This window comes from Acipenser ruthenus, chromosome 16 (assembly GCF_902713425.1).
Source record: "Acipenser ruthenus chromosome 16, fAciRut3.2 maternal haplotype, whole genome shotgun sequence".
NCBI lineage: Eukaryota > Metazoa > Chordata > Actinopteri > Acipenseriformes > Acipenseridae > Acipenser > Acipenser ruthenus.
In genome coordinates this window covers 30,946,332-31,090,510 of record NC_081204.1, presented here as the reverse complement: position 1 = coordinate 31,090,510, position 144,179 = coordinate 30,946,332, and the positions used below count along the sequence as shown (strand labels likewise).

General features: G+C 43.1%; 5 protein-coding genes across 14 annotated transcripts in view; 1 reads left to right on the top strand and 4 right to left on the bottom strand.

Annotated features, from left to right (window-relative positions):
* The window catches only part of LOC117412251 (fibroblast growth factor 13), an 88,592-nt gene extending 57,111 nt beyond the window's left edge, over positions 1-31,481 (bottom strand). For 2 of the 3 annotated variants that reach the window (XM_058989417.1, XM_058989422.1), the window contains exons 1-2: positions 28,767-28,885; positions 28,094-28,278 (exon numbers count right to left, since the gene is read on the bottom strand). In XM_058989417.1, coding sequence (XP_058845400.1) covers positions 28,094-28,142 — 49 coding nt within the window. In that variant the 5' untranslated portion in view covers positions 28,143-28,278; positions 28,767-28,885. Of the gene's footprint in view, positions 1-28,093; positions 28,279-28,766; positions 28,886-31,174 lie in introns of those variants that run through there. The other variant, XM_058989418.1, reaches the window with a different exon arrangement.
* Positions 31,482-43,894: 12,413 nt separating this feature from the next.
* On the top strand, positions 43,895-48,344 carry f9b (coagulation factor IXb). The gene is made up of 8 exons (XM_058989416.1): positions 43,895-44,044; positions 44,712-44,881; positions 45,233-45,257; positions 45,626-45,739; positions 46,382-46,516; positions 46,802-47,070; positions 47,200-47,320; positions 47,729-48,344. The coding sequence occupies exons 1-8, from the start codon at positions 43,966-43,968 to the stop codon at positions 48,274-48,276; spliced, it is 1,461 nt and encodes a 486-aa protein (XP_058845399.1). The 5' UTR covers positions 43,895-43,965; the 3' UTR covers positions 48,277-48,344.
* Positions 48,345-50,510: 2,166 nt separating this feature from the next.
* Positions 50,511-90,243, bottom strand: LOC117412270 (proto-oncogene DBL-like). 4 transcript variants are annotated; one of them, XM_058989412.1, is made up of 30 exons: positions 89,521-90,243; positions 78,267-78,335; positions 77,800-77,914; positions 76,427-76,517; positions 73,577-73,696; positions 73,096-73,212; positions 72,708-72,857; positions 72,210-72,328; positions 71,420-71,534; positions 71,119-71,238; positions 70,730-70,921; positions 69,702-69,893; positions 69,114-69,285; positions 68,182-68,270; positions 67,836-67,921; positions 59,656-59,722; positions 59,159-59,274; positions 58,241-58,310; positions 57,922-58,014; positions 57,744-57,836; positions 57,351-57,476; positions 57,003-57,224; positions 56,625-56,717; positions 56,178-56,256; positions 55,657-55,720; positions 54,870-54,979; positions 54,311-54,423; positions 53,677-53,789; positions 52,768-52,868; positions 50,511-52,568 (listed from the first exon to the last, which is right to left on the bottom strand). In XM_058989412.1, the coding sequence occupies exons 1-30, from the start codon at positions 89,663-89,665 to the stop codon at positions 52,528-52,530; spliced, it is 3,393 nt and encodes a 1,130-aa protein (XP_058845395.1). In that variant the 5' UTR covers positions 89,666-90,243; the 3' UTR covers positions 50,511-52,527. The 4 variants fall into 4 exon arrangements, with proteins under 4 accessions (XP_058845395.1, XP_058845397.1, XP_058845396.1 ...); XM_058989414.1 differs by lacking the exon at positions 89,521-90,243 and adding an exon at positions 84,330-84,391; XM_058989413.1 differs by lacking the exon at positions 53,677-53,789 and having other exon boundaries at positions 89,521-90,242.
* Positions 90,244-91,655: 1,412 nt separating this feature from the next.
* On the bottom strand, positions 91,656-126,069 carry LOC117412273 (phospholipid-transporting ATPase 11C-like). 5 transcript variants are annotated; one of them, XR_009307501.1, is made up of 30 exons: positions 125,506-126,069; positions 113,246-113,365; positions 111,153-111,242; positions 109,726-109,806; positions 109,129-109,236; positions 108,503-108,631; positions 107,913-108,001; positions 107,549-107,599; positions 106,962-107,026; positions 106,426-106,507; positions 106,178-106,328; positions 105,470-105,667; positions 105,094-105,264; positions 104,789-104,967; positions 104,594-104,665; positions 104,150-104,223; positions 103,840-103,943; positions 103,189-103,370; positions 101,997-102,269; positions 101,450-101,627; positions 101,256-101,358; positions 100,478-100,623; positions 99,976-100,035; positions 99,500-99,627; positions 98,672-98,807; positions 97,972-98,037; positions 97,593-97,696; positions 97,343-97,499; positions 94,916-95,736; positions 91,656-94,466 (listed from the first exon to the last, which is right to left on the bottom strand). XR_009307501.1 is itself a non-coding variant. In XM_058989408.1 (30 exons), exons 1-29 carry the CDS (start codon positions 125,530-125,532, stop codon positions 96,502-96,504), a joined length of 3,414 nt encoding a protein of 1,137 aa, XP_058845391.1. In that variant the 5' UTR covers positions 125,533-126,068; the 3' UTR covers positions 91,656-94,466; position 96,501. The 5 variants fall into 5 exon arrangements, 4 of the variants coding, with proteins under 4 accessions (XP_058845391.1, XP_058845390.1, XP_058845393.1 ...); XM_058989408.1 differs by lacking the exon at positions 94,916-95,736 and adding an exon at positions 96,501-96,591 and having other exon boundaries at positions 125,506-126,068; XM_058989407.1 differs by lacking the exon at positions 94,916-95,736 and adding an exon at positions 95,737-95,851 and having other exon boundaries at positions 125,506-126,067.
* A 1,030-nt stretch (positions 126,070-127,099) lies between these two features.
* Positions 127,100-138,246, bottom strand: LOC131697878 (uncharacterized). The gene is made up of 16 exons (XM_058989621.1): positions 137,935-138,246; positions 137,721-137,834; positions 137,374-137,505; positions 137,032-137,091; positions 136,421-136,513; positions 136,016-136,114; positions 133,427-135,079; positions 133,179-133,289; positions 132,386-132,421; positions 131,834-131,908; positions 131,488-131,517; positions 131,086-131,154; positions 130,345-130,377; positions 130,024-130,065; positions 129,465-129,639; positions 127,100-128,992 (listed from the first exon to the last, which is right to left on the bottom strand). Exons 1-16 carry the CDS (start codon positions 138,008-138,010, stop codon positions 127,861-127,863), a joined length of 3,930 nt encoding a protein of 1,309 aa, XP_058845604.1. The 5' UTR covers positions 138,011-138,246; the 3' UTR covers positions 127,100-127,860.
* Between the last annotated feature and the right edge of the window lie 5,933 nt (positions 138,247-144,179).

The following is a 144,179-nucleotide window of genomic DNA, read 5'->3' as shown; positions in this document are numbered from 1 at the left end:
GGGACAGATTTACTACAGCAAGCTTGTGCTCTAAAGCTTACACCAGTTTTCTTTTCTAAAAACACATCTTAAGAGAGTTGGAAACTTTAATGATTTCACTGCTTGACAGGACTGCGCAGACTTGGTGGGGGGTGGGGTCTGAATCAATTTCTCATTTGCTCGCTCACCAGCCACACCGGATCTGCTCTGCTAGTGGAGCAAACTCTGCCCCTTCCCACCACGCCAGCCTGGAAGAGAAGTTCCATCACAGGGAGAGATTCCTCCAGCAATCACTGACTCCTCCCCACTCTCGACTACTGCAGTTTATTAACAGAATTGAAATACGAGTCAATCTTTCTCTCAAAAATGACCCAAGGCTATAAACAGAAGACAAACTAATTTCATACACAGAAGTATGGCTGATATTTTTTCAGAGCCGACGCCAAGTCTCAGGGCACGATCTTGGAGAAATACCAAAGCGTGCACCTGAGCAATAATAATAATAATAATAATAATAATAATAATAATAATAATAATAATAATAATAATAATAATAATAATAATAAATAACCAATGACATAATGCCTCATAACCTTTCTAAAACACCCTGCAGAGGGCTCGTTTTAAACAGCAGCAGCAGCAGCAGGTTCATCTTTGAAGACCAGGAGAGCTGCAGATAGTTCCCTCTCTCGCCCCGACAGCAAGGCCCTCCTCTGCCCAGCGTTTCCATTGGCAACACACAACTGCTCAAGAGCTGCGCTTAATGTGTTTACATAACCGAGAATAAACAAGGCTTTGTCAGGCTGGGAACCCATCTGTTCACGAGCTGCGGGGCATTAGGAAATCTGTCCACTTCACAAACTCTTACTTGTGCCTGGTTTGCAATCTATTAATAAGTTGAGTTGAACGATAATTTCTCCTTTGTGTGTGCGATTGTAAGATGCACAGAGATAATGGGGAGCGGGGGGAGCGAGGCAAAGACCATTTTCAGGCAACATGATCTGTGTAGAGAGAAGTGCGCTTCTCTGAAATTCACTGACAAACTGGGACTCTAAGAGGATATCACTGCAGTGTGATCTCAAAGTGCATTTCCATGCAGTTACCAGGGATGAGAGTAAAGGATTATAAAATAGGCAAACAGGTTTCCAGTATCCCTGCTCTTTGATACGGTTACCGCATGACTCCATGTACAAGCTTGGGACAGTTCAGGCTTTTCAACTTACACCCCAATGCATTCTGGTGATGCAGGCAAAATGTACCAGAATGCACTGGGGTTGTGAGTTGAAAAGCCTGAACTGTCCCAAAATGTCCTAGTGTACATGGAGTCCAACTGGTAACCCAACTACTTACAAACTGGACGGTTAACCAAACACACCGCTTGAGAGAAACGTCAAGAGGAATTTTCTTTTGAGAAATGTTTCACCCAGCTGACCCACAACGTTTAGATAAAAATACCCAAACAATCAGGATTACGTTCAACAAAATATTGCTACGATACCGACAGAAAGAACACAAAGAAGCGTTTTCCATAGAGGAACTATCTCAAATCAAAAGAGGCTTTCCGCAGCTAAAAATGGAATCAAATACTTACTGAATACAGAAATACGTGTTAACAAATACATGTACAGAGACACAGATAGATGGTCTAATGCAAATAAAACAGGAAATATACACATCACCCTATCCTTCATCTGCAGTGACTATCAGCCCCCATTAGGAGACACATCAGTCACTTTTCAGAGGCCCCTAAACTCTCACCGTGGAGCCTGAGGCGTAGTCATAACTCCCATTAAAAAATGATCAGGTACTGGCAGAACCCAAACCCTGGCAGCAGAAACTGATTTAGGTAGAACACCTGGCTTGATCCCAACAGGCATTCATTATTCACACCAATATATAGAAGTGTATTTTGTCTCTGTGCACCAGATTAGCCATCGAAAAAATGAGCTGCTCAGGCACAGCGGCTTGGCTTCTAATCCCAGCGCACACATCAGAGATCTGGTCTGGTTACTTCATTAGGAACCTCCTCCACTGCTGGTCCAAGTGGAGAGCATGTCAAGGTGTAATCTGACTGGTGCAGTAGAACACCTATAGATATTTAAGGCTGTTTGTATGGGCTGTGTGCTGGTGTTTGTTACTGCAGCTCGATGAAAGAAGCTTCACAAAGACCAGAACTCCAAAACGACTGATCTATGGACAGTACACTACATTTTGGTTTATACAAGTGAACCCGCTAGATTGTTTTTTGGGGTTATGGAAAAGGGGGAGGAACCTTTACACTTGTGCACATTCTTCTTCTTATTTATTTATACTTCAGGGCATGGCGCAGTACATTTATGCAAAAGGCAGAAAGTTTCACAATTTTGATTTTATTTTTTAATAAACTTACAAGTTACAAGCATGGCACTGCAGTTACAAGCATGGCACTGCAGTTACAAGCATGACACTGCAGTTTCAAGCATGGCACCACAGTTACAAGCATGACACCGCAGTTACAAGCATGGCACTGCAGTTACAAGCATGGCACTACAGTTACAAGCATGGCACCGCAGTTACAAGCATGACACCGCAGTTACAAGCATGGCACTGCAGTTACAAGCATGACACTGCAGTTACAAGCATGGCACCACAGTTACAAGCATGACACTGCAGTTACAAGCATGGCACCGCAGTTACAAGCATGGCACCGCAGTTACAAGCATGACACTGCAGTTACAAGCATGGCACCGCATTTACAAGCATGGCACCGCAGTTACAAGCATGACATTGCAGTTACAAGCATGGCACTGCAGTTACAAGCATGGCACCGCAGTTACAAGCATGTCCATTACAATATATTGCTCTTGAGCACTTTACTGACATTTTCCCCTTCTGAAACACACCGTTGCCCCGGGTATTACTCCCTCCTGTATTAACAGATCTCAAAGACAGCACAAAGAGAAGTAAGTGAACCAGAGTGGGTCCCACAGTGAACTGCTCCCAATGAAACAGGCAGTGTCTCTTCTCAGACAGACAGAATCCGTTTACCGTGGTCCTTTCGCAGTATTATCATTTTCTTCCCCCATGGATAACTACGTTTTTTATACCATGGTTAATCTTTGTTTTGGTACATTTTACAGTTCTTGTATAAGAGACCTGCTGAAGAAGACAGCTCCTTTCCTTGTTTAAATCCCAGACTGCAACTAAACAACAAAGAGCAGGTTTGTTAACTTCCCCTGCAGATCAGTGCTAGCAGCCTCGCATCCCATAAGACTCCCCAGTGACTCCCTCTGCTTACTGCCAGTAACCAGTCAATACTGTTTAATTAGTAATAATTAAATCAATTAAGGATTAATTGGTACAGCCTATTACTCTGCAAGCATCTCTCTGTTCTTAATGAGCCACGCAGTTAGAATCTCTTCCGGGCTGGCTAATGAAAGTGGACAGGATGATTGTTAGTGATCTGTTGGCTGTACCAGAGTCACCTGTGCTAATTTGTGCTTTGTCGTTATTCAGCTTATTTAATAAGATCCAGACAGTCTAGGACTGTTGAAATTATCCAGCCAATAATCAAGAAGAAATAATGTCCGCTCACGCCAAATAGATTAAATGCATATACTAATTAATGCTGAATAATTTGCAGCAAAGAAAATACCTGTGTGTGATGCATATATTTATTAACCTGTAGCCATGACGTGAATTCATTAGGATATCATTAGCTAGGTCATGTGTAATAATCATAAAAATAATAATAATAATAATAATAAAGAAGGCAATATTGAAGGATAATCAACAGAAGAATGTAATAGACTAGAGTGGCATCAATGGGAGGCAGTTTAGAGGCTTGTGACGAATACCAGCAGAGAAAACAAAGCCAGGTTTCACACCTCGAGTTGCTTCTTTTCCTGGTTATGAGAACTGAATTCTGCCACAGGACTGAAAACGGGCCCTTTCTACAGAAGCTGCTTGCCACGGGCTGCATTTCAAGAGCCAGCCAAGGCCTTCAGCCTGGGGGTGGATTGCTTTGGTCGGCCCTTAATAATCCCCCTAGCAGGCACCTCACCCTGCCTTATCTCTAGTCTCCTGGCTCTACTCTATAAATAGACTTTCTCAGCCAGAGCTTTCGCTCAAGGCACTACAGTAGAGTATTATGAATTGATTGTATTTACTTTGCTGTCTCTGTACGCCCCTGGGTAGACCAGCGTCTCCTTTGCAAAGAGGTTCTGACGATTCTTTCAGTTTGCTGATCAAGGTGCTTCAAAGCACAACCCAAGTCCTACAGTAGCACATTCTACCACACTTAAGAGTACATCATTAAGAGTATATGCAGCCTAGGTGTATCAAATCCCACAATCCCAAACCATTTCTAATGCTGCTTCATTCCAGTTACCCTGATTAAGTGTAATATTGGAAGTGTATGCTCCCATTTTACTGCAGAGCATTTATACTTTTTAAACAGTTAACTGAGCACATGCATTGTGAACCTAAACAGGCATCGGTCTGGCGTCAGGAACATAAACGCTTTCAATATATTCCCGCACTGCCCTGCAAAAAAGGAAACCGAAAGGCTTTTCATTAAGAGACGGTGTAAAGGACGATGATGCGCTCAAATGAACATAGCATTTGTTAAAGGAACTTCGATAATGACTTCTGTTTGACTTTCAAGTCGGCTAAAATGACATGCAGATGTGTGAAGAGACGGTGAATGAATACAGTTTTGAGAATGAATGTGACAAATTGTCTGCGACGTGCATACAGCACAGCATTTAAGTAACAATAATTTCCATTTAATAATTGAAAGTACAAAGGGGTATTTTGTGAATGTGAATCACTATGCATATTTAACCACTTACAGTACAGTTATATAAAACACATTATAAACTGATGGCTCTGTGTTTACTTATTCAAGAAAAATAATTTATTGTTAGCCTGAATTAAATGAAGCCTCAAAAGAAATGGTAAATACTGCAGCACAATGCAATCTGTTACAGTACAGTAATATTTGATCATAAAAATATGCATCGGAGCTCACCAACCCACTTATGTTTCTACTCTGTTTAAGTGTATAAATATTCATGAAAAACAGTCATACACTTACAGGTAAGCGTATTAGACTGTATTAGTAAAATCAGAACAGCTTTATACAAAACAAATACACTTTCAAAAGCGACCAATTTCACAAGACAGGTGTCAAGCGTACCAGAGTGCATTAACCCAGTCAGTAGTCTTAAAACACAGCACTTAGCCCAGGCAAGTGTAAAAGGTATCGTTTTATTGACAGGCTTTTAAAATAAGGGGATTTTAGCCAGCTTTCAGTTTCCGGTGATATTTTCGTTTATACATTTTTTTATTGATCTGTGTAATGGTTCGGCTCCCATATACTTTCGTTCTCCTGGCAAATTATTCTTCTTTCTTTTTTATTTTTTTTAAGAATTTTTTCCCACTCTGTGTCAGGTATGCATAAAAGAGACAAAGTAAAAGACGCTTATTTTATTTTTAGGCTCTGCAGTGAAATGTCAGTGCCAGTTAGTTGATGTTCCAGCTAAAACTCTGACAGCAGAACGGTGACCTTTCCTGCATGCATGTTCTGCAGTGACATGAACCAACTCAGCCTGCGAGAGCAACTGCTGCTGACGTCGCTCAGGTAAGCACTGAGAAAATGAACAAAGGGAGAGAGGGAGAGAGGGAGTGAGGGAGTGAGGGAGAGTGTTATAGGGGCAGAAAGAGGAATCATCGCTCAGAAAATGGAAAAACACCAGACAAGCTTCGGGCCTTCGGAACGGGTTATCTGGGGTTCGAAACTGAAATCAGACTCAGGCACACTGACCGAGTCCGAACGACTGTTTGAACTCACACGCAACTTGCCAAGAGCACGCTTTTCAAAAAGCTCACAATTAATCAAGCTGAAACAGGCCAGGGCTATAAATATTGTTTTCTATGTAACCCTTTCCTTTCTTTAACAATGCCATGTACCCTGTTTCCACTCCACTACTGTGGAACGGGGTTGGTCATGTACTCTGGAAGGAAAGCAGCAGCATCAGCAGAATTACATTACGATGGATACCAGAAGGCCAAAGGAAACGTGGGCGACCAAAAACAACCTGGCGCAGAACCGTGAAGGCAGAGCAAAAACAGATGGGTCAATCCTGGGGCTCTGTGGCGAGAATTGCCAAGGACCGCCAACCATGGAGAACCTTTGTTGCTGCCCTATGTGCCATTAGGCACGATGGGTATGAGTGAGTGAGTGACTGTAAAATCAGACTGGGACCATTGATAAATATTGAAGAGCACTCGTTTGAAATACGCCTTTTTTTCTTTTTTTTTTTTTTTACTTCCCTCTGGTCATGTTTTTTTAATTGAATTTTGAGATATTTTAAAACTGTTTGTGTCAACTCTATGGAGTTCAAGAAGTTGCCCTGCCAGATAACATGCATTATAAACTAGATACAGAGATAGGAGAGCTAACATGGTACAATTGTGCACACAGAGACTGAAGGGGTATGAGATTTACAATCGTTCCAAGTAGTTCTGAATGCCCTTGCTCAAATATTGAGTCTTATTGATTTTTTTTTTTGTATGCTTTAAACTGTTTTGACAACAGACCGGGAGGTTTCACTCCCCAGACAGAGGACGTGCAAAAGGAGCAGGGCTTTTTAAAAGAGTTCAAAACACTTTCTCAGGGTGAAAAAAAAATCAATCAATCAATAAGCTCAATATCTGAGCAACGGAAAATAACATTTGATTGAGGCTGTTTAAAAATGTTGTTATCCTGAGCACTAATCAGAAGGCCGAGCCAGGGTCATTCATGTTTTAAAGTGTTAAAAGACCAATGAGTGTCAATCACAAACATACCTTCACCAGACATCTCATAGAAAAGTCCATGCTGTTTCATCAGAACTGTACAGGGGTTTCTCAGAGGAGGTGGTAATGAGGGTTTATCTCCCCATCTTTTACATGTCGTCTGTCCTAAATCACCTTTCCCTTATAGACCTCAATCTTGGGGAAGGCAACAGTGGAACAGCAGTGATGTGAGGTAAAATGGAGTTTCGATATACATACTTGATTTTATACAGTATTTGTTACTGTATTTACAGATTGAATGGCTTCCTTTTATCCACCTTTGATCCCAGCATCTCCTTTACAAAGGTGTCCAATGCAGCTTTCAAATCACTCAAAATGACGTAAACAACATAAGGGGAACGAAATTGATATATTTGACTGTGCAAATAAAAAAAAACATGCAGGATTAAAGAGTGGAGGTCTAATCTGAACCCCCCCCCTCCTACATCTCTGTTTATCTCGCCCAGATAATTCAGCCTTATTGATTTAGTTGTTCGGTTTGAGTTTTATTTGAGAGATTTGCTTTGAAGTTAAGCACGCCCCACAAGCCAAAGAATAAATCACAGGTATGCTCAGACTATACACCCCCAGCACGACTGTAATTACACAGTTTGAGCTATCAGGATAACAATCTCCATTCACAGTATGGATAAGCACATAAGGACAGGACAGGTTCATTCATGCTGCATATTGGGAGGCTCAGATTCTGTTGTAAAGAGTGCCACACCATGTTTTTATCACAATTGGATAAGTGCTTGTCTAGAGAAGTGTGTATGAGATGTAGGAATGGACCACCGTAGCCAGCAGGGAGAACAATAAAACATCAAACAATGACTTCTGATTTATTACTCATAACCTAAACATTGTTACAAACTCCTCCGGGTCTGGCATTTAGGTTAGGCGCTTCAGCTAAATAAAAGATTGCGGTTATTGTTAAGAGAAATGGAACACGACTCTTCAGGTTTTTTTTTCCCCTGTTGTTCTTGGAAAGGCGACAGGGTTCAGAGTCTTTAATGCTTTGCAAGCTGGATTCAATAATCCCATTTCAATGTATTGACTCCGCTTAAACCACGGAGGCTCAACGATCACGCTCATGAACTACATTTTCAGCAGCATGGGCTGACGATTTGGCATAGGTCTTGACTTATGGTAATTCCCAGTCGGTGGGCAGCCAAGCCGTGGCTCCCTGCCTTCAACGCAGCTTCACGCTTCCACGTTACCCACAGGGGAGAACGTGGAGCAGAGCGCTTAGTAAAATTGCTGTTCTTTATTTGGTAACACTTTACATCAAAGTGTATCTCTAATTACTGTGTCGCCCGTATTCATTTCATGTTCCTTTATAACAAACGATGTTGTATAAAGCATGCATTCTTGAAACACTTCTCAAAGTCCCATGAATGCACGCCTTCTACATGTGATCAGCACACGGGTAATTCAATCTACATGAATTAAAAGGTCGGAATTCAAAATGAATGACTTCTGAACTCAGAGGAAGTGCAGAAGTTGTTCAGGTGTGATTCAGACAGGATAATCAGTGGTCCAGGAGGCAGCTCCTCACTCCACTAAACCGAGATCCTCAAACAAGCGAAACACGAGAAGGCAATCAGGTCTAATCACTGTTCTGCTGCGCCTGCAGCCCAGTGTGCGGGACAAATAAACAACATGCCACTCACAGGTTATTTTGAACAACATTTGTCAGGACGTTCACCGATCGTGAGTGTTTGATTTAAGGAGCGCTCAGCAAAGATGAAGGGCCATGGAGCACAACACACTCATAAACAGTGCCGGCACGCGGCAGAAAGCTACACTCAGCGTAAACTGAAGACCTCCTTTACACAAGAGTGCATAACAGGTATTGGAAGAGAATACAAAGAAATCAATCACATTGTCATTGTTTTTTGTGTGTGTGTAAGCTCTGTTCTTCTTCTAATCCCTTCTACTGTGTGAACACAAACCCAGACTCTGTGAAAACGCACCGCTCTGTTTTAACTGTATTAGCTGGTTCAGGTTTAATCCCTTCGTCTTGGCACACTACAGTAATATCTAGCAGGCTGCAGTCATCTCCTTATTTAAATCCCCTGCGGTTTTGTGAGCCGCGCTCATCACATTTTTCGACGGCTGAAGAAGGAGAGAGGCAATCACAGCCTTCCTTCTGCATGACATCACAAGCTAGGCAGCACGCTTCAGTACTTCACACAGGGCTAAAAATAACTTGTTGCCCTTGCAATATCATTACCCATGCAAACCAGCATTATGATTACAGACAGAACATGGGCTTGAGAGAGAAAAGGGACGGCTTTACCCCATGAGCGAGACACTGAACCTAACTGGCGATGTAATAATTGCATTGTGTGCACGATGTCAAGGGGAAGATGATGGAAAACAAGCTTCACTGGAGACCCTGAATGCGCCGCAGTAAATGAATTGGATGATACCTGCCCACCTGCTGCTCATTCTTTCAGCTGCATTACCATTGCATGCACAGCACTCAAAAGGAGTTTGATTTTCCTTTTCATCTACAATGTAAATGGTGTAAATTGCACTTTGGTGTAAAGACCGAGAACAATAAGGCTCTTCATTAGTTAGCCTTCGTTTTAGCAGCTCGATAAACTTTCCTTCTATTCTTTTTAGCATTCAAATTTGTTTAAAAGGACCTTTCACTGCAGTACATGACAGCCAATTTCAAATACTGATCAGCAACCACAGGAACCCTGAAGGAGCTGCATGCAGGTTATCTGTATTATAGACTTGCTGCAGTTACAACATGTGGTCAGTGAGTGGCAAAGTGTGCTATGAAAAAGTCCTGTTAAAAAAAAAAATACAGCAATTGCAAAAGTTGTCCAACAGGAGGCAGGGTGTTAAAGAGCTTCGGTTTGCAGACGGGAATCAGCACCCTGCAGGACCTGCCAGTCTGAGGAGAGGCGTCTGTTGGATTGCCTTTCTTGTGATGCGTGTCACAAAGGGGTGTTTCAATGTACTGCCTGTCTGAAAATCGATCCTCAGCAGGTTTCCAGTCGCCCTTTGTGTTTATCTAAAGCACTGAGCTTGGACGGCCCTGTTTGGACATAATATCTTATTACCAGGCAGTGCCAGGCGGAGAGAATGCTTTCGCAGGCAAACAGCATAATTAGTTCCAACGCAGGCCAAATGAAAACAGCTTGAAACTGCTCAGAAATACTGCTTTGAACAACAAGGCTGCAAATCATGTAATTATGCCTGTGCCTTTCTTACAGAACTAAATGCGATATATTCAGTTATGCTTCGGCTCTTCTGCAAGTTTTAAATATACCAAAAATAAACTTTACAAAAATGATCGGACAAATGTTTCGAGTAGAATTCGCTATCAATGTCTTCAAGAAAGCCATTGAGATTTCTGCTAGTGTTTTATATTTATGGATGAGTTTCAAATAAAGACAAAAGGAAAGCAGTACAAGGTTATAAAACACGGGGTTACACTGCATGGGCTATGCAGAATAAGATTACAAAATAAATGTAGCGTCATTGCGTGTGGATGGATGCCTTGTAACGCACAGTAGATGCATCATGGGAAACCACTGTGCTAATTTAACATAGTAATCCTTGATGTATTTTTTCATTTGTATTGATTAGCCTGTCCCTTGCGCTGTGAAATGATGTAGTTGTCAAAGACGAGGCAGCAGCGTTAAATTGGATTTGAACAACAACAACTCCAATAATGATATTTTTTAACACGCTTGACATTTGGAAGACTGACCTTTTATGGATATTTTTGCACAGTCGTCCGCGAAATACATCATTAAAGCAATTCTTCTTTTGTGGTTCACTGATATTATGAAAGAAAACAAAACAGTGAAGTATGAGTCTTGGAAACAAAAAAGAGTTCCTCTACAACTCTATCGGCCTAAACACGTGTAGCCTGTGTAATGGTGCTTTCTTTCAATTGAGAATAAGAAAGGAGTCCAGGAGCTCTAAATATTCTGCTCAGAGTCTCTGCTTGTATGCTGTAGATGCCACATGCAGTGCTGAGGGTTGTTTCTAGCTTATTTAACCCATTAGAACCAAATTTATTCCTCTGAAAAAATCGGAACACAAGCTGGTTTATTTGTAATTTGATACGTATTCTGAATCAATATTTCTTCACAGAATAAAATGTAATCCTTTCTTTTGGCTACAAACTGCACTTAATGGGTCAAGTAAGTTTCAGGGTGAATTAGCACCAACAGGTTACATTAGTCCATTACACCATTTCAAATCATTAGAACTTTAATCAACGCACATACGGAATTCAGATGAGTCATCCACTCTTCCCTCACCTTTACAATTGAGTACCAATCAATGGCAATTAACTTCTGCACAGACTGACTGAAAGTGAATTTTCCTCTGCTCTGGGGCTTATGACCTTTGGTTAAACCTTAAAAGTAAGGCGAGACAAATAATGGCTTACAAAATTTAAATGAGTTTTAGTTAGTTTGATCATTACAGCTTCTATATTAAATAACACTGTCAGATTATTGATTTATATTTAATAATTATGTGAACAAGGGAAACCGCGGTGCCTCATTGTTTTGTGTGGAGTAATTAACACATTTTCTTCCATTAGTCAACAAATTCATTAAAAGGTAATTTTACTCTGAAAATAAGAGTTTCGGACCACCTCTGGTCTATACACCCCCGGGAAGCGGGCTCATGCAATACCAGCTGTGCAGTGAGTGAGTGCAGGAACATCGTATTACCACAGGCAGTGCAGGGAGCCTGTGCAGTGAGTGAGTGCAGGAGCATCGCATTACCACAGGCAGTGCAGGGAGCCTGTGCAGTGAGTGAGTGCAGGAGCATCGCATTACCACAGGCAGTGCAGGGAGCCTGTGCAGTGAGTGAGTGCGAGAGCATCGCATTACCACAGGCAGTGCAGGGAGCCTGTGCAGTGAGTGAGTGCGGGAGCATCGCATTACTCCCGCATATATGACTGCTTGGTATTTACTATTCAACCTCCAAATCTATGTTTACCAGAATTTTTACATGAGCATCAGCATTGATGATGCAAAACAAAACAACCAAGGACACGACCTTGGTGTCCTTATAGCTAGAGACGGCCGTGCACACGACTGCACCAGCATGTTCATAGGCAGGCTGGCACACTGACAGACACACAAATGTCCAGTATTTGCATATTTGTTCAGGGTGCAAGTGCCTTACAATCAAGGACATCATCTATCAATGAATCTATATGAAGACAATAGTATAAATGGGCTCAAGAGAGATGTACAGCAGAGATGTTTCTGGAGAATGAGATAATACGGTTGCAAGCAGGGCCCAAGGACAATCTCCAGTTCCTAAAATGGACATCGTCCTCAGCCTAATTCCGATGTTTCTGGGAGAGCATTTTGAAAAATAATAATAATAATAATAATAATCTCTCTGTTTTCCATTGAGCCGTCTGTACAGTTTTCAATAGGATTGCATTCCTCACCCCAAGGCAACGTCTCCCTCCTCAACGTACTGTAAATACTGTAAACACACCACTATACCTTAGCTCTATAGCCGGACACAGAGATATACAGGCAGACAGCAACAGACACATTTTGATGGGAGCATGCCGGTCCAAGTACCAGGCTGCCAAGACAGGCCGCTCTCCCGAGGTTCCCACGCTCCACGGTTACCACTGTGACGAGGGGGGGGGGGGTATGAGGAATGAGAGAGGGCAGGGAGGGGGGGGGAGAAGGACAGCGAGAGGAAGAATACAGGACGATAGGGACAGAGAAGTGGAAAGAGAGGGTGTGAAGGAGTCAAAACCCCTCACATGTTTCTTTGTGTAAATAACTGTAGCGGTACCTGTTTTTTATCCACTTCCAGATTCCACAGTCTACAGTAAATACACATCATTTATTCCACCAACTACATCAGTAACAGTATTGTCTTTATTTTGATTTCAATGTGTGTTATCTGAACCCAAGTAAGGGTTCATTTTGAGCCATGGTGATCTGTTCATTTCCAGGTGAGAATGTGGCTGGAATGGAGAATACTGAGGACTCTGGTGGCCAGTGAAATGAATCCATTAAGGATGAATCAATCTGCAAAATGGTTATAAAAGGCTGCAGCCAGGCTAGAAGCGCAGTTCAGTTTAAGAGGAGCGAAGGCGTGAGCTCAGATACTAGGGTGCCTGCAAGACCTTTGCTGTAAAAGGCATGTTTGTCAAGAGCCTGCTATTTGACGACTTGTGTTTCTGTACTTTTGATTTTGTGGCTCTTTAATAAAAGCGCATGCCTTGAGCTTAAATTGTTTGTTTGTGTGCTGCCTGCCTGACCGGGACCACTGGGCCCCACCCCCTCACTGGGGGAGGGGAGGGGTGCTAACGTGGATATTCTGGCAAACACCAGGGGGGTTCTGGGGTTTCAAAGTGGGTGTAGTTGATTCCTAAAATAACATTTCGAAATGGCAACAGGAGCTCTCTGCGCTCACACCCAGACGACAGCAAGAAAAAGCCTCCCTCCGCTTTTATGTAATTGCTAATGTAAACTAATAACAGCAGGTAGTGTTTCATCTTCTTCACTCCAATATAAAACTACCAAGATTTATAAATACAATGAACAGAGTAGAGGGTGTTGTTGAGGGAAATATATGAATTCCCAATGTTTCTAACATCCTTGAATTGGACAGGTCTGTAAGATGGAAACACTTTTTGCTGAGATATTGTCTGCAGGGCTGGATCTAATCAGTTTAGGGTTTAAATAAAACATTCTAAGTATAACACAAAACACTATATTTGTAACGTAGCTCTAAGGGCCAGCGTGTCTTTGTATATCAGGCATCTCATCTTTGGAATTCATTGCCTTTGAACGCAAAAACAGCCTCTTCACAATACCTTTTTTAAATCACTCAGAAATATCTCATTTTAAATCTGACCAGAGTTGCAAATCCTGTAAATACTGACTATGACCAGGGTTCTATCCTGGTTAAATAAACACGTTTGACATTTGAAACAAGAGTTCCTGGTGCGACTGAGAGCTCCCAAGCAGTAGAGTTTGACCGCCTTTGCGTTTGAAACAAAAAGAGCAAAAGAAAAACAACTGGAAACAACCAGCACCCCTCCTCCTCCTCCCCTCCCCCTCTCCTTTCCCTTCTGTGAGTGCCAGGAGTTTAATGTATTGCTGTGTGCACAGGGCTGGAGCAGGAGTCATCAATTCTTCAAGAAGCAGAGAAATTCAACCCTATTTTTTTCCTCCTGCTTTGAATAAGTTACAAGCCAGAATGGATGATTTATTCTCCCTTTTCTTCTCTCTCCTGTCCTACAGAAGTGTGGGTCGCACCAAACAAGAACCAACAAGGGTCTGTGTGGAAATTGCCGGGAAGGTGGCCACTGGTGTTATAAAAAAGCCATTTAGGTCAGGTCATTTACAGAAGCGTGCAATACAGTTACTTACTGATTAAATCAAGCATGTCATTTAGTAATCGCCCTGCCAAGGAAGGGTGAAAACCCAGTGCAAAAAACTCAAACTCGAATTTAAAACAGCAGGAAACAAAACACTGAAACTGGCCATCTGCATCACGAATGCCGGTAGAATTTCAATGCGTTTTTCATGCATCACCTCCGAGTTGTGTTAGCACATAAAAATACAACGCCGTTTTCTTCTTTATTGTTTATTCTTTCTTCTTTATTCTTTATTTAAAGGCTGAAATCAAGGCCAATCCCCTTAGTGGTTAAAACAAGGAGCAGCGTGTTGCTTTCTCAATTGACTGAGCCTCTGGTTCCTGCACCCTGTGGATTTACAATGATGGGACCTCCAGCCTTTTCTTATGGGTTCAATTTATGAGTTCCGTAGCTTTGTGCGGTGGAGATTTTCCCGAGTATAGCTGGTTATTAATCAGCAACGACTTACGCAACAAAGAACGTTTGCTGTCGTTGTTTTAACAACTTCAACTGATAGAAGATACCGAATGTTGAACACGTGGGCATCATGTTCTTCCATTCCGCTGTGCTGTATCAAGACACCAGTCCACCTGTATGCTAGAAATACAAGAAAGCTATGACCAGGTGACGATTCTGTTACTGTACCTTTAAGACATGACAGCTGCGAGAGACTGAAGTTCACGCCTGACTCCAATGAGAGGGAGAGGGAGAGAGGGGGCAGTGTAACTGGAGGACGTGTGTTTGGTTGCTCCGCTCCTCCTGTGTTATGTTATCGATGTAGAGACAGTGTGTCCAATGCCTATATGTGTATAGGATTGATACTGCTACAGAAGGGAACCAGGTTATGTAGAACTCATGAGCTATAATCACAGTCTCAAGCTGAATTCCCTGAATGCGTGTCTGTGTGTTTGTGGCCTCTCATCAAACCCACTGATGGGCGACCGCCAAGGACCCAGAGCGACGATTCATCACTCTTAACGAACATCATAAACTGGAGTTGTGCAGTCAGCTTCCAAGTGCACTAACTGTGTGTGTTTTTTTTCCTACTCTTACAAAAACTTGTTTGTTGCTTCTCTGAAAAAATAAAAAAAAAGTTCCCCAAAAAGACTGTGTGCTGTGATGACTGTGGATCTCTTGAGTGTTCGTGTGGAGAAAAGACTATCATAGATTATGCTACGTACCCCAGGATATCCACGTAAGAACCTGAACACATGCTTATGGTTACCCTACTCTATTCATTACTGGTATGAAGGGAAAACATTATGAGGAAACCATGAAGTCTGTAATCAAACTGAGGAGTTCTGAGCTCTTTTACTTCCATGCTGAGTTTAATATTTTTTTGTGATCAAAATGTTTTTATTGGGAATAATACAAAAATACAACAAAAACATGATCAAATGAACTCCCAATTTTCTTTTTTTTTTTACCTCTCCCGCCCTCCCCTCCCTCCCACAACCCCCCACAAGGACCTCAGGGACCTAAATTAATCTGGATTTAACAAAGGCTTAATAAGATCTGCTATACTTTTCCGGGCTTGGATTGTCTTCTCCCTGGCACCATGGATCCGAGTGGTAGAAAGGTCTAAGTAAATAATATCAAGGAACGTTAGGATCCATTGGCGCCAGGGAAGAGAGAGCGGCGGCTGCCAACGCAAAGAGTTTAATATTTTTGTAACGCTCTACTTGGCAGGAATTATGAGCCTTCTACTGTTTCTGTATTGGTATATTGTTTTGGAGTGGTGTCCAAGTCTCCATATTCCCCAAACACTGCCCGGGTTCATGTGTGTTTCTGCTATGGAGAAGAAGAACGCTCCCTACCTGCCCACTGCTCCATTCAGAGCACATCTGACACAGCCGGCCCCTTGCTAACACCCACTGAACCTGAATAATATATTCTCCTCACTGTCTTATTCAGCACAACAGAACCAGCTCAGTCGTGAGGTATTCGTAGCACTCTCCCCTGCAAAACTATAAAGCTCTGGAAAGACAATACCATCGCAATACAAGCCCTGAGGGACTGCCTCCCTCTGTTGAGAGCCAGACAGACTGCAGCACAAGTCGCTGCCCCAGACTCTGCCAGAGAGACCCTGTGAATTTACAAGGGCTGCGTTGATGCTGGAAGTGCGAAAGTACAGCAGACACACGTCGTCCCTCTAGAGGCGCACAGTTTGTTCGGAAGTTATATATATGTATATATATATATATTAGCTCAAAGAGCCAGCTGCCCAACGTTTCGATATGTTGTACATATCTTTCTCAGGGGAGCCTGTGTTTGAATCAAAACATTGGAGGTATTTATATATGTATGTATATTCTTTTACAAATGCAGTTGGCAATACATGAAATAGGTATGAAACAAACAGACAGTGCTGAGTAATAGGAATCTATACAGTAGCTCTCTGGCTCAACACAAACAGCTCTGAAATGCACCTGTTCTGTCCCCCCTGTGGAACCTGCCAATAACACAACAGTATCATGGGGAGTCCCTGACACTGCCGTGTGACTTTTATTTAAAATCATTTCTCGAACTACATTGAAACGTGGGAAAATATCCCCGTCGATCTTCACCAGCCAATCAATCAATCTATCAGACCTCATTAAGCAAGCTATATTTACAGCACAAGTCTTGATCTCTCACATCTTAACAGGGCTAGATATTTGTTTTACAAAATGCTATTGTAGCCGACTGCTTCGCTTTGCCGATTACCTTTCTGTCTTTTCAAACGAGAACCGCACAAGCTTTCAACCACAAAGGGTGTGGACTTCAATGCTTAATTCAGTCGGCTTAATAAATCTAAATGTCTATTTATTTATTTTTAGATTGAGGCGTAACCCCCCCCCCCCCAAAGAAGTTCCTTTTCAGGTTTCTCCGAGTCTATTTGCCTTGTGGCACTCTTGTGGATTTTGTGACAGCTTCTTCAGTAAATATCCAGTGCAATAGTCACAGTTGCTTGAACTCAGACAGTGAGTCAGCACTCGTTCATTGTTTGCATTACTGTTGATAACACTGACTGATCTATTGAAAGGAAGCACCAGTCACAATACAAGAGGTTTTTGGACACATCATAGGCTATTAAAATGTCCAGATTGGAACAGCAAATGAAATCTGATGAGGGTGGTATTTTATAACACATTAGAACATTGCGTTACCCTGAGTGTTCTTCTCTACTGTTACATTCTATAGTAGATTCAATAACTTCATATAACAACTGTACAAAGTGTGATCAAGAGTCGGAGCCAGGCAACTGATAGCTCACTGCAGTGTAGCATACCAGTTACCTCACGTGATTACCTAAAGAACATGTTGTGTCCTTGCAAGGTCACCAAGAGTTCAGACCAAATTTCCTTTCCCTGGCTAATTAGATTACGAGTCACAATGTTTCTTTTTTCTCCTTTCATCAAATCATTTTGCCAAAGTAGACAGCACAATTTCTGTTGCTTTGTAATAACATGGCTGAACGATTCTAAAAATAAAAAAACACAGCACCAAATGATACAGGGTTTTCAAGAGCCTCTATTGCTGTGGATACATCTCATTATGCAAATGATTTTCTCAGCCTGGGAAACATAGCAGAACGAAAGATGCTCACCACTCTAGACTGTGTTAAATTAGCTTGCAGGGTCAGAGAAGAGAACCTGCTATATTTAGAATAATCCTCTCAATGCTGGTTTCTTTCATAAAATAAGGTCTAAGGGCTCCATAGGGATACATAAAGTAGGCTGATTGTTATACTGAAGAAGAAACACGTTGAAAACGTACTATTCTAGTTGAAAACTCTTGGACGGAATGCAACTTTGAATTCACTTTGTGCAGAGCTGGCACGTCACAGGCAGACATTATGGTAAGCATTCCCACAATGCATTGCATGTTACACCTTTTATTAACAACAACCTGGCAGCACCAATCATTTTGCTTGGAAAGGAACATGAATATTATAAAATAGTTTAAGCAATAGCAATCAAGTTAGAGTGCATGGTTGTTTGTACTGTTTTACAGAATAGGTTTGCATGTCAATAAAATCCAGCACACTGTAGCCAGTCCCTCCACTCCCCATGTTTCCAAGCTGCTCATGTTTAAATGACATTCAGATTTAAATCAGCTTTCAATCGCAACTCCCAGTGGAACGTGTGCACAGTGTATCTATGCACTAAATGTATGTCAATGTTTAATTAGCCTTGTCTGGCAGTCTTGTTTGAAGGAATGCCAAGTGTCAACGGCACACATTAAGGTTTGCTTTTTCTTTGCTGGAAACAGTATCGCCTGACATGCAGGTTACGAGTCAGCGTAAAAATGAAATACAATAGCTTCACACAGCCCTCAGCTAGCTCACACTGAAAACAAGCCCAGCTTGCTAATTCAACGTCTTGGTGGCGAAGTGGGAACAGGTGAGTAAATTGACGTCGTCAGCGCAACAACATCATCTGAAGTTTCCAAAGAAATCAAGTTGCTCACACGTCAGGAACAGAACTGAAATGTCACATGTCAAGGGAGCAAACCCCTCCGGCTGTATTCTTCACCGTGGAGACAGCTTCGTTTTCAGTTTAATCCACTGAGTTATTCACACTCTATGTGCCCTGTGGTGACCTCTCATTTAAGCTTTGACCGCAGGGGCATACGAATGACCACTGAGAAGGACAAATAAACTGAAACCTGAGATTGACACGTTTTCACACCTATAAAAGATTGCCCTGTGTTTGGTGATGTAAGTCTGTTGCAGATTATACTGACCTCTTCAGGTTGGATGTGGTACTGGGATATCATCCCTATAAACAATTATGTTTTGTAGAGTTCTTAAAAAGACAATTACAGTCAAATTCCTCAGCGAGTGGAAAATCCTAACCCATGCCGGTCAGAGGCCAGGACCTCGAAACTCAACACATTTTGTTACATCACTCCGCATCGCCAAAAGCCAGGCACGCAGCAGAATGGGTAGAGCTGTCAGTGTCAACCAGCCAAGAGACTATTTATAACTACACAGGCTTGGGAGGGGTTGCTTCCAAAATGAAATCCCATCACACATCAAAACAGTCATCCTACAGGACGTGTAATTACCAAAAAGAACATATTCCACAGTCGATTGTCGCATGTAAACAGCACTGCCTGTCAGTAACCTTAAGACCACAAAGATAAAATCCATCAAAGAGGTTCTTTCTATAAGCGTGTTACACGAGACACACTGGCAGCAGAAAGGAAACCCGTTTTGACAACTGTATCCTTGGCATTCACAGTCATGGATTTATTTTATCTTGAAGAGTATTTTATTAAATTATGAATGCTTTTACTCAGAACCTATTCCCCCTGTCTTCTTGCAATCTCTCGTTACCTTTCACTGACTCGGCACATAAGACTTTCTGAGAGGCCACTTGATAACGGTGTGTGCATGAACCAGTGCAATTTACATTACCAGACCAGTCAAGAGCACTGCTGGAAAACAGAGCAAATTACACATGGGAGTCATGCAGCAAATGAAAACGGACAAACAAATGGATTTTCAACTTCACAAACGAAGACTGCAAACTGTGTGAGAGGCTGCGATTGTCATTAGAGTTTTCAGTTTCATTTTTAGAAGGATGGCTCTTTGAGAAATACTCAGTGTTATCTTCATGTCTTCCCACCAGACAGGAAGGTACAGTATTTTTTCAGTCCAATCATGACAGCTTTGTTTTGCAGTCTCGTCGTTTTCAGGGATCAAAACATAGCAAGGGAAGCAGAGCACCAGTCTAACAGCAACTAAAGAATGAAACACACATGCACTCAGAAGAACTCTAAACCTCATGAAAATATAGGGCTGTAACAATCGAAATGAAGCAGCAGCAAGTGTAAGATTAGGGGTGCAGATCACATGCATCTGAACCAGCAACTGTGCAAACAGCAGGGACAGAAGCAGGAACTTCAAATACAAAACTGACTCCCTAAACAATACCTTGAAACGGGAAAGAAGTCCTTGATAGGACTGGGTGATGAGATCTGCTACTGCTTATGCCCACAGCGGCAAGCGCTACACTGTTATTATCAATCTGACACCGCAGTGTAAATTTACATTGATGCACAAAGGCTTCGGCATGTGTTAGTAGTACATCCCTGACCCATTTAATGGATTATTCTGCAGTGCCTGAAAGAACGCGTGGTCCAAGATATTCACATGTTTTGATATTTGCTCGTTCACGTGTTATTATTATTATTATTAATAATAATAAATAATAATAATAATAATAATAATAATAATAATAATAATAATAATAATAATAATAATAATAATAATAATAAGACATTTTAAAAAAACAACCTAGTTTGAATACGGTGCCTCAGACTCTCAGGATCCCTGGGCGATCTGAAATATAATTTGATCAAATACCACACAGTGCCTTGTTTCTGGTGTGGCATGAAAGATATAATGATATACTCTGTTTTTACTTGATCCCGTGTGACTGCTATTTAAACACCTCCACAGGACTGAGCTCTATATGAAATGGATCTTCATTTCACATGATTTAACCAGTTACTTAGAAAACTACCTTATGCTCTTGTTAATCCAGACAATTTAGGACTCTGTCCAGACAACTGATATGTTCGCATCAATGACTGTAATCTGCACTTTAACACAAATCTCTTATATAGCCTTTGTTTTATGTTTTTGATTCTTATTTTTTCTTGAAACAAAATACAGACAGAAATTTAATTATGATGGTTCAGATCATGGGTCAGTTTGGATGACTGGGGCTAGTCTAGGGTACATTTTAAACTACAACAGTTTTATAAAACAGATTGCATGGAACATTGTCCTTTCCAGAACAATGGTTTGCTCAGCCTGGAAAACTGCTTTTTCAGTTCTGTACATCTGAGGTTCAGAGAGATGGGGCACAACAGCTAGAGAGGCAGGCAGACCGTTCGGACCCGTGTGATCCAGCGAGCTTACAGCGCTTCCACCTCGACAGGCTACAGGAAGGGTACTTCAGGATCACCCATGTTCCCAAACAATTACACATCCAGGTATTTAGGGCTTACTACATGCAATGTCCTCGCAGGGGAAAGCTGGCAGTGTGTTAGTGAGGTGAGGCAGTGGAGAGCAGGGCGCCGTTGCTCCTGTTAGCCCTGACGGGACTGTGTCTCTGTGTCTCATTTCTCTGTCATGCTTTAAAATAAGTAACCGCTTATGAATGAATAAAGCTTGATTGAGGGTTTAATGGTAAATGTGGCATGCGTCATTAATAGATGCTTCCCATAATGCTTCCGTGGCAACTAAAGACAGGTCAAATTATATGTGAGCCATTGGTAGAATGATGTTTTTTTATTTGGACAAACTCGTGATTATAAGCATTACGGAACGGTACTTCACTAGAATGTGTATCACAAACAATGCAGCCCTATCAGGAAAGCATAATATTTTTTGAAAGTATGTTGCAATGCCACTACAGGTTTAATTTGCAAAAGATGCTTGCAATATGCTTGCCATATATATATACTGTCTATACACACACACATGCACAGCATGTACTGAATTTCCAAGAGGACACACATTTGCTCTTCATCTGGAAATCAATGGCCACACTCTGTATATTTGCATGCTGTTTGCAAATCATTTGCAGCGAATGCCAGCAGAATAATGTATTTGCATGTTTCGTTGCATTTAAAAATATCCACACAAGCAAAGCTTCCACAGTTGTTAGTACAATATAATGTGGAAACATTTGCAAAGATCATCTAAGTCTACTTGTGAACTGCTGTCCTAGTGGATCAATTCTGTACAAAGATCAGGGAACCATTTCAAAGACATTCCAAAGAAAATCCTTCTTAAGCAGTGTGGCAGGGCAGATGAAAAGCCCTGAACATAACGAGAGGGGGCGGGGCAAAGGCCTGCATGTAAATACAGGTGTTGTGCTTGTTTAGCACGGGTGAATGTATTGTAATGATTTCAAATGCATTGTGTTATTATTTCAAAGGAAATGTATTGTTTGGGAACGGGTGATGTTATTATTGTATGGTTTAAATTGATTTTGTGTCTATTTAATAAAACAAGAGTTTTAGTTTGCATGTCCGACAGTCAATTTGTCAGTAGTCATTGACTGCCGACCACACATTCCCACGAGCTGCCTGGCAAAGAAGAGCTGCTAACACCGTCTCTGCCAGACCACACTGAAACCAATAACAAACAAAACACAAAAATACATTTAAATCATACAATAATCCCTGTTCCCGAACAATACATTTCCTTTGAAATAATAACACAATACATTTGAAATCATAATAATACATTCATGCATGCTAAACAAGCACAGCACCTTTGTGTACATGCTGGGCTCATTCTCATTATGTGAAGGAATCTTTTTCTGCTCTGCCACAAGCAGCAACACAGCTGACCCGGGTTCTTTATTCCATTTTACATTCCCAAATTGGAAGCTGGGTTCCAAAGCAGTAAACTTGAACAACTGCAGGTTAGGAGCAGTCACTTACAGTAAAGAATCGCCCAGCACTGTGTCACTGCACTGTCAGCTTGTGCAATGACATTAACATAACCAAGAGAACAGATGACCCCCAGGGACAAGCACGGGAGCTAGTAGATATATATTTCTGAAAGCTCAAAAAGCAAGGGTGACAGTTCTGTGATGTAACCACCCTTTGGGGGAATGAAGAACCAATTTACGTCACTACAAGAAATTCCAGCGATGAGTGGCAAGCACTGCCTTGAAGAAGGACAGAGCTGGCAGCTGGGTCTGCAGCCAGGTGACGCATGCAATGAAATACAGTGAAATCTATCTGGTAGCTGGAAAAGTGCGCTCGTTCCTTTATAAACCAGCTGGGCATTACATTAACCTGCATGAAACCAGTAAATGTGGGTTCACCACACGTGAAGCCACCACTGCAAGACCATGCTATCTCAAGTATTTGGAGTAAACTGCGAAGGCATTTAACTGAATCTTAATGCAGTACTTTTAGTACCAATTAAGCCTGTTAAGGTAATTACAGTCGCTGAACTTAAAAACAAACTTGATGTGGGTAAGAAATATTAGGGTTATCTTAAGTAGCACATTGTTTTTCTTGTTCGTTTCACTTTGTATATAATTGTATGTTTCGGTCACGACATCCTGGGGATTTTATTATTATTATTATTATTTATTTCTTAGCAGACGCCCTTATCCAGGGCGACTTACAATTGCTACAACATATCACATTATTTTTACATACAGTTACATTATTTTTACATACAATTACCCTTACACTTGGGTTTTTACTGGAGCAATCTAGGTAAAGTACCTTTCTCAAGGGTACAACAGCTGTGTCCCCCACCTGGGATTGAACCCACGACCCTCCAGTCAAGAGTCCAGAACCCTAACCACTACTCCACACTGCTGCTCTTAGAAACATGTCTAAGTATGTCTGGTGCCCCAGGGTGTACCTATTAACCTTACCTTCTGCAACACTCGGCCGATTTCAGATGTAAGAAATAAAAAATACAACAGTAATAAAAAACAGAGCAAATATGTTATTTCTCACATCTCACAACCTGGGCAGAGTGTTCCTAGGGAGTACCATGTGTACTCAGAGATTAGACATGTTTCAGAGAGCTATATTGAGGATTTAAATCTCGGAGTTTTAAAAAGTCACCAGGCTGTGATGACTGTAACAGCAAATGCTGTTACCAAAGAACAAGTAGGTGATCCTTGATGAATTAATTGCTTTTTAAACCAAACAGAGAACTGCAATTACTTTTTTAAACAAAGATGAACAGCTCTCTCCCTGAGCCTCTCTCTCCCCCAATCTGTTCCTCTTTTTCTTGAAAAACCCATCTGCTGTCTTTATTTGTCGTATCGCCTTTGATAAGAAAGAAGACTTGCACCTTTTGTTTTCTAAAAAAAAAAAAAACAGCCAGGCTACCAATAACAGAACAGAAAGACAAAAACATTTCTAATAATCTCATGAGAACATGAGTTGGTACACAGGAAATTGAAGATCAGACCTCTATGAATATCCAATTCTGCATTATGAAAAACAAGGTATCCAAACCACCTGTTCAAATAATAAAATAAAATAATAATAATAATAATAATTCAAATGTTCTTAAATGACCCGTCTGCTAGGCTGACACATACAAATGTACAACTGCCTTTCAACAAACATTATGATTATTCTGGTTGTGTACACAGCTACCATTCAACTCAAATTAGAGCAACAATAGGCATATATAAATACTGTGTGCAGTGGGGAGAAAAACACACACGTCTGGAAGGAAAAACTGTTTGTATTCAGTGCCACTGAGTGCTGGCCCATTTCGACCAGTGTGCAGTATAATAGCAATAACTGCCCTTCACTTTACTTCCCATGGAAACCATATCAAATGACAGTCTTATTGCTTCAATCTGAACTAGCCAACACGCTGCAACTCTGCTCAGAAGTACTCAGCATGGCATTTTGCAGGCTGCCGTGCTATTTCTGCATGTATTTATCAGGGTGAAGCATGATTCTTTTACAATGCTTTATCATACATTTCTGTGATTGATTCACCATGCCAGCCGTGAATTAAATGAGCTTTATTTTACTGGGCTATGCTCACGAGACGCTCCAGTAACATGTATAAAGAACGGAACAGAACAATGCAGCCCCAAGCTGAGAGACTGCAGGCACAGACACAGACCCTTAATAAAATCCATAATGTGTTTTTGCTGGAGATCATTAATCCCCAGAGCATTTTAATGTGATATAAATCCCCATCGTTCGTGCCTTGTTCTCGTTTTTGTTGTTTAAAGAAAGGTCAGATATAATCGTCTCCTGTTCTGTTCTCATTATGATCAGTGTAGCAGCGAAGACATTTAGAACCCTAATGTTTCTGTTTCTAGATCAGGTTTGACAATGTTAAGAAGTAAAGGCAGTGATTATTAATTTCAGTATTACAATACAAATTCAATCATCTTTCCAGGGAACACCTTTATTTTGTTTAATGGCAATATTTGTTTTGTGTTTTTTTTGCTCCTAGAACTTGAGATGCAATTGGTTGAATTAATCATCCCTTCTGATAATGAGATGTTTGCCTTCGGAATGCTTAGATACTCGCGGTGACGACAGACCAGCAAAATTAATCTATTTATTAACAGGCATCAAGGGCCGTTCACTTTCAATTGGTCCTCAGCTTACTCCCAGGCTATTTTGAGCATACAGTGGCAAGATTCCAATGATGTATTTTAATGAGATCAACCTTCAAAAAAAAAAAACCTTTATAACGTTTACCCTATGTATAAGAAATACACAGGCTGAGATCTATTGTGCAGGTTGCCATAGGCCAAGAGGCAGACATTTACTGTATATAAAGGCTGCTTATTGTGGATGCAACATTGGACAGACAGACAAACAGAAATACAAAGATAGATAGATAGATAGATAGATAGATAGATAGATAGATAGATAGATAGATAGATAGATAGATATCAATATTTAGTTCACATAGATAGAACATACAGTATACCCTGAATGATGGATGGATAGATGGATGAGACAGACAGACAGACTTGTCTACCTTTACACCAATAAGTTGATCCAGTTAAAAAAACTATACGTTTTACAGCAAGTCAGTATTCTACCTTCTGGAAGTCTGCTGAAGCCAGTACTGTACAGGTATATATATGTGTGACAGTACACAGTATATACAGCAAGTACACCTCGGAGAATTCAGGGGGGCATTAATCAGCAACCAGATGCATGACCTTGCTTACAGAAGAGGATCTTTATCTTTTAGAGCACACTTTTAAAAATACCATTTATACTCTTTGGCCACACTATGCAGTTTTTTACTTGTTTTTTTTTAAGCATGTTTGTTTTACGCTGTAGAAAAACTCTTTGTAGAAACCTACAGGGTGTTCGATTAACAGCTGGTGTTTAAGGACAACAACCCTCGTCATCCCTAATCAGACCTTTAATACAAGCTGTAGGTGTTGTTGTAACATGTTTCACAGTCTATTAATACAACATATTGTTCTGCTAAAGCAAATCTGTAGTGCAGATCTGGTGAACATACACAGCGCTGACACTGGTATCGTCCCTGTCTGCTGTACTGAACGCATGCTTGACGTTACTTTTAGAGGGTGTTGTAATAAAACTTTGTAACATTATCTACTTGTTTTATTTCACTTGAGGGATCCAGGTCTGTATTACAACGACCAAGGTCAACGATTCCCCCGTTTATTTATAAAGGAGGGTCCCAGTATCCCAGTCAGACTGGAGCACACTCAAATCACATGTTACCAGCTTCCAGATCAGCTTTCAAAAACAAGACACTGTAGAAGACACTGCTCTAATAGAAAACCAGACGTCATGTATTGCAAACACAGACAGCTATGTTATGCTCCACACAGGAGACACTGTATAGATAAGGTGTGTAAAATACTGTACATGTAAACGTATTGTACAGTATGTAGCCAACGCACATTCAGGGGTGGATGAAAAACAACAGTTAATACAAACATATTAGACTTTAATGTTGAGATCTGCATTAGTATGACAATACTTTTAAACTCTACTGTAGTTGAATGGAAAGGACCCTTGTGCTTATCATTCCGGATCGCAAAATCATTGCAAGCAATGCGTTCTGACTGAGATGTGCCAACACAGAGGCAGAGCATGGAACTTCGATGCTTTGAGAACAGCAAGCTCCATGACGCACGACGGCTGAAAAGAAAAACGCAGCAGGGAGAATATACAGCAGCATTGCTGTGTTCATGCCTAAGATGAGACTGGCAGTGCAAAAATAAGAACAAGAAAACCGACTGTAAACTACACTGGGACAAAGAACAACACGGGAGAAATCGTCAATATATCATTCTCCCTGTTGTTAAAATATATAGTATCACACTGGGTAGTTTACTGTTACCACCAGCTTTAACAATGTGAAGGATCGTGTAGTTTTAATATTAATTCAACAACCAATCTGACATTTCAGTCTTTTTCTTCTTTTTGTTTTTGAAGTTTGGAAAGCATCTTTACTTGAACAATAAACAAATTTAAATAATAAAAATAAAATATATATAAAAAGCTCGGGCATGACAATGCGATAGCGGTCATGCTGTTGCCCCATATGCTAGCGCGTACATCAAATTAAATGAGGGCGGACTCCTTTAGCAACCCTCTCTCGCCTCTATGTCTCTATGGAAATGGGTACCCAATTTACATCGAGAGGCTGCGCACCGTGATTCCATGGCACTGCAGAAGCAGATCGTGCGATAATACCGTAGCTCTAGCTCGTAGGACCCAACTCAATTTCAAACCATAACCACATACTGTCCTTGGGCATAGCGCCTTGGTGTGACCGGAATAGATTGATCCGTTTACACACAAACCTACCTTAGAATGAAATAGATTGCACGGTGCACGCAACGAACCAAACCAAACCAAATAAATAAATAAATAAATAAATAAATAAATAAATAAATAAATAAACATTTCAACAGGATGAAAATGACATCAATGTTCAACTGCCATAGCATTAAAGGGGCAGTGTACCCGTGTCATCATCTGTGTTTCAGCGTTGTATTGTAAGTCACAGGCAAAAGAAAATAAAGGATATGTTTATAAGCCACTAAAAAAACTAGGTTACAATATATTTGAGTGGACTGTTTACTACATGTATTTGTTTGATACAGGGGTACAGGCTACCATGCGTTTGCCCTTAAGGAACGCACACAGACTAATGTACCGGTTGATTCAGTGCTGGCCATAACAGTACAGTATATCGTTTATCAATTCATTTGAACTGCTCCCTACACTAGCCAATTTTCTGCACGTCCGTGCGTGTTTTTGGATCGCCTTCCTGGGCGATATCCATTGAGCTGCCTATTTGAGACCCCACAAACAGGCTACAGCAGCGACACACGGGGGCACTGTGTCTTTAAGAGGAGCGTTGTGTAAATGGACAGGCTCGGTGCTTACCCTTGGGAGCATCCTTTTCTTCTTTAGGCTTGGTCACTTTTCCGCTCATAGATCCCAGTTTGGATGTATACTTCAAGAATAAAACTAAAAAAACGAAATCCTCGATTGGTGTGCAAACGTCTGAGTTCTCCTCGGAAATCCTTGACAACCCCCCCTCGTCACCACGGATTCTCAAGACGAGCGCTCTGAAAATTGATTTAAAAAAAAACCAAACAGAATATCTTGAATATACGCGGGGAAATAGATGCCCTTATTGGCTATATGGTTAAATGATCACTTCTGTTATGCAATTATATTGGGAAGAACTGACATGTCAATTCCCTCATTCTGAAAACAAATGACACATACACAAAGAAAGCGTAGAGGAGAAAAGTCATGCAATCATGTTAACAAACAACAAAAGATTGCGGTTTAACTAGCAACAGCAGCCTATACAATGTTGCACAATTGTTGGTTGTTTAGACAAACAGAACGACGTGCATAATGGTACACCGTGTTGAAATTAGCTCTCAAGAGGTCCTTTGTAGACCACACAATCACAGTACACCTAATATGTTGCTTTGCACATATCTCTCGCGTCTTGTTTAAAAATGCTCTAAAAAAAAAACCGGAATCGCCATTATAAACAGGAATCAAACTGTTCCATCCTTTCGTGAAAAATAAATTGTCTTACCTTATTCTTTCCAGGTCTACAGGTCTTCAACAGAATAAAAAAGAAAGACCTGTCTGAACTGAATCCAGTTCTTATCGGTACAAAAACACGATGCTTTCTGATGTAGTAAAAAAAAAAAAAAAAAAAAAAAAGCGCTCCCACCGTGAGCGCGTCGACGTCAGAGCAGACAGACAGAAATGGAAGTGAAATGGCTCGGGGGAACCTGCTTTTCTAGAAGCAAGGTGACAATTCTAGAAGAGTCGCGTATTCGGGAGCCAGCGTCGTGAAGGTTCATTCTGCATGCAACGATCGTCGCTGTGTAGGGACCCCAGACACACCACATGAATACTGAACAAGAGCAGGAACAACACCATATCAACAGGATGTAAGCATGCAAGGGTACCGTTTCCTTTGTGTACTTCACTCCCCAGCTCACAATGATGCTGCAGGTACAGAGCGCTCAAGCACGACATCACCAGACTCCATAATACACGAGTATTAACATTTCATTAGGAATTAACTACGAGCCCCGAGCCATTACACTACAGTGTCTTAATAATAATAATAATAATAATAATAATAATAATAATAATAATAATAATAATAATAATAAACACGAACACGTGTACCCAGGGCGTGTTTTAAAGGTTAAGACGAACGTTCTGGTATATTAATAAGTGGCTATTCGGAGTTGAATCAATGATTCATGATTTTTATATAACATGAATGCTTGTGAATGTGTGATAGATGTTCCATTCAATATTAATTCAATAGGAAATGGTGTATTATTCCAAGCGTAATTACTTTTAAATTGGCTGATTTTGTTTCTAAAAGAATGAAAAGGTAAAGAACGCCTATACTTTATTATATGAATAAATATGATGTCAAGTTAATTTCAGCGGCAGTCAGGCGTATACATTTGGTCGATTATTGTTAGAAGCTGATAGTTTACCGAAATCAACCACTGAATCAAAAACTGAAAGATGTTAATGAGCTGCTCTTGTATATCCCATGCACAGCCACCAATACAATACCGACCCAGGCTAGACCCTTATTAACATGTGCCAAGCCTTCATTTCAAAGTACTGTCAGTTAATATATTATAGAAACAAAGGGGCTTCGATTAACAGTGAACTGCGAAACTGGAGTCAATGGTTTGCTAATATACTGTCAATGTCATTTCTAAATCGAGCAACTTCCTTCAACAAATGTGTGTGTTATCTAAATAAATACAATTACGTAGCCGTTATTATTCTTATGAATAATAATAATAATAATAATAATAATAATAATAATAATAATAATAATAATAATAATAATAATAATAAGGAAATGTAATGGAAATACAGATACTTCAATTACTTCATGCACTGCCCTTAAGTCTCAGTTTGGTTAGGCTGCGGTTGGATACACTAACTGACCACAGTAAGCAATACATTATAAATTACGTTGACTGCAAAAGGCTCTGCCATCATACAGGCTGGGCTTGTAAACGCAGTCCTGGAATTGAGAGCGTGTGAGCAGCTGGAGCAGGGCTCTGCAATGGAGAAGTATAGAGGTATCCTAACGGTCCCAGCGCTTTCCCAACGCACAGTACCTGTCACCATGCAGCAGTGGCTTCAGGTTCTATACAGAATCGTGTATATTAAAAAGATTAATGATAACAGAGAAAACGATCCTGCAAAACTCTTTGAAAAACTCTGACAGACGTCTCCTATTGTCTAAGCCAGGAAGGGTGAGAACCTAACGCGCTTAGGATATGTAGGGCAAGCACAGTACAGCCCAGACGCAAAGCTCATTAATAGCAGCCCCCTGCCTCGCTGTCCTGTCCCTGGTGGAAATCGTAACCCTGGCCAGCACCAAGCCTGAGCAGGGAGAATGTCTTTGAAAAGTATATACTAGCCTGATTGCTTTTATAACTGGGCTTAAACGAGTAACAGCCCTAGTTTGTATAGTCCTTTGAATCGATACACTTACTGCTCCACCCTGACTTTTTCAAGGATGACGACCACAGAAATAGACTGGATGAAAAATAACAATCGCTCCAAATTGAAACCGCTGTCAGGCACTGTTGCTGATCTAGATTTATGTCCAGTTAGAACCGCATTTTAATTCACCCTGCTCGTTCTTCCTAATATAAAACAGCATAATAACGTTAGAGCAGAATTTCCCCACGTCTATGGAACACAAATACCCAGCCACACTGTCTGAAGCGGTTTTGTACAGACTGAAACAAAGTGCGGATCAGCCGACTACCGTGCAGAAATCTCCAGAGGACAGCACAACAAGAAGCAGTCATTCCAGGCAATGTTTAGCAACGACAACATTACAGCTTTTTAATGAAAGCATTCCACATGAAGCGTCGCCGGTAGACTACTGTATACAAATACAGGCAATCTCTTATAAACATTCCTATTGTATATACCTACCTTTTCAATGAAGATAATCGAGAGCTTTAGTAATTTATAGGAACTCAAAATAATAATAAAGAAACGAAGATAGACCCAGAACAAACGCGAACTGTGTTCCCCTTGTTTTTCTTCCCCTTTGCTTTTAACGCGGATTTGTTTAATCCTCGCTGTGTTATACTGTACCGCTTCACAATCCCCGTCTACTCGACGTGTCTTCAGGTGCAACCCGGGTTATTGGTTTAAAAAAAGCATCGCATGGGAAACTTGGCTTGTGCTTTACATTATGGGAAAAGGGGGTGACTCGAGTTAGCGCGCGACCACCAGCTGATTCACTGCAGTTATGGGGTTTGACTGTGACAGTTAAGGGTTACGGATTCTATTCGGCAGCTATTTTTAGGGGGGTATTGGAAACCTTTCAAAGTTTCTCTGGACTCCCTAGACTTCTCCAAGTCGCTGTCCAAGTGCCGCAAGCAGCTGTGTGGGTATCAGTTTACGGGTCCCACATAAAGAAAAGCAACGACCTGCATAAGGAGAATCGAGTGAACCTCAGCGTAGTGCCGCTGTCAGAATGTTGCAGAACTCTTTCGTGGCTGCACGATTTACTGCCTTTACAGTGCGGGATTAGCATGATACCGTATCCAAATGCAACTAGAGTATTTATTTGGAGGTTTGTCAGTTTAAAAAGATTACCTGCTCTTAAACAAAAGTAAGGATTAAATCTGAAGTGTAGGAATGAAATGAGAGCGGGTTTACAAGTGCTTGGGTTCAATTCCTAAATGTATTGCTGATCATGAAATGGACCCTAGCATGTGGAAGTTCATTTAGCATTAAGGGATTGGCATCAGTGTATATATCAGGATCACAGTGACTGTAGCTTACCAATACATTTCATAAAGCCTACCTGCTCTGCACCTCCTCTCTTATATAAGTTATATAGGTGCAGTTTTTAAACAGCCACATGTTACAGTAAAGATAGTTAAAGAAATCTCATTTTGAAAACCATGCTTCCAGATAGTGCTACACTTCCTTGACCAGGGTGATATAGCCCCCACCCTTTTGAAGTCTGCTGCCGGCTATTAACCAACCAACTGCTTCCTCGATTGACTGACATGCTGTCAGCCAGTAACATGCTTCGACCCACACTGCTGTGGTGAAATGACCTGGAAGTGCAAGTGTAACAGATTTCCTGAGGATACATATTAGAAACTGAGAACTTTCTTTCACCTGATATATCACTCTACAACATGTTTTAAAGTGCTTGCTTTGCTTCCGAACTGCACATTTGAGACCTATACCACAAACAGAAGTGCAAAACAAGCACAGCTTATAGAATTATTTTGTTTGCTACAACCAATGCCATGAATCCCACTGGTGCCACGCCATCCTTCTGGATGGGTTCCCAAAGCAACCCGTTCAATATGGAGACGAGGGAACTAGTAAAGACACAGGGTCCCAAACCTTATTAAACCACTGGAAGAGCGAAATGTTAAGGGAAATCTCCCACTCTCCAGCCCTTTGATGTGTCCTCGAAAGCCTGGTCCCTGGAGCTAGAGCACATGTGCTTTTGTTAGGCACACCCTCTGCAATCACAAAATAACACAGACATTACCAACTGGACAATGTGTGACATTGCACGCCTAAGAGGCACAGCAGCTAATCCATAGCAGCCTCTGCATGCTGGCAAAGCAGCAGCAACGGCCTGGGGTGCCGTTCTCACATGCACTTATTTTTTTCCCCAAAGTCTGGTCCATCATCACTAATGTTATGACAGCTACTGCAGTGCATGCCCATCTTGTAAGCACCAGCAGTTCAGTGCGGTTTCTTGCACAGCAAGCCAATGCCGTTTGTGTTTCTAGGCTGCGTTGCTCAGATCTGAACTTTGTTGACCATCATGCTTATGAAATCTGGCATTGGATTCCCGAACAGGATGCTGAATATACAACTGTGCGGATTTCTATTTATTTAGAAATGTGTTATATTGTAACACTTGAATGTATTTGTATTTGCTTGCGATTGTAAGTCGCCCTGGATAAGGGCGTCTGCTAAGAAATAAATAATAATAATAATAATAATAATAAATGATCCCGCTGGCAGCCAATAGAAGTCACCCTGGGTTCTTGTAACTCAGTGGACTGAGAATAGATTTTTTTTTTGTACCACGGAAATGTCCCTAAATAAGTTTGAAAGCACCATTTACCCTTTTCTGTGTGCAAATTTCATTTTCTCATAAATAAATGGTGAGATTTAACCACAACCCTAACCCTAATGTTAAAGTAGGTGTGGGTGTGTTGGAAATAAAAACTGATTTAAATCTTGAGCTCAGTATTTGAATTCCCTCAGCTGGCCCATCGCTGAAAAGCCTGGCCCGTCTTTCTCCATCTACGCCCAGACATTTCTGTTCATTAACTACAAGGACGAGAGCCTGTTATTTTAGGAGATTTGTACCCTGTGCGGTGCATTTCTATATTACCACAATACCCACAGGACGGGTGACTCTGCACGATTAAACACAACAACATTGCTGCTTGCCCGGAGATTATAAAGAACGCTGTTAAACTGCTACAGTTGTCAAGCAAAGCATGTTCAATGCACTGGAATGGAGTGACAAGAAAGCATTAATCTGCACCTGTTCTACAACATCGTCTACACCTGAGGAAGGGAACCTCACACCTGCCCTCACTTTGAGGAATTGTGCCTGTTACCGTACAGTAGCTGCTGCAGCCACCTCTGCTCTTTCACCTTAGTTAAAGCTCTTCTGTATTCATATTCAAACTTGTAAGCTTTGGGAGTAGATGGAAAATCCTTCCATCTGCGACTCCCAGACTGTTTCCCTCGGACAGCACCAGGCCTTCTGGCTACTTGGCTGGAGTTTAGTCCTTTGACAGAACTGGCTTTCCTGTTGATGTATTTCAGAAGCCTTTTGATTAAAAGTACAAACACTGATGCAATCAATACGCCGTATGCACTGCATCTCTCTGCTGTGTTCTCGTCTCTCACGTTTGTTCAGTTTCCAAGCAAGAAGCAGTTAGGTTTCGGTATTGTGGTCTTTATGTACCAATCTGAAATTTCTTCCAGGACATTTTGGGCAGTTACTCTTTCCTACAGCCTTGTGGTCCGGCACATGTGCTTCTTTTGCTCTGTTCTCTTACAGTATATGTGTTTAAATCCCATGCTGCTTGGTTGCCCACACATTATTCCATTGCCTTGCAAATTCATTATCAAGCTGTTGTAAAATCTGATTGTAATCTCTTCTGTGTTAATGCACTGCACTTTTTTTATTACTTGCTTTAAAATGTTTCCTTTACAGGCACAGGGGTCTATTTTAATTATCTAAACTGTGGCTGATCATAGCACCACTGTTACCTGTAAATCTCATTTCCCTTTCTTTTATTGTATGGGATAATGTCAATAACAGGGTCAAACATCAACTGGATCAATACAGATTTAATGAGCAGCTGTATTTAGATACCACTGTTTAGATCACTAAGATAGACCCTAAGATCTCTGCCCTTTATTTCTAGTTTTCTCAGACTATAGTCATCATACAGCTGTTACTCCTAGTAGCTCCTTACCAAGGTTTGTTTACACACTATACGCTACTCTTGGATGAATGCAGGGTCCCTGCGGTGAGTATTAGCTGCTTCCCTCTGGTTTGTAGCACATGCCTGAGCAAGCAGTGGCAGATGCCTTATTTAATGCACATTCATTCCATGTTTTTGACTTCTTGACCTGATTGTTATTAAGTAAAGATCATTTAAACACTGGGCTCCGTGATCGGGGTCCCTGGCCGTTGCAGGAGGCGTTTCCCATGGGATAGCGACGGAGCCAGAGACCGCCGAGGTGAGAATACAGAGAACATTATCGGGGCTCTTCTCAGAAGAGCCAGCGCTGCATGTCACACCATTAAGGTGGGTAAACTGGAGTGGCTGCGGAAAGGGAACCTGTATCGTCTGCAGGCAGGGCATGCTTCTGCTGAAGGGCCGGGAGCCCCATGGAGACGCTGCTCTTGGTTTGCATCTCCTGCAGAGCAATGGTTCCTACTCCGGTTCTGCGCTCCAGGTTTATATTTCAGCGGGATCCTATTTTGTTTTGTCTGGTGTTCACAAAATAGTCTCAGATGGTAGAAGTGCTTTTCAGGGGAATTATTAACCAACTGACTTTAATAGCCATAAAGCCCCCTAGCTAGTCATTAATCCTCAGTAAACTGATTTTGTACTGTAGCCCTCCGAACTGTTAAAGTTTACTAAGGTGTGTCCTGAATAGCAATGTAACAAACATGTATGGTAAAGCACATTAAAGTAATGTAGGTTGTATTTTATAATCAAATATGATCCCTAAAAACTATTTAAAAATCTCCTGGATCTCTACAATGTGCGGTTCATCTTGTAAGTGCAGTTTGTTCTTTACTCTGTTGCTTTGTGAGCCAATCAAACCAATCACAATCAAACCAATCTGTCCCCAGACGAGAGGTCGCGGGAGGGGGTGGTGAGCAAGCCCACGAGATCGGTCCCTCCAGGCAGGGCAGGCTTCAGGCATGGACACAGACACTGATGAAGGAATTAGCACAGGCGAAAAAAAAAAAAAAAACCCTGCTTGGAAGTGTTGGCTTTCTTTGTTGCAGCTTTACTGCAGACATGAGGACTGCTTCAGGGCAGCGTGGACAGGCGTGGACTGGAGGGATGGCTTCAGTCTGTCTGGCTGACAGCCTTGTGCCCTGCACGAGCACCAGAATAAACCTGCAAAGGGAACAGGAAATAATCCCAAAGAGGGTTGTCACTTTAAATCAGGACTTCATTACACAATGAACCGTGGTTCCAGCCCTGGCACTGAGTTTTGGAACAATTTTGGATTGAGATACTCGGTGTTGGCATTGATTCTGTCTGAACCAGACCTGCAATTGTGCTCAATAACATTTCAAGCATTTGCATTGTTTGTCCCGTGGGGGTCCTGTGATATTTGCACATGCTCCATATTAATAAGACTTTACATAATGTGAAAAGGCACATTTCCGCCCCCACCCACCCACCCAGCCGATAGCCTGTGACATTTAAATGCAATTGCCTGCTTGCTATCTGATTGTAGTAGAGAGTAACCCGTTGTTTAATAATTTGAAAAGAAATCACGCTGTGTGTTTCACAAAATACTGCTGTGAAAAAAAAAATGTCAAAAAGCTGCCATCATGAGTGAATTTTAAAACCTATTACTATGCAAATCTGTGATGTCAACCTGCCCCTAATCTACAGCATGTTCTGGAGTTCAGTCTCCAATACAAATTCATGTCTTCTATTAACAAAACACAAGGGCTGTAGTATTGTCTGACATTTTAATTAAAGGAGTAACGCTACATTTTAAAATCCATTTATTTTTCTCCTACAGTAGCAGTGCAATATTATCACTGATCCCCCTTTCTTCAGTAAAAGAAAGTGTTATTCTTTGCTTGCATTTTATACTTCAGTTTGGAATATGCAGAATTTCAAAGACTGGAGATGCAAAGTTGTAAGTGCATGTTGGTACCCAATCACTTCATGTGCTGTGCTTCAGTGATCTTACTGCAATCCAATCATGTGATCTACAGCAAAGCTACCAGGATGCAGCAGTTTATCTATCGAGTTTTATTTCCATATCCTGAATTCATATAAAAACACAGGCAGAGTAACACAAGATTCACACTACAGCAAAAGGGAGGTGATTGGATTTTTAAGCATATTTTAGGCTAACACTCAATAGGAATTGCACTGCAAGGCAAGCATGCGTCAATCCCAACACAATTACTGTTATCTGTGCCACACAGTCTAACTGAACTGTCTGTACTAACATGCTCCTCAGTACCTAGCACAGCCCAATGAGACTGTGGGGTAGTCGATAGTGTGGCACTTGATACTAAGACTATCTGCTTACTTCCCTACAGTCCTGTGTTAAGAGATATCCCCTGGGGGCTTGGATCAATCAAAAAGCTTTAGATCTTCAGCCAAAGCACGTTAGTAGTTGTCAAAATATTCCTTTGTGAAATATATATTTCTGAAGAAATTAAACAAGTCTCAACAGGAGTTAGGCGCTCAATAACCCCCCGGTGTACCAGTAACCTTGACTCATGACAGCGAAGCCCATTCACCAGTGAGACAGCTGCTCCAGACTTCTGTTTGTGTAGCAGTTTGTGTTTGGGATCTGCTGCTGCTGTGGCTGAATACACAAACCCAGGATGGCATTGACCCTTTAAAGTGAAAGAGAGTGCGAGGGGGAGGGCGGGTAGTCTAAATAGGAGATTAAACCTTTCAGCCACAATGAGTCACTGGTTTGTTACTCATCCACGGTCTAGTGCATTTAATCTGGTGACTGTATGTGAACCACCACCAAACGATCACCAGCGACCATGCAGGGGCCCAACATTGGTGGACGTGATAATATTTCCATATTTGGAAATACTGGAAATCCATTGCTGTATTAGTGTCGTACCGTATCAGGTTCTCTGTACCATATTTGTTTGCTCAGTGTAATACACAGGTTTTTATAATGGTGGGATTCACGAAAGGGAATGGAGAAAACTATGTAAGAGAAACACATGCATTTCCCTTTAAATACTGGAAAAAAACCCCATTGAAATTGAAGGTAATTCAAAATTTTTAAAGGGAAGGGGAGGTGCTGCTTCCTTCGGCAATATAATTGAGTCCAACACAGAAATCTCATGTACATGTTTCTTATGTACCTACTTTACTGCTGTGCAGACAATTAAAGGGATTTACTGCAACAAATAAGCAACGACTTTCAAACCTTAGTCCATTATACAGGGAAGGGATTGCTCTAAAACTGTCTTCTCCTCTGCTCTCAAGCCACAGAACAATGGGGCAAATTATAGGCGGACATTTTAACTAAAGGATGGATATTAATCACATAAACTTTTAAGTACATCAAAATAATACTTTTACGCACCAGTGCATGAAATGATGAAAGACAAACAGCATCCTTCATGTTGACTAAGAAAGCAAATGTTTGAACCTGCTGTTGCCTTCCCCTTACCCACGGCTGGCAGGTTCACTAATCAAGTGGCTCTTTCCCTCAGCTCAGTACTCGATCTTCTGTTCAGTGAAGTGCACTTTCTCCTGAGCAGATCACTTAATTGAAAGTTATGTTGTTTTTTTTAAAAATCTACAGCCTGTCTTAACATATCAGAACACGTGGATTTAGTTCTAATCTACCAGCAACTTGCAGATACAGGGCCGTGATCTCGTAGCTTCTCACTCTCCAGTGCTATCTTTTGTATATAACCGTTGTGTACTTTCTAAAGCAATCCCTAATTATGATTTGATTCTTTTTCCAAATGACATTGTAACCCACAGAGCTGTAAAGCAATGGTCCATGTTCTGCAAGTACAGCCTCTATCAATTAAACATCAATTAAAAGCCCCTGCCAGTATGTTTGAAGCTCCTGGTAGAGGATCTGTTTGACAGGCTACAGGCCTACACACTGAACTTCTTCCATCATTTTATTCTGTTCCCAGTCCCTTCCTCTGCTCTGTCCTGACCCTGTCCATCGCACTCTCCTGCCTGTCTCTGGTCAGCAGGCTGCTCATTGTTCTGATTATCTGCTGGCTGTGTGTTTATCAATGTCAGCAGTGGAGACACGCGCAGTCTTCTCTGTTAACCACAACGGAGCTCGTACACCCTGGATAAATGTTCTGCAAAGCTGACCGCGTGCCTCATGAATGTCAAACATTAGTTAGCTAAAAAAAAAAACTGTTAGATAGAAATGCAGCTTCTGCCTCAGGCTGCTCCTGTAGATTTCATGCACTGCTCTACCGCAAGCTCAACTGAACTCATTTACTGAAAATAACTCTCCTTCAAACAACATTCCCCTGACGCCGATGCACGGCTCTGACCCACTGCAGAGAGGTCACACTCGGTGGAAAAGTTTCAATCACAACAGCACTAAACTCAAGAAAATCCTTAAAGAAGAATTCGATATTTCATAATGCCTGTTCTTTAAGCTTTATGGGTTTTTTTTTTTTTACTTCCTCCTACAGCAATGTGATTCCCCTTGATCTAAACCCTTAACCCTTCATTGCTACAGTTTCAAATTAGTTTATTGGTTACTTTCATTTTCGGAGTTGGACATCGCATTATCACTGACATAACAGTGACATTGTAATTCAATTTAATTACATTCATATAGTTGATTTGGAGCTGTCTCTTTATAAAAAATCTTTCTGGTACGTGTGACACGCCATGGCTCTTTCTCCAGGTTGGTCAATTCAAGCAAAACAACAGTACAGTACTTTTGATGAGAAGTACCTGTCTTTTGTGTTCTAGTAATACATTTGCTGAAACATTTGTCCAATTCCAATTTCATTGGACCACGATTTCTGTATATATATATATATATATATATATATATATATATATATATATATATATATATATATATATATATTCCAATTGAGTGTTTAATGTTGGATAAGGACAAACAAACCAAAAATGTTTCTTATAACCCGATTAGAAAAATGATTGAGATGTAGGGAGATGAAATCAGAAATATTGGCAGGACGCTGGGAGCAGCTGATTAGATGGGAGGTTGGGATGTCAGGATGTATGATAATAGGAAACTAATTGCATTTTCTTTATTCCTGATAGTCCAGCTGATCTGGGCATTACAGTGTGTTCTCAAATCATCTCCATGAGAAACAGCAGTGGCACAGTCGCTTTGCTACTGTTCTTGTTGCCTGCCTCTCAAACGCAGGGACCCTGACTTTGCTGGTACTCCACCGAAGCCAGGTAAGAGATCCTGAGGAGATGAGGAAGCTTTAGCGAATCACAAGACACGATGCAGGACAAAGTGAGAGATTAAGCAGAGGATTTGCAGATAAGGCATCTAATAGGACTTCTGACTCGGTAGCACTGTTCACCACAATGCTCTAGTTAGAAACAGGGTTTTTGAAAAGTGGGTTGTTAAAAATTGACACAGTAACTTCAGTTTAACTATTTCAGTGCTAGTTCATTTTCTGCCCGTGCCCAGTACTGTGCATGTTTATTTCTGTGGTTTAGAATTGAATCCAGGCTGATCAAATTCTTCAGTACACCCAGAACTAACAATAAGGATACACAACAGCTCTACCTACAGGACAATTAAAGATTAAAAAAAAAACTCCTGTACATTGTGGTGACTCAATAAAATGTTTGGTAAACCACAGTATCCAGAACACACTTAAGATATGAAGTTACAGCAGCTGATACACAGTAAATCCATTGTGCGTTCACATGGTAATGAACTGATTGTGTGACTTCAAGTCGGGGTTATTGAAAAGAGGATACTCTGCCAATTGTTTGTGAGAGCTGAATGCACAATAACAGAACTCCACAACCGCAGGGTGATGGGAGAGTGGAAGTGATTCTAGTGGTAACAGTGCCTTGCTGTATTGTTCCTCCTCTGGCAGAAGACTACATCTCTGCCTTACATCCTGGAAAGAGAAATCTCCATGAATTTCAATGGCAATCTAAAATGCTGGAGTGATGCAATGTTGTTCATGTTTCAAAAGCACATTCTTCACCTTGCACAAGCTGCATTTATATTTAGATTGAACAGAATCTCCAGACAAATGGGGAGCTGTACATTCTGAAAATAACTGTGCATAGCTTTCAATCCCTGCACTCCAATCATGTGACTAGTATTACTTAAATGAGTACAGTGTAATTACCGGTGATACAAGGAAGTGTGACAAATTGACTTTTTCAAAAAAGCACCTCTTTTTTTAGTTTGGTCAAACCTTTATAGTGTATTTTGCAGCATGGGCAAACTACTTAACACCCACAGGTTTGAACTTTATATCATATTAATATACATATGTGTCACTAGTTCCACATTGCACCTTTTTACTGCATGGTTTATATTATTTTAAATATAAATTATTCAGCATTCTAATGGCTGCATGAAAAATATATGTCAATACTTATTACTTCGAAATCTAACAAATTAAGAATTTAACCCATTCTGGAGCGGCTCTTCAGACCCATTGTGTAATGCTTCTGGTAGAACCAACCTGGATTTGTGGCCTGTGTTGTTTGAGATGAGGGACTGCATACGCACACACCAGTACCACTCCTTCCTCAGAAACGACAGCTTCTGAGGAAGGAGTGACTATCTAAGGGTGCGGTAGACTTTCAAAAACTTTAGAATTCTCTCCAGCTTTGAAATGCAAATCGAGAACTCAGCTGAGGATGTGCTAAGCGGCAAACTGCTCTGAGCTCGCGGGCACAGGAACGTGTCATCTTGGATCTTTATAAACACACCTCCCTTGTTTCCGCCGGGGCAGCAGTGTGGAGTAGTGGTTAGGGCTCTGGACTCTTGACCGGAGGGTTGTGGGTTCAATCCCCAGTGGGGGACACTGCTGTTGTACCCTTGAGCAAGGTACTTTACCTAGATTGCTCCAGTAAAAACCCAACTGTATAAATGGGTAATTGTATGTAAAAATAATGTGATATCTGTATAATGTGAAATAATGTATAATGTGATATCTTGTAACAATTGTAAGTCGCCCTGGATAAGGGCGTCTGCTAAGAAATAAATAATAATAATAATAAATAATAATAATAATCCTGACTGCAGGACGAGGTGCTGACCTGTTTCTCGCTGTAAAGCTTCTGCTAATTGCCTGCTCCAGCTTTCATGAGATTAAATACTGTGAATACTGAAAGCTCTGGTGGTAGATGTACGTGTAAGATTTTGCTCTAGTCGTTAATACAGTGCGTTTAGTTCACTTTCTTGAAAACGCCCTTCATTTGTTAAATATTACTATTACGTTAAATAACAGAAAGCATGATAAATAGTAGTTAAGCGTTGTAAAGAGTATGGTAAACCACCTGAAAGCGCACAGCACACCACGGTAAACTATGGTAAATGCATAGTATAACCATGGGAAAAGGTCATGGTTTGCAGCAAGTCGTTTAATTCAGGAGTGGCATCAAACACTTTCTTTTAAAATGTTACAGTAAGGAGATCTTTAATAGGCCTATGTTCTCATTGACAGCACCACGTAGCCTGAATCAGCAGGTATGATGACGCATGATACACGGTGTTTAATTACACTATGTAACACAATTTTTGTTCCTGGGTAGTAAGTGTTATTTCCTAATTGCTTATGCCTCAAAAGTATAGAAAATGGCTATTATTCCCCACAAACTTTGCTTTTGTGACCAGGACAGTGATATTTTGAAATTTACCTATTTCCAATGAGAAAACGGGCGAATTTGTGTCTTTTCGTTCACATAAAGTCAGAAAAAAACAACATATGAATCCAAATTAACATGTATTTATACTAAAGTAATACAAAAATGACTACAAAAGATTTAGAAGTGAGTAGTTTTTCGAGATTTACGATTATACTGTAAATCACTTTCACGAATCAGCCCCCAAATGTAGTCTCCCAAAAAAAAAAAAAAATGTGTTACACAGTGTTATACTTCTCGTGTGTGGTACATCTATATAAGCGCCAGGTGAAGAAGTGAAATGTGCTGAGAAGCGTTACCGGGGAGAGATAATTGGGTTTCTCTGGTTTAGCGTTATCCGCGAAGACTGCGAGACATGCAGGTGCTTCAAGAGTTGTTACGATCTGAAGTGATATTTTTAGTCTTTTTTCCTGTTTTTCACTTACTCACTGTTTGTATTCTGGTTAATCAGCGTCTAACTCTAAATGGCTTGTGAACAGGAACAAATCGATCAATATTTAATCGAGAAAGTCTGCCCTCCAAATCTTCCGGTACACATCTGTACAAACATAGCTCAACACAGGAGAACACACCCCTCTGTCTGAATTGGACACGAGCACAAAACACCCAGAACACTGTATAACTGCACGCATAATCCTTCACAGTCGCTCGACATGCATGCATTTACGAATTCATAACATTGCTTTTTGCTACAATGCTACACAATCGTTTAACGGTTCGCAATAGTTACAGTAACAGTGTTAATGGCTGTGAGTCACAGAAATACACTTGACATGTTGAATTCAATGTCATACGATTTTGAACCGAATGTTTGAACACTCGTATGCTGGTCGTGCCTGTAATTGCATGGATTCTGAAGGATTGTGCACTTAGCTGGAGGCAGTTAAGTCGCCTTTATAAAGGGGTTGCGATTCCTACATAGTGTCCAGTTCAAAGAGAACGCTACTTAGTTACTCCCTAATCCCAGATGTAAATGTGTGGGACAGGTATGTCAGATTACTCTTTGTGACAGAAGTCCTTTTTCATATAATTAACAACACTGGGGTAAAGTATCGATCTTATCTTTCTGAATTTAAGTCACGACGTCCCCTCCCCCTCCTAGCATCCTTGACAAAACACGATGTAATATGTTTATTGTCCAGCAGGGGGCTAACGTACTGTCAAACTGCAGGTGTAATATGTATTGCTAAGAACATGGGGCAATAGAGAGATTACACCACTGCTATTGTTACACAGTTGCCATCTCAACCCAGGTAGGTATTGTACAGCAGACCTCAGCAGACTCCTGTGTGATACAGACTGCAGTCCTGATGCGGTCTCTGCTTACATGCCCATGGCATTATCCATGCTACTTCCATTGGGAATACATCAAACACAATAGCAGAGCTTGATTAGTTTCTACTGTGTTCTTTTTGAAATAGGTACGCATCACCCCCACCGCCCCCGTCTAACAGACACACACACTGACACACACACGCACACACACGTAACCTTTTGTGCTCATGATGTCCTCGGAATGCAAACAGCGCTGCTGTACTTTGGAGCTGACTGTTGACCAGAGTTAACACTTTCCACTGCCTTCCCATTTTGTCCAAAATGACTTTACAGGGGATCATGAAGACACGAATGAATTTGCTTCTTCTAATCTTTGTGTTGGTGGAGGAACACTGCGAAGGTAAGGGCAGATTTAACTTTCTTTTTAAAACACCAGCCTGACAGGATGTCAATGCCACAAGTCTGTCTGGTGATGAATAGCTGGATTACGTTTCGGGGAGGCGGGGGACGGGGGACGGGGTGTGCTGGGGACGGATTGAGATTTCCATTCCACATGAATTATATTTTTTTATTGTCCCACGTAGTTTAATAATTCATTTCGGGGGGTTCAAACCCCTAAAACCATCCCCTAGCTATGCCACTGATTAGAGAGAGAGAGAGAGAGATTTTATGGACTGCATGCATAACAATATAACAGTAAGTTAACACGAACAATAGCTAGATAGGAAACGGAGATCCTTGTAGGACTTTAATATGCTCTGTATTCATGTATTTAAAATTGAATCATTTATCGGAAGGTACAATTTAACTTTTACACATTAAATATAACCTCTGTATCTAAATTTACTCTCTGTGTTTCCTCGCACTCTACACGTAACCCCCTCTGTCTTAATTATCCTCCCCTCTCTCTCTCTTCTGCCTAATATCCCCCTTTCTCTCCTTCTGGCTTCACATCCCTCTAGTGGCTGACAAGAGTAACTGCAGGGTATTCAAAGCAATTCCAAACGGACCAGCTTGACTCAGAATCCCAACTCTTGCCTTGCTTGTCGCTTCCGCTCCCTCCACAGCGAAGGTGTTTGTCTCCCCCCAGTCCGCCAGCTCAGTTCTGCAGAGACACAGACGATACAACAAGGGTTTTATGGAGGAGATGCTGCCTGGTAACCTGGAGCGCGAGTGTCTGGAAGAGAAGTGTACCTTCGAGGAGGCGCGGGAGGTCTTCGAGAACAAAGAGAAAACAGTTACGTGTCCATCCTTTCACACACAAGCACACACACACGCACGCACCACTTCACGAGACCAGGGATGTACATCTGGTGGTTTAAAACTGTGCCCTTTGCTCAAGCAGAACTGCACCTGCAATTATTGAAGCTGTAGTACGGGTAATGCTGACCCCTGCTAGATGTAAGCGCTACTACCCTGTGTTGAAGTTGGTCACACCCGTGTAGGCTCCCTCAGCTCCACAGCCAGTCGTTTGGTGGTATTAATGCCAGCAGTAGTGATCCCCACAGTGAGCCTAGGCTGTGCGTGTGATTGGTACCTGCTGGGATAGACTCTCCAGTCAGCTGACTCTCGTGTTCCTCTATTTCAGATGGAGTTTTGGCACCCATACGTTGGTAAGGATACACTGTTTATCTGTTACGCGCAGGCACTTCTAATAGCTGCCAGTCAAAATTCAGAGGAATTTCAAAACCCAGTCGAACAGTATTTGTAAGCTTTGCCATGTATCCTAAAAACTGTAAATACAGATTTATTTGAACTTAATCACCCAGGTAAATGCTCTGAGAAAGAAATATGACAAAATAAAATGCATATTAACTTTCCTATGTCTATTATTGTGACAGATATATATACACATACATATATACATATATACATGACAGGGATATATATATATATATCTCTGTCATGTATATATATATAAAATCACAGAACTAGGAGGAATTCTCATTATTGTGTGTGTGTGTGTGCCTGTCTGTTTCAGATGGTGATCAGTGTGTCAAACAGCCCTGTCAAAATGGGGCCACCTGTAAGGATGGCATTGGCACTTATATTTGCTGGTGTCTCCCTGGCTTTGATGGCAGGGACTGCGAGATAGGTGAGACTGTTCATTTGAATGCATGTATACACACCGCAGGCACGCAGATGGGCTGTATGGAAACATGTGTTTACCTGCCCTGCCCTGCACAGTGAGATCTGAGTGGTCTCTCTATTTTCACTGTCATTGTTTTTAATGTCAGCCTGTTCAACAGATGCACAGGTACGATTAACACATCGCTTATGCCAGCTCGTTGTTTACTGTTAACAAGCTGCTGGACAAGCGACACATGTTGTTCATGTTTAACAGTTAATTATATTTATGATCATATTTATAACCTGTTCAGATATAGGGGTTATGTACTGATTGAACTTGCAACATGTCATTAGAACATCTGTAAAGTGCCTTTAAATAAAGCCAATGATGCAACTTGGAATAGATCGTCCCTAAGTGTTTAAGTCAGGAGTGGTCAAAGCTGGCTCTTCCACTCCTGGTCTTTGTTCCAACCCTGTTGTTGAATTGAACCAATCAAACCCCCATCCACACCCTGAAGTGGTTAATTATCTAATAGCATCTGTTAAACCTGGAGTGGAATGATGGCCCTCCAGGACCGGGATTGCCCCCCTGGTTTGTGTTAGTGTGTGTGGTGAGCGGACCCCTCCGTTCCAATGGGAACTGCCTTGTATTCTTTTCTCTCTGCAGAGGTTGCCAGACGATGCAATCTGGAAAATGGCGGCTGCATGCATTTCTGCTCCCAAGACGCCCAGCAAAATGTGAAGTGTGCCTGCGCAACAGGATACAAGCTGGGGGAGGACGGGAGGGCCTGTGAGCCTACAGGTATTACAATTCTCCCAGCCCCCAGTGTAGGACACATAACAACAATCTTCAGAAAGTCAAGGAAGGGCTTTTGAAGCTACAGCTTGTGTAACATCAACAGGTGTGGCAATGGGTGCCATTGTGACCCTTTGAATTGAGTGTGTATCTAACTTACCAATAATTCATTTATATATAATGGTCAATTTACTCAAAATCTGTTAACAACTCCAGCTACTAACCTGCTCTTCCTTTAAAGTATGACTGATTTAAAGTCCTCTGCGCTTTGTCCCGTGGCTGTGCTCGCAGTGCCGTTCCCCTGTGGTGTGCTGGGAGACAAGGTGAGAAGTACGGTCACCAAAGACGTGCGTTTCATCCCTGTTGAGGAGGAGGTGCAGAGCTCTGGCCTGAGCAATGGCACTGTGTACAACGCCACCGTCACCAAGACCCCCATCATTACGCCCACCCCCACCTCCACCCCCACCCCCACCCCATACCCCATCATCCGGCCCCAGAGGAACGACAATATTCGCATTGTGGGCGGGACGGACTGCCAGCCTGGAGAGATACCTTGGCAGGTCAGTGCATGAGAGCGTCACTGTGTGGGGGTCTGCAGTATGCACATTGAGTACTGGTACCATTAAATAAAATGGTATTACTGCTGAACACGGCATCTGAAACTGTTTCCCCCTCTTATCTCCCTGCAGATCGTAATGATTAACGATGACACAAAAGACTGGTACTGTGGGGGCTCCATCCTCAATGAGCGCTGGATCATCACAGCAGCCCACTGCTTCCTTACAAGGGTCAAAACCACCATCGTTGTGGGTACGTTGTGCGCCTCGCTGCCCGGCACATAACACCCACTGCAATCTGCTTCCGCTCTCTGAACACTACTGTGACGAGTCTGTATGAACGGAGGGTTCCGGTTTACAGTGTAAGAGGGTAGTTCAGATGAAGGAGGTTCTACTGTGTGCTGTGAAGTATTTCACCTTTCTCTTACCGTGTCATAATGATCACAGTCGTGATGAGTCTGTGCCCTGATATAAAGAGAGCTTTGAACTTTCAGCAATAGAGCGGACTGTTAAACAGCATCAGGCACTTCTTTTAATTGCAGATGCACGTTTTCTATTCATGTAGTTAGTAGTGTGTGTTTGCAGTGTATTTAATATAGCACTGTTTCTAATAAAACCGACTATTCAGGTGTTATTATAACAGCGCAGAATTGATTTTCAGGTGAGCACGATATGTACAAGAACGAGGGGACGGAGAGCCACCACAGCATCGCAGAGATCCTCCCGTACCCTCTCTACGACAGTAAGAAGAGCCTCTACAACCACGACCTGGCGCTGGTGCGGCTCCAGGAGCCCATCACCTTCAGCGAGCACGCGCTGCCCGTGTGTCTGGGACCCCGGGACTTCATCGTAAAGTTGATGAATGAAGAGGACAGTGGCATGGTGAGCGGCTGGGGCAGGCTGGTGCAGGGCGGGCGGTCAGCCTCAGTGCTCCAGAAAGTGAACGTGCGCTACACGGACCGCCACTCCTGCAAAGAGTCCAGCACCAGCGACGTCTCCAGCTTCATGTTCTGTGCCGGCTTCTACGAGGGGGGCCAGGACTCCTGCCAGGGGGACAGCGGGGGCCCCCACACCACCAAGTACAAAAGCACCTGGTTCCTGACCGGCATCGTGAGCTGGGGGGAGGGCTGTGCCGTCAGAGGCAAGTACGGGATTTACACCAAGGTGGCTCGCTACTACAAATGGATCACAGAGCAAATCAAAAACTAAAGGGGCTCAGGATGTACCTTTACTGCCACCCCACAGCTATTGTCAATAAATGCATAAGGTATATGCTATCATGTATTTTCACATTTTTTCCACCAGCTGGAGCCGCTGGTATTCACCCAGGTGACTTATAATAATAATTATAATAATAGTAACGGATAGCATGATTAAAATGTAATTGCAAACTCTCTAGTGTCAGAATGAGACTATTTTAAGGCTAGGTAGATTGAACACAGTCAGGTGCACAGGGATGCCATACAAGGTGAATTAGTTCAAGTCACATGAAGCCACCTGATCTCAATCACATCAGCCCCAAGCTGCTTTATAAGCCTGTTTTTTATGTGAGAATACAGCATGTGGGCAGCTCACTTCAGCTGTCTCCGCAGTGCTCCACCTCCTTTATTTTCCTGAACACTAAACACAGGCGGGTAAGCTTCTTGAGGGCAGATTGAAGCTGTCAGGGGTTCAGGACACCTGTCTGCCTGCGCTCACGTTTGGCAGCTCAGCTGCATTTGACCTTTGACTGGCCTTACCAGGCACCCAGCTAGGCTGCAAATGTATATAAGAATTAGTTGTATTAATTGAGCAACTGTCTCAAGTTAGTGTGATGTAAGGGTTTCTCACATGCTTTCTCTTTATATATATATATATTGTTAGTGAATATCTTATTTGGCCAAGGCAGACTCCATCAGTGAGCTGCCTGTTTTCTTCCTGGAAGCTTTGGCTCCATCCTCGTCCAGCTCCCCCTCTTCCTCACTCTTGCTCCACGGCATCTTCATGTTCTTCCTGGAGAAACAGACCGCCCCCCCCCCCCCCCCCCCCCCCCCGGGATTACTGACTGGAGAACGGGGGCTGTCACGTTCCCTTTAACCCCTTAAGGTACACAAGGAATCCAGCGGTTGTTCAAACGGTTTCTTCTTAAAGTACACGTGAGAGTGACTCAAACATCGCAAGGAAATTGACAGTTTGGATGACCAGATCCAACCTGTCAGTACATTTTAAAACCTGTTTCGTGCACCTCGTTGCAACAATAATTAAATCAGCATCATTTTATTTGTGGGACACATATATCCCTTGTACCATAAAGAGTTAAATTGATATTTTTACCACGTCAACACAGCAACTGTCTAGAAATCTGTCATCGGAACTTTGTCTCTGTTTGAACCCTGTTCTATTGAGAAAGGATATGCTAACTGTCTTCTGAAGCAGTCCTGAAAAAAGCTTCCAGCGCGGCAAAGGATATGCAGAATTAGGATACATATATACGAAAACAGCAGCTGCTGTTTGCTTACCTGTTAACATAGCAGATAATGCAAGATGTTATCATGGAGCCCACAATCATTGCGATACAGATCCCAAGAGTCTTAACGAGTTCACCCATCGCTAAAAACAGAGAGCCCACGAAAGAGTGACAAAGAGAGCTGCAGCCATAGCAACACAAACATTATGCATTGTTGAAATTCAGATCCATTGCAAACAGAACCTTTTCAGTTCATTCAGCTAGTTTACTTATCAGTTAATAAAAACAGTAAAAAAAAAAAAAAAAGACACGAAAGGCTACTTCATTAGCGCACTGCGTGTTCTACTTACCAGAAAGGAACGTCATTGTGCTAGGTTACAGTGTGGCCCCCATGATGCGATTCACTCTGCAGAAGACATGATTGGAATAAGGGGATCTATACACAAAACTTCATGACAGTTGCCTCCCTACAACATTCCAAAAAGTTGATATATGGACATAGTGAAGCTACTGTATCAGAAAAACATGCAATAACACAGACAGACTTACCTGAGCAGGACAGTCTGCTTGGAATCTTCACAGCCCGTCTCACCTGGCAACACACCCATTGTGATGTCATAGCTGCTTCATTAAGCATGACCTATTTGTGAAGTTTGCTATTGTTGTTTGTGACTTTTCTTTCTTCTCAATGTCATGCTTGCTTACCAGGCAGGATGGTCATATTCTAAACCTTGCATAACACAGAAGATTAGAAATTAACCAATTAGTGGACACCTTCTTCTGGATATCAAGATGGTGGTGGTTGGCAAAATGCTAACTTTTGCTGTGATGCTTGGAAAGCAGGCATACACTGCATGTAAAATAAAGAAACAAGAACATTATTATTATCATTATTATTGTTGTTGTATTCTTGTTATTAATAATAATAATAATAATAATAATAATAATAATAATAAAGTCCCCACTCATGGCATTACTACACAAACACACAAGCACCATTTATTTATTACAAACTCTTTATTCTTTCCTTATATACAGTAGCAGAGCTGTACAAGAATTAAAATGCATGTATATAACAAAAATAGCCTTAAATCGATTCACTCAGTCTTAGTTTGTTGCCATGCATTTTTTTTGGGGGGGGGGGGGGGGGGGGGAGGGATGAAGCATAATCGACAAGCACGCAGGCCCCCTCACAATGGGCATGATTTTGTTTTTCAAGGATTGCTCCAGTGCTAAATGAATGGTATTAACCTTGTAAGGTTGGTTTTAATGCTCCAGACGGCACCGCTCTTTATCTGTTGATTCCACTGGCACTTTGAGGGATTCATTGCCGCCCTTCTTATTTCACTGAACACAACAACAAAAACACAGAGAAAAAGTGCACACTCAGAGCCGTCAAGCTGGTTTTAAGGTGCCGCTAAGATCCGCTGCTGCTCAGATCATTCAAGTTCACCCCTGAGTTTAAGGTGCATTAGTTGCATTGCAATTACACATATCAGGATAAGTATACTGGAATTGTGTGATTAAAGTTACAAAAGGAGGTATGGGGTTGATTTTGCTGTATTCAGGAGTGTCTGGAGAAGGAAAACCAAACATTAACTGAAAGACTGAAACGATGCATTAGTGTAATAAGACTCTTATTTCATAGCATCCTAGTTTCACTATGAACAAAAAATCACTGCCCATTTAAGGTGTTACTTTTTACCTTTGCCGTCATATTGCATCCTGGTGGCAGGTAACAGCAATGAGGGAGCAATGAAATGTATTGGAAACATATGCATACACACAGGAGCCTACAGGGAAAATACAGAACAATCACACATGCATGATTATTATCCTTGCTATAACTTGCAGGATTTGCTCTTCTTTATTTGTTAATCCTTAAAGTGCCTTCGAACTTTGCAGGATTGAGGTCTGCGGAAGTAAGCATGGATTCAGTGCTTGTTATTCTTTGCAATATTGCCAAGAAAAAATTACACTCAGCTTCATTATAAAACAGCAAAACAATGCCCAATGGTTTCATGGCACAGCACATTTTTGGCATGTAAACTCAAACACTGTACAAGTTTGAAGTAAAAGCTCCACCCACCCTCCTTTTCTGTGTGTGTGTGAAAACAGTTTTTCTTTACCTCTGTTTAATAACCCAAAGGCAAACTAAAACTCTCTTCCCAAATATTCCAGAGGTCATGCAAGGTCCCAGTCTGCTGTGACATCCTCTGTGTTGTCCAGAGCCCCAGTGACCCCACTTGACCTCCAGAGTGCACTGGACCAGGCAGTCCAGGAGAGGGCGCTCCCCCCGTACGCTGCCTGTGTTAAATGGGTAAAACAACAGCAACAAACAGGGCCACTGGCCATACAATTCATTCCAGCTGTGTTGTTTCGATTTTATTTCTGTTCATTTCTGTTTCTGTCTGGGTAGCAGTGTCCTTCACCCCATTGGAGACAGTGGTATTATTTCTGTTCAAACTAAGAGCTCCCAATGCAGAGCTGCTGTCGATCCTACGCGATCCTCCCATGAATCTGCTGGTGTCACCACTTCCATCTATTTGAATGCATGCTGCACTCAGATTAAACCAAGACAGTCCAGAAGCTGTGCTGGGTATGCTTGTGAGCTTTCACCGTGAAATCACGTTTGCAGATTGGACACAAATCAATTCTCTATTCTGTGCAAAGAAGGTCACGTTGAAATGCAAGAAAAGTGAGCCCATGAAAGTACATTTCCAGCATGTATGGAAACCCCCGCAGCTGTAATGTCAGAATGGTTAGGGTATCTCCTTTGCGATTGGTCAAATGGAAACTTAACCGTCTGTGGTCGAAGCAGCTGATTGGCCAGATATTGCCTGTTTATTTCCTGCTGACCAATCACGTGCCGTATGAAAGCCCTCCTCAGGAAGAATCAATCAAACAAGTTCCAGTTAAAAACAGGACCAATCCCAACAGAGCTCACATTGTCCGCCTCAGTTTAACTCTTTGTGACCTTGACTGCACGGAGGGAGTTGCCGTCTCTTGCTTTCTTACGGAGGGCTCAGTTTTCTTGTTTTTAGATTCCCAGGGTCTGGAAAAAATTATTAAAATAAATAAATAAATAAATAAATAAATAAATAATCGCATGTGCTCAGTTCCCTGCTAGTTCCCAGTGTGCATGTGGGTGTTAGTGTGGGAGTTAGTGTGGGAGTTAGTGTGGGAGTTAGTGTGGGAGTTAGTGTGGGAGTTGGCGTGGGTATTAGCGAGTGGGTGCTGACGCGGGTGCTCACCCGCCAGCCTGCCCGAGTGTGCCCTGCTCTCTCCGAGCACCAGCTGCAGGCTGCTGACGGGGATCCAGCCTTCCTTCTTGTGGCTCAGATTCTTCACCAGCCTGCGGAGCACAGCACAAGAGAGAGAGAGAGAGAGAGAGGGAGAGGGAGGGAGAGGGAGAGAGAGAGAGAGAGAGAGAGAGAGATCAGATCCGTCAGCTACCTCTCCATTAGGGCAGAATCTGGGGGGCTTTCAACCAGTTACTCTCCATCTCTACATACCATGGAGAACAATTTATTTTCAAACCAACCTTCTACGTCTTTGATGTGAGATATTATTAAATTGCAAAAAACAAAACAAAAAATCCCCATCACCAGTTTGGATGTGTGATATGTTGCGTGTGTCCCTTTCAATTCCAGATCACACAAATAAAGCCAGGGAGCTGGTATCACTGTCTTCTGGAAATGGTTTAAATGGAGTGTCAAACTAAAATGGCTTTTTAGTTTCAGGTAACGCTCAGCCAGCAGCTGTACTGCCCAGGCAGTTAAATCCTTGGCTTTCAGCATTTTGATAGGCTGCCAAAAACATCACTGGGTTATAAATACAATAGCGGTTAATCCATCGCACTGAGATGGTTACGAATAGTAATCCATTGATGAAATGCTGGAAAGTCTCATGACACGTAGAGTGCTGACAACGGCCAATCCTGAGTGGAATATTCAGCATAATCCATACAAAAGTCTTATTTATAACAAGTGTAAAGTAATCCACTCAAAATAATCTGATTTTTTGGGGGGTCACGGCCGGGTTCTGGTACCACGGGCACAACTCCAAAGGTCCGGGTTCTGGTGCCGTGGGCACTGCTTCAAAGGTCCGGGTTCTGGTGCCGCGGGCACTGCTCCAAAGGCCCGGGTTCTGCTCAGACTCACCACTGCCCTTCCCTGTCCTCCTGAAGGAGCTCGATCACATCTCCACTCTTTATTACCAGGTCGTCAGGCCTGCACTTCCTACAGTCCGCTAGAGCCTTGTACCTGCCAGGGGACTGAGAGACACAGACAGCACAGGCTTAGGGGGGGCTGCTACCCTTAGAGAGAGGGGGGGACCGTCAGGGAGAAAAACTCACACTAAAGGGATTATTCTTCGTAACACACTCAGGAGGATGGGTTAGGATGTAACACAAAACAGACCGAGGTATGTTTCTAAAGATGCCATTTATACAGATTCTTTTACATGACCTGAAGGGTATTTTAATGCTCTATACAGAGGCAGACCTGTGCCAGCACTCTACATTGGATAGGGTTAGCCTTAAGTGTAAGGAAACTAAATTACTGAATGTCGTCTTCGTCAGCACTTTTAGCCTTCTTAAAGAAGCAGTTCATAATGCTCTTTTCATTGCATCAAGAGGACTACTGACCGAGTCAGAGAGTTGTGTGGGAGATGCGAGTCATGTGACTTAGCTTGCCTGTTATGCAAGTTCAGGCTCAGCTACACCCCTGCTAGAAAGAAGAAAGAAGCCTGTCTGGGATAGAGCAGGTCAGGTGATGGCTCCCCAGCAGTACTCACCAGCGGGGCCCCGTCCTCCTCCTCAGTGTCGGAGGGGTTGGAGAGGTCACTGGTGCCGCTCCAGTCCTCCAGACCCTCACAGATATCCACCGAGTGAGAGGCTCCGGGCCAGCCTGGCAGAAACACACACAGGCAGGGGGGGGTGAGCGAAGCACACTTACAGGGAGGACATGAGAGCGAACGAGAGGGAACGATTGAGGAGGGCTGCTGCTGCTGTGATACTAAATTCATTACCAGAGATCTGTGATAAAGAACGCCTGTACCAAGTTCTATCCTAGTTCCATTAGCGGTTCTCAAAATATAAGAAAGAAGAAGAAAAAAAACACCCATAACATCCAATCAAAACTGCAAACTATAAGAAACAGCCAAGCAGGCACAGGTTCCAGCTAGCTGAGCTCTTGGCAACGCTGAAGCGTTTGCCTGCTTGATAGATGTATGGAAAACCATGAAAAAGGAGATATATCCTCTGCAGCACTTCCCTATTGTCAGTGATATAAAAAGCAATTTAGGGAAAGACCCCCCCTGGTGGCTGCACGGCAGCAGTGCATTTCAAACATACTCCTGCGGTTCTGCTGGTGCTGCGGTGAGAAGACAGCCGTGTCCAGCATAACCGGGCTGGTCCGCCCCGACTCGTTCTCCTCGGAGCTGAACGACGCCCTCTGCAGCTTACTGAAAGGAACGACACAAACAGACACTCACTCACAGGTCAGCTACACTTACAGGAGCAATCAGATCTCAGTGAGTCTCACGGGAAGGGGTGCAATGACTGTCAGTAGGCAAACAACAGCAGCCATGAATGGTTTAGCAGCATCCCACATACAGTACAGCCATGACCAGGAGCAGGTGTTGTACTTATTGTGTTTGTGGGTCACTTGTGCTGCTGGGGATTTCTGTAACGCACACACAGAAACACGTGCGCCGCGGGGATGGTGTAATCTAGCCTGGAAAAGCACCCCACACTGACGGCTTTCGACGTCTTAATCCCCCTGTAGGACAATCAACACGTTACTGTACAATTGATGCTTTGGTTTGGGTTATCTTTACTATTTAGGATGATAAGCATGCCCATTTTACTCTTCGAAGATAATTGTGTGGGCTTTTAATGCTGTGTACAGACAAGATTATATGGAGAATAAGATGATGTTAAAACTTACTACTATAAAGACCTGGAGGTTCCCTGCTAGGCTGTCAAGACATTGCACTTACTGTATTCATCCAGTATATGGTAGTGTGGGTATTAGCAATGCCCTACATTCTTCGTGTCTTTCACATTTTTAGAAACTATAAATAACTAAGCTTTCTAAACGGCCCCAATATAATCTCATTCGATGTGCTGTGAGGCTTACCTGTCAAACAGCGGTGGGGAGAGCTGCATGTGGTCTGTGGCTGGACTGGGAAGGAGGGTGTTCTCTGAGAGGGAGAGACAAGAGCACAGGTTCAGAGGCAGGCTGCAGCTTGCAGTGATCTGCTTGCTGTACACACACAGGCACAGACTCTCTGCTCTCTGCAGAGTGGCGCAGTTTTGTATTTTTATCCACAGGGGTGTCAGCATTGATCCCAGCAGGCACCCTGAATCACAGAAGCTTATTGAATCACAGACGCTTATAGGGGATTTTCCTGTAACCAAGAGAATGGAGCCGGGAATGCTTGTACACGCACACGCACATACACACGCACATGCACACACACGCACCCAGTATACTGGACATGCAAATCTGCATTTCCATAGTTATAGGAAAACGAGCATGCACTCAAACAAACGTAGAGTTCATGCAAGCAACAGAAATCCAAACAAACACAAATACATTAACACACTGACACACACACACACGCACACACACACACAGGTAATAAATGCTGAAGTGACCTCGTAGAAGTTTCTGCTGATTGGTTAGCACTTTCTGAATCTCACTGAGCCAGGCCAGCTTCACGTCCACGGAGGGAGCCTGAGAGTAACAATGTAAAAACAGATCAGCCGCCATCATTACTGCAGCACACCCCTCCCTGCTCCAGTACCAGACAACACTCTACCTGGCTGCAGTGCTTTAGCCTGCTATACCAAGCTTCTCTTCTCTAATATCCAGCCTTGGCTTGTTAACCTCCTTGTGACTGCACACACCTCCGAATCTATCAACAGACAGTCACGTTTTGTTTTGCATGTGGTGTTAAGAGTCTATACCAAACCACTGGCTATACCTTTCCCATAAAGTCCAGTCCTGTATAGAGAGTCATGGTACAGGAGTAACTACACTGTCTCTCAATCACAGTCACCGATTGTGAGTAAGATCTATTAAACAAGCAGCACGCTGCCTACCTGCACCATATACACCTCCTCCCGGCCGCTGTACCAGATCTCAAATTTCTTGATGTCCCCCTTCACGTTTTCAGTGATCCCCACAGCACTCATCTAGAACAGCACACCATAAATACAACCATTCAGTTCGGCATAGTTAAATATCTGATACAGAAGTACATCTGGAAGCTTTAACACAGCTCCCAGGTCCTTACAAACAGCAGATCTGATTGCTATGTTATTTCATTAGATGAAATGCTGCCTGTAGGTGCAGAAGGGAAGCAGCTGTTGCTATAAAGCACGATGAGGTGCAGCTGTGTAGGACTCTTTCCCTTGGTCCCTGCCTCCCTGGTTCAGGCTGGTTGCTCTGCATTCACAGCAGTGTGGGGCGGCTCTCACCTTGAGGCAGTGTTTGAAGCTGTAGGAGGGCGTCTTGTCGTAGCCCTCCCCGTGCTCCTCCCTCCTCTTACAGAAGAGCAGCGCGCGCTCGTGCAGGAACAGGTGCCTCTGCATGGGCTTGAAGCGGGCCAGCTCCTTCATCTTAGTGGGGCCCTTCTTGTGACTGATCCACACACTGAAGGAGCCCTGCATCAGCACCCGGCCCAGGTCACTCAGCTCCCCCTGCCAATACAATACACACTGTCTGTCAATGCAATACACACTGCCTGTCAATGCAATACACACTGCCTGTCAATGCAATACACACTGCCAATACACGCACGCAGCCCCTCCCGACAGCATACACACCTCGTATCCAGTGATGGCAATCTGGTGCATGGAGTCATTGACGGACTTGAGCAGGTCCAGCATGGCCATGAGCGCCCCCTCCAGCTCCTTAGAGCCCTTGCAGTTGGTGCTGTACTTTAGCAGCTCCTAATAGGGGAGAATGAAGAGGGGAGAGGGGAGAGGAGAGAGGAGAGAGGAGAGAGGAGAGAGGAGAGAAGGGAGAGGAGAGAGGAGAGAGGAGAGAGGAGAGAGGAGACGGTGGTCAGGAGGAGCCATGGGACAACTGAACTAAAGCGTGTTTATCCGTGATGACTCACAAAGCTTTAACTCAGAGTTATTTAAAGTCTAGAACATGAATATCAAAGAAACATCAGAAATGCAGAATCAGAAGGTAGTGCAAGAAGCCCTGGTGACCTTCAGTAAGAGCTGGTACTTGGTGAGCCTCTGGACTGGCTTCAGTAGGTAGGAGTCCAAACCCAGCTTGTGCTCAAGCTTCCTCTGGCATTCCTGCAGCAGAGGAAAGGGGGCAGTTATCAGTACAGGTGATTACAGTCCAGGCGTTCAGATGAAGGAAGGACAGGTGTGGAGATACCTGGAAGAAGGCACAGTCGGAGCACTGTCTCCACAGAGACTCGGAGCGAGGCTTGTTCTGACAGTACTGCTCGTACATCTGGAAGTTCTCCTTCTGAAACACAGTCAGAAACACAGAGCTGTGGGGCTGGCTAGTGCACCAAGAACTCTGGGATTAACTCCACGAGCAGGATTCAAGACATGTTTAATATGAAATAAATGGGTTTATACTGTAGGATTGCAACACTTTATATGGCCTTCATAGGTTTGAAAAGGGTTCAAATGATAATGGCTTACTGTTTAATTGTGAAGTTGTAAGACCCCTACCCTGTGTGACTCACCCTCTCGAGAAAGCAGACTCCCACCCTCTCTGGGGTCTCCAGACAGCCCTCAAGCTCCTGCAGGAACACCCTGTAGACAGACAGCAGCTTTATACAAACCGGGCCACTGCAGCCCGCACCGGAGTCCAGCACTCGAGCCCAGGGCAGCCAGGCCTGTACCAAGCAGTGCAGGAGCGCCCTGGCACACAGCTCTCCCACAACACCAAGGCACACCCCAGCTGGGCACCACAGCCTCAGCCTGGAGCAGACTGGACACATCTATAAGGGAGAGTCTAATCCTAATCCTAATGCCCAAACCAGACTGTCAACTCTCTCCCTGTGCTTAGACATGCCGTACAGAGCAACATGATATGGGTGTCAAATATAAGATTATCCTATCTTAATAACATAGTAACCTCCACATACATCTGGTGAACTAGTGTGTCGCCAGAGCAGTGCTTCTTACATCCACCAGGGGGGAGTGTTGCAGACTAACAAACACTAACTGACACTCTGGTGTGACTGATGTAGTTTAGATTGCGAGAGATCTATTGAGGCCACGAGCAGTGCTTTAAACTTTTTTAAAAAGTTACAAACAGCATGACTCCTTTCAGTCCTGAATTTTTCTGTCAAGCTGAAGAGTGTGAAATTAAGTGATATAATTTAAAAAAGGAACTTCTTCATTGAGTATACAGTCCTGTCAGTACTTTCAGAACCCTAAACGGTGCCAAGACATGGCGGGATCTTGAGGACTGAAAGCGTTAAAAGAGCAATCGCGATAACTCTGCTATTCCATACCCATAGCAAGCTGCTCTTTGAGAGGGTATTAACACAGCTCTAAAGACTCTGAGGCGCTGGGGCGCTGGGGCGCTGTGCGCTGGCAACAGGCTGGACTGCCCTGATTAAGTAAAGAGATTTAGAATGTGGTTCTCGCCGTGCCTGCTGTGAAAGTTGTATATTTCGGTCATGTTACCGAAGAGGACGTCCTTCTTAATGCGCAGGACAGGGGGCAAGAGGAGGGACAGGGCAGGATTGTCCATTTCAGCCCGGTAACCCTGCAAGAAACAGACAAACATGAAGAACGCACGCTGCAGCTCTTACAGCCAACACATCCCTTTAAATAAAACCCTTTCCTCACTGGTCACATGCAGTTATTATTGAATGCACAGGCAAATAAGTCATGAACAAAAACAAAGCATCCCCGGGGCATAGTGGAAATGATCTCTAAAAGAACAGCCAGGGAGGGAAATGATACACCTTGCAGAGCGGTTTGATCCGTTCCTCCTTCTACTACGAGTTTAATAAGACACACCTGAGCTTGTTACATATACACTGTGTGGCTCATCCAGGTTGTAGTAAAACCTGGAATGGGTGAAAAGGCTACGCATGGAATAAATAGCATGGAGCGAATGGAAGCGAAGGTGAAGGCCTCCCACCAGCAGCACGGAGAGCAGCTCATCCACATAGACACGTTCCGTCTCAATCAACTCCTTCATCACGTGGCTGCAGAGAGAAGAGGCAGAGCATGAGAGAGAGGGGGAGAGAGAGAGAGAGAGAGAGAGCGAGAGAGCGAGAGAGAGAGAGAGAGCGAGAGAGCGAGAGCATGAGCGAGAGAGAGAGAGGGGGAGAGAGAGAGAGAGAGAGCGAGAGGAGAGAGAGGAGAGAGAGGAGAGAGACAGCGAGAGAGAGAGAGAGAGAGAGCGAGAGCATGAGCGAGACAGAGAGAGAGCATGAGCGAGAGAGAGAGAGAGAGAGAGGAGAGAGACAGCGAGAGAGAGAGAGCGAGAGAGCGAGAGCATGAGCGAGAGAGAGAGAGAGAGAGGAGAGAGACAGCGAGAGAGAGAGAGCGAGAGAGCGAGAGCATGAGCGAGACAGAGAGAGAGCATGAGCGAGAGAGAGAGAGAGAGAGAGGAGAGAGACAGCGAGAGAGAGAGAGCGAGAGCATGAGCGAGACAGAGAGAGAGCATGAGCGAGAGAGAGAGAGAGAGAGGAGAGAGAGGAGAGACAGCGAGAGAGAGAGCGAGAGAGAGAGAGGAGAGAGAGAGCGAGAGCATGAGCGAGAGAGAGAGAGAGCATGAGCGAGAGAGAGAGAGAGAGAGGAGAGAGACAGCGAGAGAGAGAGAGAGAGCGAGAGAGAGAGAGAGCATGAGCGAGAGAGAGAGAGAGCGAGAGCATGAGCGAGAGAGAGAGAGAGAGAGAGGAGAGAGACAGCGAGAGAGAGAGAGAGCGAGAGCATGAGCGAGACAGAGAGAGAGCATGAGCGAGAGAGAGAGAGAGAGAGAGGAGAGAGAGGAGAGACAGCGAGAGAGAGAGCGAGAGAGAGAGAGGAGAGAGAGAGCGAGAGCATGAGCGAGAGAGAGAGAGAGCATGAGCGAGAGAGAGAGAGAGAGAGGAGAGAGACAGCGAGAGAGAGAGAGAGAGCGAGAGAGAGAGAGAGCATGAGCGAGAGAGAGAGAGAGCGAGAGCATGAGCGAGAGAGAGAGAGAGCATGAGCGAGAGAGAGAGAGAGAGAGAGGAGAGAGACAGAGACTTTTAGAGTGAGCAGTCACAGAAAATATGAGCTCCTGAAAATTTAAAAATTTATGTTTCTTTGTGAAATAAAATGCCAATTTAATAACATAAACATATGTATAGTAGTACTTAAAGTAGTATTTAACGTAATATGAAAAAATAAGAAAAAACATTTTGATTAAATATTATAAAAACACCAAAAGAAGATCAAGACCAAAAGAAAAAAGAACACAGAGGAAAGGGAAGGAAGGAAAGAAGAGAGAATTAAAGGAAGAGAAGAAAAATTAAAAGAAAAGGAAAGAAAGGGAAAAAAGAAAGAGAAAGAAAAGAAAGAAAGGAAGAATGAAATAAGAGGAAAATAAAGGAAGGAAGAAAATCACAGAGCAAAGGGAAGGAAGGAAAGAAGAGAGAATTAAAGGAAGAGAAGAAAAATATTTAAGAGAAAAGGAAAGAAAAGGATAAAGAAAGAGAAAGAAAGAAAAGATAGAAGTAAATAAAAGAGGAAAATAAAGGAAGAAAATTACAGAGGTAGAGGTAAGCGTTTTACACTACCATCATTTTATTTTATAATTTTATAGTAATAAATACAAAAAATAATACAAAAATTAAAAGTTCAGCAGTAGTTTGCTTTTAAAAAAAAATAAAATAAAAAAGTTCAGTTTACTTTCAAAAAAGCAGCCGTTGGCAGTGACAGTTGGAAATTGCAACAAAGTGTAGCAGATTCTCCCGGTTGCCATGGAGACGAGTCAGAGTGCAGAGAGCAGGGAGTTCCAGTACCCGGCTGAACTGCGCAGCGCACAGGCCAGGAAGCATCATAAACTGAGCGTGCTGAGAGAGAACCCGGAGTGTCTGTACACAGACTACTCTGGGACAGGAGACAAGAAGATGAGAAGCAACCTCATCTTCTACACTCAGCACCTCAATGCCTGGCACACTGCTGTGTGTAAGACGTACAGCAACGTCACAAAAAGAGGGATCTGCCAAGGTAGACAGATCCTCTTAAGAGAAGACTCTGACCCGGACAGCACAGTCCTGAGTATTAATGTCTACCACAGCGGAACTGTGTTGATCCAGGGCAGTGAGGCTAGCCTGACCTCCTTTGAAAAAAAATATAAACAACTAAAAGAGGCAGCAGAGATTGAAAAAACAAACACTACAGCCAACGACCCCGAGAACACCGACCCTGAAGACCCTGAAGATCCTACCTCAGACAGCACAACACCCGACACCAACCTGCCCCCCCCCACGACCCCCAGCGACACCCAGCACATGCGGGAGTGCCTGGCCCTGCTGGAGCTGGAGTTTGTGGAGTTCAGAGAACTTACACTGGCCAGGCTCAAGGAAACCAGCATCACCCAGCAGCTCAGAGATGAGGTGAGCCAGCTCAAGAGAGAGAACAGGGTGGCCATCACCGAGCTGACCAGCGAGATGAAGGACCTGCAGCAGGAGAATGCGAACCTAAGGACCCAGCTGACCAGCGTCAAGGAGGAGATGCAGCGCAGAGAGAAAACCACCAACAAGGAGCTGCAGGGATTGAGGGAGCAGCTCCACAGATACACAGCCCCCCCCAACCCTGCTCCCCGTGCTACCACCCCCGCTACACTCCCACCCCTGCTCCCCCCCCGCTCCCCCCCTATTCCCACCCCCGCTGCCCCCCGCACTCCCACACCGGTCCCATCCCCACCCCCGCTCCCCCCCTATTCCCACCCCCGCTGCCCCCCGCACACCCACACCGGTCCCATCCCCACCCCCGCTCCCCCCCCGGTCTCCCTCCCACCCCGCTCCCATCCCCACCCCCGCTTCCCCCCCGCTCCCCCTCCCACCCCGCTCCCCCCCCCACCCCGCTCCCACCCCCATCCCCACCCACACCCACAGCATGCTGGCCAAAAAGAAGACAAACGCAGAAGTGGTCCTCCTCATTGACAGCAACGGGAAATACCTGGACATGAGGAGACTGTTTCCCAGCCGGCGTGTCAACAACATCCGCTGCACAAACACGGAGCGAGCCCTGCAGCTGCTGAACCGGGACACATTGGGGAGCCCGAGCTGCATCGTCATCCACACCGGCACCAACGACCTGGGCTCCCTGCGCCACAACACTGCCAAGGCCGTGAGAAGGGTGGCTGAGAGAGCCACGCAGGAGTTCCCCGACTCCAGAGTGGTCATCTCCACGCTGCTGCCCCGAGCCGACACCCACCCACACACCATCAACGCTGTGAACGCAGAGATCACCAGAGGCTGCGCTGCGCTGCCTAACGTGCACCTGGCACACCACCCCACAGTGGGGCCCTGGCACCTCTACGACAAGGTGCACCTCAACCAGGAGGGGGTCAAAGTCTTTGCCAAGACCCTGAAGGATGCAGCCATGGGCCGTAGCCCAGCCAGCCCCCCTCGCAGCAGTGCCAGCAGAGGCCAGCGTAGCATGCAGCCCCCCCGCACTGCAGCGCACACATCCCGCCCCCGCAGCACCGTACAGCCGCCCGCCATCCGGCCCCCCACTCGTCCCACTACCGCCAGGCTCAGCGACCACCAGCAGCAACTCAGCTATGCTGCAACTCTGTCCCGGCCCACCCCCCCAGCCCCCACCGAACTGGGAGAGATCAAACAGCTCCTCAGCATCCTCTGCTCCAGGCTGCTGAACTGAGACCTGCAACACTCGGGTAGGAAAAAAAAAAAAAAAAAAATATTCTACATGTAAATAACTACAAATAAATAAATAAAGTATAAATAAATAAATAATTATTAATACTACTAAAATAATTACTATACTTGTACTTTACTGTTTAAAGGGAACTTAAAATGATAAAAGGTTGTGTTATTGTTAGACATTTTATTTCATTAAGAATAATATTGGTTGGATTACATGAGTTCATTTACTGTTAGCTGTTGGAACATTCAGGGCCTGTATTCCTCTGCTTTTGGGCTGAAGAGCACAGATCCTGAATTTATTAAAAATACAAAAGATGTCGATGTGATAGTTCTGTTGGAGACATGGTGCCGTGCAGACGCGCTCACACACTGCCCCTCAGGCTACAGGGAGGCGATAGTGCCCTCTATTAAACTGAGCACAGTCCGGCGCGGCAGGGACTCAGGGGGGATTATAGTGTGGTACAGAGAGGAGCTGGCCAGCTACATCAGCCCAGTCAAACAGGGCCAAACACACACATGGCTCAAAATTAACAAGGGAATAGCCCAATGTCAAAATGACATATACCTGTGTGCAGCATACACCCCCCCTTCTGAATCCCCCTATTACAACGAAGAGTATTTTAACACCCTCCACACAGAGATCGGCCATTTCCAGGCCCAGGGGAATGTGCTGCTCTGTGGGGATTTCAATGCCAGGACAGGCTCAGAGCCTGACTGTATTAACACCCAGGGAAACAGCCATGTATTTGGACAGACCCCTCTGTACCTCACACCCACCACAATCCAGAGAAACAACCCTGACCGTGCCGTGAACAAAAATGGGAGAGAATTAGTGCATCTCTGTCAAGCCCTAGGTCTGTACATCGTTAATGGCAGGATCAGAGGGGACTCTTTAGGGAGGTTCACGTATTGCTCAGCTCTTGGGACTAGTGTAGTCGACTATGCCATCACTGACATGGACCCCTCCTTTCTAAGTGCATTCACTGTCAGGCAACAAACCCCTCTATCGGACCACAATCAAATCACTGTGTTCCTGAAAAGAGGAAGTCAGGCAAGCAACACACAAACACAGCCCAGTAAGCTGTACAATCTGAATCAACCATACAGATGGGCTCCAAACAGCACTGAGGAATATATCAAAGCAATCAGTTCCACTGAAATAACTAACACCATTAACACTTTCCTCAACACTCTGTACCAACCTAATATGACAGGACTAAATCTGTCTGTTAATGACCTCAATCAGATATTTGAAAAAGCAGCCATAATGGCAAATATTAAAAAGACCAAAAAGAAGATCAATCGGAAACAAAAACACACACAGTCATGGTTTGATGATGAATGTAAATCAATACGAACAAATCTAAGAAAATTATCTAATCAAAAACACCATCAACCACAAGACACAGACTTACGTCTGAGGTACTGTGAGACTCTAAAACACTACAAACACACCCTCAAACAGAAAAAACAAAAACACACAAACAAAACCCTCACAGACATTGAAAAATCTGTTGACCAAAATCAGTTCTGGGAAATGTGGAACAATTTAAACCCAACAAAACAACAAGAATTGACGATACAAAATGGAACAGTTTGGAAAAATTATTTTGAAAACCTTTATAAAGATATTCAACAAAAAGATCTAACAGATAAACAAAATGAAACTAGAGAAAAACTGAAATTACTTGAACAATCAATTAAAGATAACCAAAACACAATTGATGTTCCAATCACCCTACAGGAATTAACTAAGAAGCTGCAGGCACTGAAAACCAGGAAAGCCTGTGGCCCTGACAGCATCAGCACTGAGATGCTCAAACACAGCAGCCCTAAATTACAGGAGGCAATGCTTAAATTGTTCAACATGGTACTAAGTACTGGTTACTTCCCTGACATCTGGAACCAAGGGCTTATATCCCCAATTCACAAGAGTGGAGACAAATTCGACCCCAACAACTACCGGGGCATCTGTGTGAGCAGTAATCTGGGGAAGGTGTTCTGCAGTATCATCAACGCCCGGATACTGGCCTTCCTTACCGAACACAATGTCCTGAGTAAGAGTCAAATTGGATTCCTACCAAATCACCGCACAACAGATCATATTTACACCCTACACACCCTAATAAACAAACACGTACACCAAAAAAATAAAGGCAAAATTTTCGCCTGCTTCATTGACTTTAAAAAAGCATTTGATTCTATTTGGCATGAAGGTTTATATTACAGAATTCTTCAAAGTGGTGTAGGGGGTAAAATCTATGATATAATAAAATCAATGTACACAGAAAACAAATGTGCAGTCAAAATTGGCAACAAAAGAACTGATTTCTTCACTCAGGGGCGGGGGGTGAGGCAGGGCTGCAGTCTGAGTCCAACACTGTTCAATATTTATATTAACGAGTTGGCTACGATGTTGGAGCAGTCTGCAGACCCCGGCCTTACTCTACACAACACCGAAGTCAAGTTCCTGCTCTATGCAGATGACCTGGTCCTGCTGTCGCCCACAGAGCAGGGGCTGCAGCGGAGCCTGGCACTGCTGGAGCAGTACTGTCAGACCTGGGCCCTGGCAGTAAACTTTAAAAAGACCAAAATAATGATTTTTCAAAAAAAGGCCAGAACTCAGGGAAACAGATACCACTTCACCCTAAACAACACTACACTAGAACACACCTCAGACTACACGTACCTGGGCCTGACTATCAGTGCGTCAGGGAGCTTTAACCTAGCAGTGAATGCACTAAAGGAAAAAGCCAGAAGAGCTTTCTATGCCATCAAAAGAAGATTCTATAAAATCAATATTCCTATCAAAATATGGCTAAAATTAATTGACAGTGTCATCCAGCCCATTGCGCTGTATGGAAGTGAGGTATGGGGTCCACTCAGTCAACAAGACTACACTAAATGGGACAAACACCCAATCGAAACCCTGCATGCTGAACTCTACAAAAACATCCTACAGGTGCAAAGAAAAACACCAAATCATGCATGCAGGGCAGAATTAGGCCGTTACCCAACACTCATAAATATAAAGAAAAGAGCACTAAAGTTTTGGATGCACCTAAAGAAAAGTGAATCAGACTCCCTCCAGTATGAGGCCATGCAAACCCAAGAGCTCAGCCCTGAAAAGAGTCCTCTAAGCCAGCTGGCCCTGAAGCTCACTGCACTGAACCCAACTAATAATACTAAAACAAACCAGCTTCAGGGCAGCACTGCTTACCAGCCCCCAATCAGAGTCAACCAAATTATAAAACTAACCAAAAACTGCTATCTGAAACATTGGGACACAGAAACAAAATCTCAAAATAAACTGGATTGTTATCGGGCCCTAAAAAGAGATTACACTCTGGCAGAGTATCTCTCTACTGTCAGAGATACAAAGCAGAGGCAGATCCTGACCAAGTACAGGCTCAGTGACCACAGCCTGGCCATTGAAAAAGGCCGTCACCGGCAGACCTGGCTTCCTAAAGAAGAAAGGCTCTGTGGTCACTGTGAGACAGGAGAGGTTGAGACAGAGATGCACTTCCTTCTTCAATGTAAGAAATACTCGGAAAATAGACAAACTTATTTTAAAAAATTTGCAAATTCCCTCCCAAACTTCCCAAACATGACCAACCCTGAAAAAGTCCCAATCCTCCTGGGAGAGGAGAGAAGCACAGCCCAACTAGCAGCCCAGTATGTGTCTGCATGTCACAGATTGAGGGACACACAATGAGAGCTCTGCACAGAGACACACACACACTTATGTATATACAGTATGTATGTTGTTGTGTATGTAGGCATGTATGTATTAGGTAAATGCTTATTGTCCTGATACATGTTTATTGTTAGTAGTGATATGTGTTTTTTTTTTTTTTGTTTTTTTTTTTTACTGTACTTTATAAATCAGTTTGTTTATATATATGTATTCATGATGCATTGTATATATACATGTCTGTATTGTATAATTGCTTTGGCAACACCTGCTATTGTAAGTCATGCCAATAAAGCACCATTGAATTGAATTGACAGCGAGAGAGAGAGAGCGAGAGAGCGAGAGCATGAGCGAGACAGAGAGAGAGCATGAGCGAGAGAGAGAGAGAGCATGAGCGAGAGAGAGAGAGAGGAGAGAGACAGCGAGAGAGAGAGAGAGAGAGGAGAGAGAGAGCATGAGCGAGAGAGAGAGAGAGAGAGAGGAGAGAGACAGCGAGAGAGAGAGAGAGAGCGAGAGAGAGAGAGAGCATGAGCGAGAGAGAGAGAGAGAGAGGAGAGAGACAGCGAGAGAGAGAGAGAGAGCGAGAGAGAGAGAGAGCATGAGCGAGAGAGAGAGAGAGGAGAGAGACAGCGAGAGAGAAAGGAGAGAGAGGAGAGAGAGCGAGAGAGAGAGAGGAGAGAGACAGCGAGAGAGAGACAGCGAGAGAGAGAGAAGAGAGAGAGAGGAGAGCGAGAGAGGTGGGCAGGGCACAGGCTGGGTTACCGTTTGAGCAGGTCAGGACTGTCCTCTCCCTCTGAGCTGAACGAGAGAGAGCTGCGTGTCTCCTGGTAGTCGTGCATCACTTCGATCTGAGAAGGAACAAAACAGATCACTGCCTGGGCTTGAACTGAGATTGAGGAATACGCTGCTACACGGCTTGGTAGAGTATCTCAACCTTTATATATCTTATTGCTTTATATTGTGGAAAAAAGGACGTCCTCATATGAAGCTATCATGCATTTGCGTTTCCCATATGTCCCAACATAAAGATTAGAAGAGTTTTTTTTTTTAATCTGTCCTCATGAGGTTGCCAAGCATGAAAGGGTTCATTTGATTTTCTCTGTTTTACCTTCCTGGAGTTGGGGCTCTTCCGGGAGGCTCTCTTTCCAGGCAGAGACAGGTCAAACGAGAACTTCAGACTGGAGTTGAAATCCACACCTGGACAGAAGAGGGAAGTACTGATCCGTTTATTAAAAACAAGCACAGATCTCTCTCTATCTACAGGGACCAATTAGAGCAATCAGGATCTTCAATGGGTTTGGGAGGCTGATGTAACTGCACACCTGAGGAGGCGGTAAATTAATTCCTCTTCATGTACCTTAACTCTCATGACTCCCATGGCAAATAAATTAATTTCATATTTCATTGGCTCAGATGACAGTCTGTACACAATGCACCCTGGTGTGTGCTGCCTGCAGGCTCACGGCCAACAGATTTAGCAATTTTGCAAAGGAATACAGAGAGAGAGCCGCAGCGATCAAGGAAGGCTGTTAGTGAAACAGGAGGGAGATGTATTCAATATGAATGTGAAGCAAAGTCAACAATACAGAGCTGTGAAGCGAGAGCTCTGTGGCAGTGTACTGAGAGTATTCAAAACATGCACCATTAACTTTACACTGCAGAATCTTACCAGCTACTGAACCTCAGAGATTCCCAGGCTACTCCCATTAGACCAGGCGTGTCAATACAGTCTAAAAACAGTCTTACATACAGACTGCAGCCATGTGAGCTTTGCAAGTAATATGTGATTGTGTAAAAGCTCACCTTACTGACATTTTTGGGCACTTTATTCACCTGGTCAAGGTAGAGTAAAAGACGATCAGGGTAGGCACTGCCTGGTCAATTCAAAACAGGTCAAACTGTAGTCAAGCAGACAAACGTGTCACATTTTACTGATTCAAACGCTTGTCCGTCTGGCTTTGGGACTCATTTGCTCAACCTGAACCCCACAGGGGAAATGATAACAAGCAGCTGTGTAGCTGTGCTGGCTGGCCGGCTCACCGTGTTTGGGGGAGAAGAGCGGGGATTTGGAGCGGGGCAGGTTCTCGGGTCTGGGTGCCACCAGCTGGACGGGCCGGACCTGCTTGTCCGTCAGCTTACGGAGACAGGCCTGTCGGTTCTGGAACATTCCACGCACTGCCACCACCTTCTCGTGAGCCGTGTCTATCTTATCCTATGGGAGCAGAGACAGTGTGAGAACAGAGATAACTGACAGCGCTTCCTGCTGTTATCTGATTGGGTTATAAGCCGTTCATATATTATTTAGTTCAACTGTTTCTATATTGTTCAGTATGCTGTTTTTGTCAACTGTTCACGATAGAAATGCTAAAAGAAACTATTACTAGATTTTCAAAGCTATTTACTCCAGATCATTATTTGCGCAATTTTTTTCTCAGGTGAACCCCCCCCCCCCAGACTGATTAAACGTCCAAAACGAATAAGAAACTTAACACTTCATTCAACCCCATTAATTAAAAGTCTTAGTTTGGTCTGGTTTGGTAACTTTCATTGGGTGCGTTTCTCCTTCCTGAAACGACATTGAAATAGTTTCTTTTGGGTTGGAGAGGGTATGGGGTGCAATGTGGTTACCTGGAGCTGGGGGGTGAGGATGGACTGGAACTCCTCCCTCATTGCCTCGGCCCCGGCACTCAGGGGAGGGGGGCTCCCCTCCTGGAACCTCTCGATGTCCCGCAGAGCCGCCTGCGCCCCCTCCTTCGTCTGGAACCGATCCACCTGCTGATTGGCCAGGAGGTAGGCCCCCTCATCACACCAGCGCAGCGCCTGGGACAGACAGACACACAGACAAACCGGGACCCTTCAGACAGGTCTGAAGATCTGAAGGACACACTTAGAGTAGAGGTAAGCAAGCAGACAAAGAGGCAAGAGACACAGGGGAAAGCAAGCACACAGACGGAGAGAAACAAAGAGACAAGGTGGTGGCAGGACAGACGGATACAGACAGACACGGACAGACAGACGTTCTTAAAAATAACTAAGAACAGATAGATGGATATAACCTAGCTTTTGTACGACAGATAAAAACTTTCCCTGTACTTCACTTTTGAAAACATGAAAATAATCTTGTCTTTTTGCCCTAATTTAACAGCAGTCTGATGCGTCTCTACAGTATGTGGGTCGCTGCTGTTTTAATTAGCAGGTCCCAGCCCCCCTCTCGGCTCCAGATCCCCTTATTTAAAACTCTCAGGTCTCCCGTGACACCGAGAATGGAATGCTATTACTATTAAACAAGGGGAGCACCTTGCTATGTTTGCATTAGAAGCATTAAAAGAAATGTAAATTGCATGAGGGAAGGAGAGGAGCTGGCTGTTTTCTGCAGAGTAGTTCTGTAACTGATGACCTCTTGAAATTCAGCTCCTGCAGTCTGACTGACAGCTAGCAGATCATATTGTATAAGGACAGACATAAAGCTAGAGAGACAGAACCAGTAACGAGCTCCAATAATCAACGCTGATGAACAGAAGCGTGCTGGAGTCTAAAAGGGGCAGATTTCACCTAAAGCATGCCGAGGTGGAACACTGATCCCACATACTTACATGAAGTGGCGCACATCGTTCAGGTTGATAGAATTGCATTTTTTACAGTTATCCGAGTCTTACCTCCTCTAGGAGGGACAGCAGTTCTCTGGAGCTGGCAAGGGAATCCCTCTTGGCCCGCAGGTTGGCGGTCAGCACGTCCGAGAGGTGTCGCAGCTCATTGCAGCGCTGGCAGAAGAGCGCCAGGGCATAGTGGTGGCTGGCAGCCAGCTGGTGCCCCTGCAAGATCACTGTCTGAGCCCGGCCTATCTCCTCCTGCAGAAACAGGGAGAACCGGAAGGGGGGAATGAAGGAGCCAACTCAAAAAAGGAGGACCAAGCAACCAAGCAATCCTGTTATCTTAATGTGCCCGGACGACCCCACATGAAACAATGCCTGTGCCACAATGATAGTCTAACTTGATATACACTAATGGAGTGTGAAGTCCATTCTTTGTTCAAATGTTGTGTCACCTGAGCTCTCCCCTCCAGTGTGTCCAGACCTCGGATGAGATGCTCTGTCTGAGCGACACTCTCTCCCGCTCCGGGTAACTCTCGCTCCTGAGCAGACAGCTGCTGTAGGGCCGTCTCCATCTGCAAACAAACCCACAGCCCGGGCATCACGCACTGCCTGCTGATTTAGGATCGACTGATCGGCTGGTAAGCTAATGCACTGACAGGGAGCCACCGGGGTCAGGAATAAGAGGATTTCTAGTTCATGAATTAAATTACAGAACCGCACCACTGCAGCTCAGCCACATTGCTCTTGCTGTACCTCGTGGAAGTGTTGCTCAAACCCCCAGAGCTGGAGGTACTGCTTCAGTTTGAGCTGGTGCTTCTCCCAGAACCCGTCGAACGCAGTTTCCATGTCGTGGAGCTGAGCCAGCAGCCTGAGGACAGACAGAATGAACAGCTTCAGGATCGCATGCCTGCATGCCTGCAGGCCCGTGGATAGAGTGTGCTATGGGGGCCCCCAAGTTGTTTTGGGGGGGGGGTCACGTTATGGGAAAGGTCACTCTAGTCAAACAATCACAACGCAATATGATTCCGTCCCTCAAAATGCTAAAAATAGGAATAAATAAGATTGTTGATCAACCTGCCATCTAAGACACCTTTAAAGAATTACTTAAAGAATAAACACATTTGTAGCAATTCAAAGGAACAAAGTAATTAATAACAACTTAAAGAAGATCAGTAAGTAATGAAAATTAAAAACATTTTAAACATTTTTACTATGTAGTTCGGGAGATTTAGGCAGTTCCTAGCTGATTTTCCTGTACGTAATTCTAAGCAACTTTAGTGACAGCAAAAAAAGTTAATATTCATGAAAATTAACTGTGATTTCCAGCAATTTCATGTATGTGTAATGTAGTAATTCTGAGACATTTTTAAGTCATTCTTTTACTATTAATAGTCCAAGCAATGAAATAGATCTGTGAGTGTATGCTGTTTAGTAACATGAACTATTTTTTAGATTTTCATTTTAGAAAACATATTGTGCAGTGCAGTAACACTTAGTGTCCTTGAGCCCCGGGCGGCTCCTATCTGCTGTCTCCTGTCTGTACCTGTGCACGGTGTGCCAGTCCTGACTCACGTCCCATTCCTGCTCAGACTCGGCACTCGCAGACTCCTCCAGACTCGACAGCAGGTGTCTGCCCTCCCTCATCACCGAGTGCATGTCTTCCTGTGAAACGGGGGTGATCAGAGAGAGACTCATCATCACACACGCCAGTAGAATACCACCCTAAATGAACCACACATCTGCTTTGTTACACTGCATAGCAGTTTCATCCATTCCTGGTTTTATTACGAGTTTAATAAGACACTGCTGAGCTTGTCACCTGCACACTGGGGCTAATCAAGCTCTTAGGGCTTTTTAATGGCTTGAGATTTACAGTAGCTTTAGATTGTATTTTAATAGTTTTATTTGCTCCACTACGCAATTCATACCAACCACAAGAAATGTTTTCCCACTAATATCTCAAAACACAAACAAAAAGCAAGGCACAGACAATAGGAGGAAGGCACGGCTAGCAACCAGCCCATTCCTAATGCAGCCCTACCTTCAGCTGCTTGTACTTGTCTGTGTTAGCGATCAGCAGGTACTCAATGGAGTTGATGTCGTTGGGCAGCTCCCTCTCAGCCAGCTCCGTGCCGAACGCCTGGAGCATCTGAGCAATCTCCTTCACAGTCACTGCAAAGCTCTCGATGGCCTGCAGGAGGAGCAAGCAAGACAGGAGCGGATTACAGGGAAGTGGGGCGTAATGGACTTCTACAGTAAACCAGAAGCACAGAGTCCCTGTTGATCCCTTTAGAAGGATCTACAGACATAGAGTAGAACTATATGTAGATTTGTCCCGCAGTGCAATTACAAGACAGACCACTGCCATGTGTTGTATGCTAGCTTGGGGTGGGCCTTTCCCTCTAGAAGTGTGGCCCGCCTGCCCGTACCGTGCGCAGGACGACCCAGTCGCTGTGGCAGTACTCCAGGGTGCCTCCGAACTCCGGGGTCAGCTGGTTCTCATCGATGTAGCGCAGCAGCTCGGTGACAGAGCTCAGCATGACCACCTGAAACACAAGAACTGGTCTGAGGGAGAGGGAACTGGACCTAGGAGAGCCACAGAACCAGGCTGGTCTGGAGCTCCAAGACTTTCGTACACAGCTCACTTACTTTATATACACAGTGCTTTTACTGAATCAATTTCCGTTAGAAAAGGTATTACAGTACATTGCAGATTACCATGACTTTTCCATGCTTATATCGTGCCTTTAACATGCCATGCTTTTGCAATTCTTTGCTACAATCTGACTATATAATACCGTAGTAACCATTTAAAAATAGCAGCCCTTCTGCACACATGATTACATATTAGGGATGTGATGTTTCTCTTAAAGGGCCAGTCAGACCCGCAGATAATATTTCAGCTCTTACTGGCATTTTAAGCATGAAGTCCTCCTGGCTGAAGCGGAAGCCGATGTCCGTGACGGTTCTCTGGAAGAAGCTGGTGGGACGCAGAACCAGGACCAGGTGCAGGTTCCCTGGGAAGGAGGCCTGGGGGAGGAACGGGAGGAACGGGAATAACGAGGCGCTGTGCACTCTAATCCGAGCCACACACATTCAAGGCGAGTCCATTTCAGAGAACATCCAGAGTCGCATTTTGAACGAAACAATTGTCGTGTCCTTTAGAATCCTGGGTTTGGTATCATTAGCAAAGTTTTTTTTTTCTGTTTTCATAAAAGTGGTGCACTGAAGCAAAACCTTTGTAAATCTAGATTTGCAACAAACACTGTATTCACTAGAGACCTCTTTGAATGGCTGCCACCCATTTATTTATTTCAGTTTGCTTATTTGGTGCTGAAGCTGCAGCCACCTTGTCTCTGAATCTGTTTCTTGCCGGTAACCAGTCTGGACTGTGGCACTATCCTGTCACAACATGCTACTAAAACTAATGAACGGCAACTCGCTATGAAATGACACCTTTAAAAAGCAAAGGAATCATGAAAGCATCAAATGCAACACTTCCCAGAACAACAGCTGCAACGTTCCTAAAATGTCAACCCAATTACAAAGCCATTAACATGCCCTTGCCTGTCATCGTGTTGCTTTTAAATCTTTAGTTGCTGCAGCTGTCGCTGAGCCGGGCTGGGACAGGAGGGGATGGTGTTAAAAGTGTGTTAATGCAGTGCATTCCAGCTCTTCACTGTCTCAATGTGGACTTCCTTTCTGTCAGCTGAGATGTGAACGTGTAATTAACATCTCGCTGGAGACACAGCCGACCACAGAAGCTGTCAATCTGCTCACTGCTATGTAGACTACAGTACAATAAGAGCGTTCAAAGAGCAGCTGCCCGGGGCAATCTATAAAAATGTATGAAAAAGTAACGCAATGCGCCGGGGAAGGGTAACGAACAGTTTAAAAAATCTGCGAGGATGAATATATGTTGTTTTTTTTTTTTTTGACTTAAACACATAATTCGTGGTAAATGAATGATGGACACTTATTTTAACATATTGTTTTTTAAATACACTTTGCACTAACATCGTGTTTCTTGACGTCTGAAATTGTCCCAAACCGGAGCAGCTCGAAACTTTCCGAAAGGAAATCGTTAAATTCGAGTGCGTGCCACGTGCCTCGTTAAACTGGCTCGTGTCAAACCAGGTCACCTACTGGCTACCACTATATTGGAGTTTCTCAAACGTGTGTGTTTTTTTGTTTTGTTTTTCGGGGGGAGCGTGTTGTTGTACCACGGTGTTTTATCCAGCATTGCTGACATTGGGGTGTCCTGCAATGCTAACCTAGCAAGCAAGCCAAGGTAATTAACAATATAACGCACTCTCCGTGATATTTGGCCTCCAAATGTAATCACGCCGAGGTCTTCAGGGCAATATGTTTTTATACAGGTGTTAATGCACACTTAAAGCCCGTGCCCTACCTGAATCGCATGACTAAGCTGTATTGTACAGCAGACTACCTCTGCACCACAAAATGCCATAGACCAGTCCCACACAGTAAAACGCAAGTCGATCTGCCTCTGTGCTACAGTATACTGCAACACCGCTCTGCAGCATTTTTTCCCCAATGCATTTGAACTTGGGAAGCACAGTACTGTACCCGTATAGGAATGATATGATCAGAAACACTTTACCGTGGTCCTCCGGAGCCTCGCCATGCCCGGCGGAGGGTCTGCCTCTGCCATTCCTGTTAAGGGGCGGATAATCGGGGTCTTTCCCTCTCGCTGCCACCCGCCAGCCGCCGCCGCGGTATGAGAGCTCAGCTCCGGTAAAGGGGCCGGCCAGAAGAGGCATCTGCAAAGCTGACGATGCCGTTGCCAGGAGCACGGTGGCAGCACTGAGTAAACTATACGGTTTTTTTCAGCACAGAGGACGCTGCACCAGTTCCACAGAGACGCCGTATGAATTTGATTGGTCTTCTTTTAATTAGAAACGGCGCGTTTTCACCACCTGCACAGCTCTCTATTGGTATTATTATATTTAAACATCTCCACGCCCGCCCGACTCCCTTCACGTGCCAAACAGACTGTCCCAGGATATAAACTGTAACGCTCGGCGGCAGGTCAGCCCCGCAGGTGTACTGAAGATGTTGGTAGGGGGTCAAAAAAAATTGTAAACAAATAAAGAAACACAACGTAATCAGATTTATATAAAAAATGTCTTCACATTCAAGAACAAGGTCTACTTTATTCATGTACCACTGTATTTATATCAACGATTCTCTATTAACGAAGACATTTTACATATTTAAACTCTGACATACACAAAAAAAGTGTTTTATTCGTTCATTTCTGATTGTTATATATTTTTAGTTGGCGTATACGTGTTCAGTTAAACGAACATTTAGGCGAAAGAATTGAGGAACATAACTTTGAAAACATGACGCCGTTGAATATATAGAAAGACGTGCCACTGTTTAATATGAATCTACCAGACCACCTGGTGACGTCATATTTCAGCACCTCGGAGAGCGCGCATGGCTTCCCAGGCATCGGAAAGAGGCAGAGTTTAGTTGTATAAACATTTTACAGCGCCGATAAATAACAAACAGCTTATAACTGTTTGGCATGTAACGACTGTATCTCCTTATTTTAGGGTAGTACTGCTACATGAAATAACATGGCCAGTGATGCTATACAGTTTAATGCAAAAATAAATATCTTATAGTTTTTAAAATGACATTTAAAAAACAAAACAAAAAGTGAACTAACAAATGAAGTGGAAATGTAGAGCGTGTGTTCCAAACGCACTGCAGAGTGCCCAGCCTTACCGCTATCCTGAACAGAGCAGCTTTAATTGACGACCAGGTGTCCATCCTCCGGTCCAGGAGAAGAATGAATTTAATTCCGGGTTCACGTTTTCTGAATTAAAAAACAAAACAAAACAGTTACATACACTTTGCTGGTCTTACTGTCATTGTGATAAATAACCCCATCAGTTTGTGTTTGCTACACAGTTAAAACACAACTCAAGACATGTCAGACCCATTGTGCTGGTCCAGATACAAGCTGGCTGAGCAAGCACTTTACATTTACAAAGCTTGACAACCCTTTTCTGAGTGAAGACAATGCTTTGCATTTTAACTGTCCTTTTCATACTACTTTTAATATCTGAATAAACAAATTCGAACCTGACATTTCAGTGACAGTGTCTTATCAAGTATATCTTCATGCATTTGTGTTTGGATGCTGATGCATGTGTGTTTTATGCCGTTTTTATTCAGGATTCAAATCAATGCTGTTTACAGTAGAGGGGGTTAGAAGAAACCAAATAAATGCAGGTTGAATGTGCCTCTGGTAAAAGGAACAATGAATCTCTTACTCGATACTTTGTTAAGGAGCTCAATGTAGCAATGTGGCTTCTAAATACAAATCAACCTTCCAAATACCCACACATGCAAATCCACTGCATTGTTTGGGCAAGCACACACACAGGCTGTGTATTGCTGTCTTTGAAGGGGCATTACATGTTCTCATAGTATAAAATTTATGATTCTTAAAGCCATGTCAACACACAGGGAAAAGGGAGTTTTAGAATTTTAAGCCATGCATATTTTGTAGGGGACTATTGTTTCAAGTCAGCACATCAACGCAATCTTTATGTGAACTGTTGTTATCAAAAAGTTTGAATAACATGACCACACGCACACACACACACACACACACACACACACACACACACTCACATATTCAAATACAAAAAAACAGACACGTGCAAAACACAAACACATACTCCTGTCCACACAGACCCACATATTTTCAGCACACATAAAAAATGATTCTGGGTTTCCTGGTTACTCTGGAAGACATACTGTAGCAGAGCTGCTAGATTTATTTAACAGCACATTTCTCTAACCACCACAGTTCTTTCACTATTGCAGAAAGGAACTTTAAAAGCACAGCTTTTGCATGATCCAGCAGAACCCCTCTTGAACCCTGTGCAGAGCAGCTCTGGGCTAGACATCACTGGAGTGTCAAGCAGGGTCCTGATAGAATCAGGAGCAGGGAAGTGCCTCTGACCGCCGATATAGATGAGAAATGCTGACCACGGCTATCAATTCCTCAGATATTCTCCTGCGCTGTAGTGAATATAGAATTAGCATGGTGGCACTGCAATGCAGGGAGGTACAGCGTAGCCACGCACCGTGGAATCATGGTTAAGTAGGTCAACACTTTTGTCAGCGCATCCTCCGGAACCTCATTAAAACTGGAGCACTCTGGGAGGGTGATGACAACAGCAGAGTCCTCTCCTCGACCACCTGGAAGAGGCAAACACATAAACATTAAAGAATTGAGATAAGAGGAGTGACACATACAACAAGAAATAGGATCTTACAGTTCAGCTTGGATCTCCCATTATATAGTGCCTTTCGTGACCAGCAAGACTCAAAGTGCTTCCCCCACTTTTACTACAAGCTTGATAACCTCTGTGTATGGGTAACAAGCTCAGGTGTGTCTTATTAAACTTGTAGTAAAACCAGGATTGGATCAAACCGCTATGCAATAGGAGTCTTATTTCCATCCCTGTGGTATTGTAGATGAACAGCCCACATGCAGATGATTGAACAAGGTTACCAAAGAGAGTACAGGTAAACTATTAACAGCTGTTACCTGAGAGGTAGGCGATCCGTTTCTCCATGTGTTCAGAGATTTCCTGGAACCTCATCGGAATGGCAGCTCCTGCCAGGAGACAAGAGCAAACTTAGAGTGGAGCCTCGTAGCTCACAACGAAAGCCACCTTGGATAAAGCTTTGTGTACGCAACAACACTGACTGCAGCAAATCCATTTACTGTTTCATTTCATTGAATTTGTTTAATTGGTATGAAGTTTGGTTACATGTAAGAAAGAACCAATAGATATACAATGAAAGTAACCACATGAAAATGAAAAGATAGCCGTACCATTCCAAAAGAATCAATGCTTGCACATTTTAACATGTGCTGGGTCAGGACACTGCCAATACAATATTTGATAAACATGCACAGCACATATAGATAGATAGATAGATAGATAGATAGATAGATAGAGATAGATAGATAGATAGATAGATAGATAGATAGATAGATAGATAGATAGATAGATAGATAGATACTTTTTACTTTTTAAATAACATTTATTTACAACAGAGTATAAACTTTTACATTACAATAAATTCTACAAAAAATTCATATATTTAGAACAAGTTCATCAGACTCTTCATCCACCTCACAGAGCACTCCATTAAAACACCATATAATTTCAAATTTTAATAAATCGTGCATCATTTTATAAAAATTAAATTCAACACCTATACGTTCCCTAACTAGCTTTCGAAACACTTTAACCAAGTCTTGACTGTTTTTATCAATTTCACTGCTCCTACTTTTTAAAATGGCCAATTTAGCTTGACCTAACATAAAATTAGCCAACTGAAACACAAACTTTTTACTCTTTGCATATGTGACCCCAAAAATAAAAACCGTCTTCGTGAACTCCAAACCCAGCTTTAAAAAGAGGTTGTTTAAAAAAACAAACAATGGATCCAATCTTTGACATTCCATGTAGCAGTGAAAAACAGTCTCTCTTTTGCTGCAGAAAGGGCACTTGTCATTCACCTCCGGATTTAGTATTGTTATAAAAGCATTAACAGCCAGAATGGTATGCAAGAGTCTCCATTGTAAGTCACCAGATCTTTTACCAAGGGGAGGTTGGTATAAAGCTCTCCAGGCTGGCTTGTCCTCCTCTCCAGCTCCCAGCCGCTCTCTCCAATGCGTGTCCGGTAGAACTTTAAGCACATCTTGGAACTTTACTTTCACACACATTTGATATGCTTTTTTCCCCTCCAATAGGGAAAAGTGGCATCTACACAAGTCCTTCACTTTTAAAATCTTGCCACTCTCCTCCTCAAAATTACTAATAGCAGGAGAGATTAGCAAGGAAGGAAACGGAGCCTGCTGAGGGATTCGATGCTCACTAAAAACACTCTCCAGTGCCTCTCGCCACTCTGGGAGCAGAGCTTCATTCAGCTGTGACAGGTAAACGCCTGCCACACGTACAGACCGCATGGCCAGAGCATTGGCTAAACATTCTGGGTCCTTCCAAGCACATTTTTCTGTGTCTATTAGATCATAGATCCTCACAAGTTTAGCCCTAATAAGGGAATCATTAACCGATTTGAAACTATAAATGAAACTAAATTGTGGATTTAACACCAAAGGCTGTTGTAGAACCCAAAAGGGGTCTAAAGAAAACTCATACTCGGCCTTTAGTGCACCCCAAGCCCTCAGCATGCTCCTGTAAAACAGAGGAAGACACGACAAATTAATTTGACCAACATCCATAAATAGCAAATTAAAATCAAAACCAAACCCCCCAACCTGACGAAAGAAAGACAACGCCAGTCCTCTCCAAGGCAACTCTACCGGTGAATAAAACAATTTTTGCAACGTTTGCAGTCTGAAAGCAGCTGTCCTGCACTCAATATTAATGAATCCTTGCCCACCCTCATCCAATGGCAAATGCAACACACACTGCCTCAACCAGCAATATCCATTCCAAAAAAACTCCAAAAGCAGGGATTGGATCTGTTTCAACAACATTTTTGGAGGCTCCACACAAATTAACTTATGCCAAAGACTGGAGGCGACTAAATTATTTACCACTAAAACTCTTCCTCTAAAAGACATTTGAGGAAGCAGCCACCTCCACCTCTGCAAACGTCCTTTTATATTTTCCAAAACCCCTTCCCAATTTTGCCTTTCCATTTTCTCATTGCCCATAAAAATTCCCAAATACTTGAAACCTTCTCGGGTCCACTGCAGTCCATCAGGCAATACCAATGACTTGAATCTTTTTTCTTCCCCAACCTGCACAGCACTGCTCTTACTCCAATTTACTCGTGCAGACGAAACCTTTTCAAAGATTTTCTGGGTCTCAACTAGCACTTTTATGTCTTCTTGACTACTTATAAACAACATAATATCGTCAGCATAAGCTGACAGCTTAATTGACTGATTGCAGTTTGGAATATCTAAGCCTGTCAAAACACTTCTTAACCTACTCAAGAAAGGTTCAATTGATAGTGCGTATAACATACCAGATAGTGGGCATCCTTGTCTAATTCCTCTCTGAATTTTAAAAGGTGCAGTAAGTCCTCCGTTTATTTTAATCAAACTGAAAACGTTACAATAGAGCGATCTTATTTTACTAATGAAATTAGAGTTAAGACCAAAAGCAGCGAGGACCTTCCATAAATACTGGTGGTCGACTCTATCAAAAGCCTTTTCCTGATCTAACAAAAAAAGACCAGTACTAAAGCCAAACAATTTTGAGGCTGCCAATATGTCCCTGACCAAAAAGATATTATCAAAAATGGATCTATTTGGGATGCAATAAGTTTGATCAGGGTGCACCACAGTCTCGATCACTGTACTCAGTCTGTTGACTAGAGCTCTAGAAAGAATTTTATATTCGGAGCACAACAGTGACACAGGTCTCCAATTTTTTATGTCGCAAAGATCACCTTTCTTTGGAAGGAGCGTGATAACTGCTCTCCTGCAGCTTAGCGGCAGCTCTCCTTGCTCAAAACTCTCTTCAAAAACTTCAGCAAGATCATATTTCAACAGTTGCCAAAAACTTTTATAAAACTCCACGGGCAAGCCATCAATGCCAGGAGCTTTGCCCTGATTCAGCCCTTGCAGAGCAACAGTAAGTTCTTCGATAGACAGGGCACTCCCCAGCCCTTCATTAGCCTCCTCAGGCAAACACGTCATGCCCTGCAGGAAACCCTGCACCTCCTCAGGCTCAGCCCCAGCCTCCGCTGCAAATAAACCTGAGTAGAACTGGACAGCGTGCCTCCTGATCTCCTCCGGGTCTCTCAGCTCCACTCCGTCCGGCCTCCTTAGACAATGAATTGCCTTCCTTTGGCTACTTTTTTTCTCCAAACTGAAAAAAAACTGAGTAGGTGCGTCCATCTTCGTCAGCCCCTGCACCCTAGATCTCACCAGTGCTCCTTTCACTTTTACATCCAAAAGATTTGCAATTAATTTCTTTTTGTACTTTAATTTTTCAATTAGATTATCATTTTGCTTGGAGTCTAGAGCTCTCTGGAGCTCTAAGACATCCCGCTCCAGCTCCTGCAGAGACTCATTTACCCTCTTTGTAACGTTTTCATTGTACTGTTGACAGAATGTTTTTATTTGAACTTTACCTACGTCCCACCATTGTCTAAGATTTGAAAAGGAACCTTTATCATCCCTCCATGTTTTCCAAAAGAAATTAAAACATTTGATAAAATGCAAATCATTTAACAAACTAGTGTTGAATTTCCAATAGGAACGACTGCGTTTAACATTAGGCAATAAAACAGAAAGGAATACAAGGTTGTGATCAGAAAAGGTAGAAGGAGAGATGCTACATTGTTTTATCAGATTAAAATGCTCTTTGAAAACATAAATCCGATCTAATCTCGCCATTGAGATGTGACTCTTACTGTACTTAACCCAAGTATATTGTCTTTTATTTGGATGCACACTTTTCCACACATCAATTAAATCAATCTTTTTTAATATAACTGATAATTCTCTTGCAGACTTAAGGTGTGGCTCAGGATGATTTCTGTCCATTTTACAATGAGCAGTACAATTAAAGTCCCCTGCTAAAAACAAAACCTCATCAGACGTGCATTCTACTAAAACCTCGTCCAGAATTTTGAAAAATTCCAACCTCTCTTTTCCATCATTGGGGGCATAAATATTAATAAATACAAAGGATTGTCCTTCTACTACAGCTTCTATTTTAAGCATCCGACCTTTTACCAGTTCAGTAAAGTCCACAGACTCAGGTTTAAAATGTTCCTTAAACAAAACTGCCACCCCAGCACTCACATTAGATCCATGACTAAAGAACATTTGCCCTTTCCATTCCTTTTCCCACTCTGACTGGGTTTTGAAATCACAATGAGTTTCTTGTAAGAAAATGACATCCAGTTTTTTCTGGTTCAAATATTCAAAAACAGAAGCCCTCTTAAAACTGTCTCTACAACCATTTATGTTAATGGTCCCTAACAGAAAAGTCATCATTGGGATAGAAAAAAAAACTAACAATATTTGAAAAAAAACCACGGAGTTTACCATTTTTATTTTTGATTAAGTTTACCACGAACTCTAATCAAACAATTCTTTAAACACCAGCGTTCTTGATCTGTAAAATTTGACCCAGAGGACTTCTTTACCAGATAAGCCGCTGAGTTCACAAACAAACTTAAATCAGGAAAAAAATCCTCCACATCAACTTTTCTCCTTCCCTTTGTCAACAGTAAAAACTCTCTTATGTCTTGCTCACCATACCCGCTCTTTAACAAAATGGATTCAGAGCATTGAGAGGAGTCGGTTAACACAGCCTCCTCCTCCTCCTCTCTCTCTGACTCTGAATTACTTTCATGTATGGTGCTGGCAACCAAAACACTCCAGGGCTTTTGCCCCTCCTTTTTAGGAGGTTGTTCTTTTCCCCTTGTTTCTACTTCCTCTATATTTTTCCTTTTTAATAATTTTTTCCTCTTTTTTCCTGGAGTCTTAAATCCAACATTATCATTCATATTCTCACTCATTTCCATTGCCAAACTGCTTACTTCAGAAACATTCTCCGATGCACTCTCCCCTAGACGCTCGGTTTTATTTCCACCCGCACCCTGATTGTCCTCTCTTACTTCTCCAGTCTCTGCTTCTCTCATACTATCCGTATCATTAACAGTACCACTTTCAATCTGTTGTTTTTCGTTACCATCACTACTGGTATTCTTAATTTCCTTCTCGCCAGTTTTACTCTCTGTTCCGCTCACCTCCACACCAACACTCGTCCCAGCCACCTCTCCATCATTTTCAGCGCTCACATTCCCTCTCTCTATACCCCCACTCTCTGTTTCAACATCAACATTACTCGGCTCCGTGGATTTCAAGTTCACCGCTACTTTCTCGCTCACCTCTCCCCCTTCTCTCTCCTCTCTATCTTTTGTTTTCGGGCAATTTTTAACTAAATGTCCATCCGCCCCACAATTGAAACATTTCATCGTTTCTGAAGTAGCAAAAATCACGTAGTCACAACCATCCACTTTAAACTTTAAAACAATGTTAAGTTCCTCACTCCCTTTATTCAGAACCATAAACAACTGTCTCCTGAAGGAGACCACATGTTGTAATAATGGAGATTTACAGCCCAACGGGATTCTTTTTGGGGCTGAAACAATTTGCCCATGTCGAGACAATTCATTTATAATTAGTGCATTTTTAAGGAAAGGTGGAACGTTTGATATGATTATTTTCCTCGCTGGTGTCACTAATGGCGTCACTGCAACCAGAGAATCATTCAAAATAATTCCATTTTCTACTACTTTATTCACTAGATCAGTTTGACTTAAAAACGCCACGACTGATCCATTCATTCTAGATGCAGACTTTATATTGTCATAACCGACTACTTTCCCAATCGCTAACATGCACTTCTCTATAGGAACAAAACCTTCCGTAGCTATTTTAACTCCGTGCTTACGAGTTAAACTCTCAAGGGGGAAAACCCCCCCTGAGCCAGCCATGCTGACCGCAAAAGACAAACTTCTTTAATTTATTTAACAAACAAAACCAAATAACTATTCACATTAACAAACACATATAAAAAAGAAAGAAAAACGAAACACCTACTTTCAATCCACTCCACCTCACTCACTCCACTCTCCCAGCATGCATCACACTAGACAGAACAGATAGATAGATAGATAGATAGATAGATAGATATGAGCACAAAATATGACTGATAGTCTTATGATGGAGATACACAAGCACCCCTATTGGATATCTACTGACTGTTTATAAACATGTGACTGAACCCAGGCTAATCTCCATTAAAAGTGTTTACTGCAATATAAAAAAGGTGGGTATGACCTATTGTGAGTGTGTGCGTGATATAGTCCTAGCCTGTTCTCTCTTAGTACTATGCTCTTTGGGTCTGATAAATAATTACAGTAGGTGTAACCTATATGTTCTTTCCTTGTCTCTTAAAACTTGAAATGACCTCTCAATATGCAATCATTCAGGAATATCTCCTCCTTATTGAAATGCTGGCTTTCCTGCTTTTCGTTCTACGAATGCTTATCTTTTGAGTGCCACTGGTTTGTCCACATTAACCACCCTATTAACAAACAAGACTGTTCCCATTCCTGGGCAGCAAATGTCACAATCATACTGGTGACTAGTCATGAAGTGTCCTGAGAGCACAGGTGCGCCCGGCAGCTCTGCAACACTGCCCCCTAGTGCTGTTACTCCTGCAACACAGGGGAATGACCCTTTAAACACCTGATGTCAGCCTGAGGTATTAATGAAGCAGATTTTGTTTTGATGTGTAAGTAATCTAGTTAACAGGTAATAAACTAGCTCAATGCCATACAGTGCTTAAAATAAAGGCGCAGTATAATTATTTCATAGTTATACTGAAAATAGAGGATCAGAATAAAAAAAAAGTAATGCAAAAACAAAAACAAATCTAGCAAGTTTGGGTAAAATTACTAAAGTTAAAATAGTGGGTCATCCCTAAACCCTGAACAAAATGTGTGATACTACTGTGCTCCTCACAATTTTGGGGTTTGTGCCGTTTTCAAGGCTTGTAATTCCTGAAACAAGGGTTTGAAGAGAATTCCACGACTGATACAGCAAACACAGATAGGCTGCTATTACCCAGCACCTGCTATTTATTGAGGCAGGTGACTGTACTGTATGTAAGTCCTGTATAGATCTGAGATATCACACACTGGTTCAACCTGATTCCTGCACGGAAGGCCCTCAGAACAAGGGAACTGAAATCAAACAAATACAGACTTATAGAAGTCTTGTTACAGAAGGTGCACCCATACTGAATAGAACACAGCGTCACATCCATTAAAGAAAAGAAGCTCTTGTACATGACTATTGTTACACATTTACAATTTTATAATAATTATTATATTGTTCACGACATATATGAAAATTGCATAAGCATACCAAAGGTTGGTTTATTCTTTAATCAAGCAACTGTCGCCTAGGCGATTTTTTATCTGTGATCATGTGACTGTCTTGTGATCCAAGAGAAAGTAAGCACCATTTCCATTAGGAAACTATAAAATTGGCATTAATATTTAAATAATAATAATAATAATAATAATAATAATAATAATAATAATAATAATAATAATAATAATAATAATAATAATAAATAAAATAATAATAATTACTGGTCTCCTGCATTGGCAATAACACTTTTTAGTATGCGTCTAGTGCTTAACATTTTGTCAATAAGACTCGATATTGTAGGACATTAAAAAATGAAAGCTTAAGCCTTGAGCTGAGCTTGCATGTTACCTGCTGTACCAGCGTATAGCAGCCTGTCATCATTTAGTTAATGAACTCTGTCCATCAACTACTAGCATGCTAAATATTTCATGAATGAACCTGTCACCCCACGCAAAGATGCTATTGTTGCTCTGAGGGCAGGATATAAAACGCTTCTTAACAAAGGGAGCACCTAATCCAATGGCAGTGTCTATATTTCAATGGACCTGCTGCACTAGTTTTTCCCAAAGCATGATCTGGAATAGTTCCACGATGTTTGACAACAAACAAGGGGCTTGCTAGCACACCGTTAGCTTATTCTTTTAGGAGTAAGGCGTTTGACATGATCGATGGCGATTCCTCAGCTGATCACTTCAACCCCCTCCTAAACCAAGCACCATTCAAATAAATCAAAGCATGCTTTAAAAACTAAAGTGACTGGATTATTTGAACCTGTCCTCATAGCTCACACCATGAAGTTTATTCCAGGGTTTATGATGGACTGCATTTCTATACTGAACTGCAACGGTTAAGCTTTGCAGGTTTGTGCTGCATTGTGAAATAGTTATTCATGATTGCACACTGTAAGGCTATCATTATTGTTACAGTATAGCACAATACATCTTCCAGGCATCTTCACAGGCAAACAGGAACAACAGGGCCCCATCTCTCCTGTCCATCATTCCATATTTTGATCTATTGTTCCCAAATGTTCCCATGGTTATTTCCATGAGTCTGCTGGAAACGGGTGAATCCAGGGGTTGATGCTTTGTTCTCAGATTCATACAAACACTGATAATGCTGCACAGATATTACATTCAGTGACCCTAAAGGAACAATTGCATCTGTCCCATTGAGCCTACAGCATGATTTAACCCTTAATGTCCATTAGAAATAGCAGGGTGTTCATGAGAATCCATGGCAACGTGAACTTGCAAAGGCTTCTGCAGATTAATAAATGGGTGGGTGTTTTGGGGGGGGAACAGTTTGTTTTCATATTCTCTCTTATGCAATACTTTAAGATTTCAGCCAGTCAGAGTGCAAGTCTTTCCAGGTGTATGTGGCAAAACATCAGACCCAAACTCCATTAATAATGTGGATCTGTGTGATATTGAGCCCCTCCATTAAACACCGCTGCTATCATCTTCTCATTGGTGAGCTGTTACTGTACATTATGTCTTGATAGATGCCTTCCTTGTCAAATCCAGTCTTCTCAATTAGTTGCACACAGTGTCTGATATTACCTGTCAATGTTACCCAATACACAGGAGATCACCATCCAACATGGTGTGCATTTCAATTCAGACTCTGCCTGTGTTGTATTAGAAAACAACATGAACAACCTGTTATCTGACAGAGAAGTACTTCATAGAGAAGCACGGCATAGAGAAGCACGGCATACAGAAGTACTGCATAATTCAGCAAACATTCCCCTGGAATCCAGCTGATTTCAGCTTGATTAAACACACAGAGGTACTCCAATGTTGTGACTACTGAAAAAACAAAAGTGAAGGACTCAAAGCGATAGGAATTATTGACAAAGTCAGAAATAAATGGCATCTGGGAAATGCTATGAACACCACTTTTAAATAACTTCAGCCTTCAGTAGGTTGCTTATCATTATGAGATATACTTTAAAAGATGGGTGCAACGATGAAAAATGACCTTAAATTTTGCAAAACAAATGGAAAAAAAACAAGACTGGCAGCAGACAAGTTTATTTCTGCACACTGGGCATTACTTGTTGGAAAAATGTCTATGTTCCAAACCCTTTTCACATGATTGGCTTCTGTACTTGATCTGCGGGGATGCAGGTAGCTGCTATACTTGACTGGGTTCACAGAGCTGAGGAGCTCTCAATTACAACTCATTCCAGAGCTCAGAGCTCTAACCTGGACCTGTAACCAGAGAGCTACTGCACTAGCACCACAAACATGAGGAAACACAACCACATTTCCACACAGGGTCCAGCGAGGCACACAAACCTGGGAGGAACAGCAAAATAAACTGCTCCTCCCTGCTGTCACGGCACGTGGATTCCAGCACCCACTATCATTCTAGTTACCAACAGTTGGGTTCTCTACTGAAACACACTTTAAACAATTTGAATTTCCACCCCTGGGTTTTGCTACACATGTTTATCTAATCAAATATGTGTCGGGATTCATAAAACAGGCAAATGACTCCTGTGCGATTGGCTCATCTTTCTGACTGTTTCAATTCTGTCCAGCCCGTTGGAAAGCAACATCTGTGACCTTGAACTTGCAGCTGTGGTGATCCTGAACGCACAGACGTTGTGACTTTATCTTGGGCAATGCGGATGCTGACAACTCAAAAAGAAATATGTTGGCACACTCATATATAGCGGAAACAAAAAAGAAAACAAATAAATACATTAAAAACTAAACTTTCAGCAGCTTGAGCCCACCCCTCCCCTATATTCCTAATCCCTCCCGGGTAGCAGGATGCACAGAGCAGGCATGGAAAGGGTTTGGAAAGCACCGCAGGCTGGGAGTAATTGCTTGCCCCTGCTGCTGCTGCTGCTGTATGTTTTGTTTTCATTGCAAAGGTCACACACAAACACACACACACACACACACCTGTTTCTGAGGTACTAATTGTACCCGAGTCAGTGGGAGGAGTTCCTCTCAAACAATAGGCACGGTTTCAAAAGCCTTTTCAAAATGAAGCGTGTTACTGTTGCAGCACCAGGAAAGGTTACTCCAACACCTCTTAAAGTGACGTGCACCCACATGGTTTATTGTCAAGCTTTCTGTCAAGTGACGGTGCACCACCTTTGAAGACTCAAGTCTTTTTCCCTTTAATTTGGGAATCGGAAATGAACTTTTTGTGAATTTCAACATCCTGTGGTACTGATAGATTAACCTAGCAGCCCTTGCGAAATTACAATACAGGAAAATAATAAAAAAGATATATTATATATTTTAACAAATGCACAAATAATTCCCCCCTCCCAGGATTAAGATACAGGACAGCCTGGAGTTATAATTAGAGGAGTTGTATCTCCACATACTGTATAAAATCCTAATTTTTGTATAAGAAAATAATGAGCTAGAAAGCAGTGAGCCGGATGGTGCTTAAATATAAGGACTCCTTGCTGGATGTTTCCAAGCATGTTTAAGGTGCACTGTTTAATTTGCTGGTTGCCACAGCAACAAGGAAATCAAGATTGGTATCCGAATAACTAAACAAACCTGAATGAAAGACAGGATGTGAAACTGTTACAGCTCACGTCAGTACGACACCTGCCACTGATGGGCAGCTTCCTGCGTTTACTGGGTCAAATGCCTGTAAAAACACTTTAAACACATGAGAATGAGAATCAGTCGGGACGCTGTCAGTACCCTGCACACAGTACAGCACTGTATTTGCAGCAATGCAGTTCAATTTGAGCAGAGCTAAGACACTTAGTCAGCTGCTCCTGCTGGTACCGGTTGCCAGCAGCCTGTATACAGAAGACAGAGAGCGCAGTGAGAGGAGGGCCGCACAGCGCAGTGTATAGAGTACTCACTCTGCAGTGTGGCTTGCAGCTCCGAGCTGACCTGCAGCAGGCTGTGGTAACTCTCCATTTCCGTCTCGGAGATCCGTACCAGATCCTGTGGCACTGCTCCCAAGTCCTGTCCTGTATCGCTGGAAGCGCTGGGATCAGATTCCATGGATCTCGAGGTTCCAAACTGTCTCACATCCCTGCCCTGTTGAAGAGCTCCTATCAGGAAGTGGCTGGCTTTCTAAAACAGGCAACTTCTCACTCTAGAACAGGGCAGCATAGGATGCTGCTACTTCTGATGCACGCGGAGGCTACTGCATTTCTTTCCCTGTGCCAAAGCAGAAGTCACCTTGAGCAGGCAAAAATGTAGATATTTATACTCCAGAGAGGGAGAGACAAATCACTGTTGAGAAATCAATGGAAAACTAGCACTTAAAGCAAGTATCTTGTTGCAGCACCAACGGTTAAATCCGAGAAATGCTGCAGATTGCAAAGTGGCTCAACCGTTGAGTCATTTTTCAAAAGAAATACTTCTAATAAATAAAACAGAGCAAAATAAAGACTGATCAGACACCCCTGGCATTTGCTCCTCTCCAGTCCTCCTCAGCTCTGACATAAGCTCCCTGTACTTCAGTGCGTCAGCTCTCAACTGTGGGAGGCACATGCTTTTGAAACTCTGCCAGGGTGATTTTAATTCGTTCAGTGTCTGCTCGTCTCCTCCTGCTCCGGCACAGTTGCTGTACTGCACTGTACTGTACCTGCAGTCCCGCTGTGACAGCCTTGCCTTGTTATTTGAGTTTCAGCCAATGCCACTCCTCCTCCTCTCTCTCTCTCTCTCTCTCACAATAACACCCGTTCTGTGGACAGACTAAACACTCCCTGCTCATTCATCCACCAGCAGGCACTGTTTTCAAGAGCAGCTCTAAACTACATTCTGATCTCCTACTCACAAAGTGACAGGCTTAAGCTGGGGATTCCCTGCAGGAGTTGCATTTCCATGTTATAATTTCTGTATGTGTCGGATATATAAAGAGGCCTGTGTGTATGTTTGTGTGTACAGTAAGAGACCCTGTCCATTACTCTTATTGAGACCCCTGTAGATCTCTCACCGCTAGGGAGGAATACAAACTAGTGAGAAAAAAGTGAGGTCCCATTTCAGTTTTTCAAGATCATAGGAAATCTCTTCATTCATGTTTTTGGTTTGGAGCATTGCGTTTACTTGTTTGCAATGGTTATTAATGGAAAAAATAGATATCTTACACAGGCGTACTGATCAACAAACTAATACGAGACAGTTGGGTTAGGCAAGTCAGACAAGTGTAGTAAACTGTGTGCAATTGGAGACAATTCAGGACACCAGCATATTCCTCTACCCATCAGAAAAGCCTTGGTACTCTCCAACAAATAAAATAACCAAAAGAATGACCTGCACGAGCCCAACCTCACTGCCACCTTCTCAATACAGACAGCAACAGATCCGATCCTGCCTCACACACTGAACCCTGATACATATAACAAGTTAAACACAATCCACAGCACACACACACCCTGTCACACTCCCGACTGCTTTCTGTGCTACAAACAAGACCTACCCAGCGAAGCGGTAAACCGCACCCTGTAATTTGAAATGGGCAACAAGTACTGAGAAATGCAGAAGAAATGAAAACGCAACTGCAAATCTATTTTTGGAAACGGAGAGTTCCGAATTATTTTCAGAGCTCAGTATAACATTTCCGTGTTTATGTACGCCTGCCTGTGCTTTTGTGGATGTGTATGGGTGCTGGTTTTTGAATGTCATGGGTGTCTCAGTTTCTATTTACAGAGCTTTACCTTTGTAAAAACAGTGCAACAGCAACACTGTAGTTTAAGAACAAATACTGAAGATGGGACTGCAATGGATTCCCAGTATGTATTGGTTTATACATTCTGATTCACAAGCTGCATTGGGGTTGGGTTACAACTTTAAGTAATTTACCAAAAAATAATCTGGTTCCTAGCGTCTCCACGGGCAGATCGAAATATAAAATGCATAGGTCAAGTGAGGCAGCTTTCGGGAAGATCGCAACATGCTTTGGGCAAACTTGCATTTACAAACAAAAACAAACATTTCAAAGTCTCAGAATGAGATAACCAGACCGAACCACAAACACACACATCACTCTTGTTTACATTTTTTTTATTATTATTATTTAAATGATACCGATGACAGACATTCGTTTGAGATGTAAAAGACGCCTTCTTAAAAGCAGCATCTTTGACCGGTTCCTGTGATATGATTCCTGGTGCAGGTCCGAGGTGTAGAGGCACCCTGTAAAGCACAGCACTGGTTTGAGCTTGGCTGTGTTGTCCTCCCCTCTCTCTGAAGGTGTCAGGGGGGCACAGTGGTTTAGCTCTGTTAGACAGCACTGCTGCACATGCATTCTGGAAACAGTCTTCTGCTCTCATAGCACAACTGTGTCTTTCTCCTTTTTTTTCCTTTTTTAAATAAAGCAAACACACACCTTTGCTGAAAGATTAAAAATACAAGTTACAAAATTGCATTATGAGGATGCTTTTAGTTGAACATTTTTTTATAAAGTGTTAGAAAAACGTATTCTACAACACAGATTCCTTGCAAATCCTGCCCAGGACTTCAGGGATCGGCTAAAACAGATCAGAAGATGTGTGATGGTGTTAAATGTAATGTTCTGCTTTCTGTGTTGCCCACTTAGAACCACTGCCCCTTATTAAATACAAACTGGAAGCACTGCCACTACTGCTGCAGTACGGCGATAGCAGCACTGTAATTCCGAATCAATTCAGAAGAATAGGAACTGGAACTACCATACTGCTCTGTTTATCCCACTTCTAAACCAATACTCTATTTCTGAAACTGACCTTTTCTGCTAAAACACACACCAACTGGTCCAGTATGGGGAATGTTGGTTTTCAACATGAAGAATGTCCACAATGTGCTGGGTAGTTTTAAAATAGACACAGTGGAATCATGGAAAATAAGCACACTCTCTAACAAAACTAGTGGGACCAAATGAACCTGCATACTAATAATGCTGAGGGGAGGGGCCTGCATGTTTAGTACACCAGAATGCTCCGCCTCTCCAGCATTATTCATGAGCAGGCTTTTGCCATTGAGCCAATCACATACAAGAGCAGGGCATGACTCAGCAAGTAATCCACTGATCTGACCCTCAGGACAAATTTGTACCAAATATAAATGCATCACAATTTCAATAATATTAAGAATATATAAAATACTGTACAATTATCAAGGTAAATTATACATTTCAATAAATAAGAAAATTAATGAACTTCTGAACAAAAACATGGATCATCCAATAGCATGTAATTTGATTTTCAACATGTTTGAATAGAATGTAATTTCAGCAAAATGCATGAGATTAAACACAGACGCACAACCTCGTGAGTCAAGAAAATCGGCTAGGACACTGAACGGGCACTTCTGTAATGTAGAATGGGGGGGGGGGGGGGGTGGGGGGGTGGTACAGTAACTTGCTTAATTAAAATAGGTTATGCTCATATTGCATAATGCACACGAGCACAGTTTCAATAGCGTTGTCTCCAGAGCTAGTTTGACAGTGCCGTCTCGTTAAGTCAACGCTGCAATCTCAGCCCACAGGCAGGGGTACCAGACTGCCACATTCAAGCCTGGCTCCTCGATTTGCTCTTTGGCTCCTCTTGGATCCCTTCTGGTCTCACCGTTTGGGTTTTTCTCATCTGACCTCGAAGTGGGTCGTTAACCGTCTGTTTTAGCATTTGATGGCTGACCCTCTGAAGAAGTGTTGAGGTAAGGTAGGAAAAGGAAACTAGCTCTGAAGACAAGCTGAAGGGAATGAAAGTATAGTATAAAAAACATTGGCACAAAAGGAAACCCCCTTTCAGCATATATACATTTTGTAAGGGTGTGGTTGGCAATTGTCATTTGGCAATGTGTGATTCCTTTTATTAATTTTTTTAGTTCAAGCTAGGATTTGAGAGAAGAGGTCAAATGGAAATCAGAAAAGTCTCAAATCCAGATTGCAACTCCTTGAACGATACATTGTACAGTATAGGGGATGTGTTGAAAGGGAGTCCAGTACATACATATATAAAAAGGAGGTTGGATCAGAAATATAGCAACACCTGCCTCTACACCTGGCCGCCAGGACAGCACTGGTTGACATGACAAGTTTGTGACAACTCCTCAAAAGATCACTTCCTACAGTCCCTTCATGGAAGTGGAGGGAGAAAATCTGCAGCAACGTCTCAAAACTGGCCACTGATTAAACATCACCCGAGATACTGTTTGCATGACAAATGAAAATGGGTCATGTGGCAGCCCTTTCAAACCAGTGCGTGCTACACGTCACAGGTGTTTACACTGTGCTGCCCGACCCTTGCACTTACACATTGCATTTCTAGTTTCCTTCTTTGCACATCACATCTTTTATTTCTTTAATACAGAAATCTTCTAAAATTCTTTTTCTTTTCTTTTCGTAAAACATGCCCATCCAAAACGTAACCACCCCCCCCCCCCCCACCCACCAATAATCATATACATTTAAATCCCAGCAGAATCATTGAAAATTGTTCAGCTGTTGGCCGCGGTATTGTCAGCCTCCCCCCGAAGTTTAGAACTGGAATTGCCAGAAATGATCGCTCTTAAGTTACAGGCAAGTCTTGCCAGGTCAGTGGGCTGTTGTTCTGTAAGAGAAACAAGGTCAACCTCACTGCCTCCTGTCTCTGGAACTGGGCCAGACAAGAATCGTCTGCTGGCAAAGAAAAGGAATTGCCCTGAAACCCAGTTGTTAGGCGTCACTGAGAGGACAGTGCGTCGCTGGGCAAGGTGTTGATCAGAGCTGAAGATAGGGCACCTCCACGCTGCACGATGTGCTGGCAGCCTTCCGGGTAGCCCTCTCTATTCAGTCCAGTTCCTTGAAGCGTTTGTATGACAGCGGGGTGACGCTGGCGCTCTGCAAAAAACGAACAAAACCGTCAGCCGGTACCGCAACGTGGAGCGGGAACTTTCCTTTTTTAGTAGTGATTTTTCAGCCGAAAAGAAGGCGAATTCAGTCCATTGCAAATCATAAGAAAGAAAATAAATTAAATAACTGGATTTCACAAAAGGCTTTACTTATTAAAAGAGGCAGAAGTAGAAATACAAACAAACACTATCTCTCTGTTCAAGACTGGGGGATGGTATAACCTCAACATCTCTCATCTTACAAATTCACATCTTCACCAAGTTTAAAAAAAAATAAAAATAAGATCATACTCCTCCAATAAAATGTTATTGAAAGCCATTTCCTATAAAAAAAAAATATATTTTTTTGTTTTTTTTGTTTTTGTTTTAAGTATCAGGGTTGCAATAGACTTTTGAGTAAAACTGAAAATCATTTCATATCTTTTATATTTTGCAAACCTCTACAGAAGAGTGTTGTTTGTTCATTCAGTTCTGCCAGTTCAATGAACTTCTCAAAGCAAACCAAATCCTGAGCTCCTTTGATTAGTCACTCCCGTCCCAGTCTAAACCACCAGTATTGCATATTAGCAGAGAAACGTCAGCGGAGGAGATCAGCATGCAGTGAACAAGCCAAACACTGGAACAGCCTAAAGGTGCAATACTTCCTTTCCAAAGCACTGCAGTGACAACACAGCTTTATCACTCAAAGACAAAAAGAAGCCTTCAACAAGTATTGCACCTTTGACAAATTACATCATACAACACAACATACAAAAACCCAACACCAGCAATTATTAGAATTGGATCAAAGGAAATAAAAAGGTGACTCAATTCAATTCAATAACAGCTCCTGCAGGGGCACTAACTTTTTTTTCAGATGTGATTATATTTTTTTCTGCCAGGCAAGTACACTAAAAAATCAGGAGCACATAGATAAATCAAAGCATCCCGGACAGATTTTGGGAAGCCTCAGAATCACAAAACAGGGGCTCAAAGCTGAAGAAATCTAGCTCATAAATAAGGTATCAGAGGGGTGTGTCTTTAAGGGTGAGAACTGGGAGCCACTCCCCCTGACATACATTATTAATAAGCTTGTTTTCATTTCAGCTCTCAATCAGCAGAGGCCCGGGTGGTCTCCAATCAGGGATCAGATTTTGTTTGTATTGAAATGTTGATAAGATCCTGGTACACTGCGATGTCTGCTCAGTAGCCCCTGCAGAGGTTGCCTCCGACAGCAGAGGAGTGCGAGTCTCATAGCCAGCAGGGTCCGGCCCCGGTACCTGTTTAAAGGACAGTATTGGACTCGTCTGAAAAGTTTCTGAACAGCAGGGGTCTGGCTGGAGATTGGGGCGACAGGGGGTCTCCTGCTCCCGACTGGCCCGGATTCTTCTGGAACTGCGAGGCAAGAGACACTTAAAAGCACAGCCAGCACAGCTCCCCAGCACCTGGGGAGCTCCACTACACTGAGGGGCTCCTTCCCCATGCAGGGTCCTGACATGTGCTGTACTGGTGCTGATGTTGTGGGTGGTACAGTATGCTTTACCACACTGGCATACAGATCACTATTAACACAAATAACAGAGGCTGGACTCTCATGCCACACACACGTACAGCATGCACATGGACAGGTTCATCTCAGGCTGCAGGAAACGTAAGAACAGTTCAGCCGTGCCTAACCAAACTTATTAAACCCTCAACAACGGAGTCATTCACAGAACACACACGATTCTGCTGTGACTTAACTGGGCTAGAGTTTAAAAATGTGTCTTTTAAATTATGTAGGGTATTATGAGTATCCATTTAAAAAAAAAACACACAAAAAAAACAGTACATGCATAAATGAATATTCTACTAAATAAATTCAACCTATAAATCAATAAATAAAAACAGTAAAAAAACTGGTATAAAACAGTAACCTGCAGCCTGAACGTTCACATAAAAAAATAATAAAATCAGTCTTCTTAAAAAAAAAAAAGAAAAAGATAAATAGACAAACCGAACAAGCAAACAAACAAACAAACAAACAAGAGAACAAGCAAAGCACCTCATTCACTCCATGAAAAGCTGTGGCTGCTGGGCGTCTGAGAGAGCATGAAGATTGTGGAGGTCCCAGAGGAAGGCAGACGCCGTTTAACCTACAGCACGACGCGAGAGAGACAGAGAGGGAGAGAGAGGGAGAGGGAGAGGGAGAGAGAGAGAGAGAGAGAGAGAGAGAGACAGAGGGAGAGAGAACAAAGAGGAAAGGAAGACTGAAAAGATAGCACAGCACAGAAAGCAGCAGCCACTTTAAAAAGGTGGAACAAAAGGAGAACTTATCTTCTTTGTATAACGGCATTCAGGGACTTCCTGATGAGCAGTTCATTTTCAGATTGTTTTACTTCATTGTATATGTATGAGACAGTCTATCCTACAGTCATGGGTTTGAAAGAATGATCCTCTCCTGAATAGCAGCAGGCTGTGGTCTGCGAGGCTATGCAGCCATTTATTAAGTGGATTCTTCCCCACAATGCACCCAGTAGGGCAGGCTACTCTCGTAGAGTCACACTGTGTTACTGAAGAATGCGCCTAACGTTTGAAATCAGAACAAGATTCAGAGACAGCGTTTGAGAGTCACACTTTCAAATGGTTCTGCATTAACCAAACCCAGTTCTGGCACATGTATGACAGCTGTCCCTGCGCACAGACACACTGTGTGCTCGTAGCCATGTGGACGACTGGCACACCAAGTATGTTGTTCATGTGCTCTAGTGTGGGAGAGAATGGAAGGGTATTGGAATACAAGGGGAAAGTGGAGAGGAGATTAACCCAAAAGGAAGAGGGTTTATCTGGGCAGAGGGGAGTACTTGGTGATCTAGCTGCTCAGGTAAAGCAGCCCCTGACCCTTACCTGTTGGCGGTCTGGCCCCTGCGGCTGGCGGAAGACCCCGATCACGATGTCCGGCAGCAGACTGACCACGATGAGAAGGATGACGATGAGCCAGGCTGACACCGAGCTCAGCATGTTAGCGAAGACAAAGTAGAGACGCTGCTGCTGCATGAAGGGCCTGCAAGGTCACCAAGGACAGGACATATTCAGCCACAGGTGAGCGCAATTGACATCCTATTAAACTGAAAGCTAGTGTGCCAGGATTCCTCACCATATGATTCCTCCCCAGAAGAAAGAGAAGAAGATGTAGAAAGCTAGTGAGCCCCAGATGACAAAGTGGTTGACCCAGGTCCAGTGTCGAGTGTCCATTGCCAGCTGAATTGGGGGTGGAGGAGAGAACGGGGAGAATAGGGGGTGTGGAATCAGAGTTGATATTCAAGAATGAATGAATGAATGAATGAATTAAATAAATAAATAAATAAATAAATAAATAAAAAAATAAATAAATCAAACAAACAAACAAACTAAACAATTTAATGTAATAAGCGATAAAGGACTGCACAACCAAACAAAAGTCACTGATGAAATGTTTGTCAAGTTTCTTTGGAGTTCTAGTGTACTGTTATAAGAGAGATAACAGATGTATTTACCTTCAGGGTTACTGTAAACACTAGAACTGTAAACACAATTGTGCCAAAAGTCCAGTTTCCAAAAACCTGGGGGAGGGAAAAAAAAAAAGAGAACAAAGAAGAGAGCATATATTTAGAGCGGGCATGTTGAAAAGAGCTTTGAAACCAACTTGAAAGTTATAAGTGTAAAAAGCCGTCACGATGTTAATGAAAAGAAAAATGACAGGTACGTTATTTAAACAGTTGTAGCAACATGTGGGGTTGTGGAACGCTATATTTTTTAGGAACCCTGCTACTTACTCTTTAAATGAGATGGGACATGGATTAAAATCAGCAAGGCAGAGAATGCATGGGGCACTGGCAGCGTGCCAATAAGGCAGTACCACGTTCTCCTAATGAGAACACATTGTTCTACCTTTACAGCACAGCTCTCACAGTACGTACACTCCACCCCTTTGGTACAGTACAGCTAGTCCGACTGTCAGCAGTCACAATGGAATCTAACTTCGATACAGCAGTTATCAAAAGCTTTTAACAGGTCATACAAAACAGAGCTATTATGCAAATCATAACAGCTGATCATCTAAAGGACTTGCTCAAACAAGCTGGCTGGTAAGAGCTGGCGACTGCCTATTCAAGTGATCTTAAACTCATGCTCTGCTGCGCCTCAAATAGCAGGAACAAAAAAGAAACAAAACACAGGGGGTTCCCCAATACTGACCTGCCCGTTGTCTGCCAGGGCGGGGTTCCAGAAGAGCTGGTACACCCCGAAAAAGAAGACAAGCCCCTCAAAAAGCCCCAGCAGCGTCCAGTACAGGAAGGGACCCCAGCGCAGCATTGCGTTCTTAGCGATCCCTCTGAGCACAGAGCGAGAGAAACAGAGTTCATACAGAGACCAGCCTGCTTCAGCATGCCATTGCAGTAGGATAAACAGCTCGCCCATTACACCACGTGGGGGTCAGTAATTGATTACTTGCTGCACCAAGAGATGCAGCAAGTAATCAATTACTGACCACCGCTGCTTTCTGCAAGCTTCAGCTTTCCCTGGGGCCTCACGCACACACACAGCTCCCTACCCAGCCACGTGTTTTACTCGCCTGCTGCCACACTGAAGCGCTCCTATTTCTTTTTGTCAATGTCTTCTTTGCTTCTTGCTTTTGAATAACAAGTGTGTTCCCAATGCATTGATTACTGGTGATCACCACTGTACCTGTCTGACACTCATTTAGGAAAATGATTGCTGATTGCACCTCTAATGGCTAAAGGTACTTAAAAATCAGGTCAGCCACAGCTCACAGAGTGCCAGGAAACAAATTAGGGGTTTCCTTTCTACAAGGCAGCCCAAGTAAAAGCTGACTTGTGTTGTTAGCCCTGACCAGCAGTAGGGAACTGCAACACACAATCACTGGTTTGTAAGGCTGCAACACAGAAGCTATTCAAGACATCCATGTGTGTTCAACGCAGGTCAACAGTGGTCCAATCAGTGTGATGCTCTCGCCAGCTCACTGGCCTGTCCTGGTGCTCACCCTGGCTCAGTGCTGTCCCCTACCTGTAGAGCGAGGCGTTTTCCAGCAGGCTCTCAATGCAGATGTGTTGCTCCAGCAGACTGTAGGCCACGATGGGCATGGAGGTGAAGCAGATATTGTACATCGTCAGGTAGGCAGCGTCGTACAGGGGCTGGGAGGAGGGAGGGGCACCAGGGGTTAAAAGGAACACACACACACACTCGCATGGGACAACAGCTGTAAAGTTTTATTGTACTGTGTTTATATATGTATACAGATGTACATATATAATGCACGCACACACTTTGGGAGCAGGAATGGGAAAGTAAAAGGAAGGATCCTGAATGCAGTGGTCAGAATTCTCCTGTCTTCAAGTGAAAGGTTTGCAGCTCTGAAGGTAGAACTGCTGCTCAGCACACATGTGCATACACTGCCCTGCAACTAATAAGGGTTTGTCGTTCTTGTTCGATTATAGGCATTGACATAATAAGACTGTCCAGCTTAGTGCTCATGTACTTACTTGTTGAGAGAATCCACAGAAGAACTGGTATAAGAATTGAGGTAAAATGAAGCAAAGATTCTGGAAGAGAAAGACAACATGTTTGAGGTGAGCAATCGGGTAAACGGGTCCCAGTGTGAAAACGATCACAGCTCCATATCTATCCCATCTGCCTTTGGATAATAATTGTAGAACTCCAAGTAACAAGCATTTTTCAAACACTTCTGCATTGTCTTGGAATAATTCGCCACTCTGGTGCAAATGTTTTAAACAGGTTGCCATGTACGTGTGCTAGACTAGAAATAAAAAAAAAAAAAATTAAAATAGGTAAGAGGTGTGGAAAAACCACAGATCGTGCCTCTTTCCCAGTCCCTCGGCTCTAACCACTAGAGCACACTGTCTCTTAGTTCCTGAACTCTAACCACTAGAGCACACTGTCTCTTAGTTCCTGAACTCTAACCACTAGAGCACACTGTCTCTTAGTTCCTGAAGGCTTCCAGTTCAATCTCCTGTATGCCTGTACCTTGTAGAAGAAGTACTGCACCAGGTGTGCGATCCTGACGTAGTAGAGGTGCCCGTGCACCAGGAGCAGCTTCTTCAGGTGTTTCAGCTTGGGGATGGCATAGTCGCTGTTCCGCACTGCCTGCCGGCCCTCCTTACCCTTCACACCTGGGAGAGAGTGAGAGAGTGAGAGAGCGAGAGAGTGTGAGATATTATTATTATTATTATTATTATTATTTATTTTTTTAGCAGACGCCCTTATCCAGGGCGACTTACAATTGTTACAAGATATCACATTATTTTTACATTCAATTACCCATTTATACAGTTGGATTTTTACTGGAGCAATCTAGGTAAAGTACCTTGCTCAACAACAACAGCAGTGTCCCCCACTGGGGATTGAACCCACGACCCTCCGGTCAAGAGTCCAGAGCCCTAACCACTACTCCACACCTCCAGCCTCAGCTCAGCTCAGCTTCAACAGCATCTAAATATCACCCTGCCATCATGTAAAAACTCACATCTCCTCAGTGTGTTTCTGCTTGGCAAAGCAGAATTCCAGGAAGGGCCCTGTACTAATGTTTTAAATGGCAGCTTATTTTAATCTGGTTTAGATCCATTTAAATCAACACCAAGGAGTTTAATAATTTAGAATTCAAGTATCCTTCTAAAAAAAACAATTCTAAACAAGCAGGGCACTTCTGTGGTTTCTAGTTGTCTAATAATAACAATAATAATAATAATAATAATAATAATAATAATAATAATAATAATAATAATAATACTAATAATATCCTCACCGATGCCCACATGTGCTTCCAGTATCATGCTGACATCGTTGGCTCCATCACCTATAGACAGGGTGATGGGGCTGCCTTTGGAATTCTTAACCATCTTCACAATCTGGAACATCAGAGGAGATACGCCATTATTACAGGAAACTAAACCACGCTTCATTTACCTTGGCTTTGAAGTGATTATTATACCGGATTACCTGAGCTTTCTGCAGCGGCGCCATCCGACAGCAGAGCACGGCGGTGCAGTTCTGGCAGATCTGCAGGAAGAGGCTCTTGTAGCGACTGGCGCTGGCATCGGGGGAGGCGTTCAGCACCAGAGACAGCGTGGCACCGTCCACAATGAAGCCAAACTCCCGGAACCCAGAGGACCAGCTCCTGCAACACAGCAGCTTATCACATACAAGTCACACACAGGGGTCTTGTACCTAGTGACCCCTTCCTTGTCTTTGGATCAGCTCTGTAGAGCCCTCCCCCTGCCCTTCTCCCCTTTCTCCTCTCCCTCTGCCCTTCTCCCCTCTCTCTCCCAGTCCTGTACCTGGTGACTCCCTCCTTGTCTTTGGGCTGGTCCTGCATAATTCTCCCCCTCTCCCCTCCCAGTCCTGTACCTGGTGACCCGCTCCTTGTCTTTGGGCTGGTCCTGCATAATTCTCCCCCTCTCCCCTCCCAGTCCTGTACCTGGTGACCCCCTCCTTGTGTTTGGGCTGGTCCTGCATAGTTCTCCCCCTCTCTCTCCCAGTCCTGTACCTGGTGACCCCCTCCTTGTCCTTGTCTTTGTGCCGGTCCTGCACAGCTCTCTTGTGGTAGTCTAGCAGCAGCTCGTGCAGCTTCTCCTCTCTCGGGCGACCCCCCTCCTCCAGGGTGCGCACAGTCAGCTCCAGCAGCTCTGTGCTCTTCAGGAAGAGGCGGCAGGCATAGCAGGTGGACTTGGCTGTCTCCATCTTGTCTCCGGTGAGTACCCAGACCTTCATCCCAGCACCGTGCAGGGCTTCCATCGTCTCTGCAGCCTCCTCCTGCAGCCTGCACACACATACACAGAGTGCTGCTTTAACACTTTAACAATAGTTAAACCTTTGCGGTCCATTGTCGGAATGGGTCCTCTCAGGTCCTTTGTCGGAGGAAAAAAAAACGGGTTTCTAGTCGTTTTTTCTCCGGAAAAAGCCGAGAAAACCATTCAATTGCCGAGGCGTATCTCATGAATAGTCATCTGGTATCAGATAACGGGGCGGTCATAGTAAACAAGCTGGCTGAGTGCGTCAGCGCACAGAGACTATCATGGACATTTGCAGAGCTTTTTTCAGATGTTATAGTAATAAAATAATGACTTTGATCGCAATATTGAGGAGTTTGGTGATAAAACGAGTGATCCGGAGATGATTGATCGGTATGTACGACTATTATTTTTATGATTATTTATTTCTTACATAGGTGAAAGCGATAGCGAACGAAAGGGTGGGACGGGGCTGGAGATGCCTAGTGAGTGCTTTGTTGATATGCAGGGCCATTTAAACCCGTTTGACTGTGGAAAAAAATACATTTTAAAACAGCGCGTCTAAAATTAACTGCGCGTGTGAAAATAAATTGGACCTGACGCGCCTGACGCGCACTTAATAAATGGACTGCAAAGGGTTAATGTGGGGATCCCATCATCTCCATGAAGGAATCAGAGTGCAAACTCTGAGGACTCATCTTGAGAATTTGATGAAATCATGGGAACACAGTTTGCACGGAAAGAGAAATAATTCATCAAAATTATTTCAACAGAAAATCTCTGAAATCATATTTAAAAAACAATTGAACGCCAATTACGGTTTAAGGATGTCATTTTTTTTATAAATGGATGAATTCCTCCTGTATAATTTTCCTGTAGGGGTTGTAATGGGGCAATGCTAATGTTCTTCACTGTGGGACTGTGGACTGTGGAAAGGTGGAAAGCTACCTGTCCTCCACAGCGGTGGCCCCGATGAGGTGCATGCCCGCCTCCACCTGGTCGTACACCTGTGCCAGCCTCTCCTCACGGTCCTGCAGGGCGAGCCGGGCATCCTGCAGCGCTGCGTCCATCTGCTCAAACTCCTCCGAGCTCAGAGACTTGTACGCCACGCACAGGGTGCGGTACCCCTCCTGAAACAAAGAGGCACGGTCAACACCAGCACCATTCAACACAGAACCAGAGAGATAGAGACACTACCAGCACCATTCAACACAGAACCAGAGAGACAGAGACACTACCAGCACCATTCAACACAGAACCAGAGAGACAGAGACACTACCAGCACCGTTCAACACAGAACCAGAGAGACAGAGACACTACCAGCACCGTTCAACACAGAACCAGAGAGACAGAGACACTACCAGCACCATTCAACACAGAACCAGAGAGACAGAGACACTACCAGCACCGTTCAACACAGAACCAGAGAGACAGAGACACTACCAGCACCATTCAACACAGAACCAGAGAGATAGAGACACTACCAGCACCATTCAACACAGAACCAGAGAGATAGAGACACTACCAGCACCATTCAACACAGAACAGGGGTCACAGAGAGTCCCCACATAGCTGGAGGATAAAGAGACACAAACACACCATGGCGTTGCGCTCCACGTGCATCCGGATCCTCTCCACCTCCTCCGCCTGCACTCGTGGGAACACCGAGGAGTCGGCACCTTTACAGAACAGAAGCGTCTCCCCTAACAGAGAAGAACAGCACCGTCAGTATGGGAGATGGAGACCCATACTGGACAGGAGGACTACTCACACCAAGTGTGCCACAAAGGCATGGCTGGATAGATCATGAACTACCTTTATATAATCATATTTTCTTTGATGAAATGCTGAACACAGGCTAAAAACAGCCAGTCAGATTTGTATTCTTTGTTAAATCTTGTGTTAGCACCTGACTTAGTCTTCACAATCACGCTCATCCGCCGCCTCACTGGATCAAAGTTCAACACATGGAGGAGCTCATACCTTAAAAAAAAAAAAGAAAGAGAAAATGATGAATTACAGCATTTAGTACAGCAAACCATTTCCCAATGTAAATGTAAAGATCAAAATAAGTTCTACTTAATTGCACCTTATATTAACAAAAATAATACAAGAAGGAATGCACAAAACCAATCCGGATTCCCTAGAGGGAATCAACAGAACAGCACGTCATCTTATCATTATTTTGCAGCCTGACGTGCGCAGGATAGTTGAGACTCCTTTGAGTTGAATACGGTTTGGGAAGCAGTAGAGACTGGAAAGCAATATAGATTTCAAGCGACAGTCTTGAGTTGCTAGATGACTCTGGAGAGGAGAGGACTGGTTAGGGGCTGCAGTAATCACTTTCACTTACTGCTCAACGTCTTTGTTCCTGTTCTGCATTTTCATATGTTTACCTTCCATGCCCAGGAACATGAACCCGTACCTGAGAAAGAACAAAAACAATAAACATCGTAAGCAGCTGTGAACTCCCCCACCGTACTCACTCAAGTTCAAATGGAATGATCATCTGCTCCCAGTATTAAATGAAGCTCTCCCTCTCGCTCACTTCTTGGCTCCCTTGACCAGCGCCACCTCGTCTGGGGAGGAGGCGATGTAGCAGCACTGCTCTGCATCGTCGCTCGCCCCGATCCCATCCACCTCGTCCATGCCATGCAGCTCCGTGCCCTCCTTCACCTGGACAGTGTGGCACAGGCACAGCGCCCGCAGGAACAGCTCCTCCTTCTCCTGCACAGAGAGAGGGAGACAAGAGCGTTGGTCACGTAGCGTACCACAATGTGAGGGATTCATGTGCGTGAAGGGTAGAAGGGAGGCACAGAAAGTTAGAGTGTCCCGTCCCCCCGCGGGTCACACCTTGCCTGCCTTCTCTTGTAGTTTGCTGACGGGCCCGTCGGAGACACAGAACCCGTCCAGCTCGGTCCTGGAGTCCCGGTAGTTGTACTGATAGCCATCGATGCAGCACTCGATGAACTCCATGTTATTTTGAGTCAGAGTGCCTGTCTTGTCTGTGAACACGTACTCCACCTAAAAATAGCACAGGAAGGGAAGGGCATCATTCTGGAGATTTCATTTGCAGAGCTGATACTAACGATTACATACGAACGCTAGCTTTAAGATCTCAGAGGTTTCTAATAATGTATGAAATAGTGATGTTGGCTTTTGTTTTAGCGAGCAGTTCCTAACATGGCTCGGTGTAGCTCTGGTGCAGCGCACAGCCCGGCTGCAGTACCTGCCCCAGCTCCTCGTTGAGATCAGAGGTGTTGACGAGAGCTCCCTCCTGGATCTCCGGGTCGAAGAAGTCCTTGTCCCAGGAGATGAAGAACGAGCCCAGGAACTTCTGCATCTCCACGGTAACGTACATGGACACCGGGATGATGAAATTGAACAGGACCATGAACGACAGGAAGTCTGTGAACATCTTGAGGAACTGCAAGACAGGTAACAACAGGGTCGTCAAACTTCAGCTTAAACTGCTAGAGCCACAACCAGACCCTCCGCTCTAACCACTTATCCACACTGTCTCCTAGTCCCTCAGCCCCAAACATCCTCCCACAATCTCAGCTCTAACCACTGTGCACATACTGCCTCCTAGTCCCTCAGCTCTAACTGTAGTCCACACTGCCTCCCAGTTCCACAGCTCTAACCACTGGGGCCACACTACCTCCCAGTCTCTCCGCTCTAACTACTAGGTCTCCCTGTCCTCCTGCTCTAACCACTAAGCCATCCCATCTCCCAGTCCCTCCACTCTAACCACTGGGGTCATCCTGTCTCCCAGTCCCTCAACTCTAAACACTAAGCCATCCCGTCTCCCAGTCCCTCCGCTCTAACCACTGGGGTCACCCTGTCTCCCAGTCCCTCTGCTCTAACCACTGGGGCCACCGCGTCTGTCGGTTCCTCAGCTCCAACGGCTAAGGCCGGTGGAGGGAAGGAGCGTTACCTTGTTGGTATCCTTCTCTTTCTGTGTTTTCTGGTTGTACCAGGGCTCATCATGGCCTGGGTGGCTCTGCCACACGTATTTGAGCGTGGTGCACACCAGGGCCTTGCTGATGAGGATGCAGAGGTACACAATCAGAAAGGCGTTGATCGACCTGCAACACAACAACAGCAGGGGGAGCCGTCAGCCTGGGACCCAGCTTTCAACAGACAAACACAAGCCATTGAAAACAAGGCCAGGATCCGCCATACTTCTCCACTGCAGAGCGCTTCTGGGATTTCCCCTGGTAGTTCAAAGCCATCTTAGTTTCCATCCCAGTGTAAACAGCTACACCTGTAAACAAGGAGAGGAGCGTCCAGTTTTATTACTTCATTTCATAAGGAACACAGGGTTATAGAAATAGAAGTTCAAACATGAGTTTTGAAAAAGTCCTTTAGCAACCACTTCAAGAATTTTAAATCAATTTGTTGACTTTATGCCGCTCACAGAAAATAATCTGCGTGTCATTTTCTGTAGCATTGTACTTGAAACCTTGCAAGGCAATGGAGCCTTTAACATGCCGGTATTCAGATGGATCCTTCATAGATCCATTGAAGACAAACTGTCTATGCGGGTTTGAAAGCAAAAAAGAGCACACTAACAGATACACACACACACACACACACACACACACACACAGAAACAGACACAGAAACAGACACACACACACACACACACAGCTAATCTCAGGTTGCCTCCACTGATCAACAGAGTCATTAGTGAAGCCTTGGGAATCCTTTTAATTTACCGTAGATCTTCTTGGTGTTTTTTAAGGTGGCTCCTTTCAGCAGCAGATTCTCTGGCCCTAATGACCTGAAAACAAAAAAAGAGCGAATTCGACAAACCGACAAAAACTTATGCAAGGGAAGAATCGCTGACAGTCATCGTCTTCTGAGATGAAATTCAATTAGAATGTAATTTGGATTGCAACTGCACTTTTAATAAGCAAGCATTCCAGGGCACGTTCCCATAATAAAGCAGAGGCTAGGGTGCACTGATCACATTAAGATTCTTCGGATGCAATCCATCATAGATCTGGTACAGCCATCAATGCAGGACAATGACACATCAAGATATCAAAGCATCTTAAAAACAGCAGCCACAAAACTGAAGTGCATGCGTCAAAACATCAACCCCCTCCCCCCCCCCCCCCCCCCCCCCCCCCAAATAGTATTAATGGTACCTAATCAGTGAAATAACTCTTATTACAATCATAAGTCCCTCTCTGGTGATTCACACACAAAGAGACTCTCCAACACTGTTAGAAATGCTGGCTTTGGTTTGTTTTTTATTCAGCTTTGAAGCTAACAGTACAGCACTGGGGAGCACACTCACCTCACAATAGGCTCCAGGCCATCCTTAGTGATGTGCATTCTGCCAACAAACCTGCAAGGAACCACACACAGTCTGAGCAAGCAACTGCTTTGGAGTGTCATTGCAACTGCTGAACAGTAGGTGGCACCAAACTGTTCTCTTACAGCCATCCACAGCCTTGCTTGCCTCACTTTCATTCAAATACTCCTCCAGGACATGCAAATGCAAGAGTTTTACTATAAGCTACTTAAACACACAGGCTGGGACTGTTTTTCAGCAATAACAAACATTACAGGAAACTAGACATAATTTCCTCATAAAGTTTTGTCAGGTTTTATTGTGGGCACAATTTTGACACACTCTCGCACGCACACATGATTCTTACTTATAGAGGTCTGGCTGAGGCTGCTCACACTCAATGGTGGCGTAGAAGGAATTCAGATGCTTCTCTGTGTCCGCCACTGTGAAGTGAGTCTGGACAGAAATCATGAACAAAGGAGAGAGCGAAAGACTAATTAAGAGTGGGAGCTTCAATGAGGGGTCAGATCATAATCAGGACTGTATTGATCAGCCTTAGTTTTTGGGCAGATCACAATCAAAGCTTCTGAAATCTGACTAGAACTGACCAGACAGCACAACCCAAGTGCTGTGTGTGTGTGTGTGTCTGTCAAACACAAAGAGTCCTATTAAATAACACAGCCGGTAGGACCCAGAGCGAAGTTAAGAGAGCTGTTAAACCTTGTGGGACTGGATGAAGCAACACGATGTGGGATGATATGATCCCGCTCGAAGTACGATAACTTCCAGGAACAAGAGAGACCTGGGCAGAGTTTCAGTGAGATACAGCACTGCCTTAATGTGCTGGCGATATCTCCATCTGCCAGCATACGGTGTGTTTTCTTCCTAGCGTAAAGGCAGAAACCTGGGCTTGCTCTATCCAGCAGCTCCCCAGTCTGCGTGGGTCCCGGTGGGTACCTTGTGGTTGGACTCCCCGTCCAGGCTGGCCGTGGTGACAAAGCAGGTACCATCGTCTCGAGTGGACTGCAGCAGGATGAGGTCGCAGGGAAAGGTCTCATCCTCAGTGACCTCCACAACATCCCCCACCTGCAAACCAAACCAATCACAATGAGGAGGGCGCGTGAGCGACTGACACAAAATACACTGATGCCCTTTACACTATTCATCGTCAGTCTCAAGAAGTGTATATGTTTCTGTAATAAGTACTGTAAGTCTTGGATCCGTCTTCTTATCTGTTAGTGTGCATGTTCATTGAAACTTTTATAAGATATTGTGGGAGACTTGCACCTATTGAGAATCATCCATTCAGTTCTTAGTAACTGTAACATTGCAGGAAAAATCTCACACATACACTCACAGGTACAGCACCTTTCCCCTCTCCCCCATTGGCATTAGACACTCCATCTATTTGAATATGTAAACCAGACTCCAGGCTGAAAAACATGCATTGTGAAGCTCAGCACTGTTGCTGATCAAGTCTATCCCAGCTGTGTGTACCCTGACAGTTGAGCATGATAACCCTGCCCTGGAATTGTCTGGGATTGGTTTGAGGAGCACGAGACTTCAGATCAGCACAGGCTCACCTTGATCTCCTGGCTCTCCTTGCGCACCGCCCCACCGTCCTCCTGCACGCTCACCAGGTACTTGTTCACCTCGTTGTCAGCCTTGTGTCTGAGCCAGTCCTCATAGCCCTGCGGAACAAGACAAGACACCGACGTGAACATACTGTACAATCACACACACATGTGCACACACACACGTGCACACACGAACACAAAGTCACACAACCACAATCACACACACGTGAGCACACGAACACAAAGTCACACAACCACAATCACACACACCGAGTACCACACTGGGGACAAGTCCTTTACCCACGCGCACACATTTAAAATTATATACTTATGAGGCCCTGCAATAGAAAGCCATGTTATATATATCTCAATTCAACTACTGTTCCCTTACCAGGAACTACATAAAGAACATAAAGCAAACCTAATCTTTGGGGAACCTGGGCTAAATAAGATCCAAGCTTCTAGGATACAAAGATACACAAATACATGCACAGTGCAAAAACAAAGCAGCAGTTAAGACACACTCCAGACAGGGCAGTACAGGGCAGCTCACTGCAGAATCCTTCACCGACGCACTGACCCGCAGCCCCAGCGGCAGTTCACCTGTTTGATGGCGGTCACTGTGATTACGAAGAAGAGTGGCAGCCCGCTGGTCACTGGACTGGTGGGTGTGTCCACAATCACCTGGGGGGACATTACACAGTGCGCGTCATTGCTGGGGTTAGAGGTTTGTATCAGGCTGCCTGGAGAGAGGCTCTGATCAACTGCTGGATATGAGGAGAGCAAATAGACCACAGCCAGACTAAATGCAGACTTACAGAGAACTGTGGCAGTGCCAGCGAGTGATATGAACAGTAGAGCAGAATAGTCAAAAGACTGTTCCTTTCGGAGGACTGTGCAATGGTTCTGCATTTGTTTTGCACAGGGGTAGCTGCAATGGCATGAGCCCTTGCTAGAATACAGCACAGTGCCACCATGGTAATATTTTCATAATAAAACATAGCAGTCACCATTGCTGGTAGTCTGGTAATGATTTGAATGTGATGTACATCCTAAGTAATAAGACTTTCTTTGCATGGCAGTTTGATCCATTCCTGGTTTAACTAGGAGTTTAATAAGACACACCAAAGCTTGTTACCTATACATTGTGGCTAAGCAAGCTCCTAGTAAAACCTGGAAAGAGTGAAACTGCTATATAATAAGAGTCGTATTTCTATCCCTGCTATATACTGGTATCATAATGGGATTTGTCAGCGTGTGGCGTGAGGAGGCGCAGTGCTTCAGCATGCTGAGTGGGGGCACTGTGCTGGCTAAGGAAAAAGCCTGTCTGAAGTTTCCCTGGCACAATGCTTCAGAGTGTGGGGAGAATGAAGCCTGCATGCCTGCAGCAGCCTTGTACTGTATAAATCTCCTCAGCAGTCTGGCAGAGTGAGTAAACATGCTCCCCAAGGCTGAGTGGATTCCAGAGCGGCTCTGGGATGGCAGGGTCACTGCTGCTCAGAGCCGGTCCATCATTAACAACACAGCCTGTACTCTCACCACCCCAGATCCCTTCACACTGCTCACAGCAACCACTGCAGCCATGGAGACCGGCCTCCAACACAGGGAGGGGAATATCAAAACCTGTTCAAACATTCAGAACTGGAACTCCCTTTCTTCACAGCCAAGGTCTTCCAGCAGTCTAACAGTGCGCTTGTGTGTCTCAGACACTATTACAAAGAAGCTTACTTTCACTTTCTGTATGACACTTACATACCATCACAAACAATCAACACAACAAAGTAACAAAACTGGGATATTGAAAGTAGCTGGGGGGGGCTCCAGTCCCTGATACCATAAGACAGAGGTCCCTAACTGCAACAAGCAATCTGCAAGGTTTGACAGGTTAAAAAAGCATTTAACATCCTACTGCGATTGCGATTTACAAGATCATAAATTTCTTGGTTGATTGTAAACGGCAAGTGGGTGATCAGGTGTTATAATCTCTGTCTCTTATATACAAGTCCCTCCTGCTCCTCCCCGTCACTCACCTGCACAAGGAAGATAATTAGGAAGTAGAAATTGGCGATTCTTCTGAACTGTTCAAAGAGGTTCTTGGGAAGGAAGTTCCACACGGTGTACTATAGAAGGCAAGAAGAGATTCAAATTAGCATGAATATCAAACTGAAGGAAAAATGGTTTTGGTGAGAGTCTGGAAAAAAAAAAAACACATATTATGGGAACACACACACACTGGGTTATAACTACAGTATGATGACTGGTATGTACCACAGTACTGAGTGCTGAGTGCTGCAGGTTTACTACGATCTTAAAGACAGAAGCATGAGACGAGATGAATGCTGGCCATTCTGAGTCATAAAGCCCCCATCACTCCCTCAATGAAGACTGAGAAGACTAATTGGCACATAGACACACACACACACAAAACACATGCACCTATTCACACGATGATGGAATCAGAGCGAGGGGTATCTACGGTCCCACGTCTCCACAAGCGAAATGTTTTCCCTTGTGGCTCAACTATTTTTCACCAAGTTCACCACGGTGGCGAAGGCTTTGAAAAATCTACTTGTGTAAGGCTGCCAGCACGATTACTTTCAATATGTGCTGGTAGATGAATCAATACAGACTGTTTAGTTTGATTTCATTCCTCTCAATGAAAGCACTTTAGCTTGTTCACGTCAAATGTATGCCACAAACGTCGTGTTTGGCGGGAGGACAGATGTTCTAATTAAAAACAGTGAGCGAATGCCGCTGCTTGTAAACCAAAAAAAAAAACCATGGCATCCAAACGGAAAATTTCTTGATGTGTTTAAAAAAAAAAAAAAAAAAAAAAAACTCAGACTCATGTTCCGGAAGATGTAGCCCAAGGAATACCAACCATGTAAACACAACTAAAATATGAGCGTGATAGTCACAGGGAGGTGAAGCAGTCATGGCTTCAAACATACCCTCTGGTCCTGAAATAACTTTTTCACAGACGGCAGGCCAGAAACACGCAGCTTCAAAAGATCACAGCTATGGGTTTGTTTGTTTTTTCGTCGTTTGCTATCTCTTTAAAATGTGTTGAAATATATTTTGGAAACAGTAACAGAGTGGATTCAAAAGAGGAACAATTTAATAAAAAATAAACACATTTATTATTTTAAAAAGAAGGATTCGTCTCACTATGATGTCAGAATCGGTGCAATATTACTGTCAGTAGTCCCAGGTGATAGAACACGGTAAAAAAGGTTGATTTTTTTTTTTTTTTTAAACACAGCAGTGGCTGTACTATCCTACTAATATTATTAATCACATTAGTACAAGCTTGTGTAACTAGAGCTGCGGTTGGTCAGGGAGGCATTAATAACACACACTAGCACTGTCCTGCAGTGGAAAGAAAACCGCGTCACAGTCAAAATAATGTAAAGGATTATGCAGTACATGAATCTCTCTGCAAACCTATTCAGAATTTAGGAAATATGTACTGACATTTTTTCATTTGGCATTTATTAAATGGGAATCAAAGTTACAGTGCACTTTAAATATACTGTTTATGTGTATTGTAAAGGGTAGGGTCTGGCATTTAAATATCTGCGTGTTTTCAAATAAAATACACATATTTTTGCCTTGTGAAACAGTATGTTTAACTTGTTTACAGTATTGATAAGTGGCTTAAGTTTTTCCAGTGTGGCTAAAAAATGTTAAGTTGCTTTAGCCACAGTGGCTAACTAAATGAAAGTATTCGAGGGAACGTCGCGTATTAGGCAAGTCCCAGCATAGGCAATAAAAGGACTGTCTCTCAGTAATTAGTGCTGTTTACACAGGAGCATCGGACACCATTGATCAGGCTCAGCCTCAATAAATCCAGGATCCCCCCGCCTCACTTCCACAGCAGCCTCATTCATCAGCGCAGCGATGGAGAAAAACACAAACTCAGCCGTTACAAAGTTAATTACTTAGTCAGGCATCGTGAAAATAGCACTTCTGCAAACGTCTACATTTAAACTGATCAGTGCCCTGACCTTCAAGCAGACAATCAGTGGCTGGAGATATGAGACTGGGAGGCAGTGTGGCTCTCGTGGCTACTCAGGAGCTGGGAGCCAGTGTAGGGACTGGGGGAGGATGGGAGGTTACTAACCTTGGAGGAAATGATCCTGTTGTCACAGAATTTGAGAGGGAGGTATGTGTTTGTGCCGGGACAGCGCCGGTGTCCAACGTAGATGGTCCTGCTGTCCACTCTCTTTTCGTCCCCTCCGCACTGCAGAGTCAACACAACATTATTTAATGGTCAGCAACTGGCATGTACAGTACAGTAAGTCTCAGCAGTACTGCGACTACATACTATTGTATTTATCCCTACTAAATACAATAAAGGGGGAAAAAAAAAGAACAAAGGGTGTCCTTGTAGAATACAAAAAATAATTACTGATACAAAAAAATAGTGTGTGCATGCGTGCGGGCAGGCGGGCAGGTACAACACAATAACTGCCAACCACTATCTGCACCCTTGCTGGTTGGTTCCTGGCATTTGTACTCATGCATAGCTCAAGATCATTTAATGCACTGTGAAATACATTCAATGTGCAAGCAAATTAGTTTTTTTCTTCAATGCAAATTCTGCTTCCCTATTGTAAAGGAGACAAGCCGCGGTTACCTTGAGAACGCCACACAGAGTATTGCGAGTATTACTGGATTTCTGAAGTGACCACCCCCCTCCCCCCCATGTCAATGCCACGGGTGACCCACCACGGACTCGTGATCAGAGGGTGCAGTGCACACTGCGCTGATCCACGGAGCCTAGCGCCACATTCTGGTCACAGCAGCTGCTTTTCATCAGGGTCATTTTCAAGGGTTTGTTTTAATCTCTTGGAAAAGCTCCAGAGCACTTCCTGTAAATGTTAAAACACTGGGAACTACAGTTGATGGGAATTTTCCAAGCCTTGGCTGTTGATATTCGCTTGCCGGAAAATACATTCATTTTTTTAAAAAAAGGACTGTATGCTGTTCTGTGCCGCTATGCTCTCCAGCTGGTGTTTACTATCAGTTTGCAGGTTTTTAACTCATTTGCTAGAGAGGCAGCTCCATAAGAGCAAGGCCTGGTGCCTTAAAACTACAGTACAATGAAGACTCCTACTGCCTGGAATGCTTTCTTTGACATCAAAAGTAGGCTAATAAGCTTAACACTGCAAACCCTCTTGCACACACGAGTCCTGTTCTCTTATTACTGTATTAGCAGGCATGCAGGCAGACACTGTGCTCAACACAGCCCAGCTTAGCTCTACGCACTGCAGTAGATCCCCATTGCCCACTAACAGTAACAAAGAGCTTTGACGACGGCACCAACTATTGAAACTGCAATCGGCATAAAAAAGCCCCCAACGCTACAGACCGCCCCCCCCCCCAACACTCTGTCCCGTCCAGGAAATGCACAAACAAGCCTCGTATTATCCTGCTTGTTTTCTTAATGTAGAGCCAAGACTGAAAGAGAAAGTCGTCACGCCTGTCATAACTGCAACAATAATACTGCAGTGAATCACAGCCTTTGCCAAAGTTAACAGTACAGTGCCGTACTGACGCAATGCAACAGTACAATCTCCATTTACATTGCCTTTTTAAAAAGGGACTACTTTTAGAAATACAAAATGTACAGTTTTTTTTTTTTTCTGCAGTAGTGTGGGGGCCTAATCAATAGTATAACATTTGCATTCATTATTTTGCAAGTCCAAGAGGTAATGTGCATTATAGTTTTTTTTTTGTTTGTTTGTTTCTAACATTGAAACTGGCTTCAAGGCAACGGTAGCAAACTTTACCCTCTCTTCAGATGGGACGGGCGGACGTCACTTCTCTCCAGATTTCTTATCTCTGATTATTTGCAATGCTGCTTGACCGGAGAGTCGAGAGCCAGGAAACCCTTTCCATCAAGGTTACAGAACACATGATGTACTGCACATGACCGCAGAAGATCATCTTCTACTGAATTTTATCTTTAAAATTAATCATCGACACGTTCACAAACTCTGCACCCTGTCAGGGGACAGCCAGCACGCATACTTTCTAATCACCCACCGAAAATGTTTACGCATCACATTATGCAGGTCATGATTACATGTGATGGTCCTGGCGGGCTACTTTGTGTGATGTGCAATAAGATTTAACTGATCATTATTGATGGGCTATTTCATTAAAAGACTACACTTCACCATTATTGGGAGTATACAGTATCCATGCATACCGTAACTCAAATGTTTTATCATTCAACAACAATAGTGGACTTCAAGAGACTACAGCAGTGTTTTTTGTAAGCATCATATATTATTAAAATACATCTCTATTTTTGTTTTTCTTCCCCCACACGTGGTTCCTCTGCAGACAGGAAGGTGATGTCAGACACCCCCTTGCACTAATCATGAATGATCCATTCTAAAGTAAAATCTAGTCCTTATTTGGTCAGGAAATGACTTTCTGATGCAACAATTAAGCTCAGAGGCTGCTGCGCTTTACAAGCGTCTCATGTCGGAGCAGCCTGGTATTCTTTCAACGGGAGTTTTCAGCTCCACAGCTCAGGTCAGAGAGGCTAATCCCAGATAAACAGAGTGACACTCGTCTCGCTACAGGCACCTTATCAGGTATTTCAAAGGCGTGTGGAGATATCTTCATGAGTGCCAGGCTTCCAAGTATTCCCTATACAATACAACGTGTTCTGCATTACACGGCTGAAGACAACAGGGCTCGTAATCATACCTCGCCATCAGCAGTCGTGCAGGTCACAAACGCTCCGGATTTAAGGGGCTGGAGGGGTGGTCTAGCATCTAGACAAAGCAAGTGTACAGTTTAACTGGCGATAACAAGGGGGCCACCTTGGGGCTGCTGTATTATAAGGGCCACTGGTATATGGGGTGTTTCACACCTGGCATTGTCTTAAAGCACTTATGCATACAATAGCTTTGCATACAATGCTATAAGAGTCTGCCACCTCAATGGTTAACAATGCAACAGTGAAAAAATTTAGTTTAGTTCAACAACAGACATCTAGTGCTTCCTCTCAGCAATTTAATCTGCATGGACTGAAAACCATAATACAGTATTTATGATCCAATAAACCATTTGTGAAAGTGATACACAGACTAGCAAGGAAGTACTGTACAATGTTGAAATAGATCATGAGAAACTGCCAGGTGGATAGTAGTCTCATTAGAAACTGACCTCAGCCGAGTCAGAAAGATTTAAAATTAAAACATGTACCAATAATTAAGATTTAGCCCTAAACACTGCACACACTGCCTCCCAGTCCCTCAGCCCTAACCACTGTCACACTGCCACACTGCCTCCCAGTCCCTCAGCCCTAAACACTGCACACACTGCCTCCCAGTCCCTCAGCCCTAACCACTGGACACACTGCCTCCCAGTCCCTCAGCTCTAACCACCATGTCACACTGCCTCCCAGTCCCTCAGCCCTAACCACTGGACACACTGCCTCCCAGTCCCTCAGCTCTAACCCCTATGTCACACTGCCTCCCAGTCCCTCAGCCCTAACCACCATGACACACTGCCTCCCAGTCCCTCAACTCTAACCACCATGTCACACTGCCTCCCAGTCCCTCAGCCCTAACCACTGGACACACTGCCTCTCAGTCTCTCAGCCCTAACCACTGGACACACTGCCTCTCAGTCCCTCAGCCCTAACCACTGGACACACTGCCTCCCAGTCCCTCAGCCCTAACCACCATGTCACACTCCTTTCTAGTCACTCAGCTTTAACCACGAAGGTAGTTGGTTCTGATGAACTCTCTCTCTGAAGTTCAGTGCAGGAACTCAGAGCTACCATCAACCCTGGTTTAAACATTTTACAAACTGAATTCAATTTGGTGTTCGGTTGGTGCACATTTTTATTTATTTTTCAAAATCGCACTGAACAGAGAGTTCGATCTCTGAACCCAATATAAAGAGAAAATTCTTGCCAATTATGAACAAAGAACACACATTCTCAGTTTGCTCTTGAAGTTATTCATTTACCTGGTGAGGGGACAGAGTTTCTGAGAGTGTGTATGAGAGGGAGACAGGGAGATGACACAGGGGGTACTGTGAACACTTGAAGGTCGTTCATACAATGATTCACAAAGACCACCTCACTGCTACTGTAATCTTATCAGAAAAGGAAACAGACTAACTAAACAGTTCTGCATGGAAACATTTGAAGAGATGAAATCTACCCTGCACTCTAAATGCTTCTGCAACTTATTATTTTAAAAACAAAGCACACAGAACGAAAACACAGATGACAATCAGGATAAACCCGATAGAATGCAGTTAAATGTTTTAAAAAAAACCACACACACACACTGTCCTGGCACTTCCTCCTCACACCCCTGTTCCCATGATGATCCAGCTGTTCCAGCACAACACCAAACCTGTCATTTTCACCCACTGTCAATCTGTTTCCATTTAAATAGCACAGCCAATTCTCCACCACCCTAGCCAGCCTCAAACAGGAGACACATCTACATCCTTTCATGCATAATGGCGTGCAGCCTGCATTGGCACTGCTTGTGCTACTGTACATGCTCTGTAAATTAAGAGGACTTCTGACTCTAGCGCTGCCAATTTTCATGAGCACCAAAATGAATCCCACACACACACACACACAACAAAACGATGTGTTTTAATTACAGGGTGGCGGTTTAACTTGGCGTCGACAGGTTAACTCAGCTGGTGTTGTTTGTTTATAATAAGACTGAAGTGAGGTGAAGATCTCACTGCACCACAGCAGCCCCAAGCTCACTAATCCCTACATACATTTCCTACAGCAGCACAGTGCTCTCTGTACTCTGAACACAGCGTGTGCTTTTTTACAATCTCCGGCCACTGCCTTTTAAAACATTTTTTTTTTTTTTTTTTTTTACAGGAGATTTAAATGAATGCCAACTCCTTCTTGACTGGTTCCTTTGCCAAATCAAATGACCTGTTAAAGCAGATGGCATCTTACTGCAGGCGGTGTTCAGGCCAGGTGTTTCCAAGTGAATGTCCCTGCAGGGCAGCGTGATTATAAAGCACAGGCGGGTCTGAGACACAAGGACTGACAGCACTGGAGACTGCTGCCCTCCTATGTATCCACAATCACAGCCACCATTAGAACTGTCTGCCCTTCAAGAACCATGCACACTCTAGGAGGCAAGCTCTTTATTTTGCAGGCCACATCAATGTATTTGCCTTTTTTCTGCCTGCAAAATGGCCTACAGCCTAATTGCCTGGCAGTAATTTCAGGGACCGGATAAGACCTTCAGATTTATTTCACTGGGGACTTAAGCACAATGTTGAACCCAGTTCCAGGTGTGGAAATAAGACTCCTACTGCATTGCAGTTTCACTCATTCCAGGTTTTGCTACAAGCTTGATTAGCCACGGTGTATAGGTAACAAGCTCAGATGTGTCTCATTCACAGTAAAACCAGGAATGGAGCAAACTGCTTTGCAATGGGAGTCTTATTTCCATCCATGAGGTCATACTGTAAAACCAGCAAGCAACCAAGTATAATGTTGTTCCAGTTTCTAACAATCCAGCATTCATACACGAGGAAGCAGAAAAAGTGTTGAAACACTTCTCTAAATTTAGAAGAACTGAGAGAAATGAGTGATGAAGATAACATGTCAACACTTCCCCGTGGTTTGGAATCCTGTACAATCTCCAGCAGCGCTAGAAAACAATACATATAAATAAACCAGTAACACACCACTGCAAGGTGGATGGATGTCTTCCACTGCCAGTGTTTTGAGACGACCCTGGGAACAGTTTCAACACCACTCCAGGAGCTGCTTCGCTAACCTGCAAAACCACTTCATTAATGTTCCCAATGACCCTGTATCAGCCCTACTGTACCTGCTTGTTCAGGCGGAAAAATCGCTACTCAAATCAATACGCTCAATCACCTCACTCAAACTGCACTATTAACAATTTCAGGAGATCAGGTCATGCGGTCATAAAGGCACTCATCACATTGAGAACTCTGACACACAGTACGGGACGGGACACGGTATGAGGTGACTCAGATGTTACAAGAAGTGGCCTTAAAATGGCTCGGAAAACATTTTTTTCAAGAATAGCTATTGCTTTGTGGTGACTCCTGATTTAACTCCGGACAACACAAAAAGGCAGGGGAATCAACCACAGCACACACATTGTGATAAGAGAAGGAATTTTTATTTGTTCTTTTTAGAAAAATAAACTTTGCACTAAAGCAAGAGCTTTGCAAACCTGTCCCATGAACTTGAAAAACAGGGCAACGCTGCGCTGCTTTATTGAACATTAAAACATGTTTTACCAGGATAATCTCGGCGAGATACAGCAGCATCTCATTTCAGAGTCCTTGTGTACCCTGCAGACAGACAGGTCTCATTCACACGGTTACAATAGCTGCTGGCACACACTAATACTTTCAACAGGTTATCACCAGGCAGCACGCTGCTGACAGTGTGTGAAGGAACAGATATAGCTGTGGATAACGAATCGGTTCCACAGCACCAGAAACTCCCAACACTGACCTGAAAATGCTTAGAAAAGACAAAGGATGTCTATTAGGGTTCTGTAACCTTGGTAAAAACTCCCACTGTAATTGCAACGGTTAAGAAAGCTGGGATGTTGAATCTGTCAGGATTATGCCTATTTGGTTCTGGTATCATGTTCAGGATATCCATCTGAAACCTTTATATTCCTGTTGCATGAAATGTTATTTCTCATATCAGCAGGTGGACAGTAGGGGGGTCAGTACAATACTAATACAGGGTTCACGCTCTGACCTACAAAAACAGCTTTTCCATGTTTCCCCCACAAACATTTGCATCAGGATGTGGTTTACATTGAGTCACTGAAGAATGGTGCAAGGCACACATCTCCCACCAATTTTGAGTCAAGGGAAGAGCAAAACTATCAATGAAAATAAGTATCACACTAAAGTGCTCAACTGGTTTTCAGGTCAGCTGAGACAGTTCTAAGGGAGCAAGTGCAGGCCAGTCCTGTGTGAGCACACAGCTGTCAAGCAAGTTCCAGAACAGCAATGAAAACACTCCTCCTTCGCAGAGAGAGGCTCGGAGGGGAAATAAACCGGTTACCCTGGTTTAGCTTGGTAATGCCACCAGTCAAAACACACTCCACGATGCAAAACTAACCACCACACACACACACAATGGGTTCACATGGAGATGATTACAGCATTGGTTTTGTCTCGAGATACTCCCAAGGACAAAAAGAAAAGGTAAACATGTCTACTCTGAGGAATGTGTGTTCTTATGGAAGCAAGGGACTGAAACGCTTTTCTTTATTTATTTTTTGGTCATATCAGCATTAGTTAATGGCATTCCAGTTACTTCTAGACTGGTGCTTTGTTCAACAGGATCTGAATGAGTGTCTCTAAAACGACATCAACAGCAGAAGTGAAGGGACACTGCTACTGTAGCTGGTTTGAGGCGCTCTTCATTGAAACTCATGAGTAAAAACATGCGCTATACTCACTGCAGTTTAATTTCACTGAACATTTAGCTTCACCCACAGAACTGTAATGTGGAACGCTGTTGTAGCAGCTCCTACTGCAAATATTTACTTTGCACTGGTGTGAATGTCAGCTCCACTGCCAGAGCCAGATTCCAGTCGAATACCAGCGAGAGGCTGGCACAGCTGTGTACCAGCAGGGGATCCCCAACACCTGACTGGGGCTCCTGTCGTTTGGTGTTGTGAAGAACTCTGGCTGGTTCACACAAGTTTAGATTTATGTTCCAACCCAACACTTAAAGGTGCTTCTCACAGATGGTTCAGAGTCCTTCGCTTAATATCAGCAGATCAGCTGCAGTTGTAATTATGCTAATTTACATACAAAGATATTTCTTAACCAAAAAGTGTGCAATGATCACAGCAATCAGGATACCTTTGTGTGGCTTTGTCTGGGAGTGTTGTCATCTCTATTAAAACATAAGGGCTCTTAAAAGACACTACAACTGTTTGTGTGTGTCTATATATATATATATATATATATATATATATATATATATATAGATATATATAGCAGCTATATAGTGTGCAGTGTGGTGTTTGTTTAACCCTGTCTGGCAGGCAGCTCTGCAGTGTCAGATCTCCAGGGAATCAAGCACGGTGCCAAGAAGGATGTAGAGGATTCATTCTCAACACGTCTTTCCAGGATTCAGTGAACAGGGTCAGCCCTCTCTCCTGCAGCCTGCCTGAACACCATACAACTGGAACAAAGTGAATATGGGGCCCAATGTGTATTAGTATGTGTCAAAATACTAATAAAGTGGAGAACGTAATAAAAAATTCTGTGGGTGATTTTTTTTTTTTTTTTTTTTTGAGAACTCTGTTATGACCTTCCCTGCTAACTTATCCAGTATATACCATGTGATATATTTAGTAGCCTTTGTCCGTTGAAGTAAGCACTTCTGTCCGGCGTCCACTGCGGGACAAGACAAATGGCAGTAAAACTGAGCACTGCTCTGATCAATAATCTCCTCTCCTGATGAAACGCTGGGTATAAATCAAGCAGCACTGGGGCTGCTGGGCTGTCGTGTTAGGCGCTCTGCAGGGCTGGGGCTTTCATCCCACTGTATGTTTATAGCTGTTCTCCTGCTCAGACACAGAGAGGTTACTCATCCAAGGTGCTTAGCACCAGCGCTAGAGAGACCTTACAATATAGCAGGCTTCTCACAAGGAGAACCAACCCAAGCGCTCTCACACAGCTGTCCCTTAACTCCATCTCACTCACTGGCTCACACGCTCGCTCACTTGATCACAGTGGGGATATCAGTCATGTCCCTCCTGTCTCAGCAGTATAAACCTTGACGAAATTCAGGTCAGCTGCCTCAGCTCTTGCGCTGATGGGATTGAGAGCAGTAAAACCGTTTTAGAAAGTTAGTAACGGAGTCCCACAGCTCTCCTGTTGAGGAGCTCAGCCACTGCTCCCCAGCAGAATATACTGAAGCCAAGTTTCTGCTACAGGAGCACTGGAAGAGATGCAAACTGAATGATTCATATTGACTTTACAACAACTGTTTTGCATGCAGACTGATATCTGTTGAAATATCCCAACAGCATTGTAAACCAGCCTTTTACCTGCAGGGTCACACACACACACACACACACACACAGCGGAGCACAGCTCTGAAATGAATGCGCTGCCGAACAAACAGAGCTTGGTTTAATAAGCCAGAGAAAAAACGGAAATCACTTCAGCAAGGGTTGTGGTTCTAAAAATAAAACACAAAAAACATTAGAATTCATTCCTGCTTACTGTAGCTTGCTGTTGTGAAAACCACTGAATCACACACAATCGATTTAACGCACACACCAACACCCACACGTTTTCTTAGAGTCTGATAGTGCTCTCAAGAAGGAAACCTTTTTATAAATGTAAAGTAAATGGAGTGACTACAGTGTTCGTGTTTCAATGCCTGTCCCTTGTTCAAATAAAAATCTGAATATTTGCTGATGCAGGGAGGGAATGCATGAATGGATGAAAGTCATTATTTTTTTGTTTCTGTTATCAGGATTCGTTGGCTTGTGTGAAATGTGAAATGCAAGATACACATATCCGCCCTCTCCTGCAAAAAACAACTACATTTTGACTTCTTAGCTTTCGCTTGCCAATAAAGTTACAGTGCAGTCCGCTCTGAAGATGAACTACAATACAAGGGGGAGAGGACTGCAGTGAATTGCACAGCATCCCCCCAGGACATGAATGACCAAGGGCATGTGGATCAAAACATCACAAACAGCTGTGGAGTGAGCAACAACATGTCCTGGAGATAGAGGCAGCTCTGAAAAGCATACGGGTTTCTCAGGGTGTTTACCAGCACTTAGATCAGCTAGTATTGGATTCTGGTCTTTGCATATTGTCACATGACAAGCAGTGTACAGCACGGTACATCACAAACTGCTTCCTAGTCAAAAAGTCTGGTTTCAAATTGCTGCGATACAAACTCAGACAGGTGTTTAGAATGTTGTCAGAAATGCAAACTACTGTAGAACAGGCCTGTGTTATTGCAGCACAGTAACTCATAATAACAGCCCACCTGACAAATAATTAGTTATCAGGAGATTTATTTTATTGACATTTTATCATCCTATCCGTTCCCTCAAGCAGCAGCAATATTCATTATATTATTTTCTAATTAAAAATAGGCAACAAAATCCATCCTTTTTTTTTACAGGTACAGAGAGAGCAGGAATTTCTGATACCCTGCATTGTATAACAGCAAACCTGGACTTCCGCAGGGACACAATGTGCATGTCCAGAATGGGAGAGGCACTGTAGCAGACAATTGTGTGTACCTGCAACCCTGTGGTTACTGGCTATTGCCTTAGTAACTCCTGCCTTCCCTCCTGCTCTGGCACTGCCTGGCTCACAGCCCTGGCAGCTCATCGGAATGATAATAATGCCCTGCATTGGCTCCCTAACATGAGCTATGATTTATAGAATCCATGATGCCACAGGCATTGCAGCATCTCAGAGTAGCTGACCGGGCAGAAAAAAAATTAAATTACAGCTGTATTACACTCTGAACTGTATATAGCAGTGCTGTTAAAACATGGGGAAAGCATACAAGCAGCTTCATAATTGGTTTTGTTCAGTTCTAGCGCCATAGATGCGATCATTAATAATCTAAAGGGAAGGCAGGCTGTCTAATGATGTAGACTATATTTCTAGTGCTTTCAGCAAGCTATTGAATAAGGGGCAACAACGTGAGTCTGTAAAAATGCAGAGGAATTAAGTCCAACATTCCAGACTAGAAATTCTAAATAGTAATCCGAGTGAAGAATTGAAGTCCAATGGGTACCCTGATACTGGATGCAGAAACACACACAATATTCCTATGTCTTTCTTACGTGTTTAAAACCATAATTTTTCCATTACACACTACCTGAACCAGATTTTCACTTGTCACTTTTTCCATTGTATTAAAAGACTTGTTTTAAAGGAACCAGTTTCTCCAACTTTTGTTCAAGAGCTTGCCGAGAGCATTTTTTAAAATCACATTTCAGTATCTGCCTGTGGCAGAATACCTACTATAAAAAAAATGTGATTTTTAACCATTACTGGTTAAAATAAATCACATGACAGTTCAAATATGGTTATCCAAATCCAAAATGGCTCTTAGTCTTGGTGATGGGGTCCTGAACTGGAAACACGCACATAGGCTCCTGGTTTCTTACTGGTCAGGACTCAGACAGTTAATGAAATAAAAGGATTAAAAGAACTTTTTTTTTTGTTCCAGTGGTACAATAGAAAATAAAACTGCAGGGAGGAGTTGAAAAACTATTCTGCCAGAACCGCTGTTTGAGTTCCTGAAGAGAAACAGGCACACTTCTCAGCTGCTGCTACAGTATGTAAGTGTAGAACAATATTAATAGGAGATCAAGTAACTTCAGTACGAGCTGCTGTGACAGGCGCCCTGTTAGCAGCGTGCTGAGGATTGTTTACAGATTACTGGCGTGCCCAAGTCTACCACCCATAGCACAGCAATACGCGATTACTATCAAGTCTATTCCTTGAGAGCATCAAACGACCCCACACAGGCACACGACGTGATCGTTCAGGGTAAATGCATATCCCATGTACTTAAAACTAAACCCTATACATTGTGCATGCATAGAGACATGAACTAACCCGTAACGCCACGGGAGCAGTGAAGGATCCTGTTCTGTACTCTCTGTGCGGTACTACGTGGCTACTGTAGCAGGAACGAACTAAATCAGTCTGTGTAATTGTGCAGTAAAATAAAAGCCAGCACTGGGTAGCACACCTATTACTGTGGTTTGCTAGGGAAATGAAAAATATTATCTGGAAACACTCATCAGAAAAAATGCTGCGCCTGTTTCTCTGCACTCCGAAGACAAGCAGAAGTACTGTAGCGGCAAGAAGACTGCGGTATAGCCTAGTAGTGCTGTGTTACGACTCGACTGACAAGCATCATGAACCTAGCATACTGACAGGGATGCACATTCTGTACACATAAAATAAAAAAAATAAAAAACTAGAGATATTATATATATATTTCACAGAAACGCAATACGCTCTCTGAAATAAAGACGCCTTCTATATCAGACTATTAAACTACATTGTTTCTGATCACCACGCATGTACTGATGTGGACATGTCTGTGGAGTGAATCGATACATACCCTGTTTAACATTTAAATAATAATAATAATAATAATAATAATAATAATAATAATAATAATTCGGTCGAGCACTGTACACTAAGTGAAACCAGATGGTTTCTGGCCCGATTTCTGACACGTGTTGCGATATATACCACAGTATTTTATTATTGATAATACACACTGTATCACAATTTTGATATAAATACAGCAAAGAGACGTACAGACAGTAGAACAATACATACCCAGCGGTTGAAGCACCGACGAAACATCTTGCAATTGTTCTTCAGGGATAGATTTTATGAATGCTTCTGATCTGCGGCACTGCCTTTGTCTCCTGTGGTATTCAGTGTTATTGATTGTAAATGTTTGTTCTCGTTATATTTTCTTCAGTTCGACAGCACAGTACTGTGGCGGTCGTGTTACAATACTTCAATGTGTCCTTCAATCCCCGACACAGTCATTCTTATTGTAGTACTGTTAATAATATATCATGCAGTGTGATATATTCTCTGCGCTGCGGACATACACAGCTTCCTCTGCCAGAGGATTCTTACTCTCTGATCCGCGGCATCTTAATGCTGAGGTCTTAGCATTTTGTCTGAACCGTCTCGTCACACAGGAGCCAGCAATGTTACACGTCTGACGCCACCATCCCAGCCAAAGGAATACAAAAGTACAGTAAATCAAAAACAAATCTGAAGTCCAGGTTTAATCCACCCCCGCCGCCGCCTCCTCCTTCCCTCTCAGCCTCACCGTCCGTCGTCGAACGCGCGCACACACACACTTCCACTTTCGCGAGCTCCTCCCCTCGGCGGGTGCGGTTACAACTCGCGGGGCTCACTGGGAAATGTAGTTCTTTTTTTAAAGACGATTCCGCAAAACAATTGCCATTCTGGCATGCCAGTGGGTTACGACTTGAGACTGTCCAAAGCATGGCTCATTGAGCACACGTTGTTTTGAAGTATCCAAAATAGAAAAGACTGCAAGGACAAGCTGTAGTCCTGCGTAGAAACTGGCACAGTCACAATGCAGCACATCGACGCTCTGTTTTAACCACCTATTGTGCAACGAGTTCCCACTATTTCAGTTTGTCTTTTTAAAACTAGATATACTTCCCAACGTTTCGGTGTGTTTACCACACCTTTGTCAAGGGAAATTGTGTTTTAAAACAAACAATGGAGGCACGTATAGGCTTTTGATGCCATGGTAACTGCAGCCATTTATTTCTTGTGATGATATCACTACATAGTTAATTATTTAAACTTTAAACCTTCAGGCATCGTGGTATTAAGTCTATTTATTCATGTATTTTCCTGTATTCTACTGCGATTTCACTTTCATCTTTACAAATATATTTGCATATTTCCTTTGCTGTCACGTGGTTTAATGTCCTGTAGCGTGTCTGTGATCCATTTGTAATGGCTCTTTTAAAGGTTGGACAGCTCGGCGGTACGAGTTATTAAAGTGTATTAGCTGAGAACAAGCAACCAAAACAATATATTCAATGAAAGAGAAGAATGTTTATCAAGTTCTTACATAATATAACTCGACTTTGATCCAGGCCCACCCACGTGAAAACACACTGAAGTACCGCAGATGCAGTCCAGTGTATCTAAACGGTTTAGGATCCTTTATTGTTCGCTTACACTGCCATCTTGTGTCATTACACGGTGCTTACACAAATTCCTATTCCTCTGATATTAATCAGAAATTCATCCAGCTTTCAATAAAACGCAAGGCATTATAAATACAATATTCTGAAACAAGCAATGCCAAAATGCAGGGAAGTCGAGGTCGCTTTATTAATTAAAAAATGCACCATTAAAGAAACTGGCGGGCAAATTAGTAATATAATAAACCGGTTTAATCTAACATGTTGTGAATGATATTAATATTTGTACAAAACCGAAATAAAACAGTTAAAATCAGGATTCGTTTCACAAATTGTGCTTTACAGCAAAGCATAGAAACAAACATGACCATGTGAATGTGTTGTGGTAAACTTTTAAAATGATAACTGTTTTTCATGCTATACCCCCCTCCCCCTCCCAGTATCAATGTAATGGGAGTGTTTACATCACGATTCCCAGTTCAAATCCCGGCTCAGACACTGCCTCACTGTGTGTGGCCCTGAGTAAGTCGCTTAACCTCCTTGTGCTCCGTCCTTCAGATAAGACGGAAAACCAAGCACCTACTGTATGTGACTCTGCAGCAGAAGTTGTTGATGCACAGTTGCTTTACATAAGTGTCTGCTAAATAACTAATTAATAATAATAATAATAATAATAATAATAATAATAATAATAATAATAATAATAATAATAATGTTTCCTTTTAGTCCTGTGCACTCATCACCTCAGACACATTATACCAACACGAAATCCCAGACATGACATATTTATTTCTGTATATTTTATTGCTGGCATGATAGCAAACAGATTCTTTCAATACGGCGTTGGAGTTTACTAATTCCAGAGGATAGAAGCTTCTGACAGAGGCAGTCATTCACATTGGTGGGCATCCTCCTCAGATGGGGGGAGGGGAGAGCAGGTTCGGTGACACAGTTCATCGATGAGACCCTTGAGAGTTGCTTGGTTTCAGTTCTCGGGAAGCATGTCTGAGTGAAGGTCGGTTTCAGTCGCCTCGCTCTCGGGAGGCATGTCTGAGTGAAGGTTGGTTTCAGTCGCCTCGCTCTCGGGAGGCATGTCTGACGGAAGGTCAGTTTCAGTCACCTCGCTCTCGGGAGGCATGTCTGAGGGAAGGTCGGTTTCAGTCGCCCCGCTCTCGGGAGGCATGTCTGAGGGAAGGTCGGTTTCAGTCACCCCGCTCTCGGGAGGCATGTCTGAGGGAAGGTCGGTTTCAGTCACCTCGCTCTCAGGAGGCATGTCTGAGGGAAGGTCGGTTTCAGTCACCCCGCTCTCAGGAGGCATGTTTGAGAGAAGGTCGGTTTCAGTCGCCTCGCTCTCAGGAGGCATGTCTGAGGGAAGGTCGGTTTCAGTCACCCCGCTCTCGGGAGGCATGTTTGAGAGAAGGTCGGTTTCAGTCACCTCGCTCTCAGGAGGCATGTCTGAGGGAAGGTCGGTTTCAGTCACCCCGCTCTCAGGAGGCATGTTTGAGAGAAGGTCGGTTTCAGTCACCTCGCTCTCAGGAGGCATGTCTGAGGGAAGGTCGGTTTCAGTCACCCCGCTCTCAGGAGGCATGTTTGAGAGAAGGTCGGTTTCAGTTGCCTCGCTCTCAGGAGGCATGTCTGAGGGAAGGTCGGTTTCAGTTTCCTCGCTCTCAGGAGGCACTTCTGAGGGAAGGTCGGTTTCAGTCACCTCGCTCTCGGGAGGCACATTTGAGGGAAGGTCAGTTTCAGCCACCCAGCTTTCGGGAGACACGTTTGAGGGAAGGTCAGTTTCAGCCGCCCAGCTCTCGGGAGACACGTTTGAGGGAAGATCGGTGTCAGTGAACCAGATCCTGGAAGTCGATTGCTGCTCGCCGTCAGAGGCCACTTGCCTGGAGGAAGCACGGGAGTTGGGCTCGCTGTAGATAGTGGAGGAGGCGGAGGGCCTGTCTGAGGGAAGCTGGCCCCCTGGAATGGGTCTGAGGTGAGCTAGACGTCTATCCTGTTTCTCAAGCTGTTCCAGTGCCGTGGAGGCTCCTCGCTGCTTCCCAATGCGGCCCATAACGTACTTTTTGTCCACCCTGTCGTCACCTTCATTTTTAATGACTAGGATTTCAGATAATCTATTGAAGGATACAATGAAGAAGAAAAGAAAGCAATAGTTGTTCAGTTTTATTTGCAACGGTTTCTATTGTAGTGTTTTAAAAGCTTCAAAATGTGCAAGGATTTTATGTTTTATTTGTTTATTAAGCACTTTTAGTAATGTCGAAAATAAAATTAAGAATATTCACTACCTAGAAACAAATACATATATCTTAGTCTTGTTTGGTATATATTTTGAGAAATCAATTATTTTAACAATCTGGGCTGACTCTGAAATCCAGAAACAGGTAACGGGTGCTGTGCAGAAAATCCGCGCTTTCGAGAAAATAGCCCAAGTCCCTGGCGAACAAGGATCCAGTCTAACACCACAACAGATCTTGTTTTGTAAAATGAACAGCCGGTGAGCAGCAGTTCATTAAAGACTGGAGTAAACGCGTTGAGAATATGACCCGCTGTGTTCTGTGCTGCTGCTGCCAGTGTGTTTTCCCTTACCGTGAGGATGAGTCCTTCTTGTCTGTCAGGGTGCAGATGGAGAAGCTGAGGAAACCCAGAACCAAGAGGAAAACGAGGAGCACCACTCCCAAGACAATGAAGACATTATCCACCAGCCACTCAAGAGCTGTCAACTTCACACCCCCCTCCTCCTCCTCCATGCGCACTGGGATACCTGGAGCCCACAGAGCATCACAATCAGACAACGGGATCTCAAGATATACCCCTGGGTAACACGTTACATGAAGGGCCTCTCATTACCGTGTATTTACATAGTACTTACTTAGTAGATACGTGTGTGCTTACACATAACTACAATGTTATTACGCAAAGTTACATTACATATATCATGCAAAAAGATTTACACATTAAGCACCTATGAGACACTTAATGTAAAGTGTTACCTAGCCTTGCATGGCTCTGTCAGTGAATGAGGTGACAGTTAGTTCTCCTACAGCACCTCAAAGCTTATTTCTCAGCAGTCCCCGCATGCTTTGGGCTCTGAGCTCTGGTGTTTGAGTGAAGGGAGGGTTTGTTACATACAGTATGCTGCTCCTACCTTCAATGTCCATTTCTTCCATATTTGGCTGAGCTCTAAGTACTACAAAAAGAAATAAAATGCTTGAAATAAATAGGTGGCTTTTACAGTTTTTATATAGAGGTGTAGTGTACTATACAGTGAATACTAATGTTTTCTTTTAATAGTTTTTTATAATGCCAGAATCTCATCACTCCTTGAAATGAATTACTTGAGTGTAACTGCGACACAACTCTTTCTGTACTGAATTAAAGTGAAACTGAAGGTCTTATATGCTGTACTTCAATAATTTAGCTGCTATCCTCCAGCATCATTGAAATAAAAATACAGGCACTCTCTTACACGGGTAGCCGGTGATGTTAGCTGATATCTGTGCTGGAATTCAAAACAAAAACAAGGGTTTACCACAAACATCTGCTCAATAAAATAACAATAAGATTTGTTTTACGCAAAAACTGAATGAACCTCTTTACACATTTTTTAAAGAGCACAGTATTTTAATACATACAGCTGCAACTGGAGGCTTTTTTGTACACATATTTCCTAATCTTTTAACATGACTAAATGTCACGTGTTCACTTTATCACTTACTTTTCTTCGTCATGAAGTGTTTCTAGTGATTGATGAGTATCCTGATTCACCTTGGAGCTGTCTGCTGTTTTTGAATGCTCTGTAGTGTATTATATCTATAGTCACGTCCGTATCTACAGTATCTCGCTATGTATCGATCTATATACAAATGGCAGTGTGTTAACATGAGCTTTTTTTCTTGTGTATTCTTCAAGAGAAGTTACTTTAAAGTCCAGGGATGGAAATAAGCCTCTTGTTACATAGCAGTGTGATCCATTCCTGGTTTTACTATGAGTTTAATAGAACACATCTGAGCTTGTTTACCTATACAAGGTGGCTAAGCAAGCTCATAGTAAAACCTGGAATGGGTGAAATGCAGCAGGAGTTTCATTTCCATCCCTGCTGAAAATAAAGCTGTTACCCCACTGAAATACTGCAGGGAAGATGCAGCACTTGACCATGTTATTCACTAAGCAATGCCTTATCTGATTTATTATAAATGCATTAGTTTACCTGTCACTGAGGGCTCTGTGCTCTCTGTCACTTGGGAAGTGGTACTCTCTTCAGTAGTTTCCACAGGCTCTGCGAGAATAAATACGGATTCACATCTCCTGTGTACAGCACATGCACATCTACATCAGCTGTAGAGAGATCGAACGTTGACTTTTTCACATAGGTGTCATTTTGGAATGTGTCCTACATTCACCGCACCCGAATCCAACGACAGAATTGAAACCTGCTTTCTTTGTCAAACGTTTTACTTCTAATAGAAACAGAATACACCATGAACACGGAGTGCTGTGGTTATTTCACTTGTGAGGATGGTCATCCTCATTGGAGGAATACCTACAGTGTCTGTGTGTGTGTGTGTGTGTGTGTCTGTCAAACATATATCTCAAATCTATCTATTCTTACCTTGGTTGGGCAGGAGAGGTGGTATATCAACTGCAGTGAATTAAAAAGAGAATGACAGATTCAGACCTTCACCTTGTACTGTCTGCTCCTCCACCCCCTCCTCAATCATGTTGTAACCAATATTACCACAATTATATGGGAATATACAGTCCAGATGCTGTGTTATTTACTAGGAATTGGCCCAAGTTCACAAAGCGTTCACTTGTAATCATGAAACACTTGAAGAAGCCATCAAATGTCCAGAACCGTTTCATGGCTTATAAACAGTACTTCATTCATACAGTTAGGACTTTAAAGTCAGTATTACCGAATATGTTCAAATATGCTCTGATATGCATCACTGTACCTTTCTGTGCGGTTTCTTCCTGCAGGGACATCTGGGTCTTTCTCATGCCAGCCTGTACATTGATACTCACCGGCTCTGCAAGGAATGACATGGATTCAGAGCTTCACTCTCTACAGCCTGCACAGCATCATGCTGCCTTCAGGGGGCTTTGTGAAGCACATGGGTCAGCACCTTTACATGCTACTTCATTCCTAATGGTAACCTTGAAAAAGGCTCAGATGAGGAGGCATTTTTTACACTAGTCTCTAGGCAATGAATATAGAAATGCTATATTCTAGCTTTACTGGTAATCTGTAGATTGACACACTCATATGGAACCTACAGACAGACAGACAGACAGACAGACAGACAGACAGACAGACAGACAGACAGATAGATAGATAGATAGATAGATAGATAGAGATAGATAGATAGATTATTGTTTCACGACCAGCCCTGAGACTAATGACCTAATGTTATTAGTGCTGAAAGAGTTAAGCATTATTTAAATCACAGGTTTCAGCATCTGAACCGGGTTTATGACAGACCCTTGGTGTTGAATAAAACAAATACCTTCTTCCGTTCTCGCTTCTTCAGTATCCTCATCATCTGTGGAAAGAGACGAGCATCAGAGAGACCAAGCACACTGCACTTCAACACAGCAGAGACCAAGCACAGTGCACTATAGAGAGCAAGCACAGTGCACTATAGAGAGCAAGCACAGTGCACTATAGAGACCAAGCACAGTGCACTTCAACACAGCAGAGAGCAAGCACAGTGCACTATAGAGAGCAAGCACAGTGCACTATAGAGACCAAGCACAGTGCACTTCAACACAGCAGAGACCAAGCACAGTGCACTATAGAGAGCAAGCACAGTGCACTATAGAGACCAAGCACAGTGCACTTCAACACAGCAGAGACCAAGCACAGTGCACTATAGAGAGCAAGCACAGTGCACTATAGAGACCAAGCACAGTGCACTATAGAGAGCAAGCACAGTGCACTATAGAGACCAAGCACAGTGCACTTCAACACAGCAGAGACCAAGCACAGTGCACTATAGAGAGCAAGCACAGTGCACTATAGAGACCAAGCACAGTGCACTTCAACACAGCAGGCTTCATTTAGGGCTTGGCAAGGAGCCGGCAAAACAGGCAAAGCTAAGTAATGTAGATTAGAATAGCTGGTAACAATGCAATCTTTTGTCTTTTAGAAATTCTTATTTTGCTTGGTTATAGGTGAACTATTGATAAAGCCCAGGTTACTGTCCCTGTTCATGCTCAGTCCCTGTGAAGCCATGTTAAAAGCTTTGCCTGTATTACCATGCTGTTCAAACTAGCCTCCACACTATGGCTCCCCCTTACCTTTTATAATGTCGTCGATTGCCTCTGTCTCTGAATTCTCTAGACTAATAAGCTCTGGTGAGAGATGGGTGGTTTCTGAAGACTCAGACTCCTCAGAACCTGAGGAAACATCTAAACAAAGATAAGACAAGAAAACAGTGAGTAACATGACAAAGAAAAGAGGCTTTGCCACATGAGCATCACAGTGTGTCCAGCTCTTGCTCTCTCAATGCTGCTGATCTGGCTGGTACTAGCAATGACTTGCCCACCTGGTGCAGGAGCTTCAGTAGATGCTGCTTCGATACTTGACACTTGGTCATCTGATTTAGCAGATTCAGAGGATGTGTTGTCTTTTGATTTAATAGTTCTAATGGATGTGTCTTTGCCACTTGATATTGTAGATTCAGACGATTCTGCTTGGTCACTTGGTTTAGTAGATTCAGACGATTCTGCTTGGTCACTTGGTTTAGTAGATTCAGACAATTCTGCTTGGTCACTTGGTTTAGTAGATTCAGACAATTCTGCTTGGTCACTTGGTTTAGTAGATTCAGACAATTCTCCTTGGTCACTTGGTTTAGTAGATTCAGATGATTCTGCTTGGTCACTTGGTTTAGCAGATTCAGATGATTCTCCTTGGTCACTTGGTTTAGCAGATTCAGATGATTCTGCTTGGTCACTTGGTTTAGTAGATTCAGATGATTCTGCTTGGTCACTTGGTTTAGTAGATTCAGATGATTCTGCTTGGTCACTTGGTTTAGTAGATTCAGATGATTCTGCTTGGTCACTTGGTTTAGTAGATTCAGATGATTCTGCTTGGTCACTTGGTTTAGTAGATTCAGACGATTCTGCTTGGTCACTTGGTTTAGTAGATTCAGATGATTCTGCTTGGTCACTTGGTTTAGTAGATTCAGATGATTCTGCTTGGTCACTTGATTCAGTGTGTATGCTGTCCGATTCTTTGTCTCTGGTTGATGTGCTGTCCGTTTCTTTGTCTCTGGTTGATGTGCTGTCCGTTTCTTTGTCTCTGGTTGATGTGCTGTCCGTTTCTTTGTCTCTGGTTGATGTGCTGTCCGTTTCTTTGTCTCTGGTTGATGTGCTGTCCGTTTCTTTGTCTCTGGTTGATGTGCTGTCCGTTTCTTTGTCTCTGGTTGATGTGCTGTCCGTTTCTTTGTCTCTGGTTGATGTGCTGTCCGTTTCTTTGTCTCTGGTTGATGTGCTGTCCGTTTCTTTGTCTCTGGTTGATGTGCTGTCCGTTTCTTTGTCTCTGGTTGATGTGCTGTCCGTTTCTTTGTCTCTGGTTGATGTGCTGTCCGATTCTTTGTCTCTGGTTGATGTGCTGTCCGTTTCTTTGTCTCTGGTTGATGTGCTGTCCGTTTCTTTGTCTCTGGTTGATGTGCTGTCCGTTTCTTTGTCTCTGGTTGATGTGCTGTCCGTTTCTTTGTCTCTGGTTGATGTGCTGTCCGTTTCTTTGTCTCTGGTTGATGTGCTGTCCGTTTCTTTGTCTCTGGTTGATGTGCTGTCCGTTTCTTTGTCTCTGGTTGATGTGCTGTCCGTTTCTTTGTCTCTGGTTGATGTGCTGTCCGTTTCTTTGTCTCTGGTTGATGTGCTGTCCGTTTCTTTGTCTCTGGTTGATGTGCTGTCCGTTTCTTTGTCTCTGGTTGATGTGCTGTCCGTTTCTTTGTCTCTGGTTGATGTGCTGTCCGTTTCTTTGTCTCTGGTTGATGTGCTGTCCGTTTCTTTGTCTCTGGTTGATGTGCTGTCCGTTTCTTTGTCTCTGGTTGATGTGCTGTCCGTTTCTTTGTCTCTGGTTGATGTGCTGTCCGTTTCTTTGTCTCTGGTTGATGTGCTGTCCGATTCTTTGTCTCTGGTTGATGTGGTGGCATTTCCTTGGCTGCCTAACGTTACAGGTGGCTGAGACAAAGCTTTAAGAGAAATCAAACAGTCAGACACAGGAAGAGGAAACACACACTCACTGGGTTTACCAGCCCATGTGGCTACACTTCATTTTCAAAATTGTTTTCTAAAAGGGAAGGAAGAAAAATGGTAAACTTGGGTTGGATTAAACAATAGTATTAACACTAATATGTGCACGATCTGTAATGAAATATAAAATGAGCTCAAAAGAATCTGGCCAGTTTTTATCTAATTTTATCAAAAAACAAGGTGTGGTGTTTATTCACTCTGTGCCCGCGGGGGCCAGTGCAGGTACATCTCAATAGTGCAGCACTAATAGAAAGAGAGACCCAAGTAGACCATACTCAGTAAATAACAATACAACAATAAAATAATTCCAAACAAGCCCCACGTCAAATTACCAAACTGCCAGGACTGGTTCTGTATTCAGTAAAGCTGTATTTTAGATATGCTATTACCAATAATGTACTTTACTTGTGTGTGTTGGCTCTGTCTTATTACCAGCATCACGTTCTCCTTTAAAACAATATATGGATCCTAAAAGAGAAATGCAATGATCAGTCCACTTAACTTGGTGTTAAGACTGCTACAGCCATTTGAAATTTCAGTTTGTATCAGATAGCTTGTATCAGATACAGTGAACTGCTGTGCAAGAAAGAAGCTTGGGTGAAATCATTGAGTCATTGATAAAGCCAGAGGTAAAAACAATGTGGCACTGAAACTTTTTATTTTAACAGTTATGTTGGAACTTTATAGATCTTTATCATCCGGAAACCAAAAAGTCACATGATGGCAGCCACAGGTTAAGGGAAAAAAGGTATTGTTGGAGTGTTATTAATGACTCATTATTTTACTTTAAAACATATATTCATATTGAAAAACATACTTTCTTGTGAAACAAACACTGTTGATGGACAAAGACACTAGGCCATCAGCACCCATACCTGAACTCCATGCCTCAAGCTCCTCCAGTATAGAGGCTAAAACACGTTCGAAATTTCTCTTATCCACTTCCTTCTCCTTGAGTTTTCCGGCTGTAATTTCTGGAAAAAAAGTTTAAAAACAAAATCTGAGGAACCACACATTGTCGTTTCATGCGGACCTAAATGCCCAGAAACATCTTTCAGTCGCATCTTCACCTAGTCCTGTCCAACCCTACATGACAATTTTACCCCAAACCTTTAACTATAGCTTAAGCTGTACAACAGTGCAATTCAAAGTGTGTTCTCGGAGCATTTAGAACCAGACCAATCTACAGCTTGCCACACACATTGAATATCTGAACACAGAAACAACAGTGCAAAGGTATGTGTGCATTGGTGTGCATTGGTGTGCAGGGAAATGCTTACTACAATGATTGTGTAGCTCTCTCAGTATCATCTCCAATATAAGGAACTTGCTGTCTGTGTTTTTGGGCACCGGTGGTATCTGGGGAGGTTCTCCTGCAATACAACAGAAAACAAGAGCACAGCAACATCATTGAGCTGACAAGTCGAGAGTGCTTTGTCTTTCTGTGATGTTTCTAACCCTTTAACCCACCCTAGCAGCACACAGGAATGAGGGTTCTGAGATTGCACCCCTCAGTCGCTCACTGTTGGAGTCAATGATCTCTGAGAGAGTGCCTGTTGCTTTCCCCCATCATTACAAAGGCGTATCCACATTTCCAGATGGATCGAAGCTAACATTGAGGTTGGAGTCTATCACTGTTTTAAGATGGGACATTCTGTTATTATGAGGTCACAATGCAGATTCAAGTGCTCCACCACTGGAAAGTCTGGTCCATGTTCTTACAATTGAAGTTCCCAGCAGTGGAAGTTCCAAGGCTTGACTGACTGATGAAAATCAAGTGACCCACAAACATCCAAAAAAATGAAGTGCTCATAAAGAAGCACAATAGCAACAGCTGGATGCAATTCATGAGTGCGCAGGCAGGCTGCCAGGGAGTCTGCAACATGCTCACCTATAATCCCCTCTAGATGAGCTACAATGTCTTTTAGCAGCTCTTCGTACTGGCCAGCACCTGTACAAAAACAAAAAAGCAGATCACATTTTTATATTTCTTTTTTCCTTCTTTAAATTTCTGAAGCTTTTGAAAATATGAGGACTTTGGCAGCAGACTCTAGCCAATCTCTCCAGAGCAGGGATGATAAGAGCAGAGGCACTGAGACCTTCCCAGCCTCTCAGGAGTGCCTCCAGCCCACCATGAACGGGACCACCTTCTCCTTTCGTCAATTGCACTTAAGAGAGACCAATCCTATGCTCTAGACAACCTAGCTTATTCCCTAATGTCTGCAGCACTCACCCTGGCTTGGGTCCTGAAAGACTGCATCGAAACGTCCCTGCTCATCGACTCTCCCTTGTAGGGGTGGGGTGGTTTGGGGGGCTGCAGTTGCGAGGTCTCCAGGAGACGTTGCTACATCATCCATTGCAATGTCTTTAGTGGGCGTTATTGTAGAGTTTGGTAATATGTAGAGTACAGTATAGAAAAATGTATAGAAGTAACAATGTTTCAGAATATGAAATCAGCATGGCCCCAGCATGAAATGAAACCTAAGTCTTGTGCTTTGCACACGTTTTAATAATAATAATAATAATAATAATAATAATAATAATAATAATAATAATAATAATAATAATAAACTGTTTTACCCGTTTGGAGTTTCCTTTTGTTTATAAAGATCTTGTCATTTCTCTTCAGTGCTGCAGGTTTCCCAACGCTAGTTTTCGTACTTGAATCTGCAATGGTGGTGCAATCTGCAAATCCTAAAAATCAACACGAAAGTTCAGCATCTGCTAATATGCAGTATAACATGAACTCCATTGAAAAGAAGAAAAGGATATCTAGAAACGAATGAGATCTGACCTGAAGAACCGCCTCTGCTGGTAATGCCAATGCAAATGACGAGGAAAAACAATAAATAAGTCGGCGAAAAAGCCATGTTAACGCCGCTAATAAACTCAACCCCCAGCTCCTACATTCTTATCTCACAACAAACTCAACTCTGCTTTTTCACGCAGTAACCTCGCTGCTATTATGATGTCATGGCTCATCATAAAGTCTATGATGTCGTGATCCAGGGTGAGCAGTAAATATTCACAGAACGGACGCCAATGTTAAAAGTTCTGTAATATATAGAGAAGCCTACTGTATTATTATTATTATTATTATTATTATTATTATTATTATTATTATTATTATTATTATTATTATTATCCCTAAAACAGGCGCAGTATGTTGGCTATTATTGTTTATGGTTCATTTTGGATTCTCTGGGAGCCTAATTTTGTTTAGATTATAAAGACAACTCTTATAAAACAGACGACGGCGAGTTTTATAAAGTTGGTTCAATAGAATCATTCTAAACAAAACACCTGTGTGATCATTAGACGCTCCGCATGCGACCCCACAGCTCGAGGCGTTTGGAGCCTTTTCAGCGCACTGCTGCCATCTACCGGCGCGTTATAACATAAACCTAAACATGATGATTGAGGTTAATCCAGAACAAGACGCCGTCATAGAGATGTAAATAGTATCTGTGGCAGCACCAGAACGTTTTAAACTATTATTTTAATGATGTCAGTCGTGGAAATTATCATCATTACAGACTGTAGTTAATTAGGTCTAATTTGATAGTTTAGCTAATCCTTATGTGAAGTCACGTCATCTGATGCAACGACATTTCAGATGACTGCAGTACATCAATATCAGGGTTCACTACATAAATCGATGGATGTATCTATGTATAATGTTTTCACTAAATAGTTTTACAGGTTACAGAATATTAAATCATATTACCTTACACGAATCTCACCATGGATGCGTTGATGCTGACAATGAGAAGAAGAAGAAGAAGAAGAAGAAGAAGAAGAAGAAGAAGAAGAAGAATTTTAAGTTTTATTTGTGTTCTTGCAAGAATGTTACATTTGAAACAAAAACTACTCTTCTGGAAGAATGCTGTGCTTCAGAATATGTCCAGAAGGTGGCGCCTCCGTAACAAGTATGAGGCATTCGTGTTGGTGTGGTCTGGAGGTGTTCTTCGGTCTCAGCGATCACACACATCACAGGAGGATCACTTTGCGTTACTAGAACTAAAGGCGACTAACATATCCTAAGTATGAGAAAGTCCATGGGCAGGAAAGACATATATATATATATATATATATATATATATATATATATATATATATATATATATATATATATATATAAACAAAAAAGAATGTCATCTCTTCTATTAAATCACTTTTGTTTTGAATCCACTGCAAATTCATTCAAATCACAACATTCAAACATGACGGTTAAATCGATTTTACGGAATGCTTTGATTGAACGTATATTTAAGCCACGTAATTTAAGCTAATTTACCTAAAAGTTTCCAAAGACTTTCCCCTCAACCTCACAAACCAGCATCAGAGATAAAATTACCAGAATGGTTCCACAGCATGTGTTTCAAACCCCTCAAAGCCAGTCAAATGCATTTCATTAGCCCATTGATAAAAACACAACGCAAGCTGTATTTATGTCATTTGATGCATTGCACTTAGACGTAACTTTTGAAGTTAGCAAAATTAGAGTAATCTATAGTTAAATAGAAAATTAAAATAACAGGTAGATGCCACTTAAAAATGCTCCAAAAAATGTCCTCAAATGAAGACAATGGCGCTTAATGGGTTAATGGCTGTGGGTCATAATCCTTAGATCACAGTGTGTAGATAATGATAGGACTAGATCAGTCTAGGGACTCGAGCAAGGGAACGGGGGTCAGCCTTTCGCTGTATCTCAAACACCTCTTATTTAATATTAGAAGGGGACCTGGATACTCAGACAGGGTTAGTTGCTCCTTGTTAGTTATGTAACATTTGCATTTTTTTTTGTTTGTTTTCCTTTTTAAAAACAATGACACAAGCTTCAGCCCATGTTGTGAATGCGGCTCTGACTCGTTTAATAACAGGTGGGCTGGGTTCTCTTTCCTCCAAAGCGCTAGTAACACATTTTCTATGAAAGAAAAAAAAAATCCAATTCTAAAATAAATAATTTAAGACCAGGCACAAGAACCTAAATCCTGAAAGAAATGTTTATCTCTAGTTTGGTAATTGTATTGAGTGTGTTTTCCCCTCTGAAAACTAGCTCAGTGTTTACAAACCATTTGGTCTGACAATCATATATATAATATATATCATTTCCAATGAATTAGGATTTGTGCTGATGAAAACACTTTATTGAACTGGACATTTCTAACCATTTTCGTGGTGTTCTTTATTTTACAAAACAGTTCTAATTAATGTTTTAGCCAGTTTTCATGTTTTTTTTTTATTCAAATGGTTTATTAAAACAGTTTTGTTTTCAGTTCGTGTTTTCAGTATTTTGGTTTTTTTTAATAATAATTTGGGATTGCATTCCTGCACTCCTTCCCAAACACTTGCCCTCTGCTTCCCCCCCACCGTTCCCGAAAGTAGCCGTCATTCCCACTGGAAATGCAGCGGATCGGTTGGGAATCTCTCCCCAACCATCTGTCCTCTACCCCATCCCACCCCAACCCCCTCCAACCTGCACCACCTCCTTCCCACAGTGCCCCATTGTCAGCAGTTCCTGCTTCCCATGGGCGTGGCGTGAGGGGGGCTGACTGTGGGTGCTTTGATGGGCACCTGCATCCTGCACAAAGGGCTCTGGGTGCTACTGAGAAAGACAGATTGATGCTTTGTGCATTGGAGCAGCAGAGAGAGGGGAGGGGGGCTGTCACTCCAGACTGTGTGAGCCAAGGCTTTAGGGGGCAGGAGAGATTGACAGGCTTTGTGGGCTGCATTTCTATACAATGCTTCAGAATTAATGGGCGGTAAGTTTGAGTGGAGATTTAGGGAAGAAGGGAAAGGGGGAGATCTTTTACTGCTGTGTCTTGGACCGGGTGATTCAGAGGTCTTCGAGCCCTGCGCTCGTTATTCACTGAATACCCCGAGCGGAGGAATGCATGGCATCAATTAGAATTTGTTAGCAGATAGTGAGAAGAGAAAAAAAAGCTTTTCTCTCTTTTTTTTTTGCGGGACAACACAGAACCACTATAGGAGGTGTCAGCGCCACAAAGCCTTTTTTGTGATTTTTTCCCCATTACATTACCAGCGCAATGTGTAAGGTAGTGATTCTTTTGGTTTAAATTAAGTGGAAAAACCACTAAATCCTATTTTTATTCAGCTAAGATAATGGTGCTATACTCTATAAAGGTTCCTAGGTACTTATCTGTAGCTTACAATCTCTGTGGTTTTCCAGTATTAGTTTTGCTCAATGGTTCGGGTCAGGGGAAGGCTGCTTATGAGTGCTGTGTGTAGCACTGGCTGGCGTAGCGCTTTTAAATTGTAAATAGCAGTAAGGCAAAAGTTGTGTTGTGTTTCCCTACTTCACTGTGAATTCAAACAGTAACCTGTTATCTATTGTTTGTGGCGAGCGTTAGTCCCACTTCAGAAAAGGACAAATCGCCCCATCTTTTTTTTCACAATATTTTGTTTTTAAAAATCAAGCAAGACTTCCAGTTTGTAGACATTAAAGCTGCCCCATGTGCCTTTCAGCAGTTGGAGGTTATTTCCTTTTTTTTTTTTTTTTTTTGCATGTACACAGAATTTTGTCCTTTTAAAAAAAGGGATTTGTTAAAGACTGCAGGAAACAGATCTCCAGGTATCTCAAGAAAGCCATTTACATTCCAGGCAAAGTGAAACAAATTGGGGCCAAACAGCTTCTGGGTGCATGGTCGCAAGAATCTACAATAGGCAAAGCAAATGCATCATTTACTCAAATAAACATGTGCCCCATGTCAGAGAATGACTCCTTTGCTCCCCCTGCTTGTGGGGTGAAGCTGTTACAACGTGCATGAAGCTGCATTATGAGATAAGGCTCAGCCCTTTATTGGTGTTCTTATCTTCTGCTCTAGATACAACCCAACTACATTTGGTGCCAAACATAGTTTCTGAATATATATATATATAATAGTGAATAGATTCCTACATTTGGAATTAATTGATCAATTTCGGAGAGTAACACAGCATATTCCAGATCATTGAAAACCATCCCTTATTAAAGTTTCCCAGACTGAAAGCATAGCAAGTGTAATACAGCTTAGTGAAAGCATGGTAAAGCATAGGTAAGCATAGTGAAGAACAGAGAGGTATGGTAAAGCACATTAATAAACATGGCAACCCAGGGGATGGTGAATGCATTGTCTAACAATGACAAAAACTGCAAAAATACCGCGGTTCACTTTTCTAAGGGCATGTTCTTTTATTTTTTCTAAAAGAGTTTTGCAATTGCAGCCCCGCTCGGGTGGCCTGGCCTTGACTGGAATGCGAGTCCCTGCCTCTGCCTGGCAGCGTCCAGTGGGATGGCTCAATACCGAGGAGCCTGAAAGGACTGTTTCAGTGGCTGCCCAGCAGGAAAGACCTGGTTCTGGAAGGCCTCTTTCAGAGTTCTCTCTGTTTGTCTGAAAGCTGTCACAGCAGACAAGTACTCGGCAAACAGCGTGAACAAGGATTTGAACCAGAAAACCAACAGGGCCTTGGCAATATTGTGATGGGGACTTGTCTCCTTAGAGCTCCCTGAATAGTGAATAGGGGCTCGGAACAAGTGCGGATTCATAGCCAGACATGGAGGGGAGCTGGAGGCAGGGCAGCAGTGAAATGTAGATGACCATATTAATTACAGGTCACACATTTATCAATCTCCTTCAAATAATGAGGAGACCTGTGGGATCTGGAGAGCTGGTGACTGGAAAGTCACAAAGGCATTACTGAGTCCAGATTTAAAGTCATGTTTGTAGTTGTTTATGATGACAGCTACCAATCTGGACCATCATTAATAGGGGGTAATAAAAACCCTCTATTTTTATATATTGTCAGTTGTTAATACATTTAGAAGCTTTTAAAAATCAGGCAAGCTTGGAATACTCCCAAAGCAATGCGCTATCCATCTTTAGATCAATTCCAAGGATGCTGTATAGATCTGTACCCACTGCTGATTTGAATAAAATACTGTCAATTATATGAAATGCAAACCTAACGTTTTATAATACTCCTTGCCAGGACAGTAGATTATACCAACAAGCAGAAACAAGAAACGCAGGAACAAGAGACTGAATTTGAGAGTTTTTGCACATTTTGCACGTTTTATAAAGCGTTTTTTTAAAGGGGAGACACAGCTTCCCCTGATAGAGATGCATTCCTCTTCAGCTGCAGGCTCCTAACACATGGCACTTTAAACGCCTGCTTTGGTACCACCAGTCTGAGTTCTGGAATAGCCTGTTGCCCTGACTGGGTGTCCCACAGCTTACAAGCAGATCCCACACAAGGGTAGTATTCAAAACTGTGCAATAAAGTTTAAACTTCATGCATTGATAATAGACTATTTATTGGTGTGAACAGTTTTATGTTGACAATGTGCAAGATCCTTTCTTTAGTATTATCTACAGTAGTTTGCCTTTTTAGAGTTTGCAAACTTCCCAGTTACCCAAGGAATTTTTTTTTTGCTCTTCAATGCTGGTCTCTGGGTTTTTTGATTGCTGCAGTAACCACAAGCACAGCTCCACTAGATCACTGAAGCTAGACACTGTCTTCCACCCCAGTATTAGGATATTGTGTGTTTACTTTGATGGGACCCCTAGCAGTAAAGGTGCATAACCAACTGCTCCTTATGTTAAACACATCTACAGTTGTGTGCAGCATTTAAAGGGACAGAGCTGCTTTCCTCGCTTCAGAACCCAATAGTTCCAAACTACAATTTAAAGGTGCTGTTATTTTGGATTTTTATATCCTTGTTTGTCGTTTGAAACTCAAGCAAGCGCTCTGACAAAGAAGAACTTTGTTTCTTGAAAACGCTCCGTCTAACTTTGAAGATTTCTGCACAAGGAGAAAGTGATGGAATGGGCTGGGATGGACTGTGACTTTCCCATTGAAAGCACAGGGGTACACTGAATTAGCTTGATTTGCCTGTGAATGGAAGGCTTCCATTATTCATGTTGGGGAGCTGTCACATCGAATTGAGAAAGCGAAAACCTCCTTTTATCAACCTTTCCCAACTGAAGCAAGACGGGCAATCAATAACTGAATTCAGAGTGAGGGAAAGTCAGGCAG

Bases quoted from the DNA above. Each gene is read 5' to 3' on its own strand.
- f9b (XM_058989416.1), top strand. From the start codon at position 43,966: ATGACTTTACAGGGGATCATGAAGACACGAATGAATTTGCTTCTTCTA. The intron at 44,045-44,711 runs GTAAGGGCAGAT...CTCCCTCCACAG, and splicing joins GGTGGAGGAACACTGCGAAG to CGAAGGTGTTTGTCTCCCCC. The intron at 47,321-47,728 runs GTACGTTGTGCG...ATTGATTTTCAG, and splicing joins CAAAACCACCATCGTTGTGG to GTGAGCACGATATGTACAAG.
- LOC117412270 (XM_058989412.1), bottom strand. From the start codon at position 89,665: ATGGAATCTGATCCCAGCGCTTCCAGCGATACAGGACAGGACTTGGGA. The intron at 78,336-89,520 runs GTGAGTACTCTA...GTCTCCTGGCAG, and splicing joins GCTGCAAGCCACACTGCAGA to GAGCTGCCATTCCGATGAGG. The intron at 67,922-68,181 runs GTAAAACAGAGA...GTTCCTTCTCAG, and splicing joins AGAGCCCCAACTCCAGGAAG to ATCGAAGTGATGCACGACTA.
- LOC131697878 (XM_058989621.1), bottom strand. From the start codon at position 138,010: ATGGCTTTTTCGCCGACTTATTTATTGTTTTTCCTCGTCATTTGCATT. The intron at 137,506-137,720 runs GTAAAACAGTTT...CGCCCACTAAAG, and splicing joins CAAAAGGAAACTCCAAACGG to ACATTGCAATGGATGATGTA. The intron at 129,640-130,023 runs GTAGGAGCAGCA...TGTGGGCTCCAG, and splicing joins GGAAGAAATGGACATTGAAG to GTATCCCAGTGCGCATGGAG.
- LOC117412273 (XM_058989407.1), bottom strand. From the start codon at position 125,532: ATGTTTCGTCGGTGCTTCAACCGCTGG. The intron at 106,329-106,425 runs GTATGGCGGATC...GTTGTGTTGCAG, and splicing joins AAGCGCTCTGCAGTGGAGAA to GTCGATCAACGCCTTTCTGA. The intron at 102,270-103,188 runs GTAGCTTTCCAC...ATGTGTGTGCAG, and splicing joins GCCACCGCTGTGGAGGACAG to GCTGCAGGAGGAGGCTGCAG.